The sequence below is a fragment of the Neofelis nebulosa genome, chromosome X, assembly GCF_028018385.1.
Source record: "Neofelis nebulosa isolate mNeoNeb1 chromosome X, mNeoNeb1.pri, whole genome shotgun sequence".
NCBI lineage: Eukaryota > Metazoa > Chordata > Mammalia > Carnivora > Felidae > Neofelis > Neofelis nebulosa.
The window spans coordinates 112,062,751-112,206,929 of NC_080800.1; the positions used below are offsets into that span (position 1 = coordinate 112,062,751).

Below are 144,179 nucleotides of genomic sequence, written 5' to 3' on the forward strand. Positions count from 1 at the left end.
GGGCGGTGGTCAACAGCATTCAATACTAGGTAGATGACCAGAAGGAAAATGTCTGAATTTTGTCAAGACCGATATCAGTTGAGTGATAAGGGTGGAAGCCATATTGCAGCAGCTGAGGAGTGGATAGGAGAGCAAGATTTGGAGACAGCAAATACAGACAATTCTTTTAAAAAGCACGACTGTGAAGGAAGAAGAAAGGACAACAGCTAGAGAGGGCCAGAGTCAAGGTGTTGGTTACATTGATGTTGTTTTAATGGGAAAGACTTGGGTTTGTTTAAATGCTGGTGAGACACATGAAAGAGTGGAGAAGAGATCGAAAATAGAGGGTAAGGGGCGCCTAGCTGGCTCAGTCAGGGGAGCGTGTGACTCTTGATCTCGGGACCACGAATTCAAGCTCCATGTTGGGCACAGAGCTTACTTGAATACATAAAATTTAAAAATTTTAAAAAAAAGAAAATGGGGGAAAGGGTGGAAACCAAGGAGAGGGGACAAGTGAGGATTCAGTCTCAACAAGTGCTTAAGGGGCTGCCATATTCCCTGCATTATATAGGTCCTGAAAATGCAATGGTAATCCAGACCCAGAGCACAGATGGGCAGACAGACTGGGCTCAGGTGGAGCAACTTCTCTTCCAACATGACAAGATGAGAGGAGGCAAGGATGGCCTGCTGAAATGGGTGAGTTTTTAGTGGTGGGGAGGTAGGAAGCTAAGGGGCTTCCTGCCCAACAGTGTCCATTTTCTCTGAGGAGTGGGAAGCAAACTTCTTTTATTACCACCAAGGGTTACAAGTGGAGAAGGTTTCAAATAGTTTTTATGGGGCATGGAAAAATGTGATGGTTAATTTTATGGTTCAACTTGGCTAGGACACAGTTTGATATTTGGTCAAGCACTAGTCTAGATGTTGCCGTGAAGACTTTTTTTTTCAGATGAGATTAACATTTAAGTCAGTAGACTTTGAGTAAAGGAGATTACCCTCCATAATATGGGTGGGCCTCATCAGGTGAAGGCCCTAAGAGGGAAAGACTGAGGTCCCCAGAGGAAGAAGGAATTCTGCTCACAGACTGCCTTAGAACTCAAGTTGCAACATCAAATTTTCCCTGGGTCTCCAGGCTGCTGGCTGATCCTGTCAAATTCCAGCTTGTCAGCCCCAAAGCCATGTGAGTCAATTCCTTATAATCTCTCTTTCATGATAGATGGGTACATAGGTGATAGATAGATAGATAGATAGATGGTAGATAGATAGATAGATAGGTCAAGATACATCCTATTGGTTCTGTTTCTCTAGAGAACTCTGACAGAACCTACAGTTAGAGGCTGAGTCTGCTGGCTTGGAACACAGAGAAAGGTTGCTGGATGGCATTAAGGACTCGGTTGAGGTTTGAGACCGTGAATTTGTAGTCTACCCATCCATATGGTTGCAAGATTTTCTCTTGAAGTGCTCGGCAGCTCTAGATAAGGAGGCAGAAATAAGGCAGATGTAGTTAGATTGATCCAGGATCGGACTTCTGGAGAAATGGAATGGAAATATAAGGGGAATAAGACAGGGAGTCATCACATGATGTACTGCCAGTCTAGTCTGGATTGGGAAAGAATTGATGACAGAAAGGGGTTGACTGAGTAGGAGAACATGGAAGAACCAGGGAGCTGGAATCTGGTGAGATTAAACAACCAAACCAAAACAACAACAAATGGTATGTTATGGGTTGAATTGTGTTCCCCCTCCCAAAAAGAGATGTTGAAGTCCTAACCTCCAGTGCCTCAGAATGTGACCTTATTTGGAAATAGGGTCTTTACAGACATAATCCAGTTAAAACGAGATCATTAGTGTAGACTCGAAACCAATATGACGTTATATGTCCTTATAAAATGGGGAAATTTGACAGAGACAGACATGTATAGAGGGAAGGCAATATAAAGACACAAGAAGAATGCCATGTGACAGAGTATTAGAGAGATGCATCTATAACCCAAGGAAAACCAAAGATTGCTGGCAACCCATTGGGAGCTAGTAAGAGGCAAGGTAGAAATCCCATAGAGGTTTCAGAGGGAGCATGACCCTGCTAACACTTTAATTTCAGACTTCTAGTTTCCAGAACTGTGAGGCAACAAATTCCTGTTATTTTAAGCCACCCAGTTTGTGGTGCTTGCTACAGAAGCCCTAGGAAACTAATACTACAAATGTGGAGAGTAAGGGAGTCAAAGAGCCAGAAGGATGAGAGTTGATTAAAGAGTACATTCTAATTGGGGACAGACCCCTGCGGCAGTTGGATAATCTTGAGGGGGTGTACAGACTCATCAGTCCCCTGGAGTTTCTGAAAGACCTAGATTTGTAGGGTCTGATGCTGAGTAACTTAGGGGGCTTCGCTGGAGCCACTGGACTCTTTCCTATGTCATCTCAAGCCTCAGTGGGGGTCCTAGGGAGCAAACCAGGGGTTCAGAATGTAAGACCTCCCCAAGGTAACCATTTTGAGATCAAATGAGCACTGCACTGCCTTCACCAAACGTTGCTATGAGGCCATTTTGTGTGAAGCTGTAATGGCAAACAGACTTGCGGTTCACCATAGGGTGACTTCCTTTGGCCGTCACTAGGCAACAAATCAGGATAGATCCATCTGTAGCCAATTACATGCTCTCCAGAACAGCACACTTTCTTTAGGAAGCAAAACTAAAAGTCCTAGATTACCAAAACCACAGCAGAAATCCTTTACTTTGCTAAGAACACTTTGACCTTTTGGAATTGCTTCAAAACGGGGCCAGAATTTCATGCCATATACTGCGTTCCAAGTTGTAGTGAATACAGTTGTTACCGTATGAGAAACGTCTTGTTTTGTTCTATAAAGCGAGGGTGGCCGGTGACCCATTTCGTTGACCTACTTTCAGTTTAAGTAGAAAGTGTCAACTAAAACCTACCTCATGTCAGTTGCAGAGATCTGTCTTTCAATATCGATGTATTTCTAAATTTTATTTCTAGAGAGAGAGGGCGAGAGTGCAAGAGGGGGAAGGAGGCAGAGGGAGAGAAAGGGAGAAGCCCAAGCAGTTTCCACGCTCAGCGCAAAGCCCAACTCAGGGCTTGATTGCATGACCCTGGGATCATGACCTGAACCTAAATCAAGAGTTGGACGCTTAGCCGCCTGAGCCACCCAGGTGCTCCTCAATATTGACGCATCAAGGAAACATATTACTTCAGGTTTCCTCATAATCAAAAAGAAATGTCTTTTGGCCATCATCTTCAAAGATGATTAGGACACAGGTCCTGGCAGTAAATGTAAATAGAAAGATAATAATACAGAGTAGCATGGGGAATATCTCATTTAATCTTTATAACAATCCTGTGAGGGGGGTAGTATTATTTTAACCATTTTACAGATGAGGAATTCAAGGCACAGACAGGTTAAATAAATTGCCCAAGACAACATAGCTATCAAATGGTACCTCTGGGGTATTGGAGTCCAGGTAGTTTGGTTTCAGAGTCCATACTCTTCAGACTACACTCGAGTAAAAAGGAAACACTCTTTGAATGGCAGCCCTTCAGGTATTCCAAGTCTTGAGCTAGGACAACTGAGAGACAGAAAAGCCTTTGAACATAATTTCACATTCCAGACCCTCGTTAATAATGTGGATGGCTTTTTCAAAGTACACTAGGTTATTACAGACAGTCAGCCAGTATGAATCAATTATTCTAAAAATTCTCCAGACACAGGTGAGTGTGGGGAAGGTTCTCGGTCATTCATACCTCAGCGGAGACTCTTCTCTTCTCTGGCTTCTTGCCTTCATTACTTCCTCTGACTCCACTGTGGTGGTCTGCCATATGGCCAGCTGACAAAATATAATGACTTATAAAGGACCTACAACCTTACATTTGTATTTAAAGAAGAAAAGCTCTTATGTATTTTTTAAATGTTTGTTTATTTTTGAGGGAGAGAGAGAGAGAGAAAGTGCACACATGGGGGAGGGGAAGAAAGAGAGAGGAAGACAGAGAATCAGAAGTAGGCTCCAGGCTCTGAGCTGTCAGTGCAGAGGCTGATGCAGGGCTTGAACTCACAAACCATCAGATCATGACCTGAGCTGAAGTCGGACCTTTAACTGACTAGGCCACCCAAGTATCCTTGTATTTTTTTTAAGGAGGCTTCATGCCCAGCACAGAGCCCAACACCGGCCTGAACTCACAACACTGAGATCACGACCCGACCTGAGATCAGGAGTTGGACGCTCAACTGACTGAGCCACCCGACACCCCAATAGCTCTTGTGTAGTATTACTGTATAGCAGCCTGTTTGTATCTATGATATCAATCTTCACCAAAAACTATGGAAATAGTGTTATTATTATGCCATTTGGCATCTGAGGAAACAGGTGCATATTGGTTAAAGTACACACAGCTAGTGAGTGGTGGCAGGGACCAGATCTGACCAGCTGGGGTCTAGTCTCTTAAATTCTGCACCCTAATGAGTTCCATGCAATATTGACTGAGAAAATTATGTCTGCATGTCAGTTGACTATGCTGTTGTATATTCCTATTAGTATTTGTATGTTCATTCTGGATACCTCTTCTTAGCTTATTTTAAATGGCTTTAGGACCCCCTGTCATTAATTTATGCAGAGAAACCAGAATTCCTCTATTTCTATGTTGTATGGCAAACTTCTCTAATTTGAGCTAACTCATTAATTCATCCACTCTTCTTATTTAGGACTGCGCATGTATATGTGCATGCATGTGTATGTATGCACATGTGCACACGTATGAGTGTGTATTGAGCAACAATTCAGCTCAGAAGATCTATAAACGGGGGCACCTGGGTGGCTCAGTCAATTAAGCATCTGACTGCGGCTCAGGTCATGATCTCATAGTTCGTGAGTTTGAGCCCCACGTCGGGCTCGCTGCTGTCAGTGCAGAGCCTGCTTCTGATCCTCTGTCCCTTTCTCTCTCTGCCCCTCCCGCACTTGCTCTCTCTCTCTCTCTCTTACTCTAAAAAATAAACATTAAAAAAGAAGATCTATTAAATTAAGGACCCAAAACCCTTGTGTTTCTAGATACTTTTGCTGTGAGAGACCTATCACACACACACACACACACACGACTTGGGTTGGGTCAAGTCAACAAAATCATCCCTACCTTAAGGCCAACTGGGGAGATGGCTTTGGGGGCCCAACGTGCTGGAGCTTATGTAAGGGGCGTGCTGGGAGAGATATTAAGTCCCTGACGTAGAAAAATAAAATTACCTGAGGCTTATAAACTGAGTCTAGAAAGTGGTGAGAGACTAGCTTCCCTGGCGGCCACTCAGTCACCCTGCTCTTTGACTCCTTTTCCCACTAAAGCTATCCCGATGTGTATTTTAACTTGCTTGCCTCTGGATTTGAAACATAGATTGCAATGATCAGGGAAGGCACTGTGAGGTGATTTTCCCGACTCCTATGCCTGATGACTTAAAATGTTCTAGCACCATCTATTCTTCCCCAGCCCCACCCCTGCCAACCTAGCTCAGGCTCTCATTTTCTCCTACCTGAATGGTAACCAGCTGACCTGGATAATCACAATGACTCCCACCTTCGGTCCCTCCCAAGTACCGGATGCCAGAGTAATGATCCCTCAACGTCACATGTGACACTCACTCCCCTGGGCTAAACGTTTCAGATTTCCAGTAGCAGAAAGTCGAAACTTCTATGTTAGCCACCAAGATTCTGCTACCCTCACCCCCCCATCAGGCCGCCGTGCCCTTATTTCCCTGCAACGCCTAACATACCTCTTCTACTCTGGTCAGGCCTGTCCATCGGTGCCCCCGTGAACCTAGCAAGCTCATTCATTCACAGATGGTCGTATTATATGATGAAATACCGTATTTGCTTCACTCAAAATGTCTTACAGACCTACTCTGTGCCAGGATCTTGATGAGGTGCTAGATCCCAAAGGTGAACAGGACGGTCCTTCGCCATCTGGTAGAGGTGAACAAAAAGGCAACCGTCCGGCAGCATGCTAAGTGAGCAGCGAGATGCCGGAAGAGATGCACCTGACCCAGACCCAGGGCAGCAAGGGGGGATTCAAGAAGTGGTGTAATAATCCTGAGGCATGAGGAATGAGTCAGAGCTAGCTGGGCAAGGGGCTAGAGAGTACAAGTGACATTCCCTGGTTGAACAAGCGGCATGGACAAAGGCCTGGAGAGAGATGTGGACCTGTTCACAGAACTGCCGGTACCTCAGTTCCGGCCGAAGGGTTGAGAGTAGGAAGGTGAAAGTGTTATAGGAACCCACCTGGGAAGCAGGGAATCAAAGACAAACAGAGACAGCGGGGTCTGAATATGTTTCAGACATTTTGCGTCGTGCATGTGCACCACACAGCCTCCTGGGCGCATAAGAAACACTCGTGAATGATCCTTACTTGGCCCTTCTGCCTCTCCACCTGCTAGGCCATTTAGCGGATTCATTGTGACCAACGGATGATGTATTAATCATGCGGTAGTACCAATGCCAGAATCTCAGTGGCTGACTAATTTAGCCCAGGTGACACGTGGGGGCAGCTTTCCACCATGTGGTGACTCAGTCATACCGGTTGCTCTCATTTTGTGGTACCCACATCTCCACATGTGCCTCCACAATCACTACAGGAAGGTAGACAGAAAGCATAGGGTCTCACACAGGCAATTCAGGGCCCTGGTCATGAAATACATCCCTTCATCTCACAATTCATTGGCCACACTGAGTCCCCTGGCTCCTCCCAATAACCAAGGGGCGTGGGGAGCTGGAATCCTCCAGGGCCCTCCTTCAGAAGAAGACCAGTTAGACTGACACCAGCTGGGTGAGCACTAGACTTCTCCTAAGCAGATACCACTTATGTTTATTGTACACCAAGTTCGTTTGTCGGTTATTGCATCTAGAGAGCCAAACACTCAAATGTTTGAGCTTGAATGGTTTTGTTACAGTCGTTTTTCCTGACTGGAGATTATGCCATCATCTGTTTTTGGGTTTGAGCCAACAACGCAAAATCATCCGGCAAAGTGATTCCCGCTCCTTGAGCCGCAGTGTTAGCGATGCTGTTGTCACCACTTGGAAAGTGTGATTTGTACATGGTGTAAATGAAACGAGACAAACCGCTAAGTGGCGGACCCGGGGGGCACACCCCCTACGCTCTCTAGGTCGCTGTTCCCCGATAAAGATTTTCTTTGTCTGTGCCTTTTGATGGGTGATTCGGCTATCTCCTTGGATTAGGTTAGTGTACGCCCTGAGTGACACCTATTATCCATTTCCATCTATATTTCCTATCTAGAAACTCTATGAAGTAATATTTACCAAACATTTGTCTTAGAGCGTGTTCGCAGAGTGGACATCTCACATGCCAGGCCCTGAGAAATGGCCCTAATAACTTTCTGAAGATGTTTGCAGGTTATATGGAAGAATGACAGAGGCCAGTTAACCCCCTAAATAGTGATGTTTCCTAATTCACCCTAAATAGGGATTTTTAGCATCTATGGAGTATTGGAACAATAAGATACCTTTTTTTTTTTTTCGTCCATCATACTAGGAAAGGTTTAAAACTTTGATAATATTGAAGAGGATGTGAACAAACCAGCAGCCTCTGGCTGAAAGTGAAAATTGGTATAACATTTTCAAAGGGTAATTGGATAACATTTATTGAAAGATAAGTTTTCAGAGGCGCCTGGGTGGCTCAGTGGGTTGAACGTCCAACTTTGGCTCAGGTCATGAGCTCACGGTTTGTGGGTTCAGGCCCCTCATCGGACTCTGTGCTGACAGCTCGGGGCCTGGAACCTGTTTCAGATTCTGTGTCCCCCTCTCTCTCTGCCCCTCCCCCACTCTCTCTCTCAAAAAAAGATAACTTTTCTCTCTCTCTCTCTGTCTCTCTCTGTCTCTCTCTCCCTCTTTCAAAAAACAAAGATAACTTTTCAGACCCAGTGAATCCACATTTCCAGTGCTAAAAATGTACCACAATGTGATAAGAAATTTGCCACAAATTTGCAAAGATTTATATACAAGGATGTTGAATCCAAATGTCTATTCATACGAGAACTGAGAAAATGTACAATGGTGCATTATTTAAAAATTAGATAGGTTTACATGATATGGGAAAATGTCCATGACATATAGATCAGTGAAGAAAGCTTACAAATTGCATGAATAGTTTGTTTAGAAATTTTTTTTCTTAATAAATGCTATTATACATACAAGAAAAAATGTTTGGAGGACTAGATACTAACTTAACAGTTGTTATCTCTCGAGGGCTGGGACGATGGGACACTTTCACTTTCTATAATATTTGCAGAGTTCCATAATGTTAGAAAATTTTGGAATCAGGAAACGACACTACTTTTTTTTCTCATCTAAAAAGGATGTAAAACCTTTCTCCAAGAAAACCTATAATAAAATTCTTTGACTAAAACCCGACTTCTGAGAAAATCCTGGTTCACTCCATAGCTCAGGGAATAGATGTGACAGCTCTTAACTTGACCAGCCAAGTGTAACAGAGTGGAGCTTAGCAAAAGGCTCTGAGCAATTAAAGTTGCAGAATAATTCCCAGCTACCAGAGCTTCTGATGGAACCCTGGCCTTTGCACTGTTGTCTTTGATCTGCTCTCAGGACCCACAGTTCTAAGTGCTTAGCACTTTGGGGATGAGACCACAGTGCTCATTAGACCACACTCTTTAAAACTTTTCATGGCTACCAGTTGCCTGCAGAATACGTCCAAATCATTTAGCATGGCAGTAAAGGCCCTATGCGATTTGCCAGCCCTCAGTCCCAACCTTGTCAAAGCGCTTAGACAGCAAATGTTTAAGAGTTCAGGCTTTAGATCGTTAGCCAGATCTAATATTGAATTTTCTGCTTCGTCTCCATTTCAAGAAACCCTAAACCATTTGTCTTGCAAAGCCAAGTTCACCTGCCCTTTCTCCATCACCCCCTACTTCCAGATCCCTATTGGGAAGCATCAAACTGTCTTTCCCCGAAACTCCGGCGGGGTTGTGTCACTTCTGCCTCCATGGCACTGACACTTTGTTACAACGTGGTTTTTCTTTTATGACCTCCCTAAGAAGCTATGAGCCGCATGAAGGTCTGAACTCCCCCATAGAGTGCAGCACTTTGCTTACACGTGCCAGGCTGACAGTAAATATTTGTGGAATTGAACGGACAAATAAATCTATTTCCCTTTTAACAAGGGCCCCACCAATTTGCATATGTCGCCAGCTCCTCTGCCATTCAGCACTTTGCTGCTCATCAGAGCCTAAAATCCTAAAATAAAATAAAATTTAAAAGTCCTTATACAGGGGTAAGACAATTTGGCAGAGTTGCAAGTGCTGAACTCAGAATCAGGCAACATGGCCTCGTGGCCTCAGATCTGCCACTAACTAGATAGGTGGCTTGCAATTTCCTTCGCTTTCTGAATCTTTTCTGTGTCTTTGAAACGAACCACAGAATGGGATGCTTTCCAGAGTTGGACACTCTATGATGTTCGTAGTCCGCAAACTCCAGATAACTAGAGCTATGAGATCCTTGGATAGTGGCCACCATCATTTCTCATCTATTCTAGAACAGACTTATGATCACAATAGGGACAGAGGCATTTCCTTAGAAATTCTTTTCAAATGCTCTTTCCTTGTTTAGACATAACGGGATACACTGGGGCCTGACCATCCCACCTTCTCTGACTAGTGTTGACTTGAATGAGGACTCTGACACTCCTCAGAAGTGGGAGGAAGAGGAGGATGAGGGGAAGGAAATTTGGTTCAAGAACCGTGAGATCAACCAAGGCCTCTAACAGCGGGAAGGAACTCTTGCTGTATTTATTTTGAAACCTCGGTTTTTCTTGTGCATAAACGTGTTTAAAAAGTTATGTTCTGGGGAAAGACGTATTGACCTTTTATAATTACTATTATAATTCAGCTACTAAAATTTTTAAAAAATTATTTCTTTGGAGAGAGAGAGAGAGAGAGAGAGAGAGGATCCCAAGCAGGCCCAGTGCCGGCAGCACAAAGCCTGAGAAGGGGCTTGAACTCACGAACCATGAGATCGTGATCTGAGGCAAAACCAAGAGCAGGATGCCTAACTGACTGAGCCACCCAGGTGCTCCAGCTATTTAAAAAATTTTAAAGCCACACTTCTGGATTTATCAGTAAAACACCGTCTTTGCCTTCCCAATTGGGGAGTACACCTGAAGCCAGGGACCCAAATGGTGCAGCCGAAGGTTAGAGTCTAGAGGCCAAGGCGAGTGCAGGCAGGCATGAGGACAAGAGAAATTCTTACCACTTAGGTCAGGTTATTTATTTAAAATTTTTTTTTCAGTTTATTTTGAAAGACTGAGAGAGAGAGAAAGAGAGAGAGAGGGAGAGCATGGGGTAGAGGCAGAGAGAGAGGGAGAGAGACTTCCAAGCCAGCTCCGGCGTGACACAGTGCAGAGCCCTACGTGGGGCTTGAACTCATGAACCATGAGATCATGACCTGAGCTGAAATCAAGAGTCGGACGCCCAACGGACTGAGCCACTCAGGCGCCCCTAAGTCAGGTTTTAAACGTGAGAAAGGACAAAGAGCTGCCAAGGTACTCAGAAAAAAAAAAAAGACATACCTAATTAATATTTTATTTTTGATCAACAGATTTAATGGGTATTGCATTCAAAGTTTCGGTACTCATAAAACTGTAATACAAGGATATACTTTTTGATGAAAAGTTGAACTTGGTGTAGAAGTCTGGTTCTAGCTCCAAGGGAAAATCTTCTCCCTTTCCCCATTATCTCGTGGCAGAGGGTGCAAATTACAAGAGCAGAGATGAAATTTGGACAGGGAAATTAACAGGTGGAAAGAATGTTTCCTAGTTTACGAGGAACAACTAAAAATTAACTTTTGCTGAACCAATGATATTAATGCATCTAAAGAAATAATATGTAGACAACAGTATGAGAGAGAAAGAGATTCTATCTGTGCATGTGCAGCATTGTCTAAGGGAGAGACAAACTGAATCTCATATAATATTAAGTGGAATACCGGATTTCAACCTGTCTACACAAGAGCATCCATTGCCTTTTTGGAGGTATGATTGACATAACATTATATTAGTTTCAGTGTACCATTGTCTTTAATTGTAGTGCACACACATAGAAAAATGAATGGCAGGGGTACTTGGCTGGCTTAGTTGGAAAAGCATGTGGCTCTTGATCTCAAGGTCGTGAGTTCAAGCCCCAAGTTGGGTGTAGAGGATACTTAAATAAATAAACTTGAAAAAAAAGAAAAAATGAATGGTAGAAAACACACAAAATATATTCATAGTGGTTATGACAGTAAGCAATTTTTATTTTCTTCTGTATAATTTTCTGTATCTTCTCAGTTCTCTACAGAACTTGTAAAACTTTTACAACGTAAAACATAAAGTTAATGTAAAGGCCTATTAATTTTTTTAATGTTTATTATTTTTGAAAGAGAGAGAGAGAGAGAGCAAGAGCGGGGGAGGGGTGGGCAGAGAGAGAGAGGGAGACACAGAATCAGAAGCAGGCTCCAGGCTCCGAGCTGTCAGCGCAGAGTCCAACGCAGGGCTTGAACCCACGAACCAGGAGATCGTGACCTGAGCTGAAGTTGGACGCTTAACCGACTGAGCCACCCAGGTGCCCCTAATGTCAAGGCCTATTATGTGAACAATGAAAAAGACAAGTATGGCTAAAGTTCTCCGGATCCTTGAAGGCCGTCTTGCTGGCCAAACCCTGCAGATTCCCTAATCCCAAAGATGCCCCAGGAAAGAGCCAACGTAGTACTGAGTCTCTAAGTAGTTAAATTTCCTGGTAAACTGGCCCGAAGTGTAAGTGACATGAAAGGACACCTCTTGTCCTTGAGCTTAAAGGAATTTAGGCTAGAGGTAGGCCTGCCTTTTTCTCCTTGGCCCACTCTGATTTCCTCTTTGGGTGAGGTCAAGGGTGCCTGCCCATCACAGGAGGTGACCCTGGTCTGTCTTGTCATAACAGCCACATGAGATGCAGGGGTTAAAAGGATACAGAGAGAACCTGCATCACACTGAAAAGCTGGCTTCAATCCTGTTCTAAAATCCCTTTACTATTTTCAGAAAAACTCCAACTCCCAGTAGGGGAGGGGAAAGGCAAAAGCAGGGGCTCGAAGACTTTGGTGACAACCCCAGTACACACATACCACACACTGTCTCACACACACACACACACACACACACCTAAAACAAAACATTCGTAAACAATACCTTATAATCAAGGCCGGCTTCCCAGGCATGTGGCTAGTACAGTAGCACAGAGGTCCATGCTCAGAAGGACCCCCACACTTGGTTTAATGTTCTGCTGTTGCTGTCTTGAAATTCTTTGTAATTTTATTTTTGAACTTGTGTTTTGCAGGTGAAGTCGGGTGGAACAGTGGCGCCTGCCCATGCGCAGATGAAACTCGGGCAACATGCGTGTCTGCTGTCATTTCTCACTGCTCGTTTGCCCACGGCTTTGCGGATGCCGCCACCCTCCCCCCCCCCCCCCCCCCGCTCCGGGGTGCCGCACTCCGGTGGGCCTGTGGTGCAGCGGGGTTCAGCAAGACTCCGGGCCAGGACAAAGTGAGCGCGTCACATCTACAACTGAGTAAGGTGGTGGTGACAAACCAGAGGCCACACTTTTCCTTTTGAACCAGAGCTTGTTTCCAGCACAGAAAGAAGTCAGTGGCATTCTGAGAAGCATGGAGACCCAGGAACCCCAGCATACCCCAGTGAGTTACTTTCCTGTATTAACTAATCATTGATGCTGGAAATAATGACACAGGAGGCAAAGAGAAACCCACCCTTTCCCTTTCATCCATCCTTACTCATCGGGAAGCTGAAGGTAGAGACTGTTGGTGAAATAGACATGTATCAAGAAAGGAAATAACATTTTTTCCCTTGGGATGAGAATAGCACATCATGGTGTTGTACAACCAAAACGAGTATCATAATATATGTCAATTATATCCCAACAAACATTTAAAGAATGCGAAATAAAAATTTAGAAAATGAAGTGAAATCAAAACAGCTGAATGAGTTTTGTGAAGTGTGGTCACTATTCTGGTAAGAACTGAATACTTAGTATACGTGCATGCATGGTGATTCGGCCTGTTGGTTAGATGTTCTTACATTTACATTTTATTTTTTAATTTGAGAGAGAGAGTGTGTGTGAGCAAGCGGGAGGGAAGGGGCAGAGGGAGAGAGAGAATTTTTTTAATGTTTACTTATTTTTGAGAGTGGGGGAGAGGAGAAGAGAGAGAGGGGGACTGCAATCCGAAGCGGGCTCTGTACTGACAGCAGAGAGCCTGATGTGGGGCTCGAACTCACGAACCACAAGATCGTGACCTTGGTTGAAGTCAGACGTTGAACCGCCTGAGCCATCCAGGTGCCCTGAGAGAGAGAGAGAGAGAGAGAGAGAGAGAGAGAGAATCTTAAGCAGGCTCCATGCTTGGTGCAGAACCCAGCGTGGGACTCTATCCCACACCCTGGCATGATGACCTGAACCCAAATGAAGAGTTGGACGCTTAACCAACCAAGCTGCCCAGGTACCCCGTTACATTTGCATTTTATCTATCTATCTATCTATCTATCTATGCATCTATCTATGTATTTATTTACATTTGCATTTTAACCTGGCATTGCGAAACATAAAAACGTATGGTAAAATTCATGTTAATGACCAAAGTTTTTGTTTCCTTAGGATGATAACAAATAGATAAAGAGCATGTAAAAATTCTGTGATAAGTCAAAACAAAGACTGCAGAAAAAGGGGAAAAGCTTTATATTTACATGCCTTTCATACCACCTTTGTCCCGCCTTTTGATGAGGAACCCCACATTTTCCATATTCTGCAGCCAGTCCTGCCTCTAATGTTGGGGGGGTGCTGGGATGCTTTCTGCTCTGGTCTTCTCTATTTGTTCTTAAATGCTGTTCATGAGCCACTAAATTGATTTTATGACCCTGAAAGCATTGTGATGGGCAGTTGGAAGAACACTGCCCTAGAAGTTAGAGTGCATGGTTACCATTTCCCCAAACATTTTTCTCCTCCACTAAAGCAAAAAGCTTAACAGCCAGGCCTGGGGTCAATCAGAAGCAGTAACATCCTCCCTTGGGGGAGATAATCAGAGGTATCAGAAAAGTCCTGCCAGCACCTTCACAAGACTGCTTGATTAATTATTGCCATGGCTTCTAGAACCAATGAGATGGGTAATTTGCTCCCTCAAGGCCTTACAGTTATGTCTCTTTGATCTTACCCCAGAGGTCTCTGCAATCCATCAAAGTAATGCTTCAATTAAGTTTATCCCAAAGCCATTCCAGGTACTAGGTCAAGAAGTCACCCCCGATTCTACTTCCCATCTAAAATCATACACGACTCCATTATCTCAATAAGGTCATTGGACAGAATTATACAATGTGTGCCAGATATTAACATCCACAGAGGAAACTACATTTTTAACAAAACAAACACTATGGTGGTTCAGAGCATAAGCAGAGGAATCAATTAGACACAGATACTAATCCTAGTTCTTCCCCCTCTCTTGGGCACATGATGATCTTTCTGAGTTTTGATGACCTCATCTGTAAAATGGGGATATTAATACTTACCTCATAGTGTCGATGTGAGGAGTAAATTAGTTAATGTTTGCAAAGTGCCTAATGACACTTAGTAAATGATAGCTGTTTTCAATTGTCTTTCCAACACAGAAATTTAAGTAAAATGATCAAAGTAAAGCTCCTTACATAGCTTTTATCTGGAATTGTTCAGTCCAGCCTAAAGGGTCTTTCTGGGGTGCCTGTTCTGTGATTCTAAATGGGGGGTGACATTGCCCCACCAGGCGATATTTGGCAATGTCAATGTCTGGAGACATCTTTGGTTGTCACTACTGTGGAGGAGGTGTTACTGACATTTAGTGGGTGCTGGTAAACTCCCTACTATGCACAGAATGCTCTCCCACTCCAACATACAACAAAGAATGACCCTATGCAAGATGTCAGTAGAGCCAAGGTTGAGAAATCTTGCTCTGGTTGAAGGCTGGACCATCTACAGCATCTAAAGGAAAGTGTATAGCTCCTTCAACACCTCAAACACTGGATTACTCCAACCTCTTATCTTCCAAAGTCTCCAGATCTAGCAGAATACACGGTGTAGTAGCAAAGGAAAATATCTCTGGTTATCTGAAAAAGTTATTAAAACACTAATCTTTTTTTCCAACTACATATCTATATGAGGCCTGATTCTCTTTACATCCTGTAACCAAAACAGCATATGGCAACCGACTGACCACAGAAGCCAATTTGAGAATCTAGCCATCTTTTATTATGCCAGACATTAAAGAGAGTTTCAAAAATGCAAGACAACACCACTTTTCTCACTAGTTCTTTCTGTTTTGGAAAGTGTAAGGTTTTTGGGGGAAAAAATTCATGTTGCCAGTTCTGAGAAATGCTTATCCTCAATACAAAATTAAAATAGCAAATGGGACACAGCCTTCATCACCTACTTGGATTCCTATCACAACTGTGAATCTTCTCCCTGCGAGGAAAGGTATTCTAAGTAAGAATCTAGCTGACGTTTCTCGTCCGGTTTCTAGGGATAGACACAACTGGAGTGAGAATCCATGGATTCCTGGAAAAAGTGTAACTGGAACTAAAGTAAGAACAGAAAACTATTCTCACTGACAAGGTTAGACGATGGTAAGGGAGGGAGCTGATGGATGGATGAGTAGATACTTTGAGGTAGAACGTGGTGAGGTAAACAAGTGAAAAGTGAATTGAAGCTGCGTCTTACCCCGTAACAAAACTTTAATGAAATTCAGACTGACAGCCACTGGGAAACTATTCAAATGCCCATCAGCAGAAGGATGGAGAAACCATTTGGGATGTATTCATACGATGGAATGCTACTCAGCAGTGACAAGGCATGTTCTGCTGATACACACAACACAATTTCAACAACATTATGATGAGTGGGGAAAAAAAGCCAGGCATGAAGGAATATATGCAGTCTGATTCCATTTATAGAAAGCTAAAGAACAGGCCAAAATAACTGATGGTGATATAATTTGGAATAGCGGGTACCTATGAGAGGGTACGCATCGACTGGAAATAGGCACGGGTTGGGGGGGCTCTCTGGGATTACTTGGGTAATCGTAACATGGCTGTGTACGTCTTGCAAAGATCATAAGACTGGGCAGGCAAGATCTGTGCCTTCAACGGAATTAAATTGTGCCTCAGTGAAACAAATAAATTCAAGAACCAATGGCTCAATCGCATGTCAAAAGAATCTGTTGTGGGTCACTGATCTCTCCTGAGATGCCCTCCTTTCCAACTGGAGTGGTTGAAGTAAGGCTGTCACCACCCGTGGGCTGTTCTTGTGCAACTGAGACAATTCTCCCTCCCAGAGTATTTCTAGCCTTACACGTGTGTGCCCCTGTGTCCTAACACGGAGCTCTATGTGATTCCTCGCTTGCAGATACAGAAAGGACCAGAATGGGGAAAGGGCTCATTTCTCCAGCAAAAACATCCCACGCATCTACTCCTTCCTGCCTCCACTACTCCACCCAGAGTACCCTGGGATCCTCCCATGTGGACTCCCTCCTTCCAGTGGTGCCCCGCTACAATCCTTTGTCTACACAGCAGCTGGGTCAACCAGATCATACGTACCACTCCCCTGATCAAGCCTTCCAGTGGCTTCCTGCCATATCCAGGAAGAAATCCAAGCTCTTCCCTCTCTCCAACAAATCCCCGAATGAGCTCTTCCTGCCTTTTTCACTAGCCACTCTGCCACTTGCTACTGTGCTCTGCCCACCCTGGCTTTCTTTCACTTCAAAAGCACCAAGTTCTTTCCTGACTCTGGACAATCACCCAGGCCATGTCTTCTGCCCAGAGAGCTCGTCTCTGTCCTTCTTCTACTGACTAATTCACACATCCTACAAATCTGCTAGAATGTTGCTTCCTCAGAAAGGCCTTTTCTGATTCTCCAGTCTGTTCGATTTCCCTGTTACTCATTCACAGAGCACATCATGTTCTTTTCTTTCATGGAGCTTCTGGTGATTTATAGTTACATGTTTCCTAGTGTACTCATATGTTTATTGTGTAATATTCCCTACTAGAAGGCTGCTGCCTCCAGAGTGCAGTGCTCATTGGCCAATAAATATTGGGTGAATGAACGAATGCTCTCATTCTGCTAATGACCTTGAAAAGTCTTCTAATGGAATACTTTGGAAGCTGCTAGGAAGACTGGCCTAATGAAAACGACAAGGGAGCATTAGAAGTATTCCACGCAAAATAGAAAGAGCAGTCGTGCAACAATGAAGGACATCTGTTGTTTCAATGACTGCCCTAGGTGATTCTGAGGCAGATGGTCCTAAAATGAGACTCATGCTTTACTTGATGCTACAAATACTTCATTAGCACTGGGTGCTGGGGATACCGCCAAGAACAGGATAGATAGTCCCTGCCTCCATGGAGTCCACAGACCGAGAAGTACCACCCTAGCCTGATCACTTTGCTTCTCTCTGCTGTCTCCCTATGTTAGACTACATCCTGACCAGGTCATTTCCTTTCCTGTTTTCACTGTGTTTCCCAGCCATGGCTACACAGTGGGATTGTTTAGAGAGCCTTTAAAAATACTGATACTCTGGGCTCCCCTCCCCTAGATATTCGGTTTTAATTGTTCTGGTACGTGGTCCCGACAGGCAGATATTTTAAAGTTCCCAAGATGACTCTAATGTGTAGCCAAGGTTGAGATGCTGAAGTAGAAAGAATAGTGCAAGACACAACAAGGTTGGACATCTGGGATCTTCTCGGCCCTTGGCCGAGCACGTTAACCCTAACTAGAGGTTCTCATGTGTGGTCCTCTCATTGCCTGAATCGGCTGGGGAGTTTGTTGAATGCGAACTCCTAGATCCTACACCCAGAGTTGGAGATGAGACCCATGAACCTGTCTTACTGCACCGTACAGAACTTCCAGCGCTATGTTGAATGGTAGTGGTAAGCGCAGATATCCTTGCCTTGTTCCCGGTCTTAGGGGTGAAACATCCATTCTTTCCCCATGAAGCATGATGTTAGATGAAGGATTTTTGCAGATTTTTTTTTTAATCAAGTTAAGGAAGTTACCCTCTATTCTTATTTTTAATAGTGTTTTAAAAATTATAATTAGATGTTGAATTTTGTCAAATATTTTGTCTGCATGGATTGACATAATCATGTGATTTTCGGGGCACCTGGGTAGCTCAGTCAGTTGAGTGTCTGACTCCTGATTTTGGCTCAGGTCATGATCCCGGGGTCATTGGATTAAGGCCTGCTGAGCGTGGAGCCTGCTTAGGATTCTCTCTCTCTCTCTCTGTTGTCTCCTCTGCCTCTCTCCCTTGCTCGAGCTCTCTCTCTCTCTCCCTCTAAAATAAAAAAAAAAATTTAAATCATGTGGTTGGGGGTATTTGGGTGGCTCAGTCAGTTAAGTGTCCAACTTCGGCTCAGGTCATGATCACAGGGTTCGTGAGTTGAGTGCTGCAACGGGCTCACTGCTGTCAGTGCAGAACCCACTTTGGATCCTCTTTCCCCCTCTCTCTACCCCTGCCCCTCTGGTTCTCTCTCTCTCAAAGTAAATAAATAAAAACTTAAAAAAATCATGTGATTTTCTTGAGCCAGTTATTATCGTGGATTATATTGATTCATTTTTTAAAACTACAGAACCAGCCTTGCATCTCTGGAGTAAAACTCAATTGGTTATGTAGTAGAATTGTTATATTGATGGATTCTATTTGCTAATAGTTTCTTGAGGATTTTTGCATCTCGGTTCATGAGGAATATTAGTCTATACTTTTTGGTCGTTTTTTTTTGTTTGTTTTTTTGTTTTTTTGTTTTTTTTGTTTTTAGTCTTCTGCTTGGTTTTGATATTAAAGTAAAACTGACCTCATGAAATGAAAAAGTGTTCCCCTCTTCTGGAAGATATGGTGGGTTATTGATGTTAATTGTCTGTTAAATGTTTGGTAAGATCCTTTAATGAAATCAACTGGGCCAGGAGATGTCTTTTTAGAGAGATTTAAAGTTATGAATTCAATTTCTTTCATTGTTGTAGTACTATTCAAATTATTTATGTCATATTGGGTGAGTTTTGGTAGTTTGTGCTTTTCAAGAATTGGTCCATTTTATCTAAGTTCTCAGATTTCCATGTGTAGAGTTATTTGTAGTATTTTCTTATTATTCTTTCAAGGGCTGCAGAGTCTGTAGTGACGTCCCCTGTTTTGCTCCTGATGTTAGTTGTTTGTGTCTTCTCTCTTTCTTTTCTTTTTCAGTCTTGCTAGAGCTTTGTAAATTTTATATACTTTTTCACAGAACCAGCTTCTCATTTCATTGATCTTATGTAATTTTTTTCTACTTTCAATTTTATTGATTTCTGCTTTTTTATTATTTTCATCCTTTTCCTGGCTTTGGATCTATTTTGCTCTTCTTTTTCTGAGTTCTTAAAGTTGGGGCTTAAATTACTGATTTGATCCTTTTCTTTTTTAAAAAATGTTTGTTTGATTGCTTGCTTGTTTGTTTATTTAGAGTGGGGAAGGGGCAGAGAGAGAGAGAGAGAGAGAGAGAGAAGGAGGGAGAGAGAATCCCAAGCAGGCTCCTCGCTGTCAGCACAGAATCCAATGTGGGGCTTGAACTCAGAAATTGTGAGATCATGACCTGAGCTGAAATCAAGAGTCAGACACTTAATCGACTGAGTCACCAAGGCGTCCCTGATTCTTTTCTTTTCTATTGTAAACATTTGGTGCCATAAATTTCCCCTCTAACACTGCTTTATCCGGGTCTCAGAAATTATATGTCAGATTTTAATTTTCATTCAGTTCAATGTATTTTTTTCATTTCCCTTGAAACTTCTTCTTTTGATCTCTGGATTATTTAGAAGTGTGTTCTATAGTTTCCAAGTGTTTTAAAATGTTTCTGTTAGCTTTCTCTTCCTAATTTCTAATTTGATCCCATTGTGGTCAGAGAACAAACTGTGTGCTTTCAATTCTTTTAAATCTGTTGAGGTTTGTTGTATGGCCCAGTGTATGGTCTCTCTAGGTATTATGTGTCACGGGGGCCTGGAAAGAATGTGCATTCCTCTGTTGTTGGATGGGATATTCTATAAATGTTGATTAGATCCTTTTGGTAGATGGTTTGGTTCCTCTGTATCTTTGCTGATTTTCTGCCTGGTTGTTCTATCAGTTGTTGAGAGCAAAGTGTTGATGTTTCAACTAAAATTGTGGATCTATTTTTCCTTTCAGTTCTGTCAAGTTTTGCCTCACAAACTCCTCAGCTCTGCCATTTGGTGCATACACATTCGGGATTCTTAGCAGATTGGCTCTTTTATCATTATGTAATGCTCCTCCCCTGTCCCTGATACTTTTCTCTGTTTTACAGTTCCTATCTTCCTGTAGGTTATTTGAATGTTTGTTTTTTTTTTTTTTAGAATCCCATTTTGAGGTAAATATAGTGTTTTTTAGTGTATCTTCTTTTACAGCCTTTTAGTGGCTGCTCTGGGCATTATGCCTATAGAACTCATCACAGTCTACTGGTACCATCATTTTCCCAGTTTGGGTGAGCGTAGAAAACATAATTGAGAGAACTGAAAAGGAGACACGTTTTCCAAATGGTGTTTGACAATTGAAGCAAAGACGAAAACACTACCTTGACCCGGTCATCATTTATGAAGACAATTACATTATAAATGGGGGAAGGTAAAGGGAAGCAAAGTCTCTGCCTGGGGTGGCTCCCCATTACTGCTGTGCGGGGATGGTAATTCTGGCTCTTCGTATTGTCTCCACTGATACCCGCTCGGGTGGAAAAGGTTGGAAGGTTTTGTTGCTTACTTCTCACAGGGCCTTCACTGATATTCGGGAACTGTGGGTGGTGTGGGGTGACCTATATTCCGCTAGAGGTCCTGACCCCTCACTAGGCCTTTTCGACTCCACCCTGGCAGGGGGAGAAGACAGCTCTGGGACAGCCTCTTGGGGGTGGAGTATAGGCTCTGCACCGAGACCCCATGAGCATGGCTGGGTTGAGGCTTCAGGATTTTCCGTGGGGTTTGGCTAGAGTGGTTATTGTCTAAAAGATTTCCGTCTTGCTAGGCTGCCTCTCTCCTTGGTCTTTGGCTAGAGAGAGCTTGGAGCATTTTTGTCTGTGCCTTTTGGCATTCGGGGTTGCCAGCCTCTCCAGAACCCAGTCTGGAGAGACTTCACTGTTTAGTTCTTTGCATCCTGTGTTTTCTCCTCCACCTGCCTTTTTCTTCCCACCTTTAAGTGTCTTCTTGGGTTTATTTCATAAGTAATGTCCAGGGGTTTTAGCTGTACTTAGTGGGAGCACGAGGGGGAAGCACATCTACTCCATCCTTCTGGAAATGGAAGTCTACAGATATGTTTTGAAATTCTGAATTTGGGGGGATTTGAAGGTGACAGTGTGAGGCACGGTGATTCTCAGACTTGAGCCTGCATCAGAATTGCCTGGGTGCTCCTGGGTGGCTCAGTCGGTTAAGCAGCGGACTTCGGCTGAGGTCATGACCTCGCAGCTCATGAGTTCGAGACCCGCGTCGGGCTCTGTGCTGACAGTTCAGAGCCTGGAGCCTGCTTCAGGTTCTGTGACTCCGTCACTCTCTTCCCCTATTCTGTTTGTGCTCGCTTTCATTCTCTCCCTCTCTCTCTCTCAAAAATAAGTAAACATTAAAAGAATTAAAAAAAAAAAAAAAAAAGAATTGCCTGGAGGGCTTGCTAAAAGCACGATTTGCTGCACACATTCCCCAGATATTAAGATTGGCTAAATGTGGGATGGGGTTTGGAAATGCGCCTGACAAGTCCGTGCCAATACTGCAGCTTCAGGGACTACATTTTAAGATCACTCCCTTAGGGATATCTCTGTAGTGATTCTCAACTCTGGCTTCTCCTTAGGCTAACCCAGTGAGTTCGATCTTTTTAAAACAAAAATGTTCAGCCACCACGTATCCCCCACCCCTCCGGTACTTTCTTTCCATTGGTCTGAGGTGAGCCCCGGAAATTTTGTAGCTTTAAAAGCTCCCCAGACCTTGTTCATAATAGCCAAAAAGTGCAAATAACCCCTACATACATCAACTGAAGAATGGAGAATCAAAATGTGTCATACCCACATAATGGAACAGTATTCAGCCATGGAAATGAATGAAGTACATTATGTAAAGTGAAAGAAGTCAGATGCAAAGGGCCACCCACATATTATGATTCCATTTATATGGCATGTCCAAAACAGGCAAATCCATAGCGGCAGAACTTAGATTAGTGGTGGCCAGGGCTGGTAGGATTGGGAGGAAATGGGAAGTGCCTGCTAATGGCCATGGGGTTTCCTTTTGGGCATGATAAAACATTCTGGAATAAAACAGTGATGATGGTTGCATGATTTTGTGAAAATGCTAAATGCCACTGAAGGGCACTCTTGATTTTTTTATTTTTAAATAAAATTTATCATCAAATTGGCTTACAGACAACACCCAGTGTTCATCCCAAGTGCCCTCCTCAATGCCCATCACCCATGAATGGCACTCTCCAAAACGATGCAGTTTATGGTATGTGAATTCTACCTTGATTAAAACAAATTCCTCCTAGGTGATATCCTGAATGGTCCAACAACTGGAACAACGCAGCATCATGCCTCACACTGAGTTACAAATGCTGCCAGGAGTCATGGAAATTTGTAAACGTCCAGGTGCAACATTTGTACTTTCTTTTTTTTTTTCCAAAAAAAATTTTCAATGTTTATTTATTTTTGAGAGAGAGAGAGAGCAGGGGAGGGGCAGAGAGAAATGAAGAAATGACAGAGGGGCAGAGAGAGAGGGAGACACAGAATCCGAAGCAGGCTCCAGGCTCTGAGCTGTCAGCACAGAGCCTGACGTGGCGCTCGAACCCACGAACCGTGAGATCATGACCAGAGTCGAAGTCAGATGCTCAACAGACTGAGCCACCCAGGTGCCTCTAAGTCTGTTCTTTTAAAATACCTGGAATGATTTTGACATGCAAGTAAGGTTGGGAAACACCATCTTTTGGGTTTTTTTTTTTTTTCGAATAAAGATTTCTTTTTGATTAAAAGTTTTTGTTTTCTTTTTTTAAACTGAAGTACAGTTAACACAGAATGTTACATTAGTTTCAGGTGCACAACATACTGATTGGACAAATCTATACATTATGCTGTGCTCACCACAATGAAAAAAAAACAGCATCTTAAGTGAAGGGAAGCCACTGAAGGTTTATTCTCTTTTAATTGAGGATTGTTATTTTCCAAAATGTTTCATTGTTTCAGAAGCTTATTAGAATAGAGTTAATTTAATGAGAATTTTGATTTACCACACGTTTGCCAAAGAGCCATTCAGCGCCCTTACACGTGAGCTATGTTAAACAATGGGATACGGGCTGTGTATTTATAAAGCCCATTTGATGTTGAGTCTAATTATGTCTCTGTAGTCGGTTCCCACAGTTCGCAGAAGGGAATTGATGTCAACTGTAGATTTCTAACTGCTTGCTCATTGTTTCCCCGTCTTGTTCCTTTTTTCTTTTAGCCATGCGTAGCACGTTTCTAACATTTACATTATTTATGCAGTGTTTCTCAAAATGGAAAAGATCTTTCCTGACAGTATTAAACAGAATTGTTTTTAACTATAAGGGGGAAAAAATTAAAGCTCTCCACAGACTCGCCTACTTCCCAGAAGGAACTTCTGTTAATGCTGTGTTACATATACTTCAGACACTTTCTGCATGCACACAAAAATGGAATTACACTGTGCCTTCTGTCTTTTCCCCTTACTTTGGAGAACACCTCCTGACAGTGCTTTCAAGAGCTACCTTGTCCATATTAATGACTGTATAGGGCAAAGATTAGCAAACCTTAATAGTACCCTGTTTTGGCTAAAGTGTTATGTGGATGACAATTGGTCCAACCCCATTAGGACAATCTTGCATTTCCTATCAATATTTAAATTGTCGGGGCGCTTGGGTAGCTCAGCAGGTTGAGCATCTGACTCTTGATTTCAGCTCAGGTCATGATCCCAGAGTTGTGGGATTGAGTCCTGCATGTGTGAGCATGGAGCCCACTCAGGATTCTCTCTCTTTCTCCCTCTGCCCCTCTCCCCCACCCTTGCACTCACGCTCTCTCTCGCTCTCTCTCTCTCTCTTAAAAAAAACTGTAAAAAATATTTAAATTTTCCACACCTTACGATCCAGTGGTCACATTTCCAGGACTCCAACCACTTCTACAAAAATGGCACAAGGGCATCAGGACATTTGCACAACGGTACCCATTGCAGCACTAGTTGGTAGCAAAATGTAGAAACAACCAAATGTTTTTCAACAGGGAAATGGTTAAATAAATGATGGTGCAATATACTGTGTAACTCTTAAAATGAATGAAGCAGATCCGCATGTGCTGTCATGAAAAGAGAAGCAGGAAGTAATGTTAGGTAAAAAAGCAAAATTGCAAAAAAAAAAAAGCAAAATTGCAGAACATCGTGTGTGCTGTGATCTTAGTTTTGTAAAAAAAATGTTTCTGAAACATATCTATTGTGTATGTGTATATAACATATACATTTTTATACACACACACACCCCTAGAAAAATGTCTGCAATAGAACATAGCAAATGTTAACGGTAATTCTCTTTGGTGAGTGAGATGTTCATTTTTTAAAAAATACAAATTGTATTGTATTGCAACAAATCTAAATTGTAACAAATCTAAATTTATTACAATGAACAAGCAAAGTTTAATTTCTGTGTGTGTATGTGTATATATATATATATATATGTACATATATATATATGGAATATATAAATTGCAGCTGGAACTGTACAATTCCATCTGGAAGTTGTGCTTTTGTGAAAGTTGGCAGTTCTGGAGACATTTGAACATGATTCAGGCAGGGCTTTAATCTGGAGAGAGACAAGCACCAAGAGAAAGGACCGATGGCAGACATACTCTATAGAGGAAAATCTACAGGACTTAATGACTAATTATATGCAAACTGAGAGCTCAGTCACTGAAAGAACCTGGGGATACCAGTTCCCTGGATAGGGAAGCTAAAGGAAGAATTTTAAAGGTGCTATCGTCACTGCAGAGTCTAGACAAGTGTACCAGTTCTCTATTGCAGCAAAATAAGTTCCTCCAAAACTTGGTGACTTAAGATAACAATAATCATGTGGCATCTGTATGGTTTCTGTGGGCCAGGAATTCAGACTAGGCACAATGAGGAGAACTCTTTTCTGCCCCATGACATCTGTGCCCTCTGCTGGAAGATCCAGAATATGGGGGCTGGAATCATCTGATGTTTCTCTCACTCGAGTGTCTGAAGATTGATGCTGGTATCAACCAGAATGCCAACTTATGGCCTGTTCAGGTGGCCTGGCTTCCCCACAGCATGGTGGCTGAGTTCCAAGAATGAGCATCCTGACAGAAAGAGAGAAAGAGAGAAAGAAGGGCCCAGGTGGAAGCCATATTGCCTTTGTGACCTCGCTTTGGATGTCCCCTGGCACTGCCTCCACTGCATGCCATTGGCCAGTGCAGTCTCAAGCCCTTATCCCCAGATTCAAGGGCAGGAAGAACAGACCTCACTTTGGGAAGAAAGTTAGCCACATGGTAAGAGCACATGAGCAAGATCCATAGGTGTGACTATCTTTGGAAAATACAATCTCTCACACCTACATCATACCTTAAGGTGAATTACACTATTAATGTCTCAATGGATTATCACTTTCAGAGAGATCTGTATTTAGCTCAGGACTCCAGTAGTCCCCTATGCCTTGGCCTAAATGAATAAGTCAGTGAATGTGGGGAGGCTATGTCACCAAAGTGGGAGGCATAATTTGAGGAAGAGTGCTGTAGTCTAATATAAAAGGCTTAACGTAAGAATAAAAAAGACTCAAAGGTCTTGAACACAGCATACAAGGTTCTCTATGATCTGGCTCTTGCCTAATTCTTGGGTTTAATATGGTTTAATCTTCTAATTATTCCTAGATTCATACCTTAAATACAAGGTAGGCCAAATTTCTAGAAGTTCATCAAACATACCATCTCAGGTCGGGTTCCCTAGAAGCAGAGCCTGAGACAAGGATCTGGGTGCTTGTAATTTACTGAGGGAGAGGTCCCAGGAAGAAGGGAATAAGGGATGTCCCCAGGAGCAGGGAACAGAGCTGGGGAAGGATGTGGTCCCATTTGGAGTCTAGCTTTGGCCAGATCCCAGATCCCTATGAAGGATGTTTGATACCACAAAGTGATGCCATTCTAAGGCAAGGGAACTGTGTCCATCAGTCATTGGCTGCAGGTTGGAGGAGGGGAGGCAGGCAGGCAGGCTGCCCACGTGGCATGGTGCCTGACCTCTGGACCAAGACAGCTCTCACACCTCAGGGCAATTTTCCGGAGAAGGGAGAGAACTTGTGAGCTTTTAGCAGCCCACATTTCACAGCAGCTGTGGGGACTTGGGGCAGGGCACCAGCAAGGGCCATCGTGCACGTTAATCTGTTTCAAGCCCTCAGACTCTGGCTCATACTAGTCCTTTATCCTGGGATACGACTGCCTCTTGTTTTCTTCACTGGTATCACCTCCTCCAGGAGGCTTTCCCTGATAACTAGCTGACTACACCCTACCCTTCTGTGCTCACATAGAACCCTGTGAGACTCTCCCCAGAGCTCAGTATTTACCAGGTACTGAAAGTATCTGCTTACATAACCAGACTTCCCCTACGGATAGACACTCACCAAGGCAGGAACCACATCAATTCATCTTTTTGCCCCAGGCGCTTGGCAGAGTGCCAGGTGAAGCAGGCCTAAATAAATAGCTGGTGAATTGAACACCAGGTAAGTGGCTTCTTAAGGTGGTGGTGCTCAGCCAGCCAGCCCTGCTGTCAAGAGTTTTCCGTCCCCATGTAGTAGGACGGAGAGTGGGGAATCTAGTTAATATATTTGTGACAAATTAAGTGATTATGACAAATAAACTAGCTGAAGGGTCTCTCCCCACCCCTAAGTACAAACACTGTCCTAGTATTGTCACATTTAATTTTTAATTTTTTTTTACTCATTAAAAATTCTTTAAGTTTATTTATTTTGAGAGAAAGCGCGCGCTCGTGCACAGAGGAGGGGCAGAGAGAGAAAGAGAGAGAGAGAATCCCAAGTGGACTCCACACTGTCAGCACAGAGCCTGACGTGGGGCTCGATCCCACGAACCCGTGAGATCATGACCTGAGTTGGATGCTCAACCAACTGAGCCACCCAGGCGCCCCTATTGTCACATTTTAAAGAATATGTTCTAACATGGTTTAAATGTTGTCACTTTAAAAAACAACAGTGTTGAGGTGCCTGGGTGGCCTCATGGGGATTCTGTCTATAAATGTTTGGCTTTACATTTTCAGTTGAAGGGGCGCCTGGGCGGCTCAGTCGGTTAAGCATTCAGCTCAGGTCATGATCTCGCTGTCCGTGAGTTTGAGCCCCACGTCGGGCTCTGTGCTGACAGCTCGGGGTCTGGAGCCTGCTTCTGTGTCTCCCTCTCTCTCTGCCCCTCCCCCACTCATGCTCTGTCTCTCTTTCTCTCTCAAAAATAAATAAACATTTAAAAAACTCAAAAAAAAAACAGTGTTAAGGTGAAGAGGGAAAGATGATGAAATCTGTGTTTTCACAGGAAGAGAAGTGATTTTTTTTTTTTTAGCAGCTGTGGCTCGGTGTAAGCTGTGGGAGAGTTTGTCACAGCACTAATCCTGCTAGGACGTACAAAGAGAAACTAAAGTTATGTCAGTGCCATTGGCAACTCAGACGCAAAGGGCCTGAATCCAGGGATAAGGAGGGAGATGAATTTGAGTAATACCTACAAGATAAAGGCTCCTGGGTACTCAGTGACCTGGTGGATGTGGGGGAAGGCAGAGGAAAAGGGCTCCAGGTTGCCAGAGGCCGGAGATGCCAAGGCCAAGGCCAAGGCCGGTTTCCCTGCTGCTGTGCTTGGAATCATTCTGTGTTTGACGTACACCCCTGGAGCGCCACAGAGTGACGGTGTTCTTGCCTTGTGGGTGTCTGACTGAGGCTCCACACGATGGGGAATGGGGCAGTGGCCTCAGGGCAGTGAGGAGGAAGGAGGCGAGCACAGCAGAAGATATGAAGGGGAAACACTGGGATCCCAGGACCTCAGCCCAGAGCCTCCTGCACCCCGACTGGTGACAAGAAGTTGCCCAAGTGGCAAAAACCTCTGGGGACCTTGTCCAGGGGCTGCTCTGGGCCAAATTTCATCACCAGCTATTTTTATTTTTAGCCTGCACCACCTCTCAGGGTAACCAGGTCTATAAATGTCCATACAACTCGCTGTGTCTGAGCTCAGGGCAAAAAGGAGCAGCTAAAAAGGATAGTGCTCGGCCCCTGTGCTGGGCAATTTGCCACCTGCGGTTGGCACCGGCCTGAATCTCACACCCCTCGGGTTACCTCACCAGTCCTCCTCCTATCAGGTTTCACAAAGAAGGTTCCCTGGGCACAGGTAAATCAACAGCCGCCAGCAGGCAGATCACAGCAAACCCAGGTCCCACACCACCTCGTAGGATGGGTTATCCAAGGCCTACCCTTGGGGGATGAGATGGCAGTCTATGGGCCCATGGTGCCGCCTGGGGCTGGTGGACCACTCACGCCCTCCTCTCTCAGGCCCCTCTGCATCCTGCTGGTGAGCTGATTCCTGCTGGGCTGCCTCGAATCCGGGGGTGGGCTCTCGGGCACCTGCACGCACCCTCTCATCCCACTAATGTTCCTGCCAAGTGGGGAAGGAGAGCTGGGGCTCCAGGCTCAGGCAGCTGAGCAGCTGAGGGCCTGCAGTTTCCGACCCCGGCACAATGGGATGAACAGGCCTCACCTCACAGGACTCTCGCCCTGAAATTAGGTGTGCAAAGCGCCAAGCACCTTGCTTTGCACATAGTTCGCGCTTAAGTAACGACGCACCCATAAGTCTGATGTGTTCCCCCCAAATCTGCAAGAACGGGGTGGCTTCTTGTCCCTTGGAGGCTTATTCTTATACTTTACCCAGCCAGCTTGCCTCTGATTTCTTTTATACTTGGGTCTCCTTCCTTTATTTTCTCCGTAGCACTTGTCACCATCTCACGCACTAGATATTTGCTTGTTTACTTATTCTCCATTCCTGAGGGCAGGGAGCTCAGCCTGTCTTGTTCACAGGTGTTTCTCCAGCTCCTGGAACAATGTCCAATGCGTAGTAGATGCTTAATAAACATTTGTTACATGAGCCACCCCCCAATATGCGTGTGGCCCCGCAGCTGCCCTGTTGCCCAAGCCAGGGTACTGGTCCTCCTCAGCTCCTTCCCTTGCCTCACACCCACATTCAATCAAGGGTTAACACCTGACTGTCCTACCACCTAAGGGTCCCTGGCACCCATGCACTTCCCCTCATCCCCTTGTTAACATGACAACCTGGCTCACTCAGAATAAACAAAGAGACTCCTAATTTGTCTTCTGGATTCCATGTTTGTCCACACCTAACCCATTGTCTATGCTGAAGATGGACTGATATTACCCAAATAATTCTTCAGTTGTCCTTTACTGCCCCCAGAATAAAAGTCCCTCCCTAGCAGGACCTACTAGGCGCTCATGGCGTGGCCCCTGCTCACCTCTGTGCCCATCCTGCTCCTCTGCCCTCCCTCCCCTTTAATACAGAACTTTCCTTTTTCTACTGGGTCTCCTTTTTCTTTTTAAGTTTATTTATTTATTTATCTGGTGGAGGAGGGCCAGAGAGAGAGAGAGAGAGAGAGAGAATCCCAAGCAGGCTCCACACTGTCAGCACAGAACCTGATATGGGGCTCGAACCCATGAACCACGAGACCATGAGCTGAGCTGAAGTCAAGAGTCAGACGCTTAACTGACTGAGCCACCCAGGTGCCCCTCTACTAGGTCTCTCTCTCTCTCTCTCTCTCTCTCTCTCTCTTTCTCTCTCTCTCTCTTTTTAAATATAATCTATTGTCAAATTGTTTTTCCATACAACACCCAATGAGTAGTGCTCATCTACTAGGTCTCTTTTAATGACTCTCAGAATCTTGCCCACCTCACCATTCCCTGTCTAGAACACTGTCCCTTGTCTCCTTGAGCCATGCCTCACCTGCACCAGCCCTCCTTCACCAGGCTACTCCCTTCGTTCCTCTTGAGTGACAGCTTCAAAGTCATCTCCTCAGGAGACCTTCTCTGTGTGTCCCCTTGACCTCTCCACACCCTGCAGAGCATATGCTCCTTCCCAGTGTCCCCATAACACAATGCATTGCCTCTCTCACAGCACTTCATATATACACTGCATCTACTCTTTTAATTATTTTCCCCAATAGAATATAATCTCCATGGCCACAGACGATATCTGTTCTTGCTTTGGTTTAACACTGACATAGAGCTGACTCTGTGCTAAGCACCTCTAGAAACTCTTTACAAATATTAATTCCTTTGATCCTCATAACAGTCCTAGGAGGCAATACTGTTATTACCATTATACAGACAAGGTAGCTGAGGCAGAGAGAGGTCAAGGAACTTGACCAAGGTCATAGAGCTAGTAATGGGCAGAGCTGGGATTTGAACCCCCAAATCCAAGCTCTCAACCATTATAATACACCAGTTCCCTTGTTCACTAAAGTATTCTCTCTCCCTTTATTTTTTAAGTTTATTTATTTATTTTGAGAGACAGCACATGTGCTTGTGAGTGGGGCAGGGGCAGAGAGAAACAGAGGGAGAGAGAGAATCCAAAGCAGGCTCCGCCCCGACAGCACAGAGCCCAACGCGGGGCTTGGACTCACAAACGGTGAGATCATGACCTGAGCCAAAATCAAGAGTTGGATGTTTAACCCACTGAGCCACCCAGGTGCCCCTCACCAAGATATTGCCTGTCACATAGCAGGTGCACCCAAGAAATATTTGGAGAAAAAAAAAAGAATGACTAAATGGATACTGACCATGGGAATGGCAAAGTCTCTTGTGGAACAGTAGGAGAGGGAAAAGAGGTAGCCACACACTGAGATAGAGAGTAAGTTTAGGAGTCAGAGGAGTTGAAAGCAAATAGTCCAAAGGGTAAGGAAGACGCCCAGAGAAATGGCAGGTGATGAAAGAAAAGGTGGCCGGGGAGGGAGAGCTCAGAATGGCCAGTGACAGCTCTGCCTTCAACAAAGGAAATCTAGACCAGACCATGGGATCTGGCCAGGAGCTGGCCCTGGGGGACATCGGAGCAGTTTCCAAAGAGTGCTGGGAAGAGAAGCCAGACTGCAAGGCTGAGGAGGCAGTAGGTGCTGCAGAAGCCAAACAGATTTCACTCCCCTCCGAGCCATGACAGGCGACTCCGGAAGGGGGAACAATCAGGTTAAGTCAGGTCTTTTTGTTAACACGCAGTGATCGGGGTCCACTTAAAGGCAGGGGGTCACACATTTTTGGGAAGTGAGAAGTCAAACCAGCTGTCACCAAAATACCCCACCACGGCCAATGCCAGGGAGTGTAAACGTGGGACAAAGCATGCTAACATTTGTTGTGAAGGGAATGAAGGCCAGGAGGGCAGTGCTTGGTAGGAACTTTTTCCTGAGAGATGTCTGCTAACCCCAGCCATAAGGTAGACAGATCTGGAATCGGGGAGTATGGTGAGGTATTAAAGCAAATTGATTTAGAAGCTACCGGTGAAAGAAAAGCAGATAAAGGGCAGAGATATGAAGAGGAAAGAGGAAACTATTTTCAAGAGCTCACGAGTTCAAAAAGCATGAGGAAACCAGAAAGAAGACAGGACGGTCAGTGCAGGGCATAGAGCTGCAAAGAACAAAGAATCCTGTTACCTCGCCAGAGGCCTGGCAGTGAAAATGGGCCTGAAATGGGAAAGCAGTCAGGCACAGGGTTTGGCTGAGGCGGGGTGGGGGGTGGTAAACAGTGAGCAGTGGCCCAAAGAAGAGTCATTTCGGAAGGAAGCATGAGTAGAACCACAGGGAAGCAGCAGGGTTTTGTTTTTGTTTTGTTTTATTTTGTTCTTGCGGGGCGTGGTGGGGATCATCAGCTCAGGGGCTCGGCCTGAAGAAGCCCAGTGGTGCTCAAACCCCAAAGAGACAGGGAGCCATCCTTCTTAAGCGGGGGTGGGGAGGGTGGCAGGCAGGGGCCAACAAGGCAGGCTGGGAACCCAAGGAAAGCAGCACCCAGGAAGACAATGAAAAACAATGTGATAGTGCCGCGAGCAATTTCTTTCAACAACGATTTGCTGAGCAGGCTCCTTGCACCAGGCACTGGTTATAGGCTCTACCTGCTCTCCAGGAGTGTAGCTTCCAGTAGGAGGCAAAGCCAAAGCACAACTTAACCTATAACAGAGGGGACTGGTGGTCCAGAATGGAAAAAGATGTAAAAAGGAAGTGCTCTGAGGGGTTCAGTGTTGATGTGTGCCAGAGAAATGCAATAAAGAGGTATATATGCACACTCAAGCACAATACAAGGTTTACTTTCCTCCAGGAAGTGAAGAAGAGAGGTTGTATGCTGTGGGCTTGGGGTTTGGTGCGATCTGAAGAAGCCTATAAATCCACTAGATGGCTATTTTTTTATATATCGTCACTTTTATAGTTTTATAATGAGACACAGATATATTTCAGATTCTATATTTATATCATTTCAATTCCATTCCTTATGCCGAGAAAGATCAATAACATGCCCTGTTAGGGGGGAAAAAAAACCATGAAAAGGCATTTACCTGCATGGGGAGCACATCCTAAGGATGGTCCTAAGGGGCCCGCCTGCCCTCAACGCAGGGAGCACTGCCTGACTGAAACCATGTGTGCTTCCGGAATACTGCTGAAGCCGTTTTGAAAACTGTTTCAATAGTATTCACCTTGGAGGGATTGTTTTGAATACTTTGTGTGCAATTTTGTAACATAATCTCTTTTCTGATTATAAAAGTAGGGCACTCATTGTAGAAAAGTTGGGAGGAAAGTATAAAGATTTTTTTTATGTCTTCTCAAAATGCCATTTGTGAACTGGGGCATACCTCTATCTACCTACCTACCATCTATAATATAATATAATATAATATAATATAATATAAATGTTTATAATTAAATATTTATTATATTTATTACTATAAATAAGTATTTTATATAGATATAAATGCATAAATAGGGAGTGTGATCTGCCTCAATTCACAAATGGTATTTTTATGTATATTATATGACATATATTAAATTATTACATATTATTAAATTATATATATTATATATTATTATATAATATATATAATATTATATACACTCCTAGTAGGAAATCTTGATATAATATATATCATATATATATTTCCTATATATATTATGATCATATATATATAGATAGATAGATAGATGATATAAACTCCTGATAGGAAATCTTGTACATCTTCAACCAAATCAACCAATCATCCCCATGCATTGATCTCATGGAATGAAAGTGGCATATTATTACTTGGAGTTGACTTTAGCAAAAGCTGTGAGCCAGGGAAAGTTTGTTTCTAGGTAATAATCCCACCCCCACCTAATGTCAGGCAGAATTCTTAGATGACTCCCATGATGTCCACCCCCCGATGTTACTTCCTGTGTAATCTCCTGTCCTTAAGTGTGGATGAGACCTGTGACTTCCTTCTAGTCAATCGAATACGGCAAAGGTAATGGGTGTCACTCAAGATTAAGTTACGTCATATAAGGCTCCATCTCAGCAGATGGGAGCAAGCAGTTTCCCTGATGACCCTGAGCAAGCAGATAGCCATGCTGTGGACAGCCTCCGGAGAGGGTCACGTGGCAGGGAACTGCAAGTGCAGGTAGACCTGAAGGTGGCCGTCAGCAAAAGACAGCCACAAGGAAATGAATTCTGCCAACACGCTGGCTGACCTTGGAAGCTGATTCATTCCCAGTCGAGTCTCCAGATGAAAACACAGCCTGGCCGACATCCTGATTGCAGCCTTTGAGACTGAGCAGAGAATCTAGCTGCTCCATGCCCAGACCCCTGATTCATGGCAACTGTGAGGTAATAAATATCCATGTCATTTTGAGCTGCTGACTCTGTGGTAATTTGTTACACAGCAGTAGAAAACTAACACACCAGTGCCCCAACCAGTCCTGCACTTTCAGCTCGTTGGCCCATGTGAACCTTGCCCTTCTCTAACCATATTTGTATCAGAATGGAAATGGAAGCTTCTAGTGCCTTTTTCATCCTGATTTCCTCATTAATTCCCACCAGGTGTATCCCACCAGACTGGCCTGGAACGCCCCATGCATATTACTGTTACTGGTTTGAATTTTTGTTCACCCTATTCCTTCCAACCCAGAATCCCTCCCTTCTGCTTCTGTGCCCCTTCCATGAAACCTTCCGAACTTCCAGACCACTAGACCATTGCTTCCATTGCACTCTTTATTTGCATTGCTTGTTTGTCTCTGGTTCAAATGCTGCCATGGCACCTCTTCTGAAATCTTATTTTTTTCTGAAAATGTTATTGAATGTGTATGCATGTACTATATATGTATATATGTGCGTATGTGTGTATATATGTATTACATTACAAAGCACATATGAATTGTAAGCTCATTGAAGCTCAGGATTCCATGTTATGCATAGCATACTGCTGGGATCACACCTCCATATTTAAAAGTTGTGTTACACCAAGTAGTCAGCCGAGCAGGGTTGGCCCTCTACTGAGCCTCTCCATGGAACCAGACTTGAGAATATCCCTCAGTGTTACCCTAATTCTAGCAAGCTGCACTTTCCTTTACTGGAAATCAAATATAATGCCATCTAGCCCAATTATTTCAAAGATTAAATACAGCCAACATGGGTGCCCGGCACATCATAGGTGCTCAATAAATGAGAGTTGAATCAGAACCTAGGGTGGGAAACCTCCCATGTGTAAAGGCTGTAGCAGGCACAACCATGGGTGGAATTATCACAAGCAGGCCAATACTTGAAAAGCTCAATGAAACTGAAGAAGCTTGTAGATACAAAAGGCCAGTTTAGGTAACCGTGTTTGTTCCAAGCTTTAGTTTTCTTTCTAAGTAGATATATGTGGAATGCAAGGCCAGCAACCGCCTTACAAATACTGATCAAGAGTGGGGAGGCATCGAAAGGAATGCGAGTAGGTCTTGCCAGGAAAGAAGTTTGCTGCTTCTGAAATGTTTTGGTCTTAGCCACTGGCAGGATTGATCGATTGCAGTTAGCAGAGCGTTTTCTGTGCAGCCTGTCCAAGCGTCTGCTTCTGTAGTGCTGCGCAACTGTTGCTCAAATTCACTCTTCCTTTAGAGCCATCGTGTTTGAAGAGCAAGAGAATATCCATCCAAACCACCCTAAGTATCCTAACGGCTTCCAAGTCGTTTAAAGGAGGGTCCTTAACATCTCCCCTCACTTACCCCCTGCTTGGGTTCAAACTTCAACTCCCAGGGTTCGCCCAAGTCCCGCCCCTTGCCCTGTCATCTAATGAATATGCAAATACCACATAATTGGCAGCCAATGGCGTGGTTTCTGGTCACATGGTGCCCATGGTAGGTGAGCGGACAGAAGTTGTGTGTCGGTGAACAGAGACAGCTCTCAGTCTGGGGCGAGCGCTTGAGTGAGCGTGGACGGATGCTTGGGCAGTAGTCCCTGCGGCGGCGGCGGCGGCGGCGGCGGCAGTAGTGGTGGCAGGGGAGGGGAAAGGGGGAGGGCCCCGAGGGCTACACACGCTCCCACTTTCAAGTTCCCTTGGAGGGAGAGGAGGTGGGGCTGCAGAAAGAGGAGGCCAGGAGCAGTTCCATCCGTCCCGTCCCGTCTCCCCCTTTTCCTCTTGCTCCTTGCACCCTGCCTCTGCGAGAGTTGAGGGTTCGGGTGGCAGTCCGCGGCAGTGAGGGCAAGTGGGCCAGGAGAGTGGGCAGCGGAGCCAGGGGTGCGGGGGAAGATGCCCATCCTGCTGTTCCTCATAGACACGTCCGCCTCTATGAACCAGCGCACTGACCTGGGCACCTCCTATTTGGACATTGCCAAAGGCGCTGTGGAGTTATTCTTGAAGGTAAAGGGAGGGGAGGGGAGAGCTGGGGAGAGCTCCCGAGGGATGGGGGTGGTGGTGGATCTAGGTGCTTCTGTAACGTCTGTATCGCCCCCTCCTTCCCTTCGCGGCCCCCTCCGTCATCCCTCGTCCCGCAGCTGCGCTCCCGGGACCCGGCCAGCCGCGGAGACAGGTACATGCTGGTCACCTACGACGAACCCCCGTACTGCATCAAGGTAAAGGGGCCACCGAGGGAGTGGGCGGGCGGGAAGTGGGAGCCAGGCTCCCCGGGGCTGCCGCCCCTGCCCCCGCCCGAGGCGGTGCTGCGGCGCCCGGCGGGGCGCGCGGGCCCGGCGGGCGGGGAGTGGGGGACGCGCGGAAGGCGGGCGGAGCGGCGGCGGCGCCCGGGGTCGGGGCCGGGGGACGCCGGAGGGGCGGCCCCGGGACGAACGGCGAGGAGGCCGAGCCGGCGGCGGCGCCGACCGCAGCGGCCTCGGAACATGGCGGACATTTTGCTTTTGTATGAGCCAGAGAGGGAGACTGAGGGCGCTGCTGAGATGGAAAGGAGGGAGGGGAGGGAGGGGAGGGGAAGGAAGACCCGACACCGGGAGGGAGGTTGCGGGATGGGCCCGCCCCCTCGGGGCGCACCGGGAGCGGCGGCGGCGGCCCCGGGGCCGGGCGGGCTGGGCGGCTCCGCCCCGAGGTGCTGCGGGCCCGGCGCGCGGGCTCTCCCGGCGCCGGCTCCTCCTCCTCCCGGCCCAGCCTCCTCCCCCTCCCCCCCTCCTCTGCCCGCCCCTCCCCTCCTCCCCCGCGCCTCCCCCTTCTTCCTCCCGCTCCCCTCCCCTTCCTGCTGAGAGCGTGGCAGAGCCAGCCGCCGGCCTTCGGAGTGGAGCCGGAGCCCGTGCACGTCTGTGGTCTCTACCCCGCCCCGCCCGATGGCAGATCTGCCCGCGGAGCTAGCCTCCCCCCACCCTAGACCCGGAGAAACTTCTCATTTCTCCCCCGGGATCGGTCCGCTCCAGCCCGCTCTCGGGCACCTTAGCGACTGTTAGTGTTTCCTTGCAGACTCCGCCGAAGCCGCGACGGGCTGGGGCGGGGACGTGCGGATCGGAACTCACTGGGGGCCCGAGCTTTTTAAGGACCTGGCCTACCTATTTACATCCTAAATTAGGTTGCTGTTAGCCACGCAGGGATTTGTCCGGGGAGAAGAAAGGAAGGAAGGGGGAGGACTCGACTGCGCGAGGCTGCGGTAGTCCAATTCGATGATTCGATCCACGGGATTCTGACCTACAGGCGAAAAGTAGGGAGGATTTAACCTCCGTGGGGTAGTTAATTCATGTTCCTAATGGTGAGGAGATAAAGAACTGCCTTGCCTGCAGTGGCCCGATAAACTAGAACTCAGTCAACCTGCATGAGAGTCCTGCTTGCATGTTGAAATTTCAAAAATATATTACCATAATCCTTGACGTCTTTTGCTAGACGCCTTCTTTTTCTCAGAATTATTTTAATTGTGCTGGGGAGCTGCAGTCGGGACATGTTGTAATCCGTTTCAGCCGAGGGAAGTGTTTAAAAGAATGGAACCTACCAAACTGAAGAGTTGGCCAGAGAGAGCGTGCCTTCAGAAATAAAGCTAAAGGGAGGCTTTAATTTTGTAACTCGTAGCTTGGGTTCACAGTTTGATTATTAGGTTCCCCTTCAAACTGTTCTGGTTTGGGGGCTTTGTTTTCAGTTTGTGATTTATCTGTGTTAAAAACTGCAGCAAGTAGACCGCTTCCAAAATGCCACAAGCTTTGAAAAAATGTCAGTTTCCCAAAAGGGTGTGACCATTTTTTTTCCACATAGAAAAGCAGATGTTTGTACGTCCTAAGTCTGAAAGTCTACACCCTTTGAGTACTAATACAGATAAGAACCCACCATTTGTAGGGTGGCCATTTGAAATTCTCCTTAATTTGAAGTAGGAAAAAGGATAAGCCACAAAACCGTGTGGCTTTTTTTTTCTTTAAAGGATAACTTACTTAACATTTTTCCGAAATGCCAAGACTTGCCATTTAAAAGTGTTGTTGTTGTTGTTTTTGATCTAGAAACATTTCGTGGCAATATTTACAGAATCTTTGGAAAGGAAAAAGAAAGTCTCACCTTCCCACCCCATCCCACAGCTCCCCCCCCCCAACAACCATGGTGACATCTTTTTACCTAGCATCTTTATCACAGTGTATACATGTTACTTTATGTCCTGCTTTTCCCGCCTGTTTTGTCCCATGAATTATTCTGGGTTGCCACATAGTCTTCATACTTAAAATTTTTAGTGGCTGTGTAACTTATCCATGGTATTTTAGAGGCTCCAGATAGTTCTATGAACAGAGGGGGAAAGTTGGACTTTGTTTTTAGTGGAAATTTCATCTCTCAGCTCTCTTAATCCTGCCATGTTATATATCACATTTTTTCCCCTTTAGAAAAAAAGCATCCTTCCAAGTTGAATTTGATCTTTGTTTTCTTCTGTAGATGGGATAGGAGAAGGCACCCTGTGTAATACTTTTAATTAACGATCATTAGCTTATGATTTAGTCTTGATGCTTTTCAAAGGTTTGCTCAGGTTTTTCATTTTAATCTCACATGATACTTACATGCACTAGAAAATGGTTACTGGTTAGTTATCTTAATGATGTTCTCCTCATGTTGCTGTCCTACCTGAATCACTAACAATGTACATCTTTGGTAGCATTTTCTTTTTCTGGGTCTCCTCAGCCAGTCCTCTGCCTCCCCCACCCCTCCCCTCAGCATGTGGTAACTATTTGTTCTTTGGCTTTTAAGATCTAGGCATTTGGGAAGGCCTGAAATTTTAGAACATCTGGTGAATTTTTCTTAAAAGTTAGTTGAGTCTTTCATTAGCTAATAGCTGGGAGCCAGAAGGGTCTGTTTTCCGTCACACCGATTATCAAATTGGTCTTTCTTTGATTGTCAGCAGGCATCTTGGTCCCTACTCAAAACTTCACTCTCCGTTAAGAGTCTGGGTCCCTTCAGCCAAGTGATGTTACATAGGGCTTTGCTGGTAGCTTATTTTTCTGAAGAATAGTGTGAACTGTATTTCTCAATTGCTCTCCAGTTGGAGGGTCATTGTTTATCTCTTCTCAAAATAACTACTTATTTCTCAGGTCTTGGTTATATCCAGCTCCAAACACTGCCGAACGAATTTTTGTGTGTGTGTGTGTGTGTGCTACTGGAAGATTCAGGGCTGTTGGTGGTGTAAACAGGCATGAGTTGTGCATTTGGGAGGGTTTTTTTTTTTTTTCTAATAGGCGTGGAACTCTTCCCAGTATATCCACTTACAGGCTCTGACAATAAATCTTGTCAAAAGTTACAGTGACTGGAATTTTTCTCTGATGTATACTGTTGTGTACATGAATATAGTATTTCACGTAGGGCTTAGTGGATTCTTACTGCACTTAGGGATGGCTATGTGCTCTTTTAAAATTCGTCATACCTGTTACTTACAGTCTGGCGTGGATGGAATTCGGTTTGATTTGAGGACCATATAGAAAGCATGTGGAATCCAAGCATTTTGTGCGACATCTGTTTCAAGCTTTGCTTTGTAGACACGTTTTATACATAGTGTCACAAGGCTTAACACTACTTTCATACAATGGTATCTTTACACAGCTGGGATGAAACCCTGTTTAATAGTTTAAAATTTCGAGTATATCCATATAAGACTAATACATGATTTTAAAAAGTGGGCTTTAGGGGCATCTGGGTGGCTTAGTTGGTTAAGGATCTGACTTCAGCTCAGGTCGTGATCTCTGGGTTCGTGGGTTCGAGCCCCGTGTCGGGCTCTGTGCTGACAGCTCAGAGCCTGGAGCCCGCTTCGGATTCTGTGTTTTTCCCTTCTGTCTCTGCCCCTCCTCCACTCACTCCCTGTCTTTCTCTCTCAAAAAAATAAATAAATAAACAGTAAAAAAAATTTTTTTTAAGTGGGCTTTGTTTTGCATACTAGTTCCTAATAGTTTTGGCTGAGGTTCCGCTGCCTTGTGTGTGTTGTTTTGCCATGAATCACAATTTCCTTTTATTCAGTGAAAGATAGCTGAGGTAAGCCTGTGGGTACTACCAGCTCCCAGCAAATTGAGGGCACCAAGAAGAAAGTGAACCATGAGACTGGGGAACATAATAAATATTCAAAATAGTTTGATGTTTGAAGTGACTTTCTTTCTTAAAATGGTATCTTTTTTATTGAAGGAAATGCTTTTTTAATATAAACCTGAGTCACTTTTCTAGAAATAGCTGAAACACATGTATAAATAGTGGGCAGAAGTGTTTTTTTTTTATATATAAATAGGAAGAGATGTTTCAAAGAACTAGCCCAAGTCTGTAATTTGAAAACATAGAGCATTTGAAAAAGTGAAACTTTCCCTTGAGTGTTGCTTTTTTTCATATCCTGTAGCTAGTTGTGTTTACTGGTATCTTTATCAACATGTATCAGCAAAGGCAGTATTTTGGCTTACAGATTTAGGAAGTAAACTTGGGCTTTTTAAAAAATTTTTCTTTTACATTTATTTATTTTTGAGAGACAGAGAGAGACAGAGTGTGAGCAGGGGAGGGGCAGAGAGAGAGGGAGACACAGAATCCGAAGCAGGCTCCAGGCTCTGAGCTGTCATCACAGAGCCCGACGCGGGGCTCGAACACATGAACCGTGAGATCATGACCTGAGCCTAAGTCGGACGCTTAACCGACTGAGCCACCCAAGGCGCCCCTAAACTTGGGCTTTTTAAATGACCTGTGTTCCCAGCATTTATTGGTATTTTAACGAACGCATAACTTTTTCATATGCCCACAAGTGTATTTTATGGGCCTTATTTGGACAGAAGAGTGACCTTTAGGGGAGCCTTTCACTGTGGTTGGAAGCTAAGGAAGTGCTTTTGGGTGAAACAGTAGCCACACGGCCTGTGAGAGCAACATGAGAGTAGAGGGTGCACTCTACACGCAAAATGCCACAAAGGCGGTGCATTGACTTTTATGATGAATTGTGTCTCCCCTGACCTAGCTTCCTTTTCACCTTCCTCACTGGCCCTTCAAAGCATGCGATGATAGTTATTTTGAAATTAGAAAAGGGAGGAGAACCATTAACAAAATGAAAAGGCAACCTACTGAATGGGAGAAAATATTTGCCCATCACGTATGTATCTGATAGAGGTTAATATCCAAAATCTGTAAAGAACTCCTCCAACGCAGTAGCAAAATACCAATCTGATTTACAAATGGGCAGAGGATCTGAATAGACGTTTTTTCCAAAGAAAACCTAGAGATGGCCAACAAGTGCATGAAAAGATGCTCAAGGTCATTAAGCATCAAGGAAATGCAAATCAAGACCACAATGAGGTCTCACCTCATGCGAGTTAGAATGACTGTCTTCAAAAAGATAAGACATAGCAGGTGTTGGCGAGGATGTGGAAAAAAGGACACCCTTGTGTGCTATGGGTGGGAATGCAAACTGGTGCAGCCACTCTGGAAAAGTGTGGAGGTTCCTCAAAAAATTAAAAATAGAACTACCCTATGCTCCGGCAATTCTGCTTCTGGGTATTTATCTCAAAATAAAAACACTGATTCAAAAAGATACCTGCACCCCCAGACCCCTGTGTTTATCGCAGCATTATTTACAATAGCTAAGATATGGAAACAACATCAGTGTCCATTGATGGATAAATGGATGAAGAAATAGTGATACCTATATTATCCAGCTGCACAGAAGAAGGAGATCTTGCCATTTGCAAACCATGGATCATGCTAAGTAATGTAAGTCACACAGAGGAAGACAAATACTATCTGATCTCACTTATATATGGAATCTAAACAAAAAACGAAAACAACACACAAGCTCACAGGTACAGAAAACAGATCGGCGGTTGCCAGAGGCGGGAAGTGGGAGGTGGGCAGAATGACTGAAGGGCTCAAAAGGTACAACCTTCCAGTTATAAAATAAATAAGTCATGGGGATTTTTTTTTGTAATGTATGGCATGGTGACGATAGTTAAAATCCTGTGTTGCATATTTGAAAGTTGCTAAGGGAGTAAATCTTAAAAGTTCTTATCATAGGAAAAAAAGAAAACCATTTTGTGGCTACACATGGCAGTGGATGTTAACCAGGCTTAATGTGGTGATCATTCCGCAATATATACAAATATCACATCCGTATGTTGTATATGTGAAACTAATATAACAATATGTCAGTTATACACACATACCTACGAAGTAAATGCTTACAGACTTTTGTCCAACCTATGATTTAAATGTAGTTTACCAGAAAGAATTTTAGGAGTGAGGTACCGTGAGTGGTAGCACTTTTTTCCCTTATGCCAGGAATTAGAACTTTAGTGAAAAGCCTATACGAATAACCCTTCATCACTCATATATGCCACTCTATCTGAACCTCTGCTGGTTGTTTTGCAGTGAATAAAATATTTCTTCAAAAAAAAAAAAAACAAACAAAGTTTTCTATAAAAGACTAGATCTCTGGCCAGGGGAGTAAGTGCTGTCTCCAGACTGGGCACCCGCTGCCAGGTGACGGGGAGTGCTGGCAGAATTACAGAGTCCTGTGTGTTCTGTACCCCGAATCTCTCCTCTAGCCATTCATTCTTACCTGCTTCTCCCTTGTTTCACTCTTGGTCCTTCCTCACCTGGACTGCTTTTGCAACAGCCACTCCACTGGTTTCCCTGCTTCTGGTCTGGTCTTGCCCCTCACTGATCCTCCCCCTCATTGCCACCGGATTGGTTGTTCTTTTTTTTCTTTAAGTTTATTTCATTTTGAGAGAGAGAGAGAGAGAGCGTGAGAGGGGCAGAGAGAGAGAGAGAGAGAGAGAGAGAGAGAACGAGAGAGAGAACCCCAGGCAGGCTCCACAATGTCAGTACAGAGGCGAACTCCGGGCTCAAACTCACGGACCCTGAGCTCATGACCTGAGCTGAAATCAAGAGTCGGATGCTCAGCCAACTGAGCCATCCAGGTGCCCCTAAATCGGTCATTCTTAAAAGTAAAATAAAGTCACCCCCCTCCTAAAATCCTTCAGTGGTTCCCCCAGTACATTTCAGAGTAAAAGCCAGACTCCTCCAAGGCTTCCATGACCCTAGCTCACCTTCTCAACTGTGTCTTTCCACTCCTTTCCCTTCTCCTGGACCTCAGCCTCCGGCCACAGCGAGAAGGCTGTCTTCCCCAGACTTACTATGCCTCTTGCTTCTGTGCCATCGCATATGTTGTTCCCTGTGCCGGGGACACACTTGTTGACCTGATGTGCCTCAACTCTTGATCCTACATTCTCAAAAGTCATTCTGCCCCTCTGCCCCACCCATACTCCCAGCAGTGTGACAACTCCCACTGTGATCCCCTGACACTGTCCAGACCTTCACTATAGCAATTAGCGTGTCATGTGGTTTTTCCCGGTGTTCATGTTGGCCTCCCTAATGTGAGTTCTTTCAAGGGCACATACTTGAACTTCTATCTGAACCCTGAGCACTTAAGGGAGTGCCTAGATTTTAGCAGGTACTCAGTAAATAGACAAAAAGTAATGTAGCAGAATTGTATTTTTTACAAGACCAATGTATATGCATCCCCTTTCTTTGTTGAAGTATAACTGATATACTAAAACACAGCAATCTTAACAACTCAATGCATTTTTACACCTTTATACGTTCATGTAACCTCCACCCCAGACCAAGATACAGAACATTTCCGTCAACTCAGAAAATGCTTCTTCCTGTGATCCCTTCCTTCCTGCAGGTAACTGTTGGTCTGACCTTTGTCACCACTGTGGTGATATGATCAAAATGGTGTTTCCTGAAGAGAAGTCTGCCAGTGGATTGCTACTGTAGCAGTCTAGCTGTTCATTTGCCATATGTTCACTGAGCACCCTCTCTGGACCAGGTCTGTTACAGGGGCCTATGACATAGGCCAGAAAGTCCTGGCCCAGGGGGAGACCAGCAGAGTAAAAGACGCAGTCCTAGTCATCAAAGTTCTTGAGAATGGACATTGGAAAAAGGTGACTGGAAAAAGTGGATTCAGGTATGGGGTGTGTCAAGAACAGTGGACCCTTTTTTTTTAAGTTTGCTTATTTATTTTGAAAGACACAGAGCACAAGCGGGGGAGGGTCAGAGAGAAGGAAAGAGAGAATCCAAAGCAGGCTCCACACCGTCAACACAGAGCCAGATGTGGGGCTTGAACTCTTGAACTGTGAAATCATGACCTGAGCTGAGATCAGGAGTCAGACACTTAACTGTCTGTGCCACCCAGGCGTCCGAAGAACGGTGGACTCTTAACCAACACATTGGAAGTGAGGGAGGAGGGTAGGGAGGACACAGCAGTGTGAATTCAGTTCATCCAGTCAGGATTGTAACTAGCCGAGACGAGACCACAAAAGGGCTTTGAAACCTCTGAGCTAGAGTTTGTATGTTTTTCCTGGGATGAAGAGCTGTGAAGTGGATTTGAAGAGAAGTGAGGCAAAAGTTTGCTGTCTGTACGTTTGTTTGCTTATTCGCAGTGGCCTGCATTGAGGTGGGCTAGGGAGAGGGCAGAAGGAAAGGGGGAGGCGACCCCCAAAATGGAGTTGCAATTGCCTCATTTTGCATCACTGCTGATCGCGTGAGAGCTTTTGGCCTGGAGGTTGGGATCAGGGTGGATGGGATGACAGAAGGGCAGGGCGCATGTCAGGCCAGGGCAGATATTGTCCTCCGTTTGCCTGTGCTTCGAGAAGATAATCAGAACGGCTCATGAGACAGGGTTCTTAGGTGCACGGAGTGGTCAAACATGGCTGCAGTTCCCACGACTCAGGGAGAGATGCGCTTCCCAGAGAAGGGCAGGGTCGAAGGACCCTCTGTATGGGGGGAGTGACAGGTATGAAGACGGGACCCCACTGGCTTAAGTTCTTAAATGAAGAATTCTTTGTAAACATGGCCTCTGGTTCCCTTTCACCGAGAGTGTAAATGAGAGATCCAGGCAGTCCCTTCGTGTGAGTACTTTCTGTGAGCTGGACCACACTATCTCCTGGATACGATGTTCTAAATGGTGATTAGGTTCCCAGACCTTCCTCTCCAGGAAAGCCTTCTTAACCCTTAATGTCAGTTAGCCAGAGAACTATTGTGTTTGTTATTGTTTCTACGGGGGAAATGGATTTGGGTTTCCAAGGTGATTTGTTAAAAACACATCCTTCCCCTTCTTCACAACTCAGGGATGGTGGGGGCGGGGGGGCGACATTATAAAGGCTCCAGTGATGAGGGTGAAGGGCTGAGGTGTTGGTGAGAGTAGGCACAGCTCTTCAAATATACCATTCATGTTTTAGATTGGCTATATTTACCCTGTTAAGAACAGTACCCACTGGCCACATGTGGTTTTTGAGCACTTGAAAGGTGGCTTGTCTGAATCGAGATGCTGTAACTGTGGGACGCCTGTGTGACTCAGTCAATTAAGCGTCCACTTCGTCTCAGGTCACGATCTCACGGTACATGAATTGGAGCCCCGCGTGGGGCTCTGTGCTGGCAGCTCGGAGCCTGGAGCCTGCTTCGGATTCTGTGTCTCCCTCTCTCTCTCTGCCCCTCCCCAGCTCGCGCTCTGTCTCTCTCTCTCTCTCTCTCTCAAAAATAAACATTAAAAATTAAAAAAAAAAAGATGTGCTCTAAATGTAATTTAAACACTTGATTTTGAAAACTCGGTACAAAAATGTATAAAACATCTCATTAACCACTTTTAGATCGATTACAAATTTAAGCAACCATACTTTTTATATATTGGGTTAAATGAAATATACTATCAATTTCACCTACCTCAGTTTTTAAAAATGTGGCTACTTAAAAATACAAAATGACATAAGTGGCATGCACTATACTTCCGTTGGACAGCGGTGTTAGTTTCTATTCTTTCTTAAGATATTTCTGACTTTCGCATCCTAGAAATTATTTGCCAAGGAAGTTCCTTTCTCTTCAAGTTGTTTAAAATTAACACCATAATGGACTCATTTGTGTATGAAAGGTTATCATACAGTTCAGAGTCGATGGGTTGATAACCCTTGGCCCTGGGGCAAAATATGAAAGCATCCCATTCTTGTTTGTATTGAAAGCCAGTTTGGTGATCTAACTGGTTGGGTTAGAAGTGTTTTCCTAGGCTAAGTACAATAGAATATATGTGTGAACTCCTAATGTAAATGCGGGAATTCAGAATTCTGTTGGTAATGTGTGCTCGCCAGTGGCTCGAAATGTTCCATGCTTTTAGTGTTATTAGAAATATGTGACATAGCCCTCATTTGACTTAGAGAGCTCCTTGGCCCAAGAATTCTTAGGAACAGTATTCATCAATAAAAGTAGGATAAAGGATAAATTCTCTAGCTTGGCATAGTACAAAACCTAAGAAACAAAGGGAGGTTTGTATCACTGCTCTTATTGAAGACTTTCTGGATGTTCCTTAGCAAGCCCTTGTCTTATATCATGGGATGTCATCAGTAGCATTGAAAGGGGGGGGTGGGGGTGGGTCCAGGTTCACACAATAGGAGAACTCCCATGATTATTACTTTCTCTAACCTCAGTCCTCCTAATGGGGGTTACAGAAGTGAACATGTTATTTTTTGTTACTGTAATGACTTCCATTTAAGGAAGAAAAAGCAATGTTTAATCCTGAGTCCGAACAAAAGTACTGAATGGCACGTATTTTACATATAACATTTCATATATAGTTTGGGGTCCTTCTAAAACCCTCCCTTGTAGTCGAAGGTGTTATCCGACTTTTACAGATAGGATTGGACATATAACTACTTTCTTGTAATAATGAACAATAATACAAAAGCTTTCTAATAACAGCAGCTGACATTTATTGAGTAATGCTTATGCACCGGGCAATGTGCCATTGAATATAAGGTACTTATTTTATTTATCTTCCCAACCAGCCTAAGTCAGAGGTACTGTTATTATCCCCAGTTAACAGATAAGGAAACCGGGGCCCAGAGAGGTTAAGTAACACAGCCAAATAGTGAGCCGGGTCTGTAATTCCAGAGGCTTCGGTAATGAGCTGCTTTACTTTTCCTATCAGTCATGGGAGAACATTCCTTTTAATAACTTCTCACTTGTATTTTCTCGTCATGATATATGTCCTGGAGCCGTGTTATTTAGACAGAACTGTTATGCTCTTACTTACGGTTGTCTTTGGTATAGCAGTGCTTGGCACGATAGCAAGCATTCACTGACTGAACATTATTACTGCCAGAGTCACTAGTTTTATTTTTTTCTGACGATTTCTAGGCGAGTATCACAGTGCATTCGTTTGTGAAACAGTTTGGCTTTTGACGGGCCACAGTTCTGCCCCTACCCTGGCAGCGTGTGGAGTTGGTAGGGATTGAGATTGGTTAGTGTGTCCATGTCGGGGGTGGAGTTTGAGGACGGATCATCTGGGCTGAGTAGACCCTATAGGAGAAGCAGTAGGCTTGAAAGAGCAACAGGGTAGTCTTTGGCCTTCTAGTGGCTGCCAGGATCTGATTTTGCCACTTTGACTTTATCAATCTCCTGACAAATGTGTTTCTGGTAAGGAAAAGAAAGACATTCAGGATACTTCACAGTGACCGTTGCTTTCTTCCAATCCACAACCTGTGGGGAGGCAGAGCAGCTTGGAAAAGGCTGGAAGGCACCATAAGCACCTTTACGGAGTTTTATGTATCAGCCTGTGCCTTTACCTGATGGTACCATTCTCATTCCCTCCACATCTCCCAGTCTCCCCAAGTCCCCGACCCCTTCTGGAGCCAGATACCTATTTCTCCTTCCTGCTTAGTTAAGCTGGGAAGGGTGGATTTCCGAGAAGGAACAGCGATGCCGCCCACTCAGCCACTGGGGTCCTAACCAGAGAAAAGGTATATGAAGGCTTTTGCACTGATGTGCCAGATGTTGGGAGAAAAAGTGGGGGTTCTGTTTCTTAAACCATGTGTTCCTGATTATATGAGTCATTAATGGCAGTTGTTTTTTTGTTTTGTTGTTGTTGTTGTTGTTATTTATATCCTGCCCCATAGGTCAAATAGTTCAGTAAACTTAGTACCAAGAGCCACATTTTGGACTTGAATGCGAGTGAACCAAAGGCAGAACGCACTTATGTTCGTGCAAGAAAGGAACAGTATGAGTAAGAAAGGGCTGAGTTACTAATGTTTATTCTCTTTGCCCTTGACTGCCTTGTTCGTGATTTCAAGTATTCCTCCCACACCGATGGCTCCCCATCTTCAGTTTCTTACCCAGGCACCTGTAGCTGACTACAGGGCATCTCCACTTGGCTGTCTGTCCTGCCATCAGCTCATAGTGACCATGTCAAGAAGACCCTGTGGTTCTAAACCTATACCCTTTTCCATATTTCCCAGCTTTTAGTCACCCAGGGTTGAAAGCAAGGCATTATTTACCTTTGACCCTGTCCTTCCATTTCTTCTGAGATCTGTCCATCATCCCTGGGAAATGCTTCTTACATACGTTCCTTCATCACAATTTCTGCTGCCATCACCTGAGTCCAGATCCTGAAATTTGGTTCTTTGACCACTGTTAACAACCTTCGACTTGGTTCTCCAAAGTACCCCCCAAATTCCAACTCTTCCCACACCAACCGTCAAGTTTCTAAAAAAGATGGTTTCAACCCCTGTCCCTGCAACCAAGCCTCCAAAGACTCCCTAGGCCTATGGATGCCATCCTGAGCCCTCTGCAATCTGCTCCATGAGTGCATAGAAATTTATTCCCTGTCATCTGCCCACGGGAGTTCCCTGCATCAGCCAGACCTGTCTCTTCCACCCCCTGAGTTGGTGTCCCTGAGAGCATCAGTGAACCAAAAGAAGGGGGGAGATACAGAGAGCTGAAGGGGTGGGGCAGGGAGGGAGGAGTGAACTGGCAGCATTCCAGTGAGGGTGTGACTTGAGGGGGAGGATGTGACCAAAGGTGCTTTATCATAATGAAGAAAAGTTGCAAAAGGAAGAGGGAAGAGGCTGGAGTATGACCTTTAGAGGTTGATTAGTCTGAACTAGACCAATAGGTTGTGATTTAAATTGGCCTGAAGTTGCCTGGAGGCATGGTTTAATCTGGAGACCCATCTCTCTTTGCATTTGTTTGTGCCGAAGGGAGCCCGCATAACTAGACAGTAGACTGCAGGTTCCAGGGGAAAAAATCTAGGCTTTCATACAGCCATGGCATTGGGAAGTGGGGGGCCCTCCTGTTTTATTTCTTATGGAAGAACGCTGAAGATGTGCGGGGCAAAGCTCTCCATGTTTCTTAAAAGCTTACTTGTAACCTCCATTTCATAGTGACGTTTTCAAGCTGTGTATTAGAAGTCTGTTGGGGCGCCTGGGTGGCTTGGTCGGTTAAGCGTCCGACTTCGGCTCAGGTCACGATCTCGCGGTCCGTGAGTTCGAGCCCCGCGTCGGGCTCTGTGCGGACAGCTCAGAGCCTGGAGCCTGTTTCAGATTCTGTGTCTCCCTCTCTCTGTGACCCTCCCCCGTTCATGCTCTGTCTCTCTCTGTCTCAAAAATAAATAAACGTTAAAAAAAAAAAATTTAAGAAGTCTGTTTAAATCTAGGTACTTTTACAAAAATCAGGTTTTAAAAAATGGTCATGGTACATCCTGTCTGGTAGATCACCCCACCCACTGTCGTGTACGTGTGGCAAGGGGTGTCACTTCAACTCTTAGCCACAGTCTGCCACTGATTAGATAGATACATGACCCTGGGCAAGTAAGTCACTTACCTTTTATGTGGTCCATTTTCTTATCTGTAAAATGAAGGGATTAGATTAGGTTATTTCCAGTGTTCTTTCCAAAAAAAGTATAGGCGAGAATGGTATAACTGAAAGGCAGGAAGGCGAATAATTGAGGTATGGATTTCAGGGTGATTTCAAACTTGCTTGTTAAATTTTAGAAAACGGTTCCTGGCCATGCTTACTGTGCTTTCTTGGACACTTACTCATTATGTTGATGAATGTCACTCCATTTTCATTGGTAAATGGGACTCCATCTCATTGGTGTCATTTCTGTTTGCCGATAACAGTTCAATGATCAAGACAGATTCCTGGCAATGGTTACCTCTCAAGAGGGTGGCCCTGGGAGTTTGGGGAAGGTATTGACTGGCCTCATATTTCTGTTGGAATTTTTAACATTGAATGTATGTTACTTGCATAATGTAAAAAACTGCTCATAGGGACACTTGGGTGGCTCAGTTGGTTGAGCAGCCGACTTCAGCTCAGATCATGATCTCATGGTTTGTGAGTTCGAGTCCCACATCAGGCTCTCTGCTGTAAGCGCAGAGCCTGCTTCAGATCCTTGGTTCCCCCCTCTCTCTGCTCCTCCCCAACTCATGCTCTCTTTCAAAAATAAACATTTAAAAAAATGCTCATGGGCGCCTGGGTGGCTCAGTCAGTTGAGCGACTGACTTCAGCTTAGGTCATGATCTCAACCTCCATGGGTTCAAGCCCTGCGTTAGGCTCTATGCTGACAGCTCAGAGCCTGGAGCCTGCTTCGGATTCTGTGTCTCCCTCTCTCTCTGCCCCCCTCCCCTGCTCACGCTCTGTCTCTCTGTCTCTCTCTCTCTCAAAAATAAATAAACATTAAAAAAATAAAAATAAAACAAATTTTAAAAATGGTCATAAATTTTTTTGAGAAAATAATTTTTAAAAATTGGAAGAAAGAGATGCCATGTAATATTTTGGAAAGTAATGAATGGCCTTTCTGCAGCCTCCTCTGTTCAGTTCTTTCTGCAGTGTTTGGGTGGCTCTCACTCCTGTCCTTGCGTTTTTCCAAGGCCATCTTTGCTCATTTTTATTTTGTGTATGTGTTCATAAAAATTTCTCCTATCTGGGGGCGCCTAGGTGGCTCAGTCAGTGAAGCGTCCGACTTCAGCTCAGGTCATGATCACGAGGTCCGTGAGTTCAAGCTCTGTGCTGACAGCTCAGGTCCTGGAGCCTGCTTCAGATTCTATGTCCCCCTCTCTCTCTCTGTCCTCCCCCACTTGCACTCTGTCCTTCTCTCTCAAAAATAAACATTAAAAAATTTTTTTTAAATAAATAAAAATAAAATGTCTCCTATCTGAACCCAAAGTCTCAACAATTGAGCATGTGATCTGCACAATAGCTTTTTTTTTTTTTCCTGATAATAGGTCAATAGCCATAGTTGAAATGGTCTGAGAGTGAGAGAGGAAACATTTAACACTGTATCTGACCGAGTTTGGCAAAGTCTTTGCTACTCTAAGATATTTTTCTTTCACTAACAATATAATTGACTCTTGGACAAAGGAGAAAAGTTTCTAAAATGTGGCTTTTATCTCATAATTTCTTCCTGATTCTCTGGGGCAAGAGAAATTTTGAAAACTCAAAAATGCATTTTGCAGATATTTTAGACTTACCTCTAGGATTGTTTATCCTCTTAAAAAATCCCTCATACTAGGTATTCTAGAGACCCATGATGCAAAATTGTGAACTTTGTGTCAGTAGACTCAAACTGTGGATCATTTCTTTGCCCAGTTTACTTAAAAATAGGTGCTCATGATGTGGGCCTTTAGCCATCTGCTGGAAAAACAATCCTGCAGGCCATAGACTGTCAAATACATTTCTGCAGTGTAGTATGGGGGTCTATTTCTTTTTTTTAATGTTCTTTTTTTTAATTTATTTTTAACATTTTCATCCAAGTTCGTTGGCATATAGTGCAACAATGATTTCAGGAGTAGATTCCTTAATGCCCCTTACCCATTTACCCCATCCCCCCTCCCACAACCCCTCCAGCGACCCTCTGTTTGTTCTCCATATTTATGAGTCTCTTCTGTTTTGTCCCCCTCCCTGTTTGTATATTATTTTTGCTTCCCTTTCCTTATGTTCATCTGTTCTGTGTCTTAAAGGCCTCATATGAGTGAAGTCATATGATATTTGTCTTTCTCTGACTAATTTTGCTTAGCATAATGCTAGGGAGTCAATTTCTTAAGAATGTCTTTTAAAAACTAGGAGATTCAAGTAAGCTAGAATTCTTTTGCATGGTCTTGACTGGTATTATTTCAGTTGTCCCAGGGAGAGAACTGATGCAATCAAATCAAATGGACTTTGAGGCTTTTAGCAAGTTCAGGACACCAAGCGCCCCTGGGGAAGTAACTTAGACAAGAAGGAATCCAAGAGAACTGGATGGTCTTAAGTAATTTTATAAGAAGAAGCTGTGTCAGTGCACATCAAACACAGAATCCTAGATAGCCCCTGTCGAACCTGGAAGCGTACCAGTACCTTGAGCCAAGGGAGAAAAACCACAAAAAAGTGCCACCAGTCCAAATTGCTGGAGATTTAAGGGGGAAAACAGTTGTGTCAGGGTCAGAAAATGCAATGCCGGAAGGAAGTTTTAAAAGAGATACGAGAAGCAAGACAGTTCTGCTCTTTCACCAATACAGCGTCTTCCTAATGTGTGCATTCATCATGTTAGCACCTTCCTTTGTAGGTGTGCTGCAGGTGAACACAATTGAAAAAGATGCTTGAACATTTTAAGATGATTCAGCTGTCACAGTGTTCTGTTTACGTAGGAGGCCAAGTAAACCGTGTCTCCTCTCTGTCCGAATTAGAGTCTGTTTCAGTCGTGAGGAGAAAACTCCAGAAGCTTTTCAAGCTTTAACTCACACGGATATTCCGTATAAGGCTCGAGGGAAAAGTCATGTGTCTCCTTGGGAGGCAGACTTGATTGGAAAAGCAGGGCTTCTTCCTTTCCACGTCATTCTGTTTCGCTGGTCCGGTTACCAATGCAAGGACGATATGCCGTGACAAAGTCGATAGAATGTCAGGTTGCAGAAGAAAGTGAGTTGGTTGAAAAATGCTGTTGAAGTCGATTTAGTCAGGTTGTCTGAGTTGTTGCAGAACCAGTTCCCCGCCCCCACCCCCAACTTGTGGAGAACATATGGAAAAAGGAAAATAGTTTATCTTTCAACAAGAGAAATGGTGGCCCTGCTAAATTTAAACTCTTTGGCTTTAACTTGCGACATCTGGGAAAATACTCAAATCCGTTAATCATCTAGTTTGTAATCACCTCGAAGAAGAGCCCAAGGTCCAGGATAGCCCCCTCTGTATGGGACTCTGAAGGGCAAATGTTGCCAGCCTGATTTCATTTCCTTGAATAAAAGATTTTTTAAAACAAGTCTTGTCAAGGAGAGGGAAGCAACTTGTATTTTCTCTCCCTGGATCCCAGGAAGACTTGGGCGGAGCTTTTCAGGGGAGCATCCAAATGGGCTTTCGGGCGTTTGTGCCCAGAATGGGTCAGTGCAGTGGCTCAGCACTGAGTCAGAGGGACAGAGAGAGAGTCTGGCATGTGACAACCTATAATATAGAAGGACTATTTGTGCTCTTTGAAAAGATTCACTGTAATTCCCTTTCACACCCAGCACAGAGCCCAACGCAGGGCTCGAACTTGCGGCCCTGAGATCAAGACCTGAGCTGAGATCAAGAGTTGGATGCTTAACCGACTGAGCCACCCAGACACCCCTTCATTTATTTCTCGATTTGCAAGTTATTCCATTCATGTCATTTTTAAGGGGCACTTCTCTTGTGGAAAGTTCGATGTAGCTGCCCTAAATATGTTCCTCAGTTACCTTAGATGAGGAGGTTCGTAGCGTGTTCCTTAAATTTGCACATTACACTAAGCCTAACAAGGTCATTTGTATTTTGGAATTGGATTACAAGTGACCTTTAGAGATGGGAGCAGGGCCTTATTAAGGCTTTTAGGCTTTGCCCTTCCAAGGAAAGGAGTGCAGATTCTCTCCTTTCTGTGGTGATATGAGTGGACGATAAATAGCTAGTGGCTAGTCTGGAGCTGGGACAGAACCCAAGGCACTGGTAGACTGAAAAGCCCATACTTCTTCTGTTGGCATTCAAAGACGTTTTCAGTTGCCAATACACATTTCAACCAGGCCCGAACTAACGTACTGATTCAGATGTGAGTTGTTTTCTTTCTGTAAGTCAGATTTATATAAAGGTATGGAATTACAAGATGCAAAAACCCAAAGGGACCTTCCAGTTGGTTTTTTCAACCTTTTCGTTGCTTAGATGAGACAACAGCCCCAGTAAGGGATAAACGACTTACTCTGGACCAGTTGCTTTGCTAGTTGGCTATAGCCAGGAATGGACCAGGGTCTTCCAAGTCCTAGGTCACTGCTCCCCACACACAACTGGTCTGCATTTAGACATGAGGGAAAGGAAGTTTCACTGAAAGGAAATTTGGAAGTTCCATTAAGTGTATGACTTTGGAGCTATAACAAGACTTGTCTACAAGGTGAGGATGTGGACTACCTAGAAGATTCTCGAGTATAGTGGTTTAAATTGGTGGGCTCTAGAATTAGGCTACCTGCGTTCAGATCCCGGCTGTGTCACTTCCTAGTTGTTCGCCCTGGACAAGTTGCTTATCCTCTCTGAGCCTCAGTGTGCTCACCTATAAAATGGCAGTAATAACAGCACCTACTTCGTGGGATGGTGAAGGTGCCCAGATGGGGCTACAGATAGAATGGTATGCTGAGCCTAAGTGAGGTCCTGACACATAAGCACAGATGCACATTACCTATGATTATTACTGACCACCATTACCGTCTTCATCATCGTTGTGACTTTACTCCAGGGAGACTTTTACAACTTGACCTAAGACAGTAAACCCTTAGTTCAGGAGTTCACTCGTCTCAGGTTGCTCCTTCATCCCAAACCTCTGTCCCTCTGGTCTCCCGGGCTAGAAGTTTTGTAACCATCTTTGCGCTCTCTCCTTCACGCATATGGTCGGTCTGTCACCAAGTCCTATCTTGTTGGCTTAAAATGTTTCTGCCTTCCTCTTCATTCCCAGGCTAACTCAGGTCCTGATTCCCTCAGGCTGGGATTACTAGTCAAGGCTCCTAGCTTCTTTTTCCTGGCTATGGACAGAAATCTGTAGCCTGCCTTCCTTCCCCAATCTGTCGTATGTGTCACTGCCAGACTGACCTTCCTGAGACACTGCTTTGATCCTGTTTCCCCGTCCCCTGGAATCCGTAATGAGTCTATTGTCTGCCGAAGCCAGGCCGAGCTCCCTTGCCTGACCTCCCGGTCCTTCTAGCACATCTCTATCCAACAGACATATAATGCCAGCCATACACAAATTGTAACCTTGTCTAGTAGCCACGTTAAGAAGTAAAAAGAAACAGGTGGAACTTTTAGTAATACATTTTATTTAACTGCGAAAATTTAAAACACTATCACTTCGGCACGTAACCAATATAAAAGTAAACACTGAGATACTGTCATTCTTATTTTTCTTCTAAGTCCTCCAAATGCCGCATGGATTTTACACTTACCTCACATCTCAAGTCAGACTAGCCGTGTTTGGGGGGTTTTGTTTTTGTTTTTTTTTAGAGGGCAGGGAAGGGGCAGAGGGAGAGAGAGAGAATCCCAAACAGGTTCTGCTCTCAGTGTGGAGCCGATGCGAGGCTCGATCCCACAATCCTGCCACTATCACCCCCACAAACAAGACCGACTTAAGTCTTACTTCTTCCTGGTTTCGGCAAACAAAATAGGGACGGTAATACCATGCCTATTTTATAGGGTTGTCCTAGCCAAATGTGAAATGTGAAAGTACTTGGTAAGCTGTAAAGCTTCCATAAGAATGTATGGAACTCATTATCGTGAGTCAAGATTTTACTGACCTGAGAGTAGCGTACCTTTGGAGTAATTTGAAAGAAAAGACTGTGTTAAGAAGACTGTATTAGGAAACGGGCTGTCCTGAATTCATTTCTATAAAAAAAAAAAAAATCAACTCCAAACAATGAGCGAGAAATAGAAACACAGACTTTCTGCCACTAGCTCTTCATGATTATCTTTTGGGAAGAAATTTGTCACATTAATGAAGTTCTCAAGATAGTGAGATTAATCCATAGGCTCTTTCCCCTTCAGCATGGTGAGGAATGCGTTTAGGGGCTTTTAGTTCTTGTGTTGTTCAGTTCATTGCAAAGAATTGGGATTGACCTGATAACAGAATGCCAGCGATTCAAGTGCAGGAATGATTTGTAAAATGCTTCCTTCCAATCCATAGGCTAAAGAGAAATCGAAAGAGCAATTATTCCGACAGATTAATTAGCAAGACTCTGAACAATCGGGACACGTTATTTTCAATATGGAGGAGTTACAGGGTGCTTGCCTAAGTGGTACCCACATCTTACCCCAGCCCTTTACCAAACCAAGCTGTCTGCTCATTTTTCTTTAGTCATGCCGCGGACTGCTTTGTGGTTCCCAGGAGTTCAGTGCTCGCTGTGGGTATAATGCGGAATTTACAATGTGGAAGTAAGATTGCTACGTGAAGTAACTCCGAGAAAGCAGTCAACTTTATAAAGTGGATTGTGAGGGAAGGGCCCACCATTCTCAGGTTTGCCCAGGCCACAAAGCTCACCCATCCCTTCTGATCAGCTCCCAAATCCTTCTGACACCGCCTCTGAAATTCTTGTTTCATCGGCAGCCCCTTCTCCTCCCCTCTGCTCTTCCCATAAGCTATGGCAACAGTTTCCAAACCAGTTTCCCTGCCTCGAGCTTCAGCCTCCCCTCCACCTCCCAGTTTGTTCTCCAACTCCCCAGCAGAACGATCTTGCTAAAACACAGATCTGATCAAGCCGCTGCCCTGATTAAAAACCTCAAGTTATTCCCAAAGCCAACAGATAAAATCCAAACTACAAAGCATTATACAGCCAGAACCCCACTTATCAGCCTTGCCTCCTGCCCTATCCTTCTGTGGACTCTCGTTCTCTTCCTTGGCCTGCCCCTCCACGCCTGCCATCAGTGCAGGATGTCCTTTGCTCCTCTTCCGATGCCCCATCTTCCGTGAGGAGCCTTCCCTAACCTTCTGGTCACTTGTCCTTTTAGTGCCCATAAATACATTTCTCATGCCTCTGTGACAGGAACTCCTCAAGGGCTGATCCCTTTCTAGATCTCCAGCGTGTAGTGTTCTGTCCAGTACGGCATAGTTGGCCCGTGCAAATTTGTTGAAGAAAGGAAACAATTGCTAGTATCCCTCCCAAATGCATACCTTTCTCTTCCACCACAAAGAAGAAAGCTCATTTTTTAATTCAGTGTGATTTGCAACGTGCTGATAGTTCTAGGTATTTGAGGAGGACAATTTCCACACAAGCTTTCTTTGTAACTACGCTTTTAGTGAAAAAGCCATAATTGCTTGTGGCCTAAGATTTTCCTTAGGCCACAAGGAATTCTCATGCTCTGCTTTCCCTAGGTACTAAAAGTCATATATACAATCTGGCCAAAGGGACACGTGGAAAAGTTTTACCTTTAGACCCTTCGATCTGTAGGATATGTCAGGAATATTAAAAAAAAAAAAAACCCAACGGCTAAGCACATCTTTAATTTCACAGAATTTCAGACTATTGGACTGGAATGGATATTAACCAGGACCTTCACCCTGTATAGTTATGCGGGTTCTAGACGGTTCAGCCGAAGGGGGCGCCATTCTGTCGGATTCCAATGTGAATGACTCCTTCCGCTGCTTATATTACGCACAGCCTCGCACAGTGTCCCTGCTTGCCTAATCCTCTCCAATTCCAGAGAATACCATCTCGGTCCCTGGGGCCAACAGGCTCACTCAGGGTCATGCAGATATCTCAGTCATTCTGACCCAAACTGCTTCTGGAGACTATGAAACTAGAAGAGAGAACGTTTGCTGTAGTTGTATGGATAATGGCCAGTGTGCCTTCGGCCAGACATGAAATTGAAATGATTTGGTTGATCTCTTATTATTTGCTCTCGCCCTCCACCTCCGGCTGTACCGGCCTGGTTGGCATGACTTCAGCATTCAACCTATCACACTGCTGCCCTCAGTGTCACCAACACTAAGGTGGCTGTTTGTCCCACCCAGTTGCCAAGCTGTGCTGTTTGCTCTCTCCCTTGCTGGCCTTCTCCTCTGTGACCTGCTGTCAACTGCCAGTTCTTCTTTTGGCTTCTCTTCTTTGCATTTGGTGCTGCTTTGTTTTTATAGCCATTACTGGCCCCCAGTCAACGTGATCTTTTCCTCCTGGTCTCCAAACCATTCTATCACAGCATGTTGGCTGCTGGCCTGGGGTCTTTGGTTCTTTGCTGCTGCTCATAGCTGCTGGGAGTGCCTGGGGGCTGCTTCTTTGCCAAAACTTTTTAAATTTCTTTTCTTTCTCCCCTTTTTCTAGACGTGGGGCTTTCTGAATGTTTGAAGATGCCAGAAAGGTTGTCTCCGAATAGTGGTGGCTCTATTCCTAGAATTCCCCCTTGACTCTTATTTAAAGTGAACATATTGTTTGGGGGGAAGAATCTTGGTTAGAAAAGTTCATGCAGTTCAGCCCCTCAGTAGCGAATTGTCTCTATCAAGGACAGCGCACTTAAAAATAGCCCCTCCTCTCCTCCTTTCTTCATGCTCATCATCAGTGTCAAACTAAGGTAAATACTGAGATGTTTGGGTAGGTTTGATTGGACCTGAATAGAAGATTGGACTTCTTGAGCCAGAGCCTTCCAGCCATAATGGACGAATGCACCGTTTGCCTCTTTGCTCTTGGTCGTTAATGCCGACAGATCTTTCCGATCAGCCAAGATCTAGACTAGAATTAGATCGAGGGACTAGTGAATCTGTTAAAGGTTGGATACTTGCTGTTTAGTGGTTGTTTGCACTTTATATATTGTTCATTGTGTAATCGGGAATTTCTTTGTAAATGTTTGGTTTTCAGGCTGGTTGGAAGGAAAATCACGCAACATTCATGAGTGAACTAAAAAATCTTCAGGCTTCTGGACTGACTACTCTTGGTCAGGCTCTAAGATCCTCATTTGATTTGTTAAATCTCAATAGATTAATATCTGGAATAGACAATTATGGACAGGTAAAAAAACTTTTGAGTGAGTACAGCTAATTTATTTTGGTGACTTGGGGTAAGAATTTAAAACTGGGCATGGTTACCAAGTTTTCTGCTACTTTTCACAACTGCCCAAAGGAAGTCCATATCTTTTAAACACATACTTTAAAAAAATGTCCCCCTTTTGGGGGGTCTTGTATGTGGCTTTATCATAAAATGTGTAGTGCCAATTGCCTCCCCCTCAGGTCATCAGGTGTCTGAGAATGGGATGAATAAATTGCTGACAAGTGTTGGAACAAGGTATTTGAAGAGAAATTTTCAGTGTCCTTAGCTCCCTCTCGCCTCTCCCAATTCAATTGAAAAAGCTCTAGAAGTGCCCATTGATGGATAAATGGATGAAGAAATAGTGTTGTCCTTTCCTGCCCTAGAAACTCTGCTCACGGTAACCAGAGTAGAGTCCAGATTGCAGAGCATGAGTCACTAATGTCCCCCTACCTGTGCCAGGAATTTGCCAGTCTCTTTCTTTTATGATTACTTAGACCGCAGAGGGAGAGGAGTTTTTGCATATGCGAGTTGGGGGAGTTCCCGACTGATAAGAATCCCTCAGTCCATTCTGAATGTTACCTCTGCAGGGATTGTTACTTGGATTTCCCACCCGTTTCAATCCCTAATCTTTTCCTTCTTGTTTATCCAGGCAAATTTTATCACACACTTGAGAGATCACTGGCCAGGCAGATGTAAAAGTTTAAATACCATTTTATTACTTTACATGGCTCTAATACTTTTTAAATGTATTTTAGGGGAGAAATCCATTTTTTTTAGAACCATCTATTTTAATTACCATCACAGATGGAAACAAGTTAACAAGTACTGCTGGTGTTCAGGAAGAGGTGAGATTTCATGTTTTTTGTAAATTTTGTTTAAATGGCGGAGAACATGCAGCTATTTCTGTGGGAGGCATACGTTTCCAGTTAAGAATAAGTTTGATCAGACCTTCCGTCTTCACAATCCTTGAAAGATTACCGAGTACATGAAAGAAAAATGACCCTTTTGACTCTCTCTTCAGTTTTGTATGGGTTGTTATGATGAAACTTTTCAACTTTTGCCTTATCAGCTTCATCTTCCTTTGAATTCTCCTCTGCCTGGAAGTGAACTAACCAAAGAACCTTTTCGTTGGGATCAAAGGTTATTTGCCCTGGTGTTGCGTTTGCCTGGACTGGCTTCTACGGAACCAGAGCATCTAGGGAGTGTACCAACTGATGAGTCTGCCATCACACAGATGTGTGAAGTCACAGGAGGTATTGGCAATATTTCATATTTCTAGAGGAAGAATTCAGAGCAGCAGAGTATGGTTTTGCTTAAATGCCGTATCCTGTCTTGTCTTGTTTTCCTTCAGAATCTTTCAGCTCTCCTGCTTAAGCTCATCATGAGTGTGATGTTTGCAGCCATCATAGTTATGATTGGTTCAAGATATACTCTACGATTTCAGATGCTTACATTGTTAAGTAGTATTTTATTTGCTCAAACTGACACTATTTGCTTTTCCTTCTGGTATAGGTCGCTCCTACTGTGTTAGAACACAAAGAATGTTGAATCAGTGTTTAGAATCTCTAGTTCAGAAAATTCAGAGTGGTGTAGTTATTAACTTTGAAAAAACGGGACCAGATCCACTTCCTGTTGGAGAAGGTACAGTACGTGACTTTTTTGTGTTCTTTTTGCGCCCCAGAGAATGATCTGAGGTTGGGAAGACAGTCAACTGATAACAGACACAGCCTGTACTATCCACACACGTTCATGTGGTTGCAAACATCCATCCAAACAATGGCCATGCGTTCACGTGTCAGGTGGTCTGATGCTAACAACTTTAATCCAGTGGCAAATCTTCTTAAGAAAATTCTTCCTTTTTCCTACCCATTTCATCTTCCCTGGTCCCAGTCTTGGGATACCCTGCATTATTCACCTCTCTATGAACGAAGTACCTGGAGAATCATGGAGGAGTGCCACTTAACCGGTAATCTGGTTTTGGTCTTATGAGTGCCAAATGGGCCACGCTATCTTTATGAAATCTGTGTTCGGTACCGTATGTCAGCAAGAGATTGTGAACCTTTATCCGGAAACTGCTGATATCCTATGAGATCCTACACCAGTATTTTCCTGGCCACTGTTTAACTGCAGAACCTTTTCTCTTCAAAAGACATCTCACAGAACGTTCCACATCTCAAAACAGACAGATTATGACAGTGGATGATAGCAGAGGTCCTTTTGTACAGGGGAAGGGTCTTCTCCTTCAAATCATCCCTGTGCCGCAAGCCCTGGAGCACTGTGCACTTCACCTCGCTCCTGTGCTCTCGCACACATCATTACCACCTTGCCTGTCTGACCTGATCCACACATTTTTTTTTTAAGTAGGCTCCATGCCCAGTGTGGGGCTTGAACTCACAATCCTGAGACGTAGAGTCGCATGCTCTATCGACTGACTCAGCGAGGCTCTCCTGATCCATGAGTTTTAATTGTGTGGCCACAATCAGTCATAGCTGCTCAGAAAGACATACGTCTCTGTCGGAAGCCATGGATCCTGTGGCTCCTGACCTTTCTGACGTTTAGTGCCTTGGACCCTTTGAGAAGCTGTTGGAAAAATAGAGACCTCTCTCCCTAGAAGAACGGACATAGGCCACACAAACACAATTTTGTATTTAATTCTAGAGTTTTTTGGACTCCAGTTTAAGAACACCCACCACAGAAGACTGAGGCCTCACAGTCTGTTTTAAATTCATTAATGTAATTGTAAAGGAAGGACATGTTATGTATTGCTAACGATTCACTGCTGCATTCATACTTTTGTGTTCAGTTACCTTAATGTGAACTGGGGGTGGTCATACTGGAAGCCTGTTGGATTTGGTGTCATGTAAATAGCTCAGATTTTTCTTTCTAGCTCCATTTCTCCTTTGTCTAGGGTTCTTTTTTTTTTTTTTAATTTTTTCCATGATAAAATTTTTTTAATCTTTGTTTATTTTTGAGAGAGAGAAAGAGAGAGAGTGCAAGTAGGGGAGGAACAGAGAGAAAGGGAGACACAGAATCCGAAGCAGGCTCTGGGCTCTGAGCTGTCAGCACAGAGCCCGACATGGGGCTCGAACCCATGAACCGTGAGATCATGACCTGAGCCGAAGTCGGACGCTTAACCGACTGAGCCACCCAGGCGCCCCTACATTCCTTCTATCTTGGAGTGAATCTGGATCGTTTTCATTTTGCTTTTGTAGTCATTGGGTGGGTTTAGTCAAGCATACTTTTTGCCACCTAATGGGGACTAGAAAGAAAAGGCAAATGGAATTTATGACCTATTTTGTCAGATTCCACAAATGTAAAAACTATACCAGGGGATGAGCGATTTCATTTGCCTGATTTGGAAGAATAACTCTAGTTGGCGTGCTGTGTTTAATTTATGTGTCCAAATCTCAGCAAATTGAAAATTAATTTTATAATGGTTTTCGATGTAACTACGCATTTGGGGCATAGTTAAGGATCGGGGTGTTTTGGTTTGTTTTGTACTTTGCTTTTAGCTGAAAATTTTGTACAAGAAGATCAGCAGCTGGAAAAAGAACTGTATGCCTTAGTGTCTGTCTTTGTTTAACTTGTAGATGGACTTACGGATTCATCCAGGCCAAGCAATTCATTTGCTGCTCAACCCTGGCATAGTTGCCATAAGCTGATTTATGTACGGCCTAACTCTAAAACTGGTGTTCCTGTTGGACATTGGCCAATTCCAGAATCTTTTTGGCCAGATCAGAATTTACCTTCACTAGTAAGTAGCATAAAACAAAATGGTAAACATCATTTGGGTTTTCCGTTTCCTGATTACAGTGACCCTTGTAAATTACTTTGAGGATTTTAAGCCGTGCTTTCTATCACTTGCTGGGAGTCTAAGCTTGTACCAAAAAGCAAGAGAGGACTTCGTGCTATTCCGGCATTCTTCCTTTCAGTCGCTTTTGCCACTTGAGCTACCCACTTTGGATGTTAGGGCATGGCTATTTTTGATGGTGTTGCGATCGGTGGCTTGGCTCTTATTTCAGAGTGGCTGACTTGATTTACATGGCAGACGCAATGTCTGAAGAGTGCTAGCATTGATTTTCATGTACATCCTCAGGGAATTACAATTTAGCTTGCACCTTGTGTAGGTTCTAGAAACATATTCAAAACAGAAGCTCTTCTACATCTTTCTAGGGAGTCACTAGACACCTAGTGGAACTTTGTGGACCTGCTTTTCATCTTTTTGTAGTCAATGGACTTGTGTTCCTTGGCAATGTACCTCTCAATGATGGGTAGTTAAGCTATATATATATATATATATATATATATATATATATATATATTTCGAGAGGAGGCAGAGAGAGAGAGAGAGAGAGAGAGAGAGAGAGAGAGAATCTCAAGCAGGCTCCATGCCTGGCACATGGTGAGCTCGATCTCATCATCCTGAAATCATGACCTGAGCCAAAATCAAGAGTCAGACGCTTCAGCAACTGAGCCACCCAGGTGCTGTAACTAAGCGATCTTTTAAAAATTATCTCTCAATGAGGACTTTCCTTTTTCTTCACTGCATTCAGGAGAGGAGGGTTTGATATTGTAGTTGCTCCTTTTTAGTCCCAGATGAAGTGGACTTTTGTGGGAGACAGGTATCTGCTAACACGGGAAAGTGCACGAAACCCACTCCCCCTTCTTCCTCCCCGCAGCCTCTGTAAAAAGGCCAGAGCAATCCTCCTTCTGTGGGCACAAAACAATCACCGAGCCTTCAGTTTAGCCCCTTACTGCTTCAGCCCGTCTCTGTTCTGTGTACGTTTTAGAAATTTCTGACATGAATTGCATTTTCTCCTGGCTTACTCCTTTTAGGCTCCTGTTTTCAGGAGAGGCCATGAGACTATAGGACTGAAGGGCCACTTCCGCCCCGGCTGGGAGTGAGGGTACATCTCCTCCACCTTCCCTCAGGGCTCCAAGGTGACACACTGGTCAGATCCCGGTGCCCAGTTGCTCTCAGCTCCAAACCCGAGAGAGTGAATGTTTTGGTCACGAATTTACTTCATTGTTGCCAGTGACGGGGCTTCACTTGGGTCTTTACGACCTTTTTTTTTTTTTTTTTTAAATCGGTTTAAATGTAAAAAGCCAGAAATATTTCTCAAGTCTAATTGAAATGAAAATCAGGAAAAAACTGGAATGAAAGAAATTCCGGCTCACTCCCACATCACCCGTGTTACCTACCATCCCTCCAGCTCTGAAAGCACATCTGATGGTTGTTTGTTTCGACTCCCAACACATCTTGTAGGTGTGTAAACCATAAAGGCAGAGGAGCATGTTTTTCCCTTTAAAGGGGAAACAGAGATGGTCTGTCACATTCATGCTCGGCTTAGAGAGCTCTCGGCAAGAACAGGTGCAGCCACATCTCACCCTTGTCCCCGGTACTCAGTCCTGTCTTCTCATATCTTGGGATTTCTCTTGCTGCAGCCATGTCTCTCCCGGGCGCTCTCTATCCCCACAAGCTAAACCTGTTAACGAAACGGCTGCCCCACCAATCTGCTCTGCTACCCCAGGCACAGAGGCCTTTGCAGCCCAGTCCAAAGCATACCCAGCCCTAGCTGTTCAAGGCAAGCGTGTGGGTGTGAGGAGTGCTTAAAAATTTCAGTTGAAAAAAAATTTTTCCACTAGTCCTGGGTGTTGTGACTGGCTCATTTGGGGGCACCTGCCTTGCCCTTTCCATGCCTTTACAGTTTTTCATTTTGCTTGTTAGTGGCTCTAGGTCTGTCATCAACTCATCAGAAATCTTCATGGATTTCTTCTTTGCTAGCCACGTCTGGCCCGTCCGTAACCTTTTGGGTACAAAGGAATGAAGGGCGGGTCATGCTTGGAGGTTGCAACAGTGGATCTGAAAATCAGGGTTCATCCTATGGATCATCGGTGACTTCCTAACCGTATTCAAAGCAGTTGTAGTTTTCACTTCGCTGAAATGGTAGTTACAAGTGTTTGAATTTACCTTTCCTCCTCCCACTGCCAAGTACATGGAAGAAATAAAGAATCTGTGGCCCTTCCCGGATGGAAGCCGTTGGTGATGCCCTCTTTTTCAAAGCGCTGGTTTTATCTCAGCGATGGTTTAACAAAAACACGAAAGGGGTTGCAGATTTGTCAGAAATATAAGCTCACTTGCTAACGGACCGTATTTTCCCCTCTTGTTTTTTAGCCTCCACGAACATCTCATCCTGTTGTGAGGTTCTCCTGTGTAGATTGTGAGCCAATGGTAATAGACAAACTTCCTTTTGACAAATATGAACTTGAACCTTCACCCTTAACTCAGTACATCCTGGAACGAAAGTCTCCCCATACCTGCTGGCAGGTACTTCCCCTTACCTGTTGGCCCAATGTCTGTAACCACTCTGGGATCGGGGAATTGCTTTGAGAAGTTGCAAAGGTTAATCTAGGAATAATTAGACTGTATCTGTTAATAACTTTTCTGACAAATCCTATCAAATAAGCAACAGGGCCAAGCAAATCATTTCAGTGTGATAGGAATCATTAGCCTCCTGACATTGCCATTTAAGGCAGTGGACTCTGATGACACCTGTGTATTTGAGGATTTGGCAGACCCCTTGAAGCCTATTCAGGGACCCCAGGTTAAGCATCCCTAACCTAAAGGATGTCCTTCTATTTAGCTGTGGCTTCTGCAGCTGAACCTTAGCGTGAACTTGACAGATTGGAAGTACAAGATCTATTTTTTTTTTTAAATTTAACGTTTATTCATTTTTGAGAGAGACAGCGTGAGTGGGGGAGGGGCAGAGAGAGAAGAAGACACAGAACCCAAAGCGGGCTCCAGGCTCTGAGCCGTCAGCACACAGCCCGAGCGGTGCTCGAACCCATGAACTGCGAGCTCCTGACCTGAGCCGAAGCCGGACATTTAACCAACTGAGCCACTAGGGTGCCCCACAAGATCTATTTTTTTAAGCTTTTCTTTAAATTCCAGTTAGTGAACATACAGGGTAATATTAGTTTCATGTGTACAAAATATTTTTGACACAGACACACACACAAACCTTAAGCCCTGAAACTACTTTTTGGATTAGTGTAATGTAACCAAACTTCTCTTCCTGTACCAAGCACATTGGCGTGTGTAATGTGGATTTTACTTGGACGAGGCAAATGCACATATGCTGGCTCTTCCAGGTGTTATACTCCAGCCAGAAGGGCTTGCTGATTCGTTAATAGATTCACCTTTGGATATTAGTTTGTAAAAATCCAGACACGGCAGTCACAGCCTTTTTATTTGGATATAATAAGGAGGCCCCACGCTGGAAGTATGTTTGTTCTATTTCTAGACTACAGCACCATATAGCAAATCAGTGATTGTTAGGTTCTATTTACACAAGAAACACTTTTAGACTGCCGTCTGTTTCATCCTAAAATGTGCGATTATTGCTACTAGCTGTCTTTAAGCCACTTAAATTCTCCAAAGATGCTAAAACTGGTTAGGAAAAAAGGAGCAAGCTTAAAGCAAGCATGTAAAAGTGCAAGAAACAGAACAATCTCATAAATATAATATTGAGCAAAAGAAGCCAGACATAAAAGATCCCATGTCCTATGATTCTATTTTGTCTACATTCAAAAAAAGGTACAGTTGACTTACTCTGTCAGAAGCCAGAATAGTGGTTTTTCTTGGGGGTGCAGAGTTGTGACCAGCAAAGGACATGAGGGGGTTTCTGGTCATCGTTCTATTTCTTGGTCTGGGTGCCAATTACACATGTTCAGTCACCTCGTGAACATTCATTGAGCTGTATACTTTTTTTAATGTTTTCTTTTTATTTTTGAGAGACAGAGAGAGACAGAGCATGAGTAGGGAAGGGGCAGAGAGAGAAGGAGACACAGAATCCGAAGCAGGCTCTGGGCTCCGAGCTGCCAGCACAGAGCCTGACGCGGGGCTCGAACTCACGAACCGCGAGATCATGACCTGAGCTGAAGTCGGATGCTCAACCGACTGAGCCACCCAGGAGCCCCCATTGAGCTGTGTGCTTATGATTCATGCACTTTTCTGAATGTATGTTTATATTTCGGTTAAGTGCACTGGAAATGTGCTAGAAATGTAGAGCTATGGATAGTAGAATGTTAAAATCAAGATAGGAGGTTTGACTTCATGGGTTGACAAAAATTTCGCAATAAAAGCAAATACAAATTATAGCTTTCCCCTAACATAAGCCCTCTTTTCCAAATGGCACATTTCTTGTAAATCTTATCCAAAGAAACTTAAATCCTGCCCTGGCTTCCTGCACCACTCCTCAACTATGCCACATGCCTATCTCCTGTACCTTACGTTACTTTGATTTAGAGTAGTTTTAATGCAATGAATTAGTGGGGATGAACAAGAATAAGATGAACCAGGAGCCAGGAAATTTGGCTAATTCCTAATGGAGACTGGATTCCAACCCTTAACTCTGCCACCAGTTTATGTGGTCTTGGGCCAGATACTTACTTTCTCTAGACAGTCTCTAATGATAGCTTTGAACCCCCAAGTTCTTTGAATCTGCAAGTGATAAGGAATTTGGAAGAACTCGAAGGGCTTATGAGAAGGAAGGAAGGGAGGAAGGAAAGGAAGGAGGGGAAAAAGGGAGAGAGAGAGAGAGAGAGAGAGAGAGAGAGAGAGAAACAAAACAGTGTTTCTCCCTTCATGGGAATCATAGGTCTGACCCTTGACAGTGTGTGTAATGCTTTTGATCCTTTATGATGATTTTTCCTCTTCTGTTATACACACTTAGGAAATAGGGCAAAACCTACCATGTGTTATTACAGATATTTGTTTCTATTAAGGTTCAGATTATGACACAAAGTCTAGATGAGTCCTGTTTTACAGCTCAACTCATTGTATGTGGGGTCATAAATGGCATAGGAAAGATTTATTCTTAGCTATGACTAAACATAGCAAGAATTTACTCAACTGGTAGATTATATTGCTGGTACCAGCAATTAGCAAGGTAGATGGATTCTCTTTACCACCAGGGTTTGACTTTTGTCTTAAATGATCCTGCTGAAGGACTTTGGAAAAGACAAAAGTCTAGGTCCCTAAAAGTATATGTTGGTGCCCTGATTTGGGCCAAAGAGCAAACACGGAACACTGAGAAGGCATGGTAGCCAGAGGACTTCAGCACAGCACAGCGAGTGTATGGGAACTGACAATATAATATATAGCAAATCAGGAATATCAATAAAGGAGAAGATGGAGTCACACGGAATAAAGATTAATGTTTTGATCTTTAGTGGATGTTTGCTCTACCAGCATAATTGATAAGACAAAAAATGCCTTCCAGACTGAACCAAAGCATCTCCTTGCTGCCTCAAAAGAATTAGCACCAGTGCCTGGCTTATAATAGGCTACTTGATAAATGTTTATTGGATGAGAGGCACCTGGGTGGCTCAGTCGGTTGAGCATCCGATGTCGGCTCAGGTCATAATCTCACGGTTCATGAGTTCGAGCCCCGCGTCGGGCTCTGCACTGACAGCTCGGAGCCTGGAGCCTGCTTCGGATTCTGTGTCTCCCTCTCTCTCTGCCCTGCCCCTCTCACGCTCTCTCTCTCTCTCTCTCTCTCAGAAGTAAATAAACATTAAAAAAATTATTGGATGAAAAATGAATAAATGGATAGGGGAATGGGGGTACCAAAAGGAAGTAGAGCAAGACTGATAATCGTACGCGTGAGGAGTGTTAGCATACTACTTTAAACGGGCTTTGCTTTTGTAATTGCATGCTTTAGGCATGGGGCCGTATTCCATTTTTCTAAAGCCTCCACTCCAGTCACCCGTTGTTCTTTTGAGAAGTCAGTTTGTTTTAATGGCTGGTTATCACTTAGCACTATTTCAGCCATGTTTGCCATTGTGCTAACCACCAAGTAAATATTTGGACGTTGTGGCCTCCGAGCGGTTATTGCACAGTATGGTGTCATTTCTTTTTCTTAAAATTTTTTTTTCATTTTATTTATTTGAGAGAGAGAGAGAAAGAGTGCCCAAGCGAGGAAGAGGGGAAGAGGGAGGGAGGGAGAGAGAGAGAGAGAGAGAGAGAGAGAGAGAGAGAGAGAGAATCCCAAGCAAGCTCCATGCTCAGTGTGGAGCCCGACATGGGGCTCAATCCCACAACCCTGGGATCAGGACCTGAACTGAAACCAAGAGTTGAATGCTCAACCGACTGAGCCGCCCAGGCGCCCCTCATTTCTTAATATAATGTATACAGGAATTGCGATGTGATTTAGTATGACATATTTGGGCATAACCATAGGCTAGAAGCACTATTGCCATTTTTAAATTACATAAATTAACTGTGCCTTAGATGTTGCTGGGAGTTTGGTTTCGCATAAAATCCTTATTGTCATAACTATATATTACTTCATGTTTTTAGGTATTTGTTACCAGCAGTGGAAAATACAATGAACTTGGTTATCCATTTGGTTATTTAAAAGCCAGTACGACTTTAACTTGTGTAAACCTCTTTGTGATGCCGTACAACTACCCAGTTTTACTCCCTCTTTTAGGTAAGTAAAGTATGTGCCACTTTATCATCTTTAAACTCTTTTTTAATGTTTTATTTTATTTTTGAGAGAAGGCGGGAGGGGCAGAGAGAAGGAGACACAGAACTCCGAAGCAGGCTCCAGGCTCCGAGCTGTCGGCACAGAGCCCGACGCGGGGCTCGAACTCACGAACCGTGAGATCGTGACCTGAGCCGAAGTCGGATGCTCGGCCGACTGAGCCACCCAGGCGCTCCCACGTTATCATCTTTAAAATACAACAGAAATGAAAAATAGGATAATGGCCTAAGCATTTTAAATGTAGTCCAAGAGCGATAGCAGGATATAGAAAAGTTTGAAAAATGCTTTGGAAGGATAGCATTTACACACTGTTTTCTGTTCTGTTCATTTTCTTGCTGGTTTTTTTTTTTTTTTTTCCACATCAGACAGAAGGGACGCTTAGCTCCAATACTGCCGTTCCCCATGCCCCCCTCTGCACCCCGGGCTTAAAGTGCACTTGGCTTTTTCGTAGACTAATTTGGGACACAAAATTCCATTGATTGGGGTTAATGCTCCAAGAACCTCTCCAGGAAGTAGGCCTTCTGTGCGGGTTTTGGCTCCCACTCATTCCTCCACAAACGAGTCTTAAATGCTCTGGAGGCATCTGTTTCAGGCAAGTTAAGGAAACAGGTACAAGGGTAAATTCTGTAATGACTGTAGTTGTAGAAGCTGCAGTTTCCATGGTACAATTCTACAAGGAACAGCTTCGGCAGCTGTTACTGAGATATCACTGAAAATGTGAGTAGAGATTTTTTTTTTTTCTCATTGAAAGAGCCGCATCTGTTGAGAGTAATAGAGTACCACGTGGTATCCTCCTACCTGTGAATTGCGAACATATTTATTTGGTGGGGTTTTTGCAAAAGGTGTCAACCTTTAAGTTTAACCTAGTCATTAAAAGCATAAGATTTTTAGTGCTGTGAACTCTATTTGTACTAAATGTACTGAAAAAGCAATTCTTTTAAATGTTGCAGGTTAGGAACGGGCCATGGTAAATGTATTAGCATGGTTGTTTTGTACATAGTCTACTTCACTTCTTAGTCTAATCTAAAAATATCCTCTAAAAGGTGATTGTCATTGGGGCGACTGGGGGACTGACTCGGTTAAGCTTCTGACCTTGGCTCAGGTCATGATCTCACAGTTTATGGGTTCAAGCCCTGCATTGGGCTCTGTGCTGACAGCTCAGAGCCTGGACCCTGCTCCAGATTCTGTATCTCCCTCTCTCTCGGCCCCTCCCCCACTCCTGCTCTGTCTCTGTCTCTGTCTCTATCAAAATTAAATGAACATTAAAAAAAGTTTGAAAGGTGATTGTCATTGCTATAAAATATAGGTTATGTCTTTGATATTAATAAGGGTACCAATAAAAAGTACCTATATTTTGTGGATTTGTTTAAATTATAAACAAATATAAATTCATACAAGTATAAATATAAGTATAACAAATATAAATTCAAACATGTATAAATTCATAAATAAGTTTATTATTTATTAGTGACTTATTTCCTTAAAAATATTTTTTAAAAACGAGTGTAGTTGAGGGGCGCCTGGGTGGCGCAGTCGGTTAAGCTTCCGACTTCAGCCAGGTCACGATCTCGCGGTCCGTGAGTTCGAGCCCCGCGTCAGGCTCTGGGCTGACGGCTCGGAGCCTGGAGCCTGTTTCCGATTCTGTGTCTCCCTCTCTCTCTGCCCCTCCCCCGTTCATGCTCTGTCTCTCTCTGTCCCAAAAATAAATAAAAAACGTTGAAAAAAAAATTAAAAAAAAAAAAAAACGAGTGTAGTTGATACACAATGGTACGTTAGTTTCAGGCGTACAACATAGTGATTGGCTAAGTCCGTATGTTACACTGTGCTCATCACAAGGGTAGCTACCATTGGTCTCCATACAACGCTATTACAATACCATTGATTACATTCCTTATGCCGTGCCTTTTAGTCCCATGACTTATTCATTCCATAACTGGAAGCCCGCACCTCCGTCTCCCCTTCACCCATTTTGCCCATCCCCCTCCAGCCCCTCCCCTCTGGCAACCATCGATTTGCTCTCTGTATTTATAGGTCTGATGCTCCTTTTTGTTTGTTCATTTGTTTTGTGTTTTTAGATTCCACATATGAGCAAAATCACATGGTATTTGTCTTTCTCAGTCTGACTTATTTCACTTAGCAGAAAACTATCCATGTCACAATCGCATCCTTTATGACTTCAGTTTTCACAACTGTAAAGGGAAGGATTAGACTAGATAATTTACACGTAGGCTGTTTTATGGTATTATTTTTCTATTTTTTAAACTTTAATTATTTTTGAGAGAGAAAGACAAAGCGTGAGTGGGGGAGGGGCAGAGAGAGAGAGGGAGACACAGAATCGGAAGCAGGCTCCAGAATCTGAGCTGTCAGCACAGAGCCCCAGGTGGGGCTCAAACCCGTGAACCTTGAGATTATGACCTGAGCCAAAGTCGGATTCTCAACTGACTGAGCCACCCAGACACCCCTATTTTTCTACTTTTAAGACTATATCTTATTTTGACATAATTGTAGATTCACATGCAATTGTAAGAAATAATAAGAGAAAACCGGTGCAGTCACTGTGGAAAACAGTATGGAGGGTCCTCAAAAAGTTAAAAATAGAACTACCATATGATCCATAATCACACTACTGGATACATACCCAAAGAATACAAGAACACTAATTCAAAGAGATACATGCCCCTAGATGTTTATAGCAGCATTATTTTTAATACCCAAGATATGGAAACAGCCCAAGTATCCATCGATCAATGAATGGATAAAGAAGATGTAGTATATATACACAATGGAATATTACTGAGCCATAAAAATGAAATCTTGCCATTTGTTGCAACATGGATGGATCTAGAGAGTATAATGCTAAGTGAAGTAAGTCAAAGAAAGACAAATGATTTCACTCACATGTGGAATTTGAGAAACAAGAGAAACGAGCAAAAGGAAATAAAAATAGAGAGACCAACCAAGAAACACTCTTTTTAAAAATTTTATAATGTTTATTTATTTTTGAGAGAGAAACAGACAGAATGTGAGCAGGGGAGGGGCAGACAGAGAGGGAGACGTAGACTCTGAAGCAGGCTCCAGGCCCTGAGCTGTCGTCACAGAGCTCCATGTGGGGCTCGAACTCACGAATTGCAAGATCATGACCTGAGCCGAAGTCGGACGTTTAACCAACTGAGCCACCCAGGCGCCCCTCCCCCCCAAAAACAGACTCTTAGCCATAGAGAACAAACTGACGGTTACCAGAGGGGAGGTGGGTGGGGGATGGGTGAAGTAGGTGATGGGGACTAAGGAGGGCACTTGTGTTGAGCACCGGGTGATGTATGGAAGTGTTGAATCACTGAATTCTACACCTGAAACTAGTATAACACTGTATGCTAACTAACTGGAATTAAAATTAAAACTTACAATAAAAAAAATAATATTGATAGAGAGATGACACCAAAAGCACAGGCAACAGAAGCAAAAATAAACACGTGGGGCTACATCAAACTTAAAAACTTCTGTGCATCAAAGGACATAATCAGCAGAGTGAAAAAGCAAGCTATGGAATGGGGGAAATTCTTCAAATCATGTATCCGGTCATTTTTTGGTGTGTGTGTGTATGTGAGGGGGGTAGGTTTTCTGTTTTCTGTTATTCAGATTGGGTACTTTCTACTGTTCTCTTTCCCAGTTTACTGATCATTTCCTCTGCCCCCTCCATTCTGCTTTTGAGCTGTTCCATTGAGCTTTTTACTTTGGTTATTGGATTTTTCAGTTCTAAGATTTCCATTTGGTTCTTCTTTACATCTTCTGCTTTTTACTTTCTCTTTCTTTGATGAGGCTTTCAGTTTTTCTCACTTGTTTCAAGCCTGCTTATAATTGCTTGTTGAAACATTTTTTATGATGGCTCCTTTTAAAATCTTAATCGGACATTTTTAATGTGTCTGTCATTTTGGCGTTGGCATCTCTTGATTGTCTTTTGAATTTGAGATCTTTCTGGTTCTTGGTATGATGAGTGATTTTCAGTTGAATCCTGTTCATTTTCAGTATTCTGTTACGAGTCTCTATCTTATTTAAGCCTTCTGGTTTAGCTTCCTGTCACACTCCTGGCAGAGATTGTAGGTACTGACTCTCCTCAGTGCCAGGAGGGGGTAGAAGTCCAGGTTCCCCACTTGGCCTCTGTTGACATTCAAAGGGAGGGGCTCCTTCTTATTGCTGTGGGGGGTGGGAGTTCTCTAGAACAATACCTTAAGAATTAGGAATTCCTTGTTACTCCTCCCCACGTGGTCTACATGGACACCGCAGGGGTGGGGGTGGCCTTATCACCAGAGGGCAGTGGAAAAGTTCTATAGAACTATTCTGGGCCAAATTTTAGGACCTCATCTTTGGCCTAAGCTCAGACTGCCTTCCAAAGTATCATATGAAAGTGCCCCTAACTAGAGTAGCTGGTCTCCCATTAGAAACTGAGATGTGCTGCACTTCACAAGACGCCCCTCCCTCTAGGCCTGGCCTTTGGTGGTCTTGCAGGTAGCAGAGGTCAGATGTGGACATGGGATAACGGTTGAGTTGTTCTTCCTTTGTCTAAAACCTGTCGCACCTAAGTTGCCGCATGTTGCACCCTCTCACTCCCCAGTACTACGTGAAGTCCTGGCACTGTGTTCTTGGTCCCCCGTTAGGCTGTATCACTCTCTTCCCCAAGTGTCAAGTTCCCTTTCTCCGTGAAACGCTTCTGTCCCAAGAGATACACGTGCCTCATTTGTTCCTGGTCCTCCTTACGTTGTGACACGGAGCATCCCACCCTGCCTAGAGTGTCACCATCTCTCGGTAAACATCTCAAACCAGAAACCCCAGAGGCACCTTTGATTCCTTCCCCTTCTCCAACACCACACATCCATCTGAAGGTCAGTCCATCCTTGACTTATTTCCCATTCTGCCATTTGGCTTTAAATATCCATTTTCAGGGACGCCTGGTTGGCTCTGTTGGTAAAGCATCTGACTCTTGATTTCAGCTCAGGTCATGACCTCATGGTCATCGAGCCCTGAGTTGGGCTCTGTGCTGAGCGTGGAGCCTGCTTGAGATTCTCTCTCTCTCTCTCTCTCTCTCTCTCTCTCTGCCCCTTCTCTGCTCTCTCTCTCAAAATAAATAAATAAACATTAAAAAATAAATATCCATTCCCACGCTTTTCTGTAACCTGTGTCTTCCCAGGAGCACAGGGTTTTTCACACCATTTGAGGCTGGAGGTCCTTGTGCCCCCGAACCCCAAACTTGAGTTTCATGTGGAGTTCTGAAATGGACACTCTCAGCATTTCCACCATGACTTCGCTTTCTGGGTTGTGCAGCCCCATAGTGTTAAGAGTATGGACTACAGAGCAAAGCTGCCCTGGTATGGATCTTGGCTCTGCTGTTTGCTTGCTTTGTGATCTTGGATAAGATACATAGCTTCTTTGTGCCTTAGGCATTTCATCTGTAAAATGGGGGGTAATGATAGTGGGGGGTACCCCAAAGGCATTTAGTTGGGATTAAATAAGTTAATATCTATGTTATCTTCATAGCTCTTGAAGGCACTGCTAGTCCATATTAAGGACATTATATAAAGATATAAGGCTTTTTTGCAGTTTGGTGGACAGGGCATTGAGGAAAAGGGCAAGTTAAGTCACATATACCTCCTAATGCCCAGGAACATCACTGTATTACTGCATAGTTGCATAACTGTCCATTAAGGTCACCCTTGTTTTTTTTCTGTATTAATTCAAGATTTCCATCAGAAGTAGTTAATCGAGGTTTAATTATCGAAGCACTAAAACTTAACCTGGAATGGGTAAGTGAGGCTTAATTGGGTCAATGAGCTATCACAGGAATCATGTCAGTAGGGTGGCAACCAGAACAACACAGTCGGCAAGAAGATTATCTCTCACTAAGGAAATTATTTTTTCTTTTCTTTTTTTAAAAATCTTTTTATTTATTTTTGAGAGAGAGAGCGAGCAGGAGAGGAGCAGAGAGAGAGAAGGTGACACAGAATCTGAAGCAGGCTCCAGGCTCTGAGCTGTCAGCACAAGGCCTGACATGGGGCTCGAACTCACGAACCGTGAGATCACGACTTGAGCCGAAGTCGGTCGTGTTAACCAACTGAGCCACCCAGGCGCCCCAGGAAATTATTTTTTTTCTATCGAGGGCCAACAACTACAGAAATGAAGACACTTGTTGTAGCTTTGTCTTTTAACTTAAGAACTGGGACTTGTGCAAAAAATAAAATTCAGATTCAGACCAGTTATGATCAGGAGAACAAGAAATGGAGGCCCAGAAAGGGAAGCGATTTCTCAAAGCTTACTCTGCCAAGCGTGTGGCTGAGCCTGGAGCTCAAACCCACATCTTCCCCCCCCCCCTTTTTTTTTTTTGCTGCCGGAAATGGGGAGAAAGGAATGGAAGAGAAAATGTCAGTAGTCTTTGAGGTGTCAGCAGTTATCACTTCACTTTCCTATCCTCTGGTCTCCTTGTCTTTCAAATGTTGACGACTTGGTTGTTTATGGCATCTTCGGGGTCCCATTGTGGAGACTCCGTGTGAATGGCGACCTCATGCCATGGAAATCATTCACTGAGCTGCGGAGAATGTGACTAAAGGGGTGCTACCCCAATGGCTCTCTACCCTTAATCTAGATTGTGGAACATTCTCTCTCTTCTTTCCCCCCTTTCAAAAACTCCGGCAAGAAATAATTAGACTGAATTAGACTAATTGGTGGAATCATTGCAGTTGGCATTGCTAGAAATGTTAAGAGTATTCTTGACTCTCGTTTCACTATCTAATCTGTTTATATCTAGATGTCTCCCCAGTCTTGTGGTCTTTCAATTTGTCAGTTTCCAAAACTCTGCTTCATTCCCAACAGACTCCACATAAAGACCCAAGTGTAACAGGATATTTCCACAGTCTCTCATTCCTTTCTGTCAAGATATGAATGGTCTTTAAAGGACCTGCATGTTACAATGAGCCAGAAATCTCTTCAGATCTGGTTTTCTTTGTTCATTCTACCCTGCACCAAAAGAACAAAAGACCTACATTTTATGACTTTGTAAATTCATTTAAATTAGTTTCGGCAGGGGTCAATCATTTATTATAGCAGTAAAAGGAAGAAAATGTGTAGTTGTTTTTCTTAACTAGTAATTCAGAATTTCAAAGAATAGCCCTAATCGTAGAGAAATTATGCACGTGGCGGTGGGATGCTTTTGTCCCTGGAAATAAAGCATTTGGGTTTTTTTTGGATAAGAGCCAATGAAACCTGAAAAAACAAAATCGAAGATGGATTTGAAATATCTTTGGTACTTATAGTAAGCATGGCAGGCTCCTGTTGATGTGTGGGGCTATTGATTTTGAATTATTATATAAAATATATTTTTTCTTTCCCTCAGAAGGGAATAATGACATATTTTGAAAATTTTCCTGTAGTGTATAGAATGCATTTAGATTATTAAAACAATTAAATTTAAGTGTGAAAAGATAGATCTGCTTACTTAAGGACAGTGTCTTTAGTGGTATTAACACACATGGTATTCAAGAGAATATATTTAGTTGTACAGAGTTTTGAACTACAACCTAACATCTCTACTAGCTTTTGCTAGTGCCATGACCCAATTGGTAACTAGCATTTGACAGACGCAAAGTTTGGAAATGAAAGAAATGAAGAAGGCGGGGCGGGGAGGGACTATACAAAGTATAGACTTATTAAAGAGGATCCAAAGCATAATTTGGAGTTTGCGGTCTCTGCCTGAAAGTTAGAGGCTTTGCTTTTGTTCTCATATACTTTGTAAAGCTTCTTACCTTGACCTTTCAGCCAAAAGTGTAACACTCACTGTTTACTTCTCTATTCATTACTGAGATATAACTGACATGTAACATTATATTAGTTTCCCGTGTACAACATAATGATTCAATATTTGTATACCTATTGTGAAAAGAACACTGGGAACACTGGTTAGCATCCATCACCACACAGAGTCACAAATTTCTTGTGATGAGAACTTTGAAGATCTACTCACTGAGCAACTTTCAAATATGCACAGTATTATTAACTATAGTCGCCAGGACTTTATTTTGTAAGTGGAAGTTTGTATCATTTGACCACTTTCAGCCATTTCGCCTGACCCCTTCTCCCCCACCTGGCCTCTGGCAACCACCAATCTGTTCTCTGTGAGTTTAATTTTTTTGTTGTTGTTGCTTTAACAGCCTTTATTTATTTATTTATTTATTTATTTATTTATTTAGAGAGCCAGGGGGAGGTGGCCGAGAGAGAGGGAGACAGAGAACTGGGCAGGCTCCGTGCTGAGCCCCAGGCGGGACTTGAACTCATGTGAGATTATGACCTGAGCCGAAACCAAGAGTCAGACCCTTAGCAACCTGAGCCACCCAGGTGCACCTTAACAGCCTCCATTTATCAACCAATGTCCGTGGATTCCCCCTCAGTGCACATAACTACAGTAGTGTTACCAGCATGTAGGAGGTCAGAAAAATATTTCCTGTGGCTCAAAGGTGGTGCTTTAATACTAGATTTTATGTAGCTTCACACATGGAAGAGGCGTAGGTAACTTGAGAATTTGTTTTATTTACTAGAAAAATGCTATATATAATGTTGGCAAAGAGCACCCAAAAAAAGACAATCAAATAAGTTCCAAAGAAAGGTTCGTCTAATGTAATGTTTTAATTACACTGAGATTTCTAGGAAATGCTATAATGGATGTGCTTGATTTAGATCTTGGAATTTAGGACTGGAATAACGTAATATTTTGTTTGGTTTTCTCTTGCAGATGACTTGTTTAAAGTTCACAAGCTTAAGCCAAATCTGAAGTGGCGACAGGCTTTTGACAGCTACTTAAAAACTCTGCCTCCATACTACTTATTAGTATGTATTTCTGTGTATATGTGCATTAACTGTATCAGTGATGATTCTTGTTGCAAGAAATGTCAGTGAGCCAAAAACTTGACCCCCGAAATGAGACAGATTTTTTAATTTCTAAATATCTGTATCGCCACCGTCTTCGCGAATTATGCGTAAGACCTTGGAGATGTCATGTTGGCACAAAAGAGAATTGCTTATTTTATTTCCTTTAACTGCCATGGTTATTTTTATAAAAACACATCTCTGTTTCTCTGAGCAAAAGCAACCTTGTGAAATTGGAATTTTGGAATTTGCGAAAAATATGTCTGGATTCATGTATGAATGTCAACTTCCCTTTTTAACTCTAGAAATTTTCAATGTGGGGTTTCCCTCTGAAAGAAGAAATCCTGGAAGGCGGCATATGTGCCAATTGCCTGTCAAATGTGTTCTAGACACAGCAGGAAGCGGGGCTGCTGGTTGGGGGAGGGGAATCCAAAAAGAATCAAAAGTTACTTGGCCTCATTTGGGTGTTTACAACTTGAGAAAAATCTTCGTGATGCTTTTGAACTGGTCATGTAATCGAAATCAAGATTACCAAAATCGTTTCAGAGGCGGATGTAGCAAACCTTAAGCCAAGTTTCTAGAGGTGAAAAGGCAGAATCTTTAATGGTACTGTTGGTGTCACTGGAAGGAGAAATTGGGGTGCGTTAGTATTTACCATGGCAGGAATGGGGTGCACGATAAAATGCAATATGAAATGACTTTATGACTTGGGAATTAAGACTGAAAGCAATTTACCTGTTTGAATATGCTGTTTCTTGATCTTCTTATCCCACTCTCTTCTGATTTATTTATTTATTTATTTATTTATTTATTTACTTTTTATTTTTTACCTTCTGCTCCTTACTCCTCTGCTATTTTCATTGCCACTTTTTAATGTTCCATGTTTGGTTTTATGTGCAGCACCTTGACTTCTAAGAAATGAATCATGTCCCTTTGCCCCTTATAACTGAACTTTGAGTATTTTAAGATTTATTCTATTCTTACTGTTGTGTATTTTGTTTCCTTATAGCCATTAAAGAAAGCACTAAGGATGATGGGAGCTCCAAATCTGATATCAGATAATTTAGATTGTGGACTTAGTTACAGTGTTATCTCTTACCTTAAAAAACTCAGCCAACAGGTAGTATTGGTAAAAACAAACAAACAAAAATCCTTTGCCCTCAGAAGTGCATTTCCTTATTCTTTAGTGTAATTGTCATTTTTCAAATTAAATGTGTATATATCTCTCCACTTTATGGATTAGTGATAATGTGATTCTCTATGGCTTCTAGCTTCACCATTAAGCTGCAGCTAAGGGTCTGTCAGTGTCATTGGATGCTGTGCCGTTTCTCCTTCTGCTTGCCAGTTTGTGCTACCCACGAGCTGGTTGACATCTTGTGGCCTAAGAGGGGCAGAGGCTTAAGAAAATGATCTCATGGGTCACATGTTGTCTATCCTCAACCTAGTTTCTCCTCCAATCACACTGGGCTAGCGCATCCCCCTTCTTTAGGTCGGCACACTGAGGCATGGTGTGCCTCAACGTCTGGCCTGAAATTAGTTCTTAGGCAATAAACATATGCACACGCTTTTTCTTGGCGAGGGGGAGATGAGACCAGTGTTCCTCACGCTGGAGGGTGACAGGCCCCTTGGGGACCCGAAGAGTGGAGTTCAACCTCCTCTCTTCTTGCCCTCCGTCCATTCCTTTATACCCCCACCTCATTTACCATTATTCACCTTGTCCCTTGCCTGCCCCTCTATTAGTACTTCATCCTCCACTCACCCCTACTTACCATACTTCTCACCTCTACCTAGCCCATTCTTGCAGGATGGAAGAGTTTCAGAGCTACTGAGGTAGAGCGTTACTGCCATACGAATGTGTTACGTTCTATGACAAATTAATGCAGCCTTTTTACTTTCTTCTTATGCACAAGGGTGCTCCCAGGTAGGGGGCAGTGGTAGCGTCTGCAGTGGCAGTCAGGCTTTAAGTCACATATGTCTGGAAGTTGGGCCTTTAGAAGACAGACAGCCGTAAGCAAAAGAGTGTCAGATTTCACTAAAGAACCAAAATGACTCCGCAGTTGGGGGACGCTGACACACCTTGCTAGGATCCGGCACTAACAGAAGTATGGTCTGGAGTTTACCAGCTCCTGCCGGTCCAGTGTGCTCATAAATGCAAAAGAAAGCACAGGCAGACCTAGATTTCTGGTCCACCGAGCGTCCCCGTGACCCCCTTTCCTCTCCGCCAATAGATTTTTGTTGTTGTTGTGAATGTTTTGTTTTGGTTATTTATTGATTGATTGACCTATTGATTTACATATATTTTTTTATTTGATGTCTACCTTAGGCCTTTAAGGCTGTGTCAGCAGGGTATGGCCACCAGGAAGAATAGTGAGCAGAGTTGAGTCGTGCAAGTTCTGGGACCTTCTGGAACACGTTGCTTGTGTAGTTTTCTAAATGAGATTTCGGGACCATTTCTGGAAACAGACCCTTCATTTGCTCTTATCCCTTATTTCATGACTTAATTTTGTGCCAAAGATAAGAAACATACTTAATTCCAATCATAGTGAGAATTAATGAATCTCTCCGACCTAACCGTAAGAAATGAAAAATCCTTTTGGGCTTACTGGGCACTGGTGGAATCCCTTCTTTTAAAGAAAAAAATTATTACTAATTTGTAATCACTCTAATCACTAATTTAATTACTAATTTAATAACAGCTATGTCACCAGTGTTCCTTGAACCATGTATGTGAATCACCAGATATGCCCAATATATTGCTACAAGTCACCATCAGGCACTATTTATCAATGCGGTTTAATAGCGTCCATTAGGATTTTTTTGTAAGTTAGCTAGAAACTTACTGAGCAGATATTACAAATCATTTGCGTGGTAACGTTTGTTAAATTTAAGCATTACTTTTTTGGGGGGTGGTCCGATATTAGAAACAAACAGCTGAATTATTTCCAGATGTAATGCCAATCTGTGTAATCTGAATTTTAGCCCTAGTTTACATTTATAAATACAGAGTCTTAAACCTTTATGTCTGGGTCTGAAATAAATATATTGACTTAGACTAGATTTTACAGCAACAAAATGTGATTTTAAATGTCTATGAATGTAATACTTATCCATGGTTTCCATTCTCTCCATGACCCAATCATAATTTTGCCATTAGACAAGAGAAAAAATGTAGTAAGTTATTTTTCTCACCCCCACCTCCCTGTTTGCTGTGATAGTGCAGAGAAGCACAGGGAAATGTTTAATTACCCATTTTTCTGTGATTTACAATTGAAAAGTGTTCTGTGGGGTTCTTAAAGTGTTCCCTTTCTTAAATAGTAAAAACAACAGTGATAATATAGATCTTTTCATAACATACTATGTACTTTCATTTTAGACCAAACTAGAGTCAGAACGGATACTAGCGTCCGTGGGGAAGAAACCTCCCCAGGAAATTGGAATCAAAGTGAAAAATCATTCTGGAGGTGGCGTGTCCTTTACCCACAGTAAAAATTTTAGAAAACTATTGAAAGAAATCATAGGGGAAAGTGCACCAAGACTAACAGAATTGAATACCAAAGAATTTGCTGGCTTCCAAGTAGGGCTCTTAAACAAGGTAAATTGTGGACATAAATACTTTGTATTTGTTTGAGCTTGTCTGATGCATTTATGCCATAGTATTTTAGTTTTGAAATAATTACGATCCTGTTTTGGACTTCATACTTCTCAACGGTTTAGTTTAGGAATTGCCCTGCCCACAGACGCCAATATGGAATTAAATGTGCAAGATATGTTTGGGGGTAATGTCTGTGAAGGATAAAGGGGAGAGAGAACAGGAGTTGGCGGGGGAATCTTCAGGCCACACGGCTGATTTAGCACCTGTGAGAGGAAGGGACGAGGAAGAGAATTGGGTGTGAAGGGTCTCAGGCAGGAGTGCAGCTTCGGGAAAGTCTTGGCCAGCCCAGCAGGGACCTCTAACACCAAGATTTCCCATAGAGGAGGTCCACATTGGGCAGAGGTGGCCAGGCCAGTTGACACACTTGGGAAAGGATATTCTCAGTGGTTTGAGCATGTTGTGGGTATATTAGAATTTGGAACAAGGCCAGCAAAGGCGAGGTTTCCACTGGCAAAATTCTATGGTAGTTATTGTATTGAATATCCCTCTCTTCACTACGATTTTACATACACTGCAGCATTAAGAATTACATTTCTATATTAAAAGCCTCAGGAGTAACTGAAATTATTTGTTCCATTTCAAACAGGATTTGAAACCTCAGACATATAGAAATGCTTATGATATTCCACGTAGAGGTCTTTTAGACCAGTTAACCAGAATGAGATCCAATCTGCTGAAAACACACAAGTTTATTGTTGGACAAGATGAAGGTAAATGAACAAAGAAGTATTTTTTGTTGATTAGGAAAATATCAAGCCTGACTTACATGAAAGTGCTTATTGCATAACGGGTAGGTTATTTTGTAATACTTTCAGGCTTAGAATGCTCATTTTCACCTGTTCTCAGGTTTTAGGGCAGGTGTGCATTAATTGGCTCACTGAGAGTGAGCATTTTTTAAAGTTTTTATTTGAATTCCAGTACAGTTAACATACGGTGTCATATTAGTTTCAGGTGTATAATATAGTGATTCAACACTTGCCTACCTCACCCGGTGCTCCTCGCGACAAGTGCCCTCCTTCATCCCCACCACCTGTTTCACCCATTCCCCCCACCCACCTCCCCTCCGGTAACTATTGGTTTGTCCTCTATGATTAAGAGTCTGTTTCTTGGTATATCTCTCTCAAGGGCGAGCATTTTGATAGCCACTCCAGGTTTAGTGAACTGGAAAGTGGCGGGACCTAGGTCTGCCAGATTTTGGAAATGGCACAACCCAGCCTGTCGTGATGAATTCAGTCCGGAATTCCTCATTTACATGAAAATTATGAAGCTGGTAGTGTGTAGGACAGTTGGTGATGGTGTACAATTCCCCTTTACTCCATTGTGTTCATTTGAAACAGGGTCATTTGTCCATTAAAAGGAGTTAAATCTTAGCCTGGCCGACCTCCTAAAATTATATACCAAGTTCTGTGGAGAGGAGGGAAGCTTCTCTAGGAAGGGAGCCTATAGATTTAGTCACATTCCCCAAGAACGGAAGGCCTACTAACCAAGGTCTCTGGATGATAAGAGAGAACCATGGAGGCCAGGCTCTTTGAAATGCAACACAAATATGGTGTTTCAGGCTGGGTGGTGGCATACAGGATGTCAGCCCATTTTCAAACCTGGTTTGAGGCCTAAGGGCGTTGTACTTGGCCTAGTGATTTGAGCTTGTAGGGAGTAGTGATGGTACCCTGAGTAATGAGTGGGATGAAGAGAGATAATTTTAGATCTTAGAATTTGAGATGTTTTTAAATGTTTATATTTATTTTTGAGAGAGAGAAAGCGCACGCACGAGCAGGGGAGGGGCAGAGAGAGAGGGAGACACAGAATCAGAAGCGGGCTCCAGGCTCCGAGCTGTCAGCACAGAGCCTGACGCAGGGCTCCAACCCATGAACCATGAGATCATGACCTGAGCTGAAGTCAGATGCTTAACCCACTGAGCCACCCAGGTGCCCCCAAAAGTTGAGATTTTAGACTATTGGATGCCAAGGTACACGTTGCCAAACCAGACTATGATCATGCCCTCTTAAAGTTTTATTTATTTATTTATTTATTTAGCACACATGCACACATGTGAGCAGGGATGGGGCAGATAAAGAGGGAGAGAGAATCCCAAGCAGGCCCCATGCTGTCAGCGCGGAGCCTGACATGGGGCTCGATCCCACAAACCGTGAGATCGTGACCTGAGCCGAAATCAAGAATAGGATGCTCAACCTACTGAGCCCCTGATCGTGTCCCCTTGTCCTCATGATGCATACACTGCAGCTGTGTACCATTTGTTTCTTTGCCGGTGATTTTACAGATTCCCTTCATAGTGTTCCAGTCGCACAAATGGGTAACTATCAGGAATATCTAAAGACACTGGCTTCTCCACTTCGAGAGATTGATCCAGATCAACCAAAAAGACTACATACTTTTGGCAATCCATTCAAACAAGATAAGAAGGTAAGATACCTATTTCTAAGTCTGCTCAAGTTGTGATAGTCTTGCTATAATTCCTTTCTTCTGGGCAAGGTGAATATAAATCAGAGGTTCTCTGTTGGTTGACAAGATAAAATAGGACTCCAGGGCTCTCCGTAAATGGAAAGTGGGAGCCTCCTGATACAAAGGTGTGTTGCTTGAAGGAAAGAACAAGTGACATTTACTGAGTACCTAGTAGGAGTTGGTGTTTTACGCGATCACATTTAATGGCCACAACGGTTCTGCAGATGAGTGTTACCACGTGTCCTCTCATAAGAAGAAATCAAGGCTCACAGTGGTCAGGTGGTGTGCTCTGAGTAGCACAGCTGAGAAGAGCCAGGATTGGAACCCACATCTTTCCAGCTCCAGAGTCTGTATTCATTCCCACCTCTGCACACTAATTCCTTTAATATTGAGATCACCAGTTATTTCCTGTTTCCATTACTCGGATCTCTAGTGCTCTAGCCAGATGGTGATGAAGTGTTCATCTTGAAATAGGAAGTACTACGTGATGCTGCATTCTTTGGATTGTCCTAGTAGAGATCTAAATGTGAGGTGTGTGTGTGTGTGTGTGTGTGTGTGTGTGAGAGAGAGAGAGAGAGAGAGAGAGAGAGAGAGAGAGAGATACCGACTTGACCATCTAAGGATGAAGACAAATGGGGATTCTGTTTGCACACATGGAGAAGACTATTGGTGTTAAGCTGCAGACCATATAATAATCTGTCTGGTAACAAAACTAGACTGAGAGATATTCCACTTCACCCCAATCCTCAATTAATTGGACTTTTTCTTAATTTTTCTCTGCCTTGGGCTCCTCATTTGAATCCCTGGGGATAATGATTACACTTACCAGAGTCCTGTGCAGTATTGAGTTAGTGCATGTACCCATTTCAAACATGACCTACATGCAGTAAATGCTCAGGGTATATGGTTTCCCCTTTCTGTACCGTGTTGCTTTGGAAAATGCCTTGGAAGAGTCATTTATCATGATTTTATGAAAATGTTTTCATATTCTCAGGTTATCCTTGGATGGGAACAGCTCTTAGCTAACCCTCTGCACTGATGGCTGTCATCCTTTACCTACCCCCAAGAATGAAAAGCCCCCAAGGTGGACATATTTGAACCTCCGTGAGGTTGCTGTTGGGGCAGTGACATTTTCTGTCAACCTGCTCTCTACCGTCCACATGCAGCGTTCTGTACAGTGATAGTCAATATTTCTTAATGATGCATTTAAAGCACAAAAGCACACAAAAGGGAATTGGTTCACTTGCCAAGGGTCGCTTCCAAATGGTCTGTACTTCCTCCGAAAAGTAACCTCTTCGGTTGATGCGAGTTGCTCATTTCTCAAGCTTTCTGGTTAATCATGATTGTATTGTGTTTGACCTTGGCAACACGTTATCTTTTCATTTCCTCCTTGTTCCACCGAGACTAGGTCAAGATGGGACTGGAGTAGCACTTTCTGAGAACAGGGTCTAGGTAGGGCACGGTAAATCTCTGGCCCGTGATGAAGACGTGTGTTGGTAACAGGATGTATGGTTGAGTGTGCGCATGCCGCGTGCGGGCACTGTGCTCTTTAATGGAGAGTGTTCATTGGTGTTTTCTAGGGAATGATGATTGATGAAGCAGATGAATTCGTGGCAGGGCCACAGAACAAAGTGAAGCGCCCCGGAGAACCCAACAGTCCTCTGTCATCTAAGAGAAGGCGGAGTATGTCCCTGCTGTTGGCGAAACCACAAACACCACCCACTGTAACTAACCATGTGGGCGGAAAGGGACCACCCTCAGCCTCGTGGTTCCCATCTTATCCAAACCTCATAAAACCCACCCTTGTACATACAGGTATAGAGTAGTGGTTGTGATTTCCTTATGGCTCCTAGAAGACTAACACTAAACAGCCTTATTTTCCTTTGTGTTCATTTCCTTTGTATCCGCTTTTTGTTCGTTAAGTAAACCATTATTAAATCATCAGTGTGGTAGGTACAAAGGGCCCCGTGGGGAGCAGAGTCACTGTCTGAGGCAAGAAGATCCATACTTATGTAGTAACTAGCACAAGGGGGAGACATGGGGATAGGAGCGTGTTGCTGCGTGAGTCAGAACGAGGAAGCAGGTTCTTGACGCAGCAAGAGAGAACCAGCTTAATACGAGGCTGGGTCTGCACTGGCTCTCTGTGTCCTCAACTCCTGCTCCCGCTCTAGCCCAGTGCGGTCTGGCTCTGCCTCCCCACCGCACTGAGACAGGCATCATCACGGCTCCCAGGGTCTGTTGCGTGTTCCCATTGCTTCTTCGCGTCACTTGTCACAGTTGTTCACTCCCTCCTCCCTGGAAACTTTCTCAGGTTCCCAGACACCACACATCCTAGTTTTCTTTTCCCTTTGATGGCAACTCCTCTTCACCCTCTTTTTCTGGTTTCTCCCCTTCTCTCCCACCTGTAAATAGCGTAGGGACCCAAAGCTGGATTCCAGACACCAACCCCCCACCCCCGGTGATCCCATGCAGTCTTGGGCTTTCCAGGACATTTACATGTCAACAACTCGGGTGTTTACACCTTGCTTCAAACTCCAGACCTAAATTTAACCATGGACATGGTATTTCCACTTAGGTGTCCCATAGACCAATAAAACTCGGTTTCACGTGTTTCATCAGAACTCCTAACCTTCGCGCTCTCCAAAACAGCTCTGCTTGCTGCCTGCCGCAGGCATGACTCTTAATGTTAAGTGACACCATCCGGCAGTATGCTGGTAAAGGTGCAACAGCCAGCTGTCCGAGTGTGTGGGGGCCGGGAAGGTGAAGCCCTGGATTATAATGTTTGCAGGTTTCCACAGTGTAAAGGATGCCAACGTGATCACTGTCAGGCCATCAACATGAGGTCACCGGGCCAGATCAGGAAGAGCACACTCCTGGCACCGTTATTTCCCCAGGGGTTCAGTGAAGACCCTCGGAGTCACCATGATTTCTCTCTTATTCTTCTCTCACTTCCATCCCTTAGCAAGTGCAGACACTTTGACACCCAGTCTCTATCCCTCTAGTCTGTGCTGCCACCGTCTGTCCCCAAGCTGCTACAACAGCTTCTCATCTGATTTCCCTGCTCTCCCACTTGACCCTCCTGACCCATCACTGCCCTGCAGCCCGACTGACCCTGTGCGCACGGAAATCCGATCCTGCCACATCCATCCCGAAACCCGCCACCAACTCCCCCGAGCACTCAGAACACAATCGGAGCTCCCGACGCTGGTCTACACGCTCTGCAGGACCCGGGCCTGCCCTCCTCTCCTGCACGTGTCCTCTGGGTGTCCTCCTTGCTCTCTCTGCCTCTGTCCTTTGCTCCACGGCCCCGGCTCGTCCCCTCCTAGGGGCCCTGCACTGGCCCTCACGGCAGCCAGAAGTCCTCCTCATGTGCACAGGCCGCCCTGTCTCCTGCTCCACGGGTCACCTCCTCAGAGGGCCCTGCCCGACCCCGGGGTCACGGAGACTCCCCCTCCTCTCTGTCACATCCCTGATACCTTCCTTCCCAACAAGAATTCAAACCGTATTATTCCCCTTGCCCAAATTACACATACCATCTGACTTCCCCATGAGGATGTAAGTTCCGTAAGGATAGGGATTGTTCTTGTCTGTCTCGTTCACTGCCGATCCTCCAGCTTTGTCTCAGTGCCTGGCAGGAAGGAGGCAGAGCATGTGAAGTAGAGGTGTCAGGCCTGGAGTAAAAGGAAACCCATTTCCTTGTCACAGAAGGGAATGATGAGAATCACATACAAAGATTTTTGGTGACGGACTACATGTAGAGCCTCGAGGCCTAACGGCCACCTCTGTTTTCTTAGAACTTTTGAGATAGAGAGGAGAGAAATTGAAGGGGGCCCATGTAGTCTGGTGCCAAGCTCGGTGAAGCCTGGCATTTTCTTTATTTTCTTAAGCATGGCATTTTATATGTAAATTACAGAAATCATGACATCAAGTGAGACTTGCTGCCTTTCAGCTTGTAAAGCACAAGCAGCCACTAAACCACGGGTGCCAGGGACCTAAGAACGCTCAGTAGTTGTCTTGCCTGACTCGGTTTCCATATGTATTGGGAGTGCCGTGAAGAAAAGAAGGTGGTTTTGTTGTATTATTTTCCTGGGCTCGGTTTGAGAGGTCTCAGCCTCCCATCTGTACGCCTTCTTGCTTTTTGAAACAAATAATTTCCTCAAACGTGAAGATCTGCCTGTGGGGTTGATATAACTCACCCACCTCACAGTTTACCTTCTTGATTTGGCCTCCAGATGTCACTATCATTCCTGATGTCCATGAGGAGAAGAGGGAAAATGGTCAGATCCCACCCGATGGCTTCTTGTCAAAATCTGCTCCCCCAGAGCTTATGAATATGGCAGGAGATGGTATTCCACACCACCACCAGTTGGATTCTCTATCTGACGACTTCACTAGTCTAAGGAAAGATGGCCTGATTCACAAACCTGGTACGCATGCACTTCTAGGAGGAAGCAAACACTGCAGTGTCTCTGTAGATGATCGGAAAGCCTCAGTGACACCCACTTTGGGAACTGTACCAAACACCTTGCAAATAACTCCTGCTATGGCGCAAGGAATCAATGCTGATATAAAACATCAGTTAATGAAGGAAGTTCGAAAATTTGGACGAAGTAAGTAATGAAGGCACAAGTATCAATAATATAATGGGAGGTCCTTCTCATAATTCTATGATTCAGGATAGATTCATGCTATCTCTGGAGGTATTGGGGAAGTATTGGGTTTTCACATAATTTATTATTATTTTTTAATGTTTATTTTTGAGAGAGATTGAGAGAGAGCACGAGCAGGGGAGGGGCAGAGAGAGAGAGAGGGAGACAGAGAATCTGAATGAAGCAGGCTCCGCACTGTCAGCACAAAGCCTGACGTGGGGCTCAAACTCATGAACCCATGAGATCATGGCCTGAGCCAAAGCTGGACGCTCAACCAGTTGAGCCACCCAGCACCCTGGGTTTTCACATAATTTAAAGTGATTCCTCTTGCTTTAACTAAAAGGACCCAATACACCCTTTTCTCTTTTTGCACCTTACTGATTGTAATAGTTTCCTTTTGCTGCTGTAACAAGTTGCCACAAACCACGTGGCTCAAAACTGTACTCCCCTTACTGTCATGGAAGTCGGAATTCTGAAATTATCTTCACTGGGCTAACAGAAAGGTGTTCCTTCTGGAGACTCTAGGGGGAATCTGTCTCCTTGCCCTTTCCAGCTCCTACAGGCTGTCTGTGCTCCTTAGCTCCTGGCCCCTTCCTTCAGCTTCGAGCCAGTAACGTCAGGGCCTCCTCTCCTGTCTAGCCGTGCTCCTATCCTTACATCTTTTCTCTCTGGCTCCATTTCTACTCCCCACCTCCTATTATTTGGATATTTGTGATTACACTGATGCATAAGCCTGGATAATCTCCCCATCTCAAGATCCACAGCTCAATTCTATCTGCAAAGTCAAGTCCCTTTTGCCGTATACGGTAACATATTCACAGTTTCCAGGAGGTAAGATGTGGACAATGTTGGGGGCCATTGTTCAGTCTGCCACATTTGTTCAGTGTTTACAAGAGTTTCCTTAGTAGCTGATGCGCGGATGTTTGGGTTCGAGTGTTTAAAATACAAATGATAACTTTCCACCTGTGAGGATTGATTACTGAGGATGTGTAAGGATTGAATTTTATTTCCTATTCGTATTTTTTAAGAATACTGAGGTTTTGGGTTTTTTTTTTAAAATATCTTCAGAGTATGAAAGGATTTTCATTCTGCTTGAAGAAGTGCAAGGGTCTCTTGCAGTCAAGAAACAATTTGTTGAGTTTACCATCAAGGAAGCTGCAAGGTGGGTGTAAAGTGGAGACCTTCGTTGTTTGTCGTTAAGCGGTAGGGCCCAATGCAGAATGGGGGCGGGGGGGTGGAATGAGCTGTCCCTTGGTTTTCTCAAACCCTGGCTCTCTCTCGTAGTTAAGGCTGTCTCCAGAGGCATTGAGATTGGTATTATCAGAGTCCAACTCATTCACCCATGTCTGTGGAATCTTCTAAGCTCACCACAGCCTGAGGTGGGCTCAGGCCCTCAAGCTGGCACTGTCAGTATTTGCTAAACCGCATCTTTTTTTGTTTGTTTTTGGTAAATTTGTTTTGAATGTCTATTGAGACAGAGACAGACAGAGCATGAGCGGGGGAGGGGTAGAGAAAGAGGGAGACACAGAATCCGAAGCAGGCTCCAGGCTGTCAGCACAGAGCCGACGCGGGGCTCAAGCTCACGAGCTCAAGCTCTCGAGCCGCGAGATCATGACCTGAGCCGAAGTCCGGATGCTCCACCGACTGAGCCACCCAGGCGCCCCTGCTAAGCCGCATGTAGACCACCAGTTCCACCTTGTGCCCCGCACAGTGCCTTGCACATTGGAAAGGCTTCGAGTATCTTTTGGTTAATAAAATTTCTCTTTATTTCTAGGTTTAAAAGACGAGTCTTAATCCAGTACCTTGAGAAGGTACTAGAAAAGATAGACTCCCACCACCACCTCAACAACGTTAATCACATCAACAGATCATCATGTTAATGCAAAGACCAAGGAGAAAAAAGGGCAAGTTTTCTATGCTGTACGATGGAAGATGATATTGTCAAAGCTTCCTAGAATGTTTTAGGCAAGGGAATTGCCTTCCCGAAGCTAAGAAAAAGCCATGGAGGTTTTTTTTGTTTTTTTTTGTTTTTGTTTTTTTTTTTTTTTTTGATTCTCTGGAAGTAAAAGCTGGCTAAGGGTTTTTCTGGAAGTATTAATTTGTTGTTTTGTTGTTTTTTTCCCAGTTGAGGAAGGTGATATTATTAATTCAGCAGGTCAACTTCAGTAAGCACTGTCACCCCTTCTAATCTTTATTTGTTTTTGAGAGAGAGAGAGAGAGAGAGAGAGAGAGAGACAGAATGTGAGCAGGGGAGGGGCAGAGAGAGACGGAGACACAGAATCCGAAGCAGGCTCCAGGCTCCAAGCTGTCAGCCCAGAGCCTGACTCGGGGCTCGAACTCATGAACCGCGAGATCATGACCTGAGCCGAAGTCGGACGCTCAACCAACTGAGCCACCCAGGCGCCCCACTGTCGCCCCTTCTAGATGTGACAAGGGTTTCCTCATATGAACTTTGCTGTTCTGGGCATTTCCAGAGTGACTAAGAGCCACCTGTAACATGGAGCACTGCTTGGTGGTCATCTTGTGTGTGCCGAACAGAGTTTTCAACAATTCCTAGTTGTGCCTTTTAAACCATGCAATATTCAGGACAGTTTGAAACAAAGAGTAAGAAAGCTGCTATTCGGGTAACTTATTTCTCTGTGGGAGGGGGCAGGGTGAGTCACAAATGATCTACCTCCAACTCTCTTCTATTTTGTCTAGAGACATTACAAAGTGCACCTGAGGCTACCCCAACCCTGACATTTGTTCTTGCGTGTGATGACCGAAAGTCTTCAGGCAGACTTGTATGTTCTGTGCTTTGGGAGCACTAAAAGAAAAAAAAAATAATGTATATATTTCCTTTAAGGTTTATACAAAGGTTTATATGGAGCAGTATTGTTTTGTCTGGATTAATTTGCAGAAATTTAAGTGTACAAAGAGATTTTGAGTTTGCATATATAAAATAAATCATTTTATTGATTTTCACAAGTTTGTTAATGCTGGAGACATTTCTAGTTTTATCTTTCCTGTGACTTGTTACTCCTTTCAGAAAACAGAGTGCACATTATAAAGTGAAGATGTTAACATAAGGATTGAAACTTCAAAACATCACTCACAGAACCCAGCGATGTTGGGGGAAATGGCAGAGCAGGGTATTCTGGGGGTCAGTCCCTCTCCAGAAACACTGAAAACACTGAAAAAGACACCTATCAGAATGAAGGACTCTGGAAGATAGCAAAGGTTTATAGCAACCAAGCGAACACTGAATCAGGAGAAAAGCCAGTGAAACATGATAAGAGAGTTTTGTGGCATTTGAACGTATTCTTGCCCCACCCCCCCCCAGTCTTGAGGATGACAGCTTACGTTCTATGTGTGGGTTCTCGCTTCTGGAGGGAGGAGAGTGGACCTCAGTCCCAAGAAATTATGTTTGTTTGAACCTGTCTGGAGCTCCCTGAAGGATTAACGTAAGGGGGGCAATTGCTTCTGGTTCACCCAACTCCTGGAAGGAAAAACTGGGGAATGAGTTACCTTGGAGAATGAGGGCTTTGAAATGCTCCTGTGTGTGTACCTGGATATCTAGAAAACCATGTGCATGCCCGGGGCAGGGCTCAGAGTCGAAAAGACCTGAGAAGACCATAAGATTTCACCTCTGGTGAAGCGTTAGGCTCAGCACCATAGTGGATAAACTAGTCAGAGGATCAGTAAGGAAAGAGTGCGCTTGAGCAATGCTATACATCAATTAGGTCTAACAGACACCTGTAGAGCGCCCACCCAACAACAGCAGGGTACATATTCTCAAGTGCTCACAAAGTACTCTCCAGGATTGTCCATATACTAAGCCATAAAACAAGTCTCAATGAATTTTAAAAGATGGAAATCATACAAAGTAGCTCTTTTGCCATAATGGAATCAAACTAGAAATCAATAACAGAAGTTGGATAGTCATCTCATACCAGACACAAAAATCAACGAACGATAAATAAATAGGAGCTAAATCCCTAAAACTCTTAGAAGGAAACTTTGGAGTTAACCTTCATGACCTTGCATTTGACAATGGTTTCTTGAATATGGCACCAAAAGCACAAGCAACAAAAGAAAAGTATAGATAATTTGTCTTCATCAAAATTAAAAGCTTTTAGGGGCGCCTGGATGGCTCGGTTGGTTGAGTGTCCGACTCTTGATTTTGGCTCAGGTCATGATTTCACACTTTGTGAGGCTGTCGGTGCAGAGCCTGCTTGGGATTCTCTCTCTCCCTCTCTCTCTCTGCACCTCCCCCTCTTTTAGTGTCTTTGTCTCTCTCAAAATAAATAAACATTAAAGGAAATTAAAAGCTTTTGTACCTCAAAGGACTATCAAGAGAGTGAAAAGATGATCCATAAGAGGAGTATTTTATATTTGTAACACATACATCTAATAAGAGTCCAGTATCCATAATATAAAAAGCATTCTTTCCACTCAACAACAAAGATACAAACAATCTAAGGAAAAATAGGCCAAAAAACTTTTGAAAAAACCCATCTCCAAAGAACACACACAAAGGAGCACGTGAAGTGTAAATGGTCAACGCGCCCATGAAAAAATGGTCAACATGTAATCAGGGACATGCAAATCCAAACCACAATAAGAGAACACTTCACATCTACCAAGACGGTCATCGTCAAAAAGGAAATAAGTGTGTTGAAGATATAGAGTAACTGGAGCCCTCATACATCGCTGGCAATAAAGTACTGACACGTGCCACAGCATGGATGAACATCGAAAGCATTGTGGAAGAAAGAATGTGAAAGAAGCCAGACAAAACAGGGCATATATGTGTGATTCCACTTATGCGGAATATCAAGAACTGGCATATGCATAGAGACACAAAATAGATAACTGGTTTTGAGAGCGTGGGGAAAGGAAGAAATGGGCAATGACTGCCAGTGTAGTTCCCTTTTGTGAGAGTAAAAAAGTTCTAGAACCAGAGAGTTCCTTAAGGGTTGCACAACTTTATGCCATTGAGTGGGAAATTTTAAAGTGGTACATTTTACGTGTAATTTGCAACAACACCAACAGCAACAACAAAATGCTCTGGAGCAGTCCAGGTGCCATCTGATGCCACGTGAGGCCATATGGAGCAGAATGGTTGCCATTCAGCCCTGCTCAAATTCCTGACATGCAAAATTATGAAGTGTCATAATGTTTTTTTTTTAATTCCAGTGTAATTAACACACAGTGTTACATTAATTTCAGATGTACAATATTGTGATTCAACAATTCTATACATTACTCAGTGCTCATCATGGTAAGTGTACTCTTAATCCCCTTTATCTATTTTATACATCCCCCTCTGACCTTACCTCTGGCAACCACCAGGTTGTTATCTACATTTAAGAGTCTGTTTTCTCTCTCTCTCTCTCTCTCTCTCTCTGCCCCTTCCTTGCTCTCTCTCTCTCTCTCTCTCTATTAATCTCTCAAAGTAAATAAATAAACCAAAAAAAGAGTGGCTATTTGTTTGTATTTTTGCCTTTGTTCATTTGTTTTATTTCTTAAATTACACATATGAGTGAAATTATATGGTATTTGTCTTTTTCTGACTGGCTTATTTCCCTTAGCATAATACTCTCTAGCTCCATCCATGTTGTTACAAATGGCAAGACTTCATTCTTTTTTATGGCTGAAAAATATTCCATTACACACACACATGCACACGCCCCCCACATAGCCATCTTCTTTATCCATTCATCTATCGATGGACATTTGGGTTGCTTCCATATCTTGGCTATTGTAAATAATGCTGCAGTAAACATAGGAGTATATATCTTTTTAAATTAGTGTTTTTGTTTTCTTTGAGTAATAGTATAGAATAGTAATAGAATCACTGGATCATATGATAATTTTATTTTACATTTTTTGAGAAGTGTAATAACTTTAAAAAAAAATCATTGACTTCTGGTTTCTGGTCCCACATGGATTGGAAGTTGCTACTCCCTCCCAACAAGTACAAGGCTGAACAGACTGAAAAATCAACAACTCTTCTTGGATCTATAAGTGAGGGGAGGACACAGGGCAAACCACTGCCCCCAAGATTAGCGAGACATAGGTCAATAACAGCGAGGCATGGCTTGCTGGAGCAGAGATTAATGATAGAAAACCACCATGAGAATGGGGTAGAAAAACCTGAACTATGACTGACAAACTTCTGGATGCTTAGTGTGCACAAGTCTGAGAGCTAAAAACTCCAGTCTTTGATCGTCAAGATGTCAGTTCTTCCCAACTTGATCTACAGATTCAACGCAATCCCAATAAAAATCCCAGCAAGTTATGTTCTGGATATTGATAAACTGATTCTAAGATTTATATGGAGAAGCAAAAGATCCAGAAGAGGCAACGCAATAAGAAACAAAGACGAAAGTTGGAGGGCTAACACTACCTAACTTCAAGACTCACTATAAAGGTGCAATAATCAAGACAGGGTGGTATTGGTGCAAGAATAGACAAATAAATCAGTGGGACATAATAGAGAACTTGGAAATAGACCCACATAAAATAGTCAAATGATCTTTATCTTTTCAAATTTTTGTTTAAATTATGGTTAGTTAACATACAGTGCCATAGAGGTATCAGGAGTAGAATTCAGTGACTCCTCACTTATAACATCCAGTGCTCATCAGAGCAGGTGCCCTCCTTAATACCTGCCACTCATCTAGCCCATCCTCCACCCATCTCCCTCCATCAACCCTCAGTTTGTTCTCTATCTTTAAGAGTTTCTCATGGTTTGGGGCGCCTGGGTGGCGCAGTCGGTTAAGCGTCCGACTTCAGCCAGGTCACGATCTCGCGGTCCGTGAGTTCGAGCCCCGCGTCAGGCTCTGGGCTGATGGCTCGGAGCCTGGAGCCTGTTTCCGATTCTGTGTCTCCCTCTCTCTCTGCCCCTCCCCCGTTCATGCTCTGTCTCTCTCTGTCCCAAAAATAAATAAAAAACGTTGAAAAAAAAAAAAAACATTTGTAAGAGTTTCTCATGGTTTGTTAGCCTTTTTCTTTTCTTTTTTTCCCCTTCCATATGTTCATCCATTTTTTTCTTAAATTCCACATATGAGTGAAATCATATGGTATTTGTCTTTCTCTGACTGACTTATTTCACTTAGCAGAATACTCTCTAGCTCCATCCATGTCATTGCAAACAGCAAGATTTCATTCTTTTTGATGGCCGAGTAATATTCCACTGCACATATATACCACATTTTCTTTTTTTTTTTTATTTTTTTTTATTTTTTTATTTTTTTTATTTTTTAATATATGAAATTTACTGTCAAATTGGTTTCCATACAACACCCAGTGCTCATCCCAAAAGGTGCCCTCCTCAATACCCATCACCCACCCTGCCCTCCCTCCCACTCCCCATCAACCCTCAGTTTGTTCTCAGTTTTTAACAGTCTCTTATGCTTTGGCTCTCTCCCACTCTAACCTCTTTTTTTTTTTCCCTTCCCCTCCCCCATGGGTTTCTGTTACGTTTCTCAGGATCCACATAAGAGTGAAACCATATGGTATCTGTCTTTCTCTGTATGGCTTATTTCACTTAGCATCAAACTCTCCAGTTCCATCCACGTTGCTACAAAAGGCCATATTTCATTCTTTCTCATTGCCACGTAGTATTCCATTGTGTATATAAACCACAATTTCTTTATCCATTCATCAGTTGATGGACATTTAGGCTCTTTCCATAATTTGGCGATTGTTGAGAGTGCTGCTATAAACATTGGGGTACAAGTGCCCCTATGCATCAGTACTCCTGTATCCCTTGGATAAATTCCTAGCAGTGCTATTGCTGGGTCATAGGGTAGGTCTATTTTTAATTTTCTGAGGAACCTCCACACTGCTTTCCAGAGCGGCTGCACCAATTTGCATTCCCACCAACAGTGCAAGAGGGTTCCCATTTCTCCACATCCTCTCCAGCATCTATAGTCTCCTGATTTCTTCATTTTGGCCACTCTGACTGGTGTGAGGTGGTATCTGAGTGTGGTTTTGATTTGTATTTCCCTGATGAGGAGCGACGTTGAACATCTTTTCATGTGCCTGTTGGCCATCCGGATGTCTTCTTTAGAGAAGTGTCTATTCATGTTTTCTGCCCATTTCTTCACTGGGTTATTTGTTTTTCGGGTGTGGAGTTTGATGAGCTCTTTATAGATTTTGGATACTAGCCCTTTGTCCGATGTGTCATTTGCAAATATCTTTTCCCATTCCGTTGGTTGCCTTTTAGTTTTGTTGGTTGTTTCCTTTGCTGTGCAGAAGCTTTTTATCTTCATAAGGTCCCAGTAATTCACTTTTGCTTTTAATTCCCTTGCCTTTGGGGATGTGCCGAGTAAGAGATTGCTACGGCTGAGGTCAGAGAGGTCTTTTCCTGCTTTCTCCTCTAAGGTTTTGATGGTTTCCTGTCTCACATTCAGGTCCTTTATCCATTTTGAGTTTATTTTTGTGAATGGTGTGAGAAAGTGGTCTAGTTTCAACCTTCTGCATGTTGCTGTCCAGTTCTCCCAGCACCATTTGTTAAAGAGACTGTCTTTTTTCCATTGGATGTTCTTTCCCGCTTTGTCAAAAATGAGTTGGCCATACGTTTGTGGGTCTAGTTCTGGGGTTTCTATTCGATTCCATTGGTCTATGTGTCTGTTTTTATGCCAATACCATGCTGTCTTGATGATGACAGCTTTGTAGTAGAGGCTAAAGTCTGGGATTGTGATGCCTCCTGCTTTGGTCTTCTTCTTCAAAATTACTTTGGCTATTCGGGGCCTTTTGTGGTTCCATATGAATTTTAGGATTGCTTGTTCTAGTTTCGAGAAGAATGCTGGTGCAATTTTGATTGGGATTGCACTGAATGTGTAGATAGCTTTGGGTAGTATTGACATTTTGACAATATTTATTCTTCCAATCCATGAGCAGGGAATGTCTTTCCATTTCTTTATATCTTCTTCAATTACCTGCATAAGCTTTCTATAGTTTTCAGCATACAAATCTTTTACATCTTTGGTTAGATTTATTCCTAGGTATTTTATGCTTCTTGGTGCAATTGTGAATGGGATCAGTTTCTTTATTTGTCTTTCTGTTGCTTCATTTTTCGTGTATAAGAATGCAACTGATTTCTGTACATTGATTTTGTATCCTGCAACTATGCTGAATTCATGTATCAGTTCTAGCAGACTTTTGGTGGAGTCTATCGGATTTTCCATGTATAATATCATGTCATCTGCAAAAAGCGAAAGCTTGACTTCATCTTTGCCAATTTGGATGCCTTTGATTTCCTTTTGTTGTCTGATTGCTGATGCTAGAACTTCCAGCACTATATTAAACAGCAGCGGGGAGAGTGGGCATCCCTGTCGTGTTCCTGATCTCAGGGAAAAAGCTCTCAGTTTTTCCCCATTGAGGATGATGTTAGCTGTGGGCTTTTCATAAATGGCTTTTATGATCTTTAAGTATGTTCCTTCTATCCCGACTTTCTCAAGGGTTTTTATTAAGAAAGGGTGCTGGATTTTGTCAAAGGCCTTTTCTGCATCGATTGACAGGATCATATGGTTCTTCTCTTTTTTTTTGTTAATGTGATGTGTCACGTTGATCGATTTGCGAATGTTGAACCAGCCCTGCATCCCAGGAATGAATCCCACTTGATCATGGTGAATAATTCTTTTTATATGCTGTTGAATTCGATTTGCTAGTATCTTATTGAGAATTTTTGCATCCATATTCATCAGGGATATTGGCCTGTAGTTCTCTTTTTTTACTGGGTCTCTGTCTGGTTTAGGAATCAAAGTAATACTGGCTTCATAGAATGAGTCTGGAAGTTTTCCTTCCCTTTCTATTTCTTGGAATAGCTTGAGAAGGATAGGTATTATCTCTGCTTTAAACGTCTGGTAGAACTCCCCTGGGAAGCCATCTGGTCCTGGACTCTTATTTGTTGGGAGATTTTTGATAACCGATTCAATTTCTTCGCTGGTTATGGGTCTGTTCAAGCTTTCTATTTCCTCCTGATTGAGTTTTGGAAGAGTGTGGGTGTTTAGGAATTTGTCCATTTCTTCCAGGTTGTCCAATTTGTTGGCATATAATTTTTCATAGTATTCCCTGATAATTGTTTGTATCTCTGAGGGATTGGTTGTAATATTTCCATTTTCATTCATGATTTTATCTATTTGGGTCATCTCCCTTTTCTTTTTGAGAAGCCTGGCTAGAGGTTTGTCAATTTTGTTTATTTTTTCAAAAAACCAACTCTTGGTTTCGTTGATCTGCTCTACAGTTTTTTTAGATTCTATATTGTTTATTTCTGCTCTGATCTTTATGATTTCTCTTCTTCTGCTGGGTTTAGGCTGCCTTTGCTGTTCTGCTTCTATTTCCTTTAGGTGTGCTGTTAGATTTTGTATTTGGGATTTTTCTTGTTTCTTGAGATAGGCCTGGATTGCAATGTATTTTCCTCTCAGGACTGCCTTCGCTGCGTCCCAAAGCGTTTGGATTGTTGTATTTTCATTTTCGTTTGTTTCCATGTATTTTTTAATTTCTTCTCTAATTGCCTGGTTGACCCACTCATTCGTTAGTAGGGTGTTCTTTAACCTCCATGCTTTTGGAGGTTTTCCAGACTTTTTCCTGTGGTTGATTTCAAGCTTCATAGCATTGTGGTCTGAAAGTATGCATGGTATAATTTCAATTCTTGTAAACTTATGAAGGGCTGTTTTGTGACCCAGTATATGATCTATCTTGGAGAATGTTCCATGTGCACTCGAGAAGAAAGTATATTCTGTTGCTTTGGGATGCAGAGTTCTAAATATATCTGTCAAGTCCATCTGATCCAATGTATCATTCAGGGCCCTTGTTTCTTTATTGACTGTATGTCTAGATGATCTATCCATTTCTGTAAGTGGTGTGTTAAAGTCCCCTGCAATGACCACATTCTTATCAATAAGGTTGCTTATGTTTATGAGTAACTGTTTTATATATCTGGGGGCTCCGGTATTTGGCGCATAGACATTTATAATTGTTAGCTCTTCCTGATGGATAGACCCTGTAATTATTATATAATGCCCTTCTTCATCTCTTGTTACAGCCTTTAATTTAAAGTCTAGTTTGTCTGATATAAGTATGGCTACTCCAGCTTTCTTTTGGCTTCCAGTAGCATGATAAATAGTTCTCCATCCCCTCACTCTCAATCTAAAGGTGTCCTCAGATCTAAAATGAGTCTCTTGTAGACAGCAAATAGTTGGGTCTTGTTTTTTTATCCATTCTGATACCCTATGTCTTTTGGTTGGCGCATTTAATCCATTTACATTCAGTGTTATTATAGAAAGATACGGGTTTAGAGTCATTGTGATGTCTGTATGTTTTATGCTTGTAGTGATGTCTCTGGTACTTTGTCTCACAGGATCCCCCTTAGGATCTCTTGTAGGGCTGGTTTCGTGGTGACAAATTCCTTCAGTTTTTGTTTGTTTGGGAAGACCTTTATCTCTCCTTCTATTCTAAATGACAGACTTGCTGGATAAAGGATTCTCGGCTGCATATTTTTTCTGTTTAGCACACTGAAGATATCGTGCCAAGCCTTTCTGGCCTGCCAAGTTTCAAAGGAGAGATCAGTCACGAGTCTTATAGGTCTCCCTTTATATGTGAGGGCACGTTTATCCCTTGCTGCTTTCAGAATTTTCTCTTTATCCTTGTATTTTGCCAGTTTCACTATGATATGTCGTGCAGAAGATCGATTCAAGTTACGTCTGAAGGGAGTTCTCTGTGCCTCTTGGATTTCAATGCCTTTTTCCTTCCCCAGTTCAGGGAAGTTCTCAGCTATAATTTCTTCAAGTACCCCTTCAGCACCTTTCCCTCTCTCTTCCTCCTCTGGGATACCAATTATGCGTATATTATTTCTTTTTAGTGTATCACTTAGTTCTCTAATTTTCCCCTCATACTCCTGGATTTTTTTATCTCTCTTTCTTTCAGCTTCCTCTTTCTCCATAACTTTATCTTCTAGTTCACCTATTCTCTCCTCTGCCTCTTCAATCCGAGCCGTCGTGGTTTCCATTTTGTTTTGCATTTCGTTTAAAGCGTTTTTCAGCTCCTCGTGACTGTTCCTTAGTCCCTTGATCTCTGTAGCAAGAGATTCTCTGCTGTCCTGTATACTGTTTTCAAGCCCAGCGATTAATTTTATGACTATTATTCTAAATTCACTTTCTGTTATATTATTTAAATCCTTTTTGATCAGTTCATTAGCTGTTGTTATTTCCTGGAGATTCTTCTGAGGGGAATTCTTCCGTTTGGTCATTTTGGACAGTCCCTGGAGCGGTGAGGACCCGCAGGGCACTTCCCCCGTGCTGTGGTGTATAACTGGAGTTGGTGGGCGGGGCCGCAGTCCGACCTGATGTCTGCCCCCAGCCCACCGCTGGGGCCACAGTCAGACTGGTGTGTGCCTTCTCTTCCCCTCTCCTAGGGGCAGGATTCACTGTGGGGTGGTGTGGCCCGTCTGGTCTACTTGCACACTGCCAGGCTTGTGGTGCTGGGGAGCTGGCGTATTAGCTGGGGTGGGTAGGCAAGGTGCACGGGGGCGGGAGGGGCAGGCTTAGCTCACTTCTCCTTAGGTGATTCACTTCAGGAGGGGCCCTGTGGCAGCGGGAGGGAGTCAGATCCGCTGCCGGAGGTTTGGCTCCGCAGAAGCACAGAGTTGGGTGTTTGCGCGGAGCGAGCAAGTTCCCTGGCAGGAACTGGTTCTCTTTGGGATTTTGGCTGGGGGATGGGCGGGGGAGATGGCGCTGGCGAGCGCCTTTGTTCCCCGCCAAGCTGAGCTCTGCAGTCCGGGGGCTCAGCAGCTCTCCCTCCCTTTGTCCTCCAGCCTTCCCACTTTCTGAGCAGAACTGTTAACTTCTGACCTCCCAGACGCTAAGTCGCGCTTGCTGTCGGAACACAGTCCGTCCGGCCCCTCCGCTTTTGCCAGCCGGACTCGGAGGCTCTGCTTGGCCGGCGAGCCGCCCCTCCGCCCCGGCTCCCTCCCGCCAGTCCGTGGAGCGCGCACCGCCTCGCCGCCCTTCCTACCCTCTTCCGTGGGCCTCTCGTCTGCGCTTGGCTCCGGAGACTCTGTTCTGCTAATCCTCTGGCGGTTTTCTGGGTTCTTTAGGCAGGTGTAGGTGGAATCTAAGTGATTAGCAGGACGCGCGGTGAGCCCAGCGTCCTCCTACGCCGCCATCTTCCGGAACTCCCCTCTATACCACATTTTCTTTATCCATTCATCCGTCGATGGACATTTGGGCTGTCTCTTTGGTTTGGTTATGGGTAATAATGCTGCTATAAACATTAGGGTGCATGTGCCCCTTCGAATCTGTACTTTTGTATCCTTTGGGTAAATACCTAATTGTGCAATTGCTGGACCTTAGTGGAGTTCTATTTTTAACTTTTTGAGGAACCTCCATACTATTTTCCAAAGTGGCTGCACCAGTTTGCATTCCCACCAACAGTGCAAGAGGGTTCTCTTTTTTCCATATCCTCACCAACACTCGTTGTTTCTTGTGTTATTAATTGTAGCCATTCTGACAGGTGTGAGGTGGTATCATATTGTGGTTTTGATTTTCATTTCCCTGATGATGAATGATGTTGAGCATCTTTTCATGTGCCTGTTAGCCATCTGGATATCTTCTTTGGAAAATGTCTATTCATGTCTTCTACCCATTCCTTAACTGCATATTTTTTTGGGGGGGGGTATTGAGTTTGATAGGTTCCTTATAGATTTTGGATACTAACCCTTTATTAGGTATGTCATTTGCAAATATCTTCTCCCATTCCGTAGACTGCCTTTTATGTTAATGAAGCTTTTTATGTTAATGAAGTCCCAATAGTTCATTTTTGCTTTTCCCTTGCCTCCGGTGACATGTCTAGGAAGAAGTTGCTCCCGCTGAGGTCAAAGAGGTTGCTGCCTGTATTCTCCTCTAGGATTTTGATGGTTTCCTGTCTCACAGTTAGGTCTTTAATCCATTTTGAATTTATTTTTGTGTATGGTATAGGAAAGTGGTCCAGTTTCATTCTTCTGCATGTCCCTATCCAGTTTTCCCAGCACCATTTGTTGAAGAGACTGTCTTTTTGCTATTGGATACTCTATCCCGCTTTGTCGAAGATTAGTTGACCATATAGTTGTGAGTCCATTTCTGGGTTATCTGTTCTGTTCCATTGATCTATGTGTAAGTTGGGGGCATAAATATGTACAATTGTTAGATCTTCTTGATGGATAGATCCCTTAATTATGATACAATGCCCTTCTTTATCCCTTGTTATATAGTCTTTGTTTTAAAATCTAGTTTTTTCTGGTATAAGTGTGGCTATTCTGTCTTTCTTTTGAAATACATTATTCAGTAGCATGATAGGTGGTTCTCCATCCCCTCACTTTCAATCTTCAGGTGTTTTTAGGTCAAAATGAGTCTCTTGTAGGCAACATATAGATGGGTATTTTTTTTTAATCCATTCTGATACCCTATGTCTTTTGATTGGAGCATTTAGTTCATTTACATTCAGAATGGTTATTGAAAGATATGAGTCTAATGGCATCTGGTATTTCTGGTGATGTTCTCTCTTCCTTTCTAGTCTTTGTTGCTTTTTGTCTCCCCCCCCCCAAAGAGTCCCCTTTAATATTTCTTGCAGGACTGGGGTAGTGGTCACAAATTCCTTTAGTTTTTGTTTGTCTGGGAAACTCTTTATCTCTCCTTCCATTCTGAATGATGGCCTTGCTGGATAAAGGATTCTTGGTGCATATTTTTCCCATTCAGCACGTTGAATATATCCTGCCATTCCCTTCCAGCTTGCCAAGTTTCTGTGGACAAATCTGCTGCAAACCTGATCTGTCTTCCCTTGTAGGTTAAGAACTTTTTTTTCCTTGCTGCTTTCAGGATTCTCTCCTTGTCTGTGTATTTTGTGAAGTTGACTATGATATGTCTAGGTGATGGCTGGCTTTTTTGAATTTAATGGAGTTATCTGTGCTTCTTAAATTTCAATGTCTGTGTCCTTCCCCAGTTGGAACTTTTCAGCTATAATTTGCTCAAATAAACTTCCTTCCCCTCTTTCTCCCTCTTCATCTTCTGGGACTCCTATGATATAAATATTATTATGTTTTAAGAAGTCGCTGAGTTCCCTACATATACCTTTGAGATCCAATACCTTTCTTTCCCTCTTATTTTTGGCTTCATTATTTTCCATAATTTTATCTTATACATCACTGATTCATTCCTCTGCTTCTTTCATGCTCATTATGGCAACCCATTCGGGTTTGCATCTTGGTTATAGCTTTTTAATTTTGGCCTGACTAGATTTTACCTCTTTTGTCTCTGCAATAAGGGATTGTCTGGGGTCTTCTATACTTTTTCCAAGCAGCTAGTATCCTTATAATTGTTGTTTTAAATTCTAGTCCAGAAATCTGACTGATTACTGTGTTCATTCAATCTCTGGCCATTACGTCTACTTCCTGTTCTTTCTCTCGGGGTGAATTCCTCCAGCTTGTCATTTTGTCCAGAAAAAAAAAGGGGGATATCCTAGGTGTGTTTTGGTCTGCTTGCTAAAAGAAGCTAGATCTAAAAATTAAAAGTAAAAGCACATATAAGAAAAAAATATTTTAATCAAAAATAAGATAAATTGCAAAATAAAAGCAAAAAGGAAGCCAGATCCTCTTTTCCCCTAGAGCTGAAGCTTTGCAGCACTCTGTGATCAGTAGGCTTGGTGCATGTGAGGGGTCTGTGGTGGTCTTCTGGAGGATGCTCCCGTTGTCCTGATTCTCACGCCTACTTGCCCTTATGGAGATGCCCCCGCAGAGTGCAGGAGGGCTGGGCTTGGTGTAAGAGGCTCCGGTCTCCACTCGGTGGTGCTGCTTAGCTCACTGGGGTCAGTCGGGGCTGATGGCCAGGGGGCAAATTGGCCTCACCCTGCTCTGTCATCCCCAGAGCAGAAAGCTCGCACCTGCCACTCTTCAGGAAGTCCTCAAAGAGGAGCAAACAGTCACCCCTCCTGTGTCCCCAGCTTCCATCAGATCCCTGCCTTCACCCCCTATTGGTGTCCAAGCTGTTTTATCTCAGCACACAGCTGGGTTTCTAAACCCCAAATTTTAGGGACTCATGCAGCAGGTCCCTGTGCGGATCCTCTGGGGGAGGGTCTCCCCACGCTTTTGCCATTTGCGGGCTGGTCCCAGGCAAGTGGTCCCACAACCACGCAGTGGCTCAGAGTTTATGGTAAAGTGGAGTGGAAAGCTGGCACCAAGTCTCAATGCCCTCAGCCGGCATCCCTGCTCCTATGCCTGGGAACAGTGCAGCACCTGGCACCACCTGTTCTGTCCCTGGAGAAGCCTTGCTGCCACTCCCAAATGCACTTCAAGCAGAGGACCTGTTTCTCCCCTAGTGACCCAGGGGATCCTCAGACCATGCTGTCTGCTCATGGGACTCTTCCCTCGTTCCCCTCAGAAACATCACTACGCCAGGCACGACCCTGGCTGTGGAGGACTTCTAACGCTTCAGATTTTGCGTCCTGCTGCATATAATACCTTGTGGTAGTCTCTGTAAGCAGGGCTCCCTGCCGTCCACAACACCCACAGCACCTGCAGTTCTTATCTCCCCCGAATCAACTCTCCGCAACTCCTACCTTCCATGATCCTACCTGTGGACTTGCAGTTTTGTTCTCTCAGTCCTCAGCTTGATTTCTTGGGGGTTGAGAATGATTTGATATTTATCTAGCTGTGCTCAAGGGATGAGGCAAGCTTAGGGTCCCCCTACTCCTCCACCATCTTAACTCCCCCTCCTAGTCAACTGGCCTTTGACAAAGGAGCAAAAGCAATACAATGGAGCAAAGGTGTCTCTTCAACAAATGGTGCTGGAACAACTAGACATCCACGTGCAAACACACACACACACCACGAATTTAGACACAGACCTCACATCCTTCACAGGAATTAACACAAAATGGAGCATAGACTTAAATGTAAAATACAAAAGTAGTAAACTACTGGAAGATCACGCAGGAGAAAACCTAGAGGACTCTGGGTATGATGATGACTTTTTAGATACAACGCCAAAAGCACAACTAATAAAAGAAAAATTGAGAAGTTGGACATGATTAAAATTAAGAGCCTCTGCCCTGTGAAAGACAATGTCAAGACAATGGGAAGTCAAGCCACAGATTGGGAGAAAATATTTGCAAAAGACATATGTGATAAACGGCTAGTCTTCAAAATATTCAGAGAACTCTTCAAACCCTACAATAAGAAAACAAACAAGCCAACTAAAAAAAATGGGCCAGAGATAACAGACATCTCACCAAAGATGATATACAGACAGGAAATAAGTATATGAAAAGATGATCCGCAGTATATGTCATTGGGGAATTGCAAAATAAGGTAGCAATGAGATATCACTATACTCATATAGATTGGCCAAAATCCAGGACACTGACACCACCAAATGCTTACAAGGTTGTGGGGCCACAGGAACTCTCATTCATTGCTGGTGGGAACACAAAATGGTACGGCCACTTTGGAAGATAGTTTGGCAGTTTCCTACAAAACCAAGCACACTTTAGCCATACCATCTTGCAGTCACTCTCATCGGTATTTATCCAAAGGAGTTTAAAGCTTATGGCCACACAAAAACCTGCACATGAGTGTGTATTGCAGCTTTACTCTTAATTGCCAAAACTTGGAAGCAACCATTGTCCTTCAGTAGGTGAATGGATAAACTGGTACCTCCAGACAACAGGATGTCACTCAGTGATAAAAAGAAATGAACTATCAAGCCATGGAAAGACATAGAGAAACCTTAAATGCATATTAATAAGTGACAGGAGCCAATATGAAAAGGCCATTTACTGCCTGATTCCAACTATCTGTCATTCCAGAAAAGGCAAAACTATGGAGACAACAAGAGGCCAGTGGTTGCTGGAAGTTGGAGAGATTGAGGAGAAATGAATGGGCCAAGCACAGAAGCTATTTTTAAGGTAGTGAAAATACTTTTCATGATACTATAATGGTGGATACATGCCATTATACATTTACCCAAATCTGTAGAATGTGCCACACCAAGATTGAACCCTAATGTAAACTACAGACTTTGGGTGATTATGATGCATCAAAGTAAGTTCATCAGTTGTAACACATGTATCCCTCTGGGAGGGATGTTGATGGGGAGAGGCTATGCATCTGTGGAGCAGGGGATACTTGAGAACTGTCTGTATCTGCTCAGTTTTTCTGTGAACCTAGAACTTCTCTAAAAATACAAAGTTTACAAAATTTACTTACTAAAATGGACTGAATATTTGTGTGACCCCCAAATTCAAATTGAAATCGTAGCCCCCAATGTGATTGTATTAGGAAGTGGGGCCTTTGGAAGGTGACGAAGTCATGGTGGTGGGGCCCTCATGAATGGGATTAGTGCGCTTATAAAAGAGACCTCAGAGACCTCTCTTGTGCTCTTTCTGCCATATGAGGACACAATGAGAAGTGAGCCGTCTGAAGCCTGGAATAGGGTCCTCATAAGAATCCAGTCACGCTGGCACCTAGATCTCAGACTTCCACCCTCCAGAACTGCGAGAAAGAAGTTTCTGTTGTTTTTAAGCCACTGTGTCTATGGTATTCTGTTGCAGCATCCTGAACTAAGACACTTCCAATCAATAATGGTATTTTTTTTTCATGTGTCTGTTGGCCATCTGGATGTCTGCTTTGGAGAACCGACACATGAAAAAATGCTCCACATCACTCATCATCAGGGAAATACAAATCAAAACCACAATGAGATACCACCTTACACCTGTCAGAATGGCTAATATTAACAACTCAGGCAACAACAGATGTTGGCAAGGATGTGGAGAGAGAGGATCTCTTTTGCACTGTTGGTGGGAATGCAAGCTGGTGCAGCCACTCTGGAAAACAATATGGAGGTTCCTCAAAAAATAGAACTACCCTCTGACCCAGAAATTGCACTACTAGGCATTTATCCACGGGATACAGGAGTGCTGTTTCGAAGGGACACACACCCGTGTTTATATTAGCACTATCAACTGTAGCCAAAGTATGGAAAGAGCCCAGATGTTCATCAATGGATGAATGGATAAAGAAGATGTGGTATATATATACAATGGAGTATTACTGGGCAATCAAAAAGAATGAAATCTTGCCATTTGTAACTATGTGGATGGAACTGGAAGGTATTATGCTAAGTGAAATTAGTCAGAGAAAGACAAAAATCATATGACTTCACTCATACGAGGACTTGAAGAGACAAAACAGATGAACACAAGGGAAGGGAAACAAAAATAATATACAAACAGGGAGGGGGACAAAACAGAAGAGACTCATAAATATGGAGAACAAACAGAGGGTTACTGGAGGGGTTGTGGGAGGGGGGATGGGCTAACTGGGTAAGGGGCATTAAGGAATCCACTCTTGAAATCATTGTTGCACGATACGCTAATTTGGATGTAAATTAAAAAATTAAAATTTAAAAAACAGAAAGAGGCAGAGACACCAGCAAAAAAATACAATAATAATGGTATTTTTTTTAATGTTTGTTTTTGAGAAAGACAGAGAGACAGAAAGACAGAGAGTGAACAGGGGAGGGGCAGAGAGAGAGGGAGACACAGAACCTAAGTAGGCTCCAGGCTCTGAGCTGTCAGGAGAGAGCCCTACACAGGGCTCGAACTCACAAACTGTGAGATCATGACCTGAGCCAAGTCAGACCCTTACCCAACTGAGCCACCCAGGCACCCCAAGTGACCAACTCTTTAAACCACACTTAATCTTTAAATAAAGGCAGCAACAAAACCATATTCCTGGCCAACAAGCTACAAGACTCCCTGCTTATAACTGATATCATGTTAACGCTTTTCCTAAAGAGGATACAATGTTCAACTTTTGCCTTTAGATCTTTGTCATTCTTTTGATACCTAAACCACCCCTGCCTTTAATATCCTGCATCTTATTTATTGAGAATAAAGTTAGCTCTCATTACCACATTTTATGTTAGCAGCTAAGGGGGTGAGAGGGGATAAAACCCCAAAATATTTGGTTAATATGTATGTAAACTTATTCATATTAAATAAAGAAGTAACACTCAGAATCATTACAGTCCTTGATTCTGCAAATGGTTGTATGGTTACTTTTCTAATTATCCATTCCACATTCCCTTAGCCCTTGGCAAGCATCTTTCCCGGAGAGGTCCTGTTTGTACTGGGGTGACCTAAACCTTCATTCCCGAGGTTCATGGCCATTAACAGTCCTAAGTGAATCAGCTTGGTGTAGTTTGCATTGACCGTAGTGAGTGGACATGGGAGTATTAGGAGATGCCCTGCAGGATCTCTGGCATTACAGACATACACCTGCTTAGTCCCTCAGTCAATCAAAGCCCAACCTTGATTGGTTAAAGATCCAAAAACTCATGTATAAAGGGGAGGCCTCTTGAAGAAAGACCCTTCTACAATAAAAAGTTTCTACTGTTAATCTTTCTCCCATTCATACCCAAAAGGGCCTGCAACCCTTTACCAGTGTGACTGTGCATTGGGGACAAGAAATAATCAGATTTATCCAAGATCACAGGACCCCAGCTCCAAAGTGGCACTACTTTTCTGGACACATTAAATGTCATCCTGGTCCTTTTGAACAACATTTGGCTTACCGCTGGGACTTAGCAGGAACGAATGCTTGACCAGGGGACACCGAGTTCCCAGGTCACCTGAGCTGCCCGTCCTAACCTGGGTGACCCACCAGTCACAGCAGTGAGTGTGCAGAGAAGCACCCCTTTTCCAATGCAAGTGGCTGTACAAGATCAACTCAAGCAGGTCCTGAAGCCACAAGGGCTTTGCACGAGGAAGTGGGCCCAAAACCCATGGCTCTGACTCCTGCTACCTTAACTTCTTTCTCTTGGAAAGAAGAGAAGAATTTGAAGATGTTCCCCGTGACCTTTGCCCTCTGGTGTTCTCCCATCGTCATATTGGTGTCCTCCCATCTGACCTTTAGAGTGGGATTCATGGGAGTGCCAGAGCTCCCCTCCTGAGCCTTTTCTGCAGTTTCCTCCAGCTGGTAGCATTGCAGGCATTCCAGGTAGTTAGCAAGCTCGAGAAGAATCTGATGTGTCATTGCTCACTTGGAGATGGACAGAGCCCCTGAAAAGGGCCTGACAGTGGCCTCTAGAGGTGACACTGAGCCCTAGCTAACAGCCTGTGAGAAATGCAGGACCGGTCTCACAGGACAAAGGACTTGACTTCGGCCAACAATCCCAGTGAATTTGGAAGCTCATTCCATCCCGGATCTTCCAGATGAGAACCCAGCGCAGCTGAAATATTGACTTCGGCCTTTCAAGCCCCAAAGGAGAGAACCAAGTCAAAACTATCCAGACTTCAAGCTACAGAACTGTGGGAGAAGAAATAACAAACACTGTTTCAATCCACCAAGTTTGGTATACCTTTTGAAGTCACTAAACTGGGGGCAAATTGTGACACAAACTAAAAAAACTAATACCCTCTCCGAATGGGGATTCACATATGCCCATGTGGATTTCACGAAAACCAGTTGGCTAGAGAAGCAATGCATGAGGCCTGGATTGGGGAGTTCTTCCTAACAGGCAGGCACTGCCGGTTCTAGTTTCTTCCAAAACAAGAAGAGAAACAGTGTAAGTAATTTACAACCGGATACACTGGATTTAGACTTTGTTCAAAATGTAACATACACGAAGAGGCGCGGGGAGGGGGGGGTTAGTGGAATGAGATCCTGTGAAAATCCACTCCAGCATAAAGGCAATACGAACACAGGCATCGTATCTAAATGAACTGGCTCACAACTGTGCAAAGTAACCCAAGGCTTGCCAGGCCAGAAGAGCGTTTACTCCCGAAACCTGGCTACATCCCAGTAGGGACAGCGAGCCTTGGGCTGTGGTAACAGCACTATTCCCACCGCCCCCTCCCCAGCTCCACTGTGGCCTTGAAACCCATGACCTCACATCCAGGGTAGCTCTGAACGCCAGCAAGCTGTCCGCCACTGGAGGGGACAGAAGTGATTGCAGCTCCCCAGCAATCTCTATTCCTAGACAATTTTCACTGTTTGACGTGCCTGGTGACTCCTTGAAAAGCACCACTCCGGGGCGCCTGGGTGGCGCAGTCGGTTAAGCGTCCGACTTCAGCCAGGTCACGATCTCGCGGTCCGTGAGTTCGAGCCCCGCGTCAGGCTCTGGGCTGATGGCTCGGAGCCTGGAGCCTGTTTCCGATTCTGTGTCTCCCTCTCTCTCTGCCCCTCCCCCGTTCATGCTATGTCTCTCTCTGTCCCAAAAATAAAATAAAAAACGTTGAAAAAAAATTAAAAAAAAAGAAAAGAAAAGCACCACTCCTGGGGCTTGTCCCATAATTGAACAGTCTGACAGCTTGCTTTTTGTGTACAGCCCTGTTCTCCATCTTAAGGTGCCAGGCAGGACCCCTGTAGGGAGTGTTCAATAGAAGGGACAACAGTGGGCATCTTCGTTTCTGATCTTACAAGGAATACTTCTAATTCTTCACCTAGGAATAGTGTCTGCTGTAGATTTCTGTAGATTTGTATACCCTTCTAAACAAATGCTTTACAATTTTTTTCATGAATAGTCATTGCTTTTTATTCCATGTTGGTTTTTTTTTTTTGCATTCTTTTGGATGACTTTGTGACATGCCTCTTCCGATGTGTTAATAAAGTGCCTGGTTATATTGTCTATAAGCTCCAAATTCACTCTTGTCTTACTCTATGGAAATGTTCTGCGTCGTTGAAATGTTTTCTTGCAGCAGTTGTTACCGAAGCTTGTCTATAGAGGGCGCCAGAGACAATGAAAGGGACACTTTGCATCCTGGAGCTGGATGGCCGGCAGAGCCGATTCCTGGGGGCCCTGGGTGTCCCCAGCACCAGGCTCTGCATTGTGCAGCTTCTCCGGGGCGGGGTGCTGCAGGGCAGTGTGCCCGCAACACTCTGGGAGTCTGCAGTTTCGCTTACACCTCCGTGGGGCCATAATAATATATCAGAGTCTTCTGGTGAGAAGGGCTTTGCCTTGTATGCTCTATCTTAGCCTAGACAGGATACTTCCTGGGTGCTCCTCAGCTCTGAGCAGGAGAGTCTTCCTTGTGGGATCAAACTCAATTCTTGGGAGGTTCCTCTCTGAGTGCTTTAACTTGGCCAAGGAATAAGAGGGGCGGAGGGGCAGTTCCTTGAATGATCTATTTTCACAATGGCAGGGGGAAGTTGGAGGGGAATAGACGATCTTGGGTGGTATAACAAACGACCATAGACTGGGTGGCTTAAGAAACAACAGAAATTTATTTCTTACAGTTCTGAAGGCTGGAAGTTCAAGATCAGGGTGCCAACAGGGGCAGGTTCTGATGCGGGCTTTCTTCTGGCTTGCAGACAGCTGATTTCTTGCAGCCTCACGTAGCAGAGAGAATGTTCTTACACCGGTACTGATCCCACTCCCGTAAAGGAGGAGACCTCATAATGTAATTACCATGAAAGTGGAGCCCTTATAATGTAGTTACCTCTCAAAGATCCCACCTGCCAATACCATTGGGTATTGGGATGAGGATTTCAATATATGAATTTATGGGAGCGAGACACAAACATTCAGTCCATTGCAGATAGATGCTCTATTTCAGTTTTGGGGACAGTAGCTGCTCCTTATATTTGCTCTTTCTATATTTAGAGTTCTCCTTACTTTTTTTTAAGTTTATTGTTATTTATTTTGAGAGAGAGAGAGAGAGAGAGAGAGAGAGAGACAGCAAGGGAGGGGCAGAGAGAGAGAGAGGGAGACAGAATCCCAAGCAGGCTCTGGGCAGTCAGCACAGATCCCAACGTGGGACTCGAACATTTAACTGATTGAGCCACCCAGGTGTTCCTAGAGTTCTTACTAGCCAGTCTCTTGTTACTCTACTCCCCCTCTCCCCCTGTTATAGTTCATAATTCTTTATATTAATCATTCACTGTTCAAATTACTCTGTGGTTTCTCTCTACTGATGTGATGCATTCTGAAACAGAGCTGGTGTTGTGGGTAGGATGGTCCTTGAGGTAGACCCTTAAGATAAGACTTTGGAGTTTATTTGATTTTCATTCTTTCTCATTGCCACGTAGTATTCCATTGTGTATATAAACCACAATTTCTTTATCCATTCATCAGTTGATGGACATTTAGGCTCTTTCCATAATTTGGCTATTGTTGAGAGTGCTGCTATAAACATTGGGGTACAAGTGCCCCTATGCATCAGTACTCCTGCATCCCTTGGATAAATTCCTAGCAGTGCTATTGCTGGGTCATAGGGTAGGTCTATTTTTAATTTTCTGAGGAACCTCCACACTGCTTTCCAGAGCGGCTGCACCAATTTGCATTCCCACCAACAGTGCAAGAGGGTTTCCGTTTCTCCACATCCTCTCCAGCATCTATAGTCTCCTGATTTGTTCATTTTGGCCACTCTGGCGTGAGGTGATATCTGAGTGTGGTTTTGATTTGTATTTCCCTGATAAGGAGCGATGTTGAACACCTTTTCATGTGCCTGTTGGCCATCCAGATGTCTTCTTTAGAGAAGTGTCTATTCATGTTTTCTGCCCATTTCTTCACTGGGTTATTTGTTTTTCAGGTGTGGAGTTTGGTGAGCTCTTATAGATTTTGGATACTAGCCCTTTGTCCGATATGTCATTTGCAAATATCTTTTCCCATTCCGTTGGTTGCCTTTTAGTTTTGTTGGTTGTTTCCTTTGCTGTGCAGAAGCTTTTTATCTTCATAAGGTCCCAGTAATTCACTTTTGCTTTTAATTCCCTTGCCTTTGGGGATGTGTCGAGTAAGAGATTGCTATGGCTGAGGTCAGAGAGGTCTTTTCCTGCTTTCTCCTCTAAGGTTTTGATGGTTTCCTGTCTCACATTCAGGTCCTTTATCCATTTTGAGTTTATTTTTGTGAATGGTGTGAGAAAGTGGTCTAGTTTCAACCTTCTGCATGTTGCTGTCCAGTTCTCCCAGCACCATTTGTTAAAGAGACCGTCTTTTTTCCATTGGATGTTCTTTCCTGCTTTGTCAAAGATGAGTTGGCCATACGTTTGTGGGTCTAGTTCTGGGGTTTCTATTCTATTCCATTGGTCTATGTGTCTGTTTTTGTGCCAATACCATGCTATCTTGATGATTACAGCTTTGTAGTAGAGGCTAAAGTCTGGGATTGTGATGCCTCCTGCTTTGGTCTTCTTCTTCAAAATTACTTTGGTTATTCGGGGCCTTTTGTGGTTCCATACGAATTTTAGGATTGCTTGTTCTAGTTTCGAGAAGAATGCTGGTGCAATTTCGATTGGGATTGCATTGAATGTGTAGATAGCTTTGGGTAGTATTGACATTTTGACAATATTTATTCTTCCAATCCATGAGCAGGGAATGTCTTTCCATTTCTTTAAATCTTCTTCAATTACCTTCATAAGCTTTCTATAGTTTCCAACATACAGATCTTTTACATCTTTGGTTAGATTTATTCCTAGGTATTTTATGCTTCTTGGTGCAATTGTGAATGGGATCAGTTTCTTTATTTGTCTTTCTGTTGCTTCATTGTTAGTGTATAAGAATGCAACTGATTTCTGTACATTGATTTTGTATCCTGCAACTTGGCTGAATTCATGTATCAGTTCTAGCAGACTTTTGGTGAAGTCTATCGGATTTTCCATGTATAATATCATGTCATCTGCAAAAAGCGAAAGCTTGACTTCATCTTTGCCAATTTGGATGCCTTTGATTTCCTTTTGTTGTCTGATTGCTGATGCTAGAACTTCCAGCACTATATTAAACAGCAGCGGTGAGAGTGGGCATCCCTGTCATGTTCCTGATCTCAGGGAAAAAGCTCTCAGTTTTTCCCCATTGAGGATGATGTTAGCTGTGGGCTTTTCATAAATGGCTTTTATGATCTTTAAGTATGTTCCTTCTATCCCGACTTTCTCAAGGGTTTTTATTAAGAAAGGGTGCTGGATTTTGTCAAAGGCCTTTTCTGCATCGATTGACAGGATCATATGGTTCTTCTCTTTTTTTTGTTAATGTGATGTATCACGTTGATTGATTTGCAAATGTTGAACCAGCCCTGCATCCCAGGAATGAATCCCACTTGATCATGGTGAATAATTCTTTTTATATGCCGTTGAATTTGATTTGCTAGTATCTTATTGAGAATTTTTGCATCCATATTCATCAGGGATATTGGCCTGTAGTTCTCTTTTTTTACTGGGTCTCTGTCTGGTTTAGGAATCAAAGTAATACTGGCTTCATAGAATGAGTCTGGAAGTTTTCCTTCCCTTTCCATTTCTTGGAATAGCTTGAGAAGGATAGGTATTATCTCTGCTTTAAACGTCTGGTAGAACTCCCCTGGGAAGCCATCTGGTCCTGGACTCTTATTTGTTGGGAGATTTTTGATAACCGATTCAATTTCTTCGCTGGTTATGGGTCTGTTCAAGCTTTCTATTTCCTCCTGATTGAGTTTTGGAAGAGTGTGGGTGTTTAGGAATTTGTCCATTTCTTCCAGGTTGTCCAATTTGTTGGCATATAATTTTTCATAGTATTCCCTGATAATTGTTTGTATCTCTGAGGGATTGGTTGTAATAATTCCATTTTCATTCATGATTTTATCTATTTGGGTCATCTCCCTTTTCTTTTTGAGAAGCCTGGCTAGAGGTTTGTCAATTTTGTTTATTTTTTCAAAAAACCAACTCTTGGTTTCCTTGATCTGCTCTACAGTTTTTTTAGATTCTATATTGTTTATTTCTGCTCTGATCTTTATGATTTCTCTTCTTCTGCTGGGTTTAGGCTGCCTTTGCTGTTCTGGTTCTATTTCCTTTAGGTGTGCTGTTAGATTTTGTATTTGGGATTTTTCTTGTTTCTTGAGATAGGCCTGGATTGCAATGTATTTTCCTCTCAGGACTGCCTTCGCTGCGTCCCAAAGCGTTTGGATTGTTGTATTTTCATTTTCGTTTGTTTCCATATATTTTTTAATTTCTTCTCTAATTGCCTGGCTGACCCACTCATTCGTTAGTAGGGTGTTCTTTAACCTCCATGCTTTTGGAGGTTTTCCAGACTTTTTCCTATGGTTGATTTCAAGCTTCATAGCATTGTGGTCTGAAAGTATGCATGGTATAATTTCAATTCTTGTAAACTTATGAAGGGCTGTTTTGTGACCCAGTATATGATCTATCTTGGAGAATGTTCCATGTGCACTGGAGAAGAAAGTATATTCTGTTGCTTTGGGATGCAGAGTTCTAAATATATCTGTCAAGTCCATCTGATCCAATGTATCATTCAGGGCCTTTGTTTCTTTATTGACCATGTGTCTAGATGATCTATCCATTTCTGTAAGTGGGGTGTTAAAGTCCCCTGCAATTACCACATTCTTATCAATAAGGTTGCTTATGTTTGTGAGTAATTGTTTTATATATTTGGGTGCTCCGGTATTCGGCGCGTAGACATTTATAATTGTTAGCTCTTCCTGATGGATAGACCCTGTAATTATTATATAATGCCCTTCTTCATCTCTTGTTACAGCCTTTAATTTAAAGTCTAGTTTGTCTGATATAAGTATGGCTACTCCAGCTTTCTTTTGGCTTCCAGTAGCATGATAAATAGTTCTCCATCCCCTCACTCTCAATCTAAAGGTGTCCTCAGATCTAAAATGAGTCTCTTGTAGACAGCAAATAGATGGGTCTTGTTTTTTTATCCATTCTGATACCCTGTGTCTTTTGGTTGGCACATTTAATCCATTTACATTCTGTGTTATTATAGAAAGATACGGGTTTAGAGTCATTGTGATGTCTGTATATTTTATGCTTGTAGTGATGTCTCTGGTACTTTGTCTCACAAGATCCCCCTTAGGATCTCTTGTAGGGCTGGTTTAGTGGTGACAAATTCCTCCAGTTTTTGTTTGGGAAGACCTTTATCTCTCTTTCTATTCTAAATGACAGACTTGCTGGATAAAGGATTCTCGGCTGCATATTTTTTCTGTTTAGCACACTGAAGATATCGTGCCAATCCTTTCTGGCCTGCCAAGTTTCAAAAGAGAGATCAGTCACGAGTCTTATAGGTCTCCCTTTATATGTAAGGGCACGTTTATCCCTTGCTGCTTTCAGGATTTTCTCTTTATCCTTGTATTTTGCCAGTTTCACTATGATATGTCGTGCAGAAGATCGATTCAAGTTACGTCTGAAGGGAGTTCTCTGTGCCTCTTGGATTTCAATGCCTTTTTCCTTCCCCAGTTCAGGGAAGTTCTCAGCTATAATTTCTTCAAGTACCCCTTCAGCACCTTTCCCTCTCTCTTCCTCCTCTGGGATACTAATTATGCGTATATTATTTCTTTTTAGTGTATCACTTAGTTCTCTAATTTTCCCCTCATACTCTTGGATTTTTTTTTTATCTCTCTTTCTCTCAGCTTCCTCTTTTTCCATAACTTTATCTTCTAGTTCACCTATTCTCTCCTCTGCCTCTTCAATCCGAGCTGTCGTCGTTTCCATTTTGATTTGCATTTCGTTTAAAGCGCTTTTCAGCTCCTCGTGACTGTTCCTGAGTCCCTTGATCTCTGTGGCAAGAGATTCTCTGCTGTCCTCTATACTGTTTTCAAGCCCAGTGATTAATTTTATGACTATTATTCTAAATTCACTTTCTGTTATATTATTTAAATCCTTTTTGATCAGTTCATTAGCTGTTGTTATTTCCTGGAGATTCTTCTGAGGGAATTCTTCCGTTTGGACATTTTGGATAGTCCCTGGAGTGGTGAGGACCTGCAGGGCACTTCCCCTGTGCTGCGGTGTATAACTGGAGTTGGTGGGCAGGGCCGCAGTCCGACCTGACGTCTGCCCCCAGCCCACCGCTGGGGCCACAGTCACACTGGTGTGTGCCTTCTCTTCCCCTCTCCTAGGGGCGGGATTCGCTGTGGGGTGGCATGGCCCGTCTGGGCTACTCGCACACTGCCAGGCTTGTGGTGCTGGGGATCTGGCATATTAGCTGGGGTGGGTAGGCAAGGTGCACGGGGGCAGGAGGGGCAGGCTTAGCTCGCTTCTCCTTAGGTGATCCACTTCAGGAGGGGCCCTGTGGCAGCAGGAGGGAGTCAGATCCACTGCCGGAGGTTTGACTCCGCAGAAGCACAGAGTTGGGTGTTTGCGCGGAGCGAGCAAGTTCCCTGGCAGGAACTGGTTCCCTTTGGGATTCTGGCTGGGGGATGGGCGGGGGAGATGGCGCTGGCGAGCGCCTTTGTTCCCCGCCAAGCTGAGCTCTGCCGTCCGGGGGCTCAGCAGCTCTCCCTCCCTTTGTCCTCCAGCCTTCCCGCTTTCTGAGCAGAGCTGTTAACTTCTGACCTCCCAGACGCTAAGTCGCGCTTGCTGTGGGAACACAGTCCGTCCGGCCCCTCCGCTTTTGCCAGCCCGACTCGGGGGCTCCGCTTGGCCGGCGAGCCGCCCCTCCGCCCCGCTCCCTCCCGCCGGTCCGTGGAGCGCGCACCGCCTCGCCGCCCTTCCTCCCCTCTTCCGTGGGCCTCTCGTCGGCGCTGGGCTCCGGAGACTCCGTTCTGCTAATCCTCTGGCGGTTTTCTGGGTTCTTTAGGCAGGTGTAGGTGGAATCTAAGTGATCGGCAGGACGCGCGGTGAGCCCAGCGTCCTCCTACGCCGCCATCTTCCCTCTCTCCTCCAAGATTATCATTTCCACACAGATATGCAGTTATATTTTTCTGTGAATTTGTCTATTTCACCTAAGTTTTCAAATTTAATATAAAGCTCACAGTATTTACCATCTGTTCTTTTTTTAAATGTTTGTTTACTTTTGAGAGACAGAGCATGAGCAAGGGAGGGGCAGAGAGAAAGGGAGATGTAGAATCTGAAGCAGGCTCTAGGCTCTGAGCTGTCAGCACAAAGCCTGATGCGAGGCTTGAACCCACGAACCATGAGATCATGACCTAAGCCAAAATCAAGAGCCAGATACTTAACCGACTGAGCCACCCAGGGGCCCCTACCATCGCCTCTTAAAAATACGTGCTGGATCCATTGCTATGTTTCCTTTCTCACTGCTAATATTATTTATTGGTGGATTATCTTTCTCTTGGTCAATCTCATTAAAGGTTTGTCTGTGTTTTTGTTGTTTTCAAAGGACAAACTTTTGATGTTGTTGACTTTATTGCAGTTTCTATTTCATGAATTTCTGCTTTATCTTTACTAGCCCCTTCTTTCTGTTTTCTTTGGGTTTATTCTACTCTTCTTCCAACTTCTAACATTGGATACAAATAACCGATTGTCAGGCTTTTTTTTCTTTTTTAACAAAAGAGCATAAGGAAGGCTATTCCTTTGAGGTCCACTTTCACTGCATCCAAAAAGTTTTGTTATGTAATATTTTCCTTAATCATTTCTATGTGTTTAGGAGAGTGTTTTAAATTCTCAAAATACATTCTTTTGTTGTTCTTGACTTCTAATTTAATTTCATTTTGTTGAGAGAGTATGGGGTGCATGAAACTGTGTATTTGAACATCATTGAGACCATGGCCCATTTATATATATATATGCTTGAGAAGAATTTACACTATTACTGTTGTATATAAGTTTTCATAAATGGCCACAGATCAAACTTGTTACTTGCATTGTTAACATTCATGCATTTACTTATCTCTTGTCTATTTGAACTCACAATACTGTAGAGAATTGTGTTTAAAAATCTTCCACAATAAAGGTGAATTTTTCAACTTCCTTCAGTAGTTCTACTTGTTCTTGCTTTATGTATCTTTGAGGCTATTTTATTAGGTTTATGTGAGTGGACAGTCGTCAAACATTTCTGGTGAAATAAAATGTAATTATTTTATAGTGACTTTTGCACTGTGATAATGCAGTGTTTGTTTGCAATTGTTTATTTATTTTTGAGAGAGAGAAAGAGTGAGCAGGGAAGGGGCAGAGAGAGAGGGAGACACAGAATCCAAAGCGAGCTCCAGGCTCTGAGCTGTCAGCACAGAGCCTGACAAGGGGGTCGGGCCCACAAACTGTGAGATCATGACCTGAGCTGAAGTGCTATGCTTAGCCCACTGAGCCACCCAGGCGCTCCTGTAATAATGCATTGTTAAAGTCTCTTTTATCTGATATTAATATAATTACCTCAGCTTTATTTTGCTTAATATTTGCCTGGTATAAAAAATATTTGCCTGGTATAAAATGTTATTTTTTAAATAATCACTCTGTGTTCTCATATTTTAAATGTTTCTCTTTTAAAAAACATATAACTAGAATTAAAAAAAAAATCCTTACTAGAGAAGGTGATCAACATGGCGGGGAAGTAGGGGGACCTGAAGTGCCCTTGTCCCTCAAACACAGCAGTGTTGAGGCCAGAGGACTTGGAATTCCAAGAGTCTGGGCTGAAGAGTGACAGAGACGTCTCCAGGGGCCCACGGGGACAACTTGGTGGGCCACAGGTGTGTGATTGCGAACTGGGAGAGATAAATGGGTGGCGTAGGCACGCAGGGAAGGGATCCCCTTCTGCAGAGAGACAGAGGGAAGAGAAAGAGAGGCTGTGGGGGTGTAGGATTGTATTTGCACAAGAGAAAGACCAGGGACCGGGGACTGGAAAAAAATGGAGAAAGATCCAATCTCTAACTGCAGGGCTCGTTCCTGACTGGGGCCGGCTGCCCAGTTGGCGCCCCTGGGGAGGAGGGAGCCAGCCACGGAACTGGTAACCAGTTCAGAGGCACAGTCGGCAGTGGGAGAAATCAGTCCCCTCCCTCGAGTGCTGGGGGAAGCAGGTATATAACCACTCAAAGGACCAAGACTGACTGCACCCACCAGCCAGAAGCCATTTATCGGCGGGGCGGGGCAGCACTTTCCTGGTACCAGGGAGCACAGAGTGGGACCCTTTAAGACATCGAGGTTTAGGTCCCAGCCGAGCACCTGGGAGGCACGGGGGACTGTGGAGTGAAAAAAAAATGGCCGCTCACGCCCACACAGCACTGTGAGGACACCCTGAACAGGGTGGTTTGGGACACCCAGTCCAGGGAGGAGAGAATGGAGTGTCGCCAGTTTTCTCCCAATCACCAGCAAGGTGGGGGGCTTCAGGGAACGGGCCAGGGGCCAGGGTGGAGGCGGGCCTGCTTACACCAAACCACGCCCCTCTGTGCCTGGTAACTACGTGTCTACCCAAGCAAGATCATTGCTGACCTGGGGCGCCTGGGTGACTCAGTTGGTTGAGCATCTGACCTCAGCTCAGGGCAGGATTTCATGGCTCCCGGGTTCGAGCCCCCTGTCGGGCTCTGTGCTGACAGCTCAGAGCCTGGAACCAGCTTTGGATTCTGTGTCTCCCTGCTCTTGTTCTCTTTCTCTCCCTTTCAAAAATAAATAAACATGAGCTTTTTTTAAATTTAAGATTGATGCTGACCAACCAGACAACCCCTCCTCCAGACCAGTGCTGCCACTGGTTCCAAGGCACCCAGCAGTTTTGCATTTTCTGATTTAATCTGGGGACAATTCTTATTACATATATATATATATATATATATATATATATATATATTCTCCCTTTTCTTCCTCTTATTTCTCTCCTTCTCTAGTCTGGTTATTCTGGTTGTTAGTTTGTTTAAGCAGACATACTTAATCTATTCTCTTTACATCTGTTCTGCATCTCCTTCTTTATTTTCCTCTTTCTCTCTGGATTAAGCCATATAGTTTCTCTACCTGGTCAATTTTCTTTTCTTTTCTTTTTCCTTGTCCCTGTCATTTGTCTCTTTGTATGGGATAAGGCTTATTCCACCACCACCACCACCCCCATTTAAAATTTTTTTCCCAGGGTTACTTCAACTAACAAATCAAACCACACGTGGTGGAGGGTCCAAACCACCACTATGAGTAGGAAGATAAAACAACCAGAGTCACAACAGCAGAGAGCATGTAACACACTCCCAAAACACTCCCTGAAGGGCCAGCGCCTGGACAGTGTATGATCCCTCTTTAATATAGTAGTGCTTGCAGGTGCAGGACCCTTAACAAGCTTTTAAAACACATAAGGGACAGAAAACTAGCCAAAATGATGAAACAGAAGAATTCTCCTCAAAAGAAATTCCAGGAAGAAATGACAGCTAAAGAATTTCTCAAAACAGATATAAACAATATATCTGATCAAGAATTTAGAATCATAGTCAGAAGGTGAATCACTCCACTTGAAAAACGCATAGAAGAAAGCAGAGAATTTATTGCTGCAGAGATCAAGGAACTAAATAACAGTCATGATGAATTAAGAAATGCTATAAATGAGGTGCAAAATAAACTAGATGCAGGGGCTGCGAGGCTGGAAGAGGCAGAGAGGAGAATAAGTGAAATAGAAGATAAAATTATGGAAAATGATGAAGCTGAGAAAAAGAGAGAAAAAATACTAGACCACGAGGGGACAACTAGAGAACTAAGTTACTCAATGAGATGTAATAATATCCATATCATAGGAGTTCCAGAAGAAGAGAGAGAGAAAGGGGAAGAAGTGTACTTGCACAAATTACAGCTGAGAACTTCCCTAATCTGGGGAAGGAAGCAGGCATCCAAATCCAGGAGGCACAGAGAACTTCCTTCAGACGAAACGGGAATAGGTCTTCTCAACGATATATTATAGCGAAACTGGCAAAATACAAAGATAAAGAGAGAATTCTGAAAGCAGCTAGGGACAAATGGGCCTTAACCTACAAGGGTAGACACATAAGGGTAGTAGCAGACCTATCCACTGAAACTTGGCAGGCCAGAAGGGAGTGGCAGGAAATATTCAATGTGCTGAATAGGAAAAAGAGGCAGCCAAGAATCCTTTATCCAGCAAGGCTGTCATTAAGAATAGGAGAAATGAAGCCTTTCCCAGACAAACAAAAGTTGAAGGAGTTCATGACCACTAAACCAGCCTGTAGGAGATCTTAAGGGAGACTCTGTGAGTGGAATGCTGCAAAGACTACAAAGAATCAGAGACATCACTACAAGCATGAAACCTACAGATAACACAATGACTTTAAATCCGTATCTTTCAATAATAATGCTGAATGCAAATGGACTAAATGCTCCAGTCAAAAGACATAGGGTATTGGAATGGATGAAAAACAAGATCCATCTATACGCTGTCTAAAAAAGACCTGTTTTAGACCTGAGGACACCTTCAGATTGACAGTGAGGAGCTGGAGAACTATCGTGCTACTGGAAGTCAAAAGAAAGCTGGAGTTGCCATACTTATATCAGACAAACTAGATTTTATTTATTTATTTTTATTTATTTATTTTTGGGACAGAGAGAGACAGAGCATGAACGGGGGAGGGGCAGAGAGAGAGGGAGACACAGAATCGGAAACAGGCTCCAGGCTCCGAGCCATCAGCCCAGAGCCTGACGCGGGGCTCGAACTCACGGACCGCGAGATCGTGACCTGGCTGAAGTCGGACGCTTAACCGACTGCGCCACCCAGGCGCCCCACAAACTAGATTTTAAATTAAAGACTGGAACAAGAGCTGAAGAAGGGCATTACATCATAATTATGGGGTCTACCCATCAAGAAGAGCTAACAATTATAAACGTTTATGCCCCCAATTTAGAACACCCAAATATATAAATAAATTATTCACAAACATAAGCAATCTTATTGATAAGAATACTGTAATTGCAGGGGACTTTAATACTCCACTTAACAGCAATGGACAGATCATCTAGGCAGAAAACCAATAAAGAAACAATGACCCTGAATGATACACTGGACCAGATGGATTTGACAGATATATCCATAACTTTTCATCCAAAAGCAGCAGAATACACATTCTTCTCAAGTGCACATGGAACATTCTCTCCAATATAGATCACAAAACAGGGTCACAAAACAGCCCTCTATAAATATAAAAGAATTGAGATCATACCATGCATATTTTCAGATCACAATGCTATGAAACTTCAAATCAACCACAAGAAAAAGTTTTGAAAACCTCAAAATGCATGGAGTCTAAAGAACATCCTGCTAAAGAATGAATGGGTCAACCATGCAATTAAAGAAGAAATAAAAATACATATGGAAGCAAATGAAAATGAAAACACGACAGCCCAAACACTTTGGGATGCAGCAAAGGCAGTACTAAGAGGAAAATACATTGCAGTCCGGGTCTATCTCAAGAAACAAGAAAAATCCCAAATACAAAAATCTAATAGCACACCTAAAGGAACGAGAAGTAGAACAGCAAAGAAACCCCAAGGCCAGCAGAAGAAGAGAAATAATTACAGCAGAAATAAATAATATAGGATCCAAAATAAAAACAGTAGAACAGATCAATGAAACTAAGAGCTGGTTTTTTGAAAAAAAATAAACAAAATTGATAAACCCCTAGCCAGATTTCTCAAAAAGAAAAGAGAGAAGACCCAAATAGATAAAATCATGAGTGAAAATAGATTTATTACAACCAATCTCTCAGAAATACAAGCAATTATCAGGGAATACTCTGAAAAATTATATGCCAAAAAACTGGACAACCTGGAAGAAATGGACAAATTCCTAGACACCAACACACTACCAAAACTCAAACGCGAAGAAGTAGAAAATTTGAACAGAACCATACCTAGTGAAGAAATTGAATCAGTTATCAAAAATCTCCTACCAAATAAGAGTCCTGAGCCAGATGGCTTCCAGGGGAATTCTACCAGACATTTAAAGCAGAGTTAATACCTATCCTTCTCAAGCTGTTCCAAAAAATAGAAACTGAAGGAAAGCTTCCAGACTCATTCTATGAAGCCAGCATTACCTTGATTCTTGAACCAGACAGAGACCCCACAAAAAGGAGAATTACAGGCCAATATCCCTGATGAACATGGATGCAAAAGTTCTCAACAAGTTACTAGCAAATTGAATTCAACAGCATATTAAAAGAATTATTCACCATGATCAAGTGGGATTAATTCATGGGCTGTAGGGCTGGTTCAATATTCACAAATCAATCAATGTGATACATCACATTAATAGAAGAAAGGATAAGAACCATATGATCCTGTCAATAGATGCAGAAAAAGCATTTGACAAAATACAGCATCATTTCTTAATAAAAACCCTCAAGAAAGACTCCATCAAAAGGCTGCTAGAACTGATACATGAATTCAGCAAAGTCGCAGGATACATGAATTCAGGAAAGTCACAGGATACAAAATGAATGTACAGAAATCATTTGCATCTCTATACACAAATAATGAAGCAACAGAAAGAGAAATCAATAAATCAATCCCATTTACAATTGCACCGAGAACCATAAAATACCTAGGAATAAACCTAACCAAAGATGTAAAAGATCTGTATGATGAAACCTATAGAAAACTTATGAAGGAAACTTAAGAAGACACAAAGAAACGGAAAAACATTCCATGCTCATGGATTCAAAAAACAAATATTGTTAAAATGTCATGACTACTCAAAGCAATTTACATGTTCAATGCAATCCCAGTCAAAATTGCACTGGCGTTCTTCTTAAAGGTAGAGCAAACAATCCTAAAATTTGTATGGAACCACAAAAGACCCCGAATAGCCAAAGCAATCCTGAAAAAGAAAAGAAAAGTAGGAGGCATCACAATCCCAGACTTTAGCCTCTACTACAAAGCTGTAATCATTAAGACAGTATGGTGTTGGCACAAAAACACATAGACCAATGGAACAGAACAGAGAACCCAGAAATGGACCCACAAATATACGGCCAACTAATCTTTGACAAAGCAGGAAAGAGTATCCAATGGAAAGAAGACAGTCTCTTCAACAAATGGTGCTGGGAGAACTGGACAGCAACATGCAGAAGAATGAAAGTGGACCACTTGCTTACACCATACACAAAGATAAACTCAAAATGGATGAAAGACCTAAATGTGAGACAGGAAACCATCAAAACCCTAGAGGAGAATACAGGCAACAACCTCTTTGACTTCAGCCAAAGCAGTTTCTTGCTCGACATGTCACCAAAGGCAAGGGAAATAAAAGCAAAAATGAACTATTGGCACCTCATCAAGATAAAAGTCTCTACACTGCAAAGGAAACAATCATCAAAATTAAAAGGCAACCACTGGAATGGGAAAAGATGTTTGCAAATTACACATGGGATAAAGGGCTAGTATCCAAAAATCTATAAAGAATTTACCAATCTCAATACCCAAAAAACAAATAATCCTGTGAATAAATGGGCAGAAGACATGAATAGACGTGTCTTTTCCAAAGAAGACCTCCAGATGGCCAACAGACACATGAAAAGATGTTCAACATCACTTATCATCAGGGAAATACAAATCAAAAGCACATTGAGATACCACCTCACACCAATCAGAGTGGCTAAAATTAACAACTCAGGCAACAAAAGATGCTGGAGAGGATGTGGAGAAATGGGAACCCTCTTGCACTGCTGGTGGGAATGCAAACTGGTGCGGCTGCTCTGGAAAACAGTGTGGAGGTTCCTCAAAAAATTAAAAATAGATCTACCCTACATCCCAGCAATAGCACTGCTAGGAATTTACCCAAGGGATACAGGAGTGCTGGTGCATAGGGGCACTTGTACCCCAATGTTGATAGCAGCACTTTCAACAATAACCATATTATGGAAAGAGCCCAAATGTGCATCAACTGATGAATGGATAAAGAAGATGTGGTTTGTATATACAATGGAATACTGCTTGGCGATGAGAAAGAATGAAATCCTGCCATTTGCAGCAATGTGGATGGAACTGGAGGGTGTTATGCTAAGTGAAATAAGTCAGTCAGAGAAAAACAGATAGCATATGTTTTCACTCATACATGGACCTTGAGAAACTTAACAGAAGACCATGGGGGAAGGGAAGGGGAAAAATAGTTACAAACAGAGAGAGAGGGAGGTGAACCATAAGAAACTCTTAAATACTGAGAACAAACTGAGGGTTGATAGGGGTGGGGGAGAGGGGAAAATGGGTGATGGGTATTGAAGAGGGCACTTGTTGGGATGAACACTGGGTGTTGTATGTAAGTGATGAATCACGGGAATCTACCCGCCAAACCAAAAGCACACTATATACACTGTATGTTAGCCAACTTGACAATAAATTATATTTAAAAAAATCCTTACTGGCAACCTTTACTGGCAAGTGTAGTCTATTTATATTTATTATAATTACAGATAATATTTGGACTGTATTTAACAAGTTAACTTGTGCTTTTACTTTGTATTTCTTTTTTTAAGTTTATTTATTTTGAGAGTGAGAGAGAGTGGGGGAGGGGTAGAGAACCAGAAGGAGAAACCCAAGTAGGCTCCACGCTGTCAGCACAGAGCCCAACACAGGGCTCGAACTCACAAACTGAGATCATGACCTGAGCTGAGATCGAGAATCAGCACTTAACCGACTGAGCCACCCAGGCGCCCCCTTTGTATTTCTTTATGCTTATTTTCTCCTTCTTTATTTTTAATTTTTTAATTTAGATTTTTGACAATGAATTAAAACATGAGTGAATGCTCTTGTGGATTTTTTTTCCTGCTAACAAAGCTCTTTTGTGGTTGGCACTTACTATTTGCTTACATTTAGGTCTATGGTCCACTTTGGGTCATTTTTGTTTATGGTGTGAGGAAGGGGTCTGACTTCATCCTTTATTTATGGATGTCCAGTTCTCCTGGCAACATTTGTTGAAAAGACTTCATTTCCCATTGAATATTCTTGGCACCCTTGTCGAATTTCAACGGATCATAGATTAAGGATTTATTTCTGGACTCTCAGGTTTGTTCCTTTGGCCTCTATATCAATTCTTACGTTGGTACCACATGGTCTTAATTATTGTAGCTTTGTAGCAAGTTTTAAAATCTGGAAATGTTTATGATGTTGCATGTGGTAGTCAGACTACTTAACTAGAAGGTGATTGATCCGCTAAAGACAGACAAGATTTTGTTTAGGACATTTGTGGATTATCAAAATATCAAGTTTAGCTTGCATGTTTATTGCATGAGTAGGTTACTTTGTAATACTTTAATATTTAGAATACCCTTTTTCACTGAACTCCTATATCTACCCAGTCCACGTTTATTTTTCTCAAGCATAAGGGGAGATGTGTGTTAAGCATCACATACACTATCCTGTTCATGCTTTATCTCTTGTAATCCTTAAAGCAGCCCAATGAGGTAGATACTGTTTTACGCTTATTTTATGGTAACAGAAATTTTGAATAAGAATTTAACTGGTTCTGCCAGGTTTAGCCAATTGAAAAGTGGCGGAATATAGATCTATAAGATTCCAGAGACTGCACACTCTAATACTATATCACACTGCCTACAGTTATGAGTTCAGCAGAGAATTCCTTATTTACATGAAAATAATTTAACTGATAGTATGCAGGATAATTTGTGTCAGGCTATAAAGCTTCTTTGCCCCATTTGTTGATTTTCAGTGGGATCATCCGTCCATTAAGTTTAACAGATCTTAGGCTGGGCACACCCTTGAAATTATACATCGAGTTTTGTTTGTAAGGGGTCTTTCTGAGAAGAATGTAGGTTTAATCAAATCATCCAAAGAGGTTAAGGCCCAGTACTCAAGGTTCTATGGACTAAGTGTAAAAGAATTCCATGGAGCTTAGGTTCTTCCAAAAGGAGAACAAGTATGGTCCTTTAGTTGGGATGATGGTATAAGGGAGGTCAGCCCACTCTTAAACCTAGCTTGTAGCAAAAGGGAATTGTTCTGGACCTAGTGGTGAGCCTATAGGCAGTAGTGATGGTGGACTGAATAATGACTTAGCTGAGGGGTGATGATTCTAGATTCTAAAATATAATAGAGATCATAGATATGAGATTCTAAACTCTGTTTGGTGCCATGGTGCACATCGCCAACAGTGGCCATGTCCTCCCTAATGGATAGTACATTTAAGCTGTATAGCATCAAAGTCTTTTCCACTGATTATCCACTTTCCCATTGGAGTGCTCTACTCAAACAAATAGCTATGAGAAGAATCTGAAGACAACAGCTTCTCCATCTCAAAAGACTAATCCAGAACAACCTAAAAGACTTTATACTCTCAGCTATCTGCTTCAAGATGATAATAAGGTAAGATAACTATGACTATTTCTGCCTAAATTGTGGTATTCTTTGTATAATTATTTTCTTCTTCAAACGATGAATGTAAGTCATGTGCTCTACTTCTATTTATTTAAGGGACAAAGTATGATACAAGGAATCTCATGTGAACAGAAAGTAGGAGCCTCCTGATCCAAGAGTGTGTTAGTTGAACAGAAAGAGTGGTTGCCATTTATTGGAGTAGAAGCTGGTGTTTTAAATGATCCCATTTAATACTTACCACCGTTTTGTAGATGAGTATTACTATCCCCCCTTTCATAAGAAGAAATCAAGGCTGACAGTGGTCAAACGTGTTGCTCTGAATGACACAGTTGACAAAAGATAGAGCCAGGATTTGAATCCACATCTTTCTGGCTCCAGAGTCTATATTTGTTCCCACCCCACCCCCCAGTAACTCCCTTCGTTTGAGATCACAGTTTACTTTCTCTGTTTCCATTTTTCAAGTCATTAGTGCTCTATCTAGAAAATAAGTGTTCCTCTTGAAATTGAAGTACTAGCTGATGTTGCCATAGTTGGATTGTCCTATGGACATCTTAATGGGAGATGTGTATAGTGTGCATGAGAGAGACATACTGACTTGACTATTGAAGCACGCAGGCAAAGAGGATCATAGCTGCTCTCATTGGAGAGATCATTGACATAAAGGCACAGAACATGCAACAAATTCTTCGGTAACAACACAAGACTTAAAGTTAGCCACCTCACCCCAAACTCCTCAGTTAACTGGAGTTTTTCTTAATTTCCTGTGCCTTGGTTTCCTCATTTTTCACAAGAGAGATAATCACACCTAAGTCAGAGGGCTTGGTGGAGGATTGAGTTAGTGTAGAGCATTTAGAACAGTACCTATTGGAGACTAAATGCTCAATGAAAATGTTTTCACCATTCTGGATTCCTCTTTTATGGGAAGCGCAAACGTGCCGGGAAAATATTTTTTTATCACAACTGTATTCAGATAAGGCAGTTATCCTTTGATGAAAACAGCTTTTAGCTAACGTATTACACCCTTGACTTCCTGTTTTATCCACCAACACTGAAAAGAACTCCCTATACCCACCCAGCTCCAAGGATGACATATTTAAATCTCGATAAGGTTAGAGGTGGGGAGATTTACACGTTCAATCTATTCTACCTTTTACCGTCTCCATGTATCATTTAATAAAGTGTTAATCAGTATTTGTTAATAGAGTTAAAGCACAAAGGGACAAAAAAGGTATTTTTTTTTCTCCAACAAAAGCTGAAGCAAAATGGTGTGTACTTCTCCAAAGAGATAACCGTGGGTTTATAAGCTTGATTGATGAAAGCCACTCATTCTCCAGGAATCTTAGCAAACGTGGTTGTCCCATGTTTGGTTTTGTACAAAAACCTTGTATTTTACCTTCTCCTTATTTCACTTAGGTTATACTAAAATTGGATCGCATTTTCTGAAAACATGGTGCGGGCTAAGCGAATATAAATCTTTGGACCATGATTAAAACTTATATTAATAATATAAACGCATGGCTGTCTGTGCATATGAAGAGTGCAATTTTGCAATGATTGGATTTTGTCTTTAATGGAATGTGTTCACTGATGTTTTTCAGCAAATAAAGAATGACAAAGGATATCAGGTTGAAGCAGGGCAACAAAAACAAATGAAAAGTCCTAGGAAGCCCAGCAGCTGCCCATCATCTAAGAGAAGGCCAAGTACGTCACCAAGGTTAAGTGAACAGGAAAGAGAGGGGAACCCCATCTCTAGGGTTCAGCCAGGTCAAAGGAAATATATAGTTATGTCCTTGAGGGATGGACAGGTACGAACATGTTTGCAAGCGGAGGGGCAGGTCTGTATGTTGGGTCCAACCATTTGGGCAGTGTAAGAGTTAGAACAAGCAGGTTCCCAGGGCGCCTGGGTGGCTCATTTGGTTAAGCGTCTGACTTTGGCTTGGGTCACGATCTCACGGTTTGCGAGTTTGAGCCCCACACCGGGCTTTCAGCTGTCAACTGAAAGCTGAGCCCACTTTGGATCCTCTCCCTCTCTCTCTTTCTCTCTCTCAAATAAATAAAGGTTTTTTTAAAAAGCTGTAGAATAAGCAGGTTCCGGACACACAAAAAGATGATGGGCTCACCACCAGGATGGATCTGCTCATATTCTCCTTGTCTTCACGTTGTGTTCCTGCTCTAACCCAGTACAGTCTGGCTGCTTCTTACCATAGTCTAGTGAAGCTGTTAGCGTCAATTTCACCAGTGGCTGCTACACTTTGGCATTCATTTCTCAGAAGCATGTGATGTATTTGTTCACTCTGGGCCCCATGGAAACCTACTTGGTTCCCAGACACTGCGTTCTCCTGGATTCCTTATCCCCTGGCTAGTGACCCCTTTTCCTTCTCCCTTTTCTGACTTTTTCCTCTTCTTTCCCAACTGTAATTCTGCAGGGGCCCAAAGCTGGATCTTGGGCCCTTGTCTCTTCAACCGGCTCTCCCCTTAGGCGATTCCACACAGTCTTAGAACTTTAAATATTATTTGTACTGCAAGAACTCTCACCTTTATACCTCTAGACTACAACTTGCTCCTGAACTTCAGACTCAAATACAACAGCTTACATGACCCCTCCAATCATCGTCTACTACATACCTAAAATACAATTGGTTCTGCCTGAACTTCTGACCTTCCTCCTCTCCAAAAATGCTCTACTTTCAGCCTACTCGATCTCAGCAAATAATACCATCCATTGGTGTAACATTTATTTATTTATTTATTTATTTAATAATTTAAAAAAATGTTTAATGTTTATTTATGTTTGAGAGACACAGGCACACAGAGCGTAAGTGGGGGGACGGGCAGAGAGAGAGAGAAGGAGAGGGAAACACAGAATCTGAAGCAGAACCCAGGCTCTGACCGAGACGCGGGGCTTGAACTCACAAACCGTGAGATCATGACCTGAGCCAAAGTCAGAAGGTGAACCGACTGAGCCACCCAGGCACCCCATTCGTGTAATATTTATAAAGGTGTAACAACCTGCTGTCCAGCGTATGGGAGCCATGGAAGGCCTAGAAGCTCCAATACTTAGATTTGCAGATATCCATAGTGTAAATAGCCCCGCCATGGACTAGTTCAAGCTACCAACCTGAGGTCACTGAACCAGAATCAGGACAGATTGACCACATCTGTGACACTTGTGAGCGATTGCCTAACAGCCTGCACACACCTGGCACTATTATTTCTCCAGGGGTTCAGGACAAAACGCTTAGATTCACTCATGACTCCTCTTGTTATTCTGTTCTTCATCTCTCACCTCCACCCCTTAGCAAGTACAGGCAGCTTAACTCCCAGTATCACCCTTTGTATCACCCTTGCCTGGATCACCCTTGGTCTCTATCCCTCTAGTCTGTGCTGCCACCGTCTGTCCCCAAGCTGCTACAACAACTTCTCATCTGATTTCCCTGCTCTCCCACTTGACCCTCCTGACCCATCACTGCCCTGCAGCCGGACTGACCCCATGCGCACGGAAATCTGATCCTGCCACGTCCATCGTGAAACCCGCCATCAACTCCCCCGAGCACTTAGAACAGAATCGGAGCTCCCGACGCTGGTCTACACACTCTGCAGGACCCGGGCCTGCCCTCCTCTCCTGCACGCATCCTCTGGGTGTCCTCCTTGTTCTCTCTGCCTCCGTTCTTTGCTCCACGGCCCCGGCTCGTCCCCTCCTAGGGCCCTGCACTGGCCCTCACGGCAGCGAGAAGTCCTCCTCACATGCACAGGCTGCCCTGTCTCCTGTTCCAGACTCTGCCCAGGGGTCACCTCCTCAGAGGGCCCTGCCTGACCACAGGGTCCTGGAGGCTCCCTCTCCTACTCTCTGTCACATCCCCAATGTCTTTCTTCCCAACGCGAATTCACACTTTTTTATTTCCTTTGCCCATTTTACTTGTACCACCTGACCTCCCCACGGGGATCTAAGTTCCATAAGAGCAGGGATTGTCTCGATGCCGATCGCCCAGCACTCGGCAGTGTCTGGCACAGAGGGGGCTGAGTATATGAAGCAGGGGTGTCAGACTTGGAACAAAAGGAAATTCACCTTTCTGAGACAGAAAAGACAAATGGGGAGGATCATATACGGACTGGGATTCTTGGTGATGGAGTGCCAATATCAGATACCTTGGCATCAAGTAAGATAGATATTCTGCTTTCCACCTTGTAAAGGGCATCGAGGAGGCGTTAAATCACAAGTGTCAGGGCTCTGTGAGTGTTTGTTAGTTGTACTGTCAAACTGCATTTCTGTATGTATTCCTAGTGCCAAGAGAGAAAAAGTGACTTATGGTATGATCTTTATGGAGACCTACTTGTGGGATCTGATATTTCCACTTGGTATCTACTTCCGCTTTAAGAAACAAACAATTTTCTCAAAAGTGCAGAGCCCGGGGATGTCCCCCGGGGGGTGATGAAATGCACCTGCCTCACAGCTCAATCTCTTAATTTGGTTTTCAGGAGCCACTGTCACTCACAAAGTCCGTGACAAGAAGATGAAAAATAATCCAACCCCACCTGATGGCTTCTTGCCAAATGCTGCTGCGCCAGCAGTTACGAATGTAGCAGGAAATGGTATTCCACTCAACCAACAGGATTCGCTCTCTGATGACTTTGCTAAAGACGGCCTGTCTCGCAAACCTGGTAGTAATTCACCTGGAGGAGGAGCTAAAAACAGCAGTGTCTCCGTAGGTGACCCAAAAGTCCCAGTGGTGCCTTCGACAGGAGTTGTGCCAAAGGAAGTGCCAATGAGTGCTGCTCTGGCACAGAAAATTAATAATGATATAAAACATCAATTAATGAAGGAAGTTCAGAAGCTTGGACGAAGTAAGTAGTGACAAGATGGCTCTTAATAAAACCATGGGAAGTCTCATTCTATGATTTAGAATAGATCCAACCCACCTCTTGGACTCATCCTTTGGCTGAATTGGGTTTTTACCGAATTTAGGATGGTTTCTCTTTAACTGGTCTCGAAATTCACAATACACCTCTTAAAATTGTCTGTTTGGCTTGCTTGGTGTCTACAATAGTTTCCTTATTAAGCATTCAAAACACAAACACTATGCAACCCTCTAGCCCATGAGAGATGATTGCTGAGGCAGTGGATGCACTAAGAATGAGTTCTAAGCCATCTTTGTGTTTTTAAAAATACTGAATTTTAAAAATTATTTTCAGGGTATGAAAGGATTTTCACCTTGTTTGAAGAAGTTCAAGGGCCTCTTGTAGTCAGGAAACAATTTGTTGAATTTACCATCAAGGAAGCTGCAAGGTAGGTGGAAAAAAGAACTCTTCATTTTTTTAAGAACTCCTCAATTTTTTTAAAGCAGTTGTGCCCAATGCTGAACAGGGGCAAAACCAAGCCCTGGCCATCATAGTCTGGGCAGGGGAGGGCATGGGCCCTCAATTGATGACACTCTTGGTATTTTGCTAGACTACATTTTCCCAAGAGGATGCATTTTCTATTCCCATGGAGATTGTAGGCTCTATTTTGTATCCACTACTATGACTAGCACATTATAGATGCTAGGTATCTTCTGGTTCCTTAAATTTGTCTTAATTTTCAGGTTTAAAAGAGCAGACTTGATTCAGCAGCTTGAGAAGGTACTAGAAAACCTGGAATCCTGCTGCCATCTCAAGAACGTTAATCACAAGAAAAGCAGAGAATTGTGTTCTTGCAAAGACCAGTGAGAAGCAAAGGCGAATTTCCTATGTTGTAAGATGGAATAGGGTAGTGTTGAAGCTCCCCAAAATGTTGTAGTCAAGAAAATTCCCTTCTAGAGGCTAAGATAAAAAGGAGTGGAGTCTTTTAATTTTATGGTTCTCCATCAATAAAAGCTGGGCTATGGCCCTAAGAATTTCTTATGGAAGCATAGTTTGTTGTTTGTTTCTTTGTTTTATTACCTGAGGAGAGGGATGTATTAACTCATCAAGCTGAATATTATTACAGTGCCGGTTTCTGTGGCAGGTCCCATGGTTGTAGCTGGTATTTAAACCTGCTTTCTTTCACTACCCATTTCTCATTCCCTTCCCCCTGACGTAGCATCTCAGGTCATGATCAGGGTTCTTTGCCTCGTAGCATGACTCAAAACTTAATTGCTGAAGCATCTGGGCCACTAAGATGTCCTGCCTTAAATGGGTTGTTGCAATTTTCCACAATCTAATCACACGATGTGAGAGTAGTAAGCTCTTTGGACGTACTGGACATACTCTTTCTTAGCTCCTTGGGTAGCAGGAACCCATTCCCTTTGATTGTCTGCTTTCATCACCCCAGCCAGTATGGGACCCCCTTCTTTGGCTTTTGATGGAGAGGGCTGAGGGAACCAAAATGGCCAGCTAGCAGTCTCAAGTCCCTCTCCATGGAATCACGACTGTGTTCCTCAGTGAAAGCTTTTCTCCCTTTGGGATGAAGACCTCTGGTTCAGAAAAGCCTAAAGCAAGAGGCATGGGAAGGTTTTAGGGATAAAGTGACGGGAGGGTACTTCCATTCCACCCTTTGACTTCAACGCCTGTGAATCCTGACTACAGGAGGGAAAAACAAATGATGTCAGATGCTGATATACAGCAAATACTGCTCCTTGGAAGTTATTACTTCTAGGGGCGCCTGGGTGGCTTAGTCGGTTAAGCATCCCACTGTGGCTCAGGTCATGATCTCACCACTCGTGAGTTCAAGCCCCACATCAGGCTCTGTGCTGATGGCTCAGAGCCTGGAGCCTGCTTCGGATTCTGTGTCTCCCTCTCTCTCTGCCCCTCCCCTGCTCATTCTCTCTCTCTCTCTCTCTCTCTCTCTCTCTCTCTCTCTCTCTCTCTCTCTCTCAAAAATAAACAAACATTTAAAAAAATTAAAATTTTTAAAAATTAAAAAAAAGAAGTTATTACTTCTAGCATAATCTCCACCCCTGCCACATTGGCGACTTTACGTTTGAGCCCACTGGGGAGGACGCAAGTGCGGTAGAAGAGGCTGATTGCGATCTACACAATGGATACTTTATTCATTAGATCACTAAACTTCTGCACCGGTAAGGTTATTCTTCGCTGATCACCCTCATGAGACACGTATCTTCACATCAGATGTGTCTGGGTGGATGTATATCCACATACATCCTCTCCAGACCTCCTTGTCCCACATTTTCAGCCACGTATCCTCAAAGTCCCCGACCATTCAGCCAATGACTTGAACACAGCCTGTGCATGGCCATACACTTGTACCTCTGCTCAAAATCTTCCCTTTGGGAGGCTTACCCTTCATGTCCTTCAGGGCTGTCCCAGGTGGGACCGTGGTACGGCAGCTGTCCACTTTTGGCTTGTGTGGTAGGCAAGTGCTATGCACTAAATGTCTGTGTCTCCCCCTCCACATTCATGTGTTGAAGCCCTAACCCCCAGTGTGATGGTGTTTGGACGTGGGCCCCTTGGGAGGTAATTAGGTTTGGGAGAGGTCATGAAGGTGGAACAGCCACGATGGGATTGGTGCCCTTATAAGAAGAAAAATAGAAAGCTTGCTCTCACCCTCCACCCTGTGAGGACACAGCGAGAAGGCAGCTGTCTTAGTCTATTAGGGCAGCTCTACCAAAACACCATAGACTGGGTGACTTGAAAATAACAGAAATGAATTTCTTGGAGTTCTGGAGGCTGGGAAGGCCCTCACCAAGGCACTGGCAGATTCAGTGTATGGGGAGAACCTGCTTCCTGGTTCACAGACAGCTGTCTTCTTGTCATGTTCTCGCGTGGCTGAGGGGATGGGGGAACTCTCCGGGGCCCCTTTTATAAGGGCACACAGCCTATTCATGAAGATCTGCCAAAGGCCCACACCTCAAAGTACCATCACACTGAGAATCAGGAATTCAATGTATGCATTGGGGGCGCGGACACACATTCAGACAATGGCAGCAGCAACCTGCAAGCTAGAAAGAGAGCCCTCACCTGACACTGAATGTGCCAGCACCTTAATCTTGGACTTCCCAGCCTCCCAGACAGTGAAAAATAGATTTCTGTGGTTGAAGCCACCCAGGCTATGGTACTTTATTATAGTCGCCCGAGCAGACAAAGACAGCAAGATTCTCATCATGGCCTCCCGTATTCCCGTTTCCCGTATCGAACATACGAGTACAAAATCACGAGTGCTGTTCTGGTGGGATTTTGCTGATGTAATTAAGATCCCATGTCAGTTGATCCTGAGACACAGAAAGAATGTGGGCGGGCCTGACCCAGTCAGGGAGTCCTTTCAAAGCTTTTCCCTACCGAGGAAGGGAAGAGGAAGCCAGAGAGCCTCAGAGCACAAGAAGCACACAACACGCAGTGACCACTATGAGGAGAAAGCGGTGCCCCTGAGAAGGCATGGGGGTGGCTGGGAAGGCAGCCCCTCGTTGGCAGCTGCAAGGAAATGGGGACCTCATTCTCCACCCTTCAACGGTTAGGTCTGAATGAGTCAAAGAGGAGGATCCCAGAGCTTCTAGGTAAGCACCAGCCTAGCTAATGCTTTCACTTGGCCTTATGAGTCATTCAGCAGATACTAGATGAGGCTTCTGGGTTTTTTTTGATGTGCAGAATAGTGAGGCGATCAATGCATGGTGTTTTCAGCTGCCCCACTTGTGATGATTTGTCATGTGCCAAAATAAAATCAATACTGTGTTGCATGCCTGCTATGAGGGAATGACAGTAAGCCAGGGCTGAGGTGTGTTGCTTTTTAAATTTTTTTTAATGTTTATTTTTGAGAGAGAGAGAGAGAGAGAGAGAGAAGCAAAGAGAGGGAGACACAGAATCCAAAGCAGGCTCCAGGCTCTGAGCCGTCAGCACAGAGCCCGATGTGGGGCTTGAACTCAAGAACTACGATCCCATGACCTGAGCTGGAGTCAGACGCTTAACCAACTGAGCCACCCAGGCACCCCTGAGGGGGTTTGCTTCTGTTCTCCAGCCACCTGTTCATAAGAAACTCCCCTGGAGGCCATAGGTGCAGGGGCAGAGGACTTTCTCATGAACCAGGCCCCACTCAAACTAGCAGGTTTTCAGGTTACTTGCTAAATGGCTCAAAATAGCACAACAATGAGGAATAGGGTACCACCGGAGCCACCAAGTCCCATTGCTCTTTTGTGTCCCTTATAATGGTAGGAAAGGATAGTTGTCACAGACTGTTGTTCACAATCGGACACGCTCCACAATACTCATTTCATATCTATGATTTCACCTTTTTTTTCGCACTGCACTAATATTATCTGACAGCTCTTCTGCTTATCTAGTGTCTTTATCTCCCACCTGGAATGGATGACCCGTGAGAAGAGGGTCTAGTTCACAGTTCTTTCACACCTAGTGAAGCGGATGGTGCTAAAATGGTTTCTGACAAACATTGAATGAGTTATTTTTAATCGTCACAACAAGTATGGGAGGTGGATGGTGGCAGGAGCCTCAGTTCACCAAAGGGGATGCAGAATCAAAGACTCTGGGTACGGAGCCCCCGTTCTGGAGCAAACAAGGAGGTCCCTGGAGGAACCACTGGGAACCGGGTCTGCCTTGAAGCCAAGTTCTTTCCACGCCTCCGATGCTGCCCCTGGACTCCACAGCGTCTGGCTGCCCCTGGCCCACAGTCTCCCACTGGTCCCTATTTGTCACCTGACCCTGGATCTGGAACATTCTCTGCTCATTCTCCCTCCCTGATGGGAGCTCCCAGGGGAGGGAGGGCCTAGCTCTCACCTGCCTCAGCCTCGGCCTCAGCCCTTCAGCACTGAGGACTCCCAAGGACACCTGTCCTGTCACACAGGCCTAAGCTTGTGTCCCTCAGCCAGTGCCAGGCCCGTAGGGGAGTCTGCTCTCTGTGTGTGCCCCAAAGGAGATCCCTGCCCATCAGTGAATGGCCCACCGTGCACTCCTCTCTGCCCCAGAGCTGGTAGCCTCTCCTGGGTTCTGGGCCACGACTGTCTCCCATAGGCAGCACCAACCCCGAGCAGCACATTTGCAGAGCACCCACATCGTGCCAGGAGGGGCTGGGGCTTCTGCCCATCCCGCTCACCTCAACCCCACAGCTACCTCATGAGGCAGGGGCTGCGATTTCCCCTCAACACCCGAGGAACCTGAGCCCCCAGGGAGCATGTCCTTGCTCAAGGTCAGACAGCTGGTTGGGAGCTGAAGCCAGAGTTCAACCCGGGCGTCCCTCCCTCCACTGCGTGCGCTCTTGAGAGCCGTGCAGCTCTGGGCCCGGACCTCACAAAAGGGAAACTCCATTCCTTACTAAATTGAGATGTAAAGTGTAAAGAGCGTGCGGACTTGCCTCGCCGGGTGAAGAAGTTGCTAACCTTCAAAAGAAAACCGTCAGTTATTTCGCCAGCAAAATGCACGTATTTGGGAATAGCCGAGAACTGCGATCCGGGCCAAGCAGGCTCCAGCAAAACCACAGGCGAATTCAGAGAACAAAGCAGCGGCCGGCTCTCTCACAGAGGAGAGGGGACAGCGGTAAACAGCGAGTCCCCAGCAGTAAAGTCACAGTTCCCAGATGGGACGGTCTCTCATTGGCTGAGCTATGACGGTCTCTCATTGGTTGGGCTGTTGCTGGGGGCGGAGGAAGATCTTTCTGCCTCCTGCTGGGATAGTAACACAGTGGCTGAAACTGTTGCTTTGCCAGGTACCTGTCTTCTTGTTGGATTCACTATTGGCCCCAGATGGTGGGGAGCGAGAGCTCCCCCTTGTGGTCTCTTGGCTCCAACGTAGTGAAGTTTCCCTTTATTAAACTTCAAGAAGTCCACGGCAAGTCCCCCCTTTCATCTTCAAGTACAGCCTGAGGCCTCCCCGGTTCAAGAGACCAGCACAGAAGGCTGAGCGCCCCTAGACAGACACTTGGAGTTTCTGCAACACGGAGTGGGTCAAGGGATACGGATGGCCCAACTTCTGAGAGCCTGCGCCTAGAACAACAACGTCCCTTCAAGGGGACTGACTCAGAAATCCAGTTCACATTGACAGCGGAGAGTCTGCTGAGCTAAAGCGGACATCTCACTTGGGACGGTGTTCCTGCCCCCCAAGAGCATGCTGACCTGTGGCCTAGCTCTCTGCACGTTTAGAGTGTCTCCCTTGTGTTTTGGGTTCCCCAGAGTGTGTCTCCATGTAGCGGTCACCAGCACTAAGGAGCCCAGCTGCCCCTCTTCATCACCCTCATCATGAATCCACAAATTTCTGGGTGCCACTGTGTCCAGGCACTCAACGCCCTGAGAACATCTGACTTCTTCCACGCCTCCTTAGGATCCATGTGGTGGACATTATTCACCCCTGCTGTTATGAGGAAATTCAGGCCAAGGCAGGTGAGGGGACAGCTGAGGCAGCTCTCTCAGTAAGTGGCAAAGCCAACTCTTACTGATTGGGGACAGACCACCAGCAGGGACGCTGGAGCCAGATAATGGTTTTAGGAGATTTGATGGGGGGGGGGGGAAATTAACCCCAGGTGCTAATCTCCCTGCCCTCCTTCCATGACAACTACCCTGATGATTCAGGAAAGAGCGAATACATGACAAGTAGATCATGTGGGATGAACAAAAATCAGGGTCCCATGTAATTGTGCCCTTGGATGTGCAGCAGGTTTCTGCTTATATTTTTTAAATAAATGTTCATTCACTTTTAAGAGAGAGAGCATGAGCAGGGGAGGTGCAGCGAGAGAGAGAGGGACAGAAGATCTGAAGCGGGTTTGGTGTGGGCTCTGTGCTCATGGCAGCGAGCCAGATGCAGGGCTTGAACCCATGAACTGTGAGATCATGACCTGAGCCGAAGTCAGACTCTCAACCTACGGAGCCTCCCAGGCGCCCCAGATCTCTGCTTATTATACCTGATGTTCTGCTTCCAGTAGACTTTCCACCAGCTCATTATCCAATTCATGGAATCACTAAAAGTGATGGTCAGGGAGCATAAGAAGAGGAATAGAGTTATCACTTCCCACCAAAAGTTCCTTATGATGGCAACAGTGGGCGACACAGACCTGTGTTTAAACTGTTTTTTTTTCTCTTTTTCTATTTAAAAAATGTTTTTTATTTATTTTGAGAGTGTGCGAGAGGTAGATGTGCAGATAGAGAAGAAGAGAAAGAGGGAAAGGGAGAGAAAGAATCTCAAGCAGGCTGCAGGCTGTCAGCACAGATCCCTATCCAGGGACTCAATCTCACAAACTGTGAGATCATGACCTGAGCCAAAATCAACTGTCAGCTGCTTAACTGACTGAGCCACCCAGACACCCTGAGAGAAACAATATCCTGATTATTGAATACAGGTTTCGTTGTGAGGCCATGATCAAGTCTCATGGTATCTTTCAAACTATACATTTGCTATTTGGAGCCTGAACTGAGCAAATTGGCACATTCTGATTGAGGCCCCATTGAGCAAACTAACTGGTGCAGGTGGACAGGTGCATGAAAGGATTCCATCAAGCAAAGCCTAGGACCCCACCTGGGAATGCCAGGCAAGATGCCACCGTATTCTCCCAGGACACGGGACTTAAGTAGCACGTAACTGCAGAGCCCTGACAGCCACTTTGCGATCATGAGGAGGAGGCGGAACGGGGATGAAAATGGCTTCCAGAAAGCAGAAGAGAATGTGGGGAAGAGGCCAGGACTTTGGTCATACTATTAATATAGGACTTGGCCTCACTTGATGCTAATCTCCACTTAGCTGTTGGCTCTTTGTCTCATGTTAGCCCAAACGGGGGAGTTCTGTGCTCCTGCGCCTGAAAGCAACCTTTGCAAAACAGCGTTCACAGCGGCAAGTCAAAGAGAAAACACAGGGTGCAGGTGGAAATCACCCGAAATTGCCACTTGCCCACAAGCAGTTTGCACATTCAGCATTACCACAGCCTGGAGTCCTCTCGGAACAAGGCAGGGCTCTTAGTACAGTTTGTGCTTCGTGTGAAGGTTCTGTTTAGTGCGTCCCCCCAGGGGGCCCCCACTCTGCTGTGACAAGTGAGAGACTGCAGAGCAGCCCCGAGAGGAAGAAGGGCTCCTTCCTGCACTTGTGCGGGTGGACACCATGGAGGAGGCCAGGCGGGAACCCTGAGCACCTGGAGGGGGCGGCCCCTGGGTGGGGGACTCAGCTGTGAGGACTCAGCGGGCCCCAGCGCTGCTCACCCCTCACAGGGTCACATTAACCTAGGCCCCAGTCTTCAGTGACCTTTAACATTTCGGGTTCAATTGCCATTACAGTTTAGCATTTAAAGTGAAATGGAGTAACAATTTTGCAGTTACAATGTCGCTAAGGGAGTGTCCCGGGAATGAGAGATCTCGGAAAGACAGGTTCACACTCAGCACCTTCACAAGATTCGCTCAAATAAACAAGCCTATCAATTGCGGGGTGCGGGAAATAGTAACAAGCTGACGGCCATGCTTTCCCGGGACTCCTGTTTCCTAGGTTCCTTGTGACCCTGGTGGAACAGGCACGTTGGGACCTCCGGCCACGGATTCCAGTGACTCTCAGTTCTCGTTCTGGCCACTTTTAACGTTGCCCAGCCCCTTCCTCACTTGGTTGCTTTCACAAGACGGTCCTCTCTCAAGTAAAGGGATTTTGATGAATGGATGATACTGTAGGCTGATGGGAGGGACCCGGGTAAGGCCCCTGTCCTGCCAGGCCACCCCCCTACCCCCCCACCCCCATCCAGGCAATCTTGTGCTTGCTGATTCCTCTTGACCCCTACATCTTCCCTGCCTTACCTTGTCCCTAGTCTTTGCCAGAATTATGCCTTTGTTGAAGGCATTCCTAAGAGAACGTGACCTCCTGTTGACCTGAAGCTGGCTCTGGGCCATTGGAGGCCCCTCACCCCCTCACCCCCTCACCCCCTCCCTTGTGCTTGAAATGTAAATTCCCTGTACCTTAGGAGCTTTTGCAAGGTCACAGCCTGAGGGCAAGCAGGGGTCCGCCCATCTGGCCGTTGTTGTCGGGGTGAAATCCCTGAAGGCGTCCATAGGAACTGTAAAGGTTCCGAAGGCAGGACAGATCCAGTCGTAGGGCCACCTGGTATGTAATCCCTTGCTTCTTAAACCTGCCACGACCCACGTGGAGTGGCCTGTGTCTTCCCGGTCTCTCCTTGTCCTCTCTTTAAGGGGCCAGTGTCTGAGTTCACCCAGAAGCTCTGGAAGGAGCTCACAAGGGGCCAGCCGGCCAGGAGACCAGAGAAATGGGTCTGGAGAAGGAGGCATCCTTGGGGAAGCCCAGGGTTGGCCATCGACCTCTGTGTGGGGAGGTGTGAACGTCCATCAGGTGCTTGGGGACCCCCCCGTGGGGATGGGGACACCCCGACCGCACCGGCCAGGCTGATGTCCTCATGGGGGAAGCAGCACCAGGTCACCATGACAGGGACATACGCCACAGCCACGTGGCAGGCTGGCCTCTGCTGTGGGCATATCAGTGGTCACCCGTGCCCGGCAACAGGCTCCATACAGCCTGGATACAAGGGAGACAGAAGAGCGGAGGGTAGAGAAGGACTTGCCTGGATGCACTGCTCCAAGGCAGTGCAGGACAAGGCAGACAAGGCAGGACAGCAGGACGGCCTGTTGGAGAGTTTAGGCACAGTTTTGCAGTTAGGAGGCACGGGCCGTCCGCAGATTCTGATGCAAAGACTGGGACAAAGCTGACAGACCGCTGAGAGGAAAGCCCCTTGGGAAAGTGCAGGGAGCGAGGAGGAGGAGACGCTGGTGATGCATGAGGACACGGATGTGTGCCCTGTGCTCTCTGACCCCTGATACCAAGGAAATCAAACTCAGCAGCACAGCCCGGGTCGCGGAATCCCAGTTGGTAAATGCTTGATGAGAGCTCATAGGCCCGCTGAGCTCACTGACATAGCTGCCCACCCAGCCCAGGCAGGCATCCACGTGTGGTTAGTGTGGCCGTGGGATACAGGGTGATGGCATTCTTGACTGAGGGCCCAGAACCCTTTGTGCTGACAGTTGGCCCGATCCCCAGGGATGAACCCCAGGCATGGCCAATGGGAAGCTAGGGTGGGCGATCACGAATAAGCCCTTCTGGGGTCAGGGTATGTGGACAGACATCTGGGATGCCTGCAGGAGCCTGAGGCAGTCTTTCCTGTTTTCCACTTTCTGGCTCTTAAGGCACTGACACCGCTGGCAGTCAGGAAGCTGATGCCCTAGCAACTGACCCTTCGCAGATACAGCAGATTTCGGGCATGGGAAGGGGGGGCTTGAAAATACAGCGACTAGGTTAAGGCAGCAACAGCAT

At 44.0% G+C, this 144,179-nt stretch overlaps 2 protein-coding genes across 13 annotated transcripts; both read left to right on the forward strand.

The window, feature by feature from the left end:
- Positions 1–35,468: 35,468 nt before the first annotated feature.
- On the forward strand, positions 35,469–91,978 carry INTS6L (integrator complex subunit 6 like). Of its 11 annotated transcripts, XM_058714550.1 has the most exons (19): positions 35,469–35,529; positions 35,879–35,964; positions 36,099–36,176; positions 58,629–58,778; positions 59,552–59,641; positions 59,866–60,049; positions 60,309–60,437; positions 62,387–62,550; positions 64,972–65,124; positions 69,160–69,292; positions 78,117–78,211; positions 79,260–79,370; positions 81,624–81,842; positions 82,489–82,612; positions 84,181–84,323; positions 85,943–86,177; positions 88,595–88,972; positions 90,080–90,173; positions 90,786–91,978. In XM_058714550.1, exons 2-19 carry the CDS (start codon positions 35,893–35,895, stop codon positions 90,889–90,891), a joined length of 2,658 nt encoding a protein of 885 aa, XP_058570533.1. In that variant the 5' UTR covers positions 35,469–35,529; positions 35,879–35,892; the 3' UTR covers positions 90,892–91,978. The 11 variants fall into 11 exon arrangements, with proteins under 11 accessions (XP_058570533.1, XP_058570542.1, XP_058570536.1 ...); XM_058714554.1 differs by lacking the exon at positions 35,469–35,529 and having other exon boundaries at positions 35,547–35,964; positions 88,595–88,789; XM_058714549.1 differs by lacking the exon at positions 35,469–35,529 and having other exon boundaries at positions 35,548–35,964.
- A 36,766-nt stretch (positions 91,979–128,744) lies between these two features.
- LOC131502371 (integrator complex subunit 6-like) lies at positions 128,745–134,866 on the forward strand. 2 transcript variants are annotated; one of them, XM_058713109.1, is made up of 5 exons: positions 128,745–128,972; positions 130,583–130,685; positions 133,461–133,826; positions 134,175–134,268; positions 134,564–134,866. In XM_058713109.1, exons 2-5 carry the CDS (start codon positions 130,634–130,636, stop codon positions 134,685–134,687), a joined length of 636 nt encoding a protein of 211 aa, XP_058569092.1. In that variant the 5' UTR covers positions 128,745–128,972; positions 130,583–130,633; the 3' UTR covers positions 134,688–134,866. The 2 variants fall into 2 exon arrangements, with proteins under 2 accessions (XP_058569092.1, XP_058569093.1); XM_058713110.1 differs by lacking the exon at positions 130,583–130,685.
- The last annotated feature ends 9,313 nt before the right edge of the window (positions 134,867–144,179 follow it).

Excerpts from the sequence above, each read along its gene's own strand:
- INTS6L (XM_058714549.1), top strand. The coding sequence starts at position 35,854 with ATGCCCATCCTGCTGTTCCTCATAGACACGTCCGCCTCTATGAACCAG. Across the intron at positions 60,050-60,308 it reads GATGTGTGAAGTCACAGGAG|GTCGCTCCTACTGTGTTAGA; the intron begins GTATTGGCAATA and ends CTTCTGGTATAG. Across the intron at positions 86,178-88,594 it reads ACCCACCCTTGTACATACAG|ATGTCACTATCATTCCTGAT; the intron begins GTATAGAGTAGT and ends TTTGGCCTCCAG.
- LOC131502371 (XM_058713109.1), top strand. The coding sequence starts at position 130,634 with ATGAAAAGTCCTAGGAAGCCCAGCAGCTGCCCATCATCTAAGAGAAGG. Across the intron at positions 130,686-133,460 it reads ATCATCTAAGAGAAGGCCAA|GAGCCACTGTCACTCACAAA; the intron begins GTACGTCACCAA and ends TTTGGTTTTCAG. Across the intron at positions 134,269-134,563 it reads ACCATCAAGGAAGCTGCAAG|GTTTAAAAGAGCAGACTTGA; the intron begins GTAGGTGGAAAA and ends CTTAATTTTCAG.